Source organism: Python bivittatus, unplaced genomic scaffold (assembly GCF_059951505.1).
Source record: "Python bivittatus isolate LINGU-HERP-01145 unplaced genomic scaffold, Pbiv_v1 ctg000690_np1212, whole genome shotgun sequence".
NCBI lineage: Eukaryota > Metazoa > Chordata > Lepidosauria > Squamata > Pythonidae > Python > Python bivittatus.
In genome coordinates, this window is record NW_028277096.1 from 3576062 (window position 1) to 3720240 (window position 144179).

The following is a 144179-nucleotide window of genomic DNA, read 5'->3' on the forward strand; positions in this document are numbered from 1 at the left end:
TACTTCTATACCCAGAATAACTTCTCACATTCCCTATTCCTAGTTCTAATGCAAATGTCATCTTCCCAACTCCTCTGTCTTGGTGTACTGTCTTTGGCCTTCTCAGAAGCAGCAACAAAAGGTGTTCAGTGAGACTTACAAGGGGACACAAAGAGTTTCCTTTTTAAAAAAAAACAAAACAAAAGCAATGATCTGTGTCTAGGAGGATGAGGCTGTGCTAGGAGCCTGCACCATTTTTACTGCCCTATTTCTCAATCTGCATTCCAACCCACTTCTCCAGCTGTTACTGGCCTCATGAGAAAAGCAAACAGGCACCATTTGTTTCAGTTTGCACAAGACAAAAGAGAAAGGCTAGGCCAAAATGGGACTGGGTAGTTTGTGGCTCAGCAGATTAGGTGAACCAAGCCATCATCTTAAACCTAAGTATGGTCTGTTTGGGCATAGCATAATAAGTAGATGCAGAAATTGTGATTTGTTCAATGGAGTTTGGGGTTTAGTGTATTGTGTGAATCGATCCAGTGAGTATTTTCTTGTTTTCCCTTTTAGGATGAATAAAGCATAGGAGAATGCCTTATTCGAGATCAGATTATGGTTCCATCTAGCCCAATATTATTTACATCAGTGACTTTCTTATAACATGGTGGCATTTGTTCCATTGTTTTGGTGGTTTAGCTCATTTGCAGCCCAACCCATTTTGTTAATTTTTGGTTCAATGTATTATGAAACTGGGCTTGCTAAGTAAATGGGTTGTATGAACACAGCCAAAAATAGTTTTGCAGATTCAAGACAAGGCTCTTGCTCATCCCCGCCCAACAGCATCTGGGCTCTGTGGATTGCAAAGTGTGTCTGTGTGTGTGTTTTTTTCAATGGAGCTCAGATACTAGATCAGAAAACAATACAGGCAAAATATTAACTCTCTCCACTTGAACTTCAACCAACCTCCTTCTTTCATAAATTTAAAAGATTATATTGATTGATGGATTGGAGATGGTGGGTCAGGCTCCTGGTTTTCTTCATTTTTTTGCTCCCCCCCCCCCCCCCGTTTTGGGTTTATTATTGTTGTGAGCTGCCCAGAGTTGTGGTTTACAAGATGGGTGCCTATATAAATCAAATAAGTAAATAAGTAAATAAATAAATAAATAAATAAATAAATAAATAAATAGTGGAAATTGGATTGCGGATGTCTGATCCTCTAGTCTGGTTGGCATGATTCACCAATGCCACAATAAGCAGCTGGATATCACAATGCTGGTGCCAGTTTTATTGATTTTTTGGAAGTGGAAACAAGTCCAATATTCAATACTGCATTTGTGGCCATTTTCATATATTTGTGTTGGAGCAAAGCTCAATGCTTAAATAGATAGAAACTTTTATTCATGTTCACTGATCAACACAAAGCTAACCTACTCTGGAGCCCAGCCATTTTATTTGAACTGTCCTTGGTCCTGAACCATTATCTTCCTGGTTCCTGGTACTTAGAACTGATATATATATATTACACACAAGAGTCCCGTTTTACTCCTCTGACCGATAGCATCTTCTGTTATCTGGACAATATGCTACCTGACAGTAGCCTGTCTTAAACAAAATAAAACAAAACAAAACTTGGACCTCTGCCTTCGTTTTATGTAGAATTCAAGGTAGTCAAGGTGACTTGCAGTGATATAGTACTCAAATGACATTAGACAAGAAGACAGTACAAATGGGCAGCATTCTTCAGGTCGTATCTTTGATTAAATTGTTCTATTTCTGCAGATAAACTCATCCCATAGGAGCCAACCCTACTAATTTATTGCAAATACTGTACATTGATGTCATATTGCTCTTGCAGAATAGTGGGTCATTATTGCTTATAACAATTGTCACCCTTGTTTTTGTTCCTACATTGTGAAAGTTGGAGAGAGTTCTTGGAGGCATCATATATTTCTGTTCTCATTGTGGGTGAGGCTGGGTTGCTGACACTTGGCCCTGAGTCCCTGATCAGAAAAGAAGTAATGCCTCAATATAAGGAGGTAACACTTCCTGGCATGAAATGTTCACATAGATTCAAGCAAAATACTGTAACCTGGGGATTTTTCCACTTTTTTTCATTTATTTTTTAAATCAGAACAAAATTAAAATTAAAACTGTGAAACTTGAGAGAAGGAACAGAAGCTTGAAAAGGTTTGTTCTAAAAATCTATGCAACCACCATAAAGGAATCACATCCTTCTCTTATATTTTCTCCCAGACTGAAGAGGGCTACAATATCTGGGGCAGAAGAATTTAGATGATGACTAGATGACAGCAAAGAGATAAAGAAAAATCTAACTTTGCTGTCATCTAGTGGTCATCTGGATTTTTACAGAGCAGATATGGTTGTCCTACAATAGATTAGCATTTTTCTCAAGTTTGTATACACAAAGGAAGGCAAATTCAGCTTGTGACATTTTATGCAGATTTCAGATGTCTACAATAACCTTCATTAACCTGGTGTCCACTAGGAATGCTAAACAACAATTCCCATAATTCCCAAGAACAGTGATTGGAAATTTTAGTCATTGTTGCCCATCATGTTGAAGCATCAGATTGAAGGTCTGCAAGATAAGAACTGAGAGATCTATTCACCGTGAGCATAATCTTGTCCTTTCAATTTCTTCTAATTTTAATGTCTGTGTCATAAGGGCTCTGTAGGTTCACAATTCACAGAACACAAGATACCTTCTTGTGATTTATTTTCTCTATGGGAACAAGAAGCAATATTAAGCACTTGTTCTTTTCAAATCTGGAACATACCTTAAGCACTATGGTAAAATTCTCCTGGAAAAGGCAATAAGCAGGCTTGATTTATGTGTATTTGAGCCATGTGTTTAAAAGTTAACTGTTTCTCTACAATATATATAAGGAAGCTACAATGTCACCTCAAGTATAGGTATGGATTTCAATAGCTATACCTATATACCTATTTCCTACTTTAAATAAGGAGGAATTATTTTGGGTGCTTTCTCTGTTTTGTGGCTGGTATTTTCTCCTTGCAGTTGGCTGAATATGATCTCTCCTGACTGACTTCTTCAGCTTTCCAGGAATGTCATCTGCAGTGTGTAGAATAATCCATCGTTGCATATATTCTCCCTTCACTGAGTTTTTTTCCAGAACCTCCATTCACCTCCACTTCAAGAGTCTTGCTCCAGGCTGTCCTGTAACCAACAAAAAGACTTCAACAGCCAACGCTTTCTAGAATCCATTTTGCCTTACCAGCCTCCTCCTTCTTCCCAAAAGTCTTCCCCTTCAGTTAGTTGCCAGCTTTCTCTTCCTCTTTTCAAACACCACAGCAGCCCCCCTCCCCTTTTCCTATTGGAAATATGCTGTTTCTTCTACTCTCAGGGTCTGCTATCAGCTAAAAAGAAAAACCATGTCTGTCTGGGTATGTATGTATGTATGTATGTATGTATGTATTTATATTTCAAATTTAGATACCGCCTATCTCGCAAAAAAATGACTCTTATATGTGACAAGATAGCAGAGATTCATGCGTGACTGATGCTGTCACACATTCCCTCCCTTTATTAAGATTTGGGGTGATTTTCCACAAGCCTTCTACTGGTTGTACTGCTATCTGGACGGCAGACAGTGATCTCAGTGATAGTTCTAAATCCAGATAGAAAATTTGCAATTTCGTACTAATAATTTGGTACAATACACTGAGCTACAAAAAAATAACCAAGGCTAAAGTTAATCAAATTGTGTGTGTCATGTAAATTCAGGCATGAGCTCTTTCAGTGACTTGGTTCACCATGAACTATGTGAACCCAGCTTCTGTGTGCCCAGGTGTAAGGGGAATCTTGAGAAACCTACACTTTCAATTCCACAAAGGGAAATCAGAAAGTCGCAAAAGAAATCTTTAACACTTTAAAACCTAACTGATTTATATGGCATGAGTTTTTAAAAGTTTATTAAGCTTTAAAAATACATTACAGTTAACATTTCTTTAAAAACATTATTTATATGTAATATGATACATAAACTAAATAACAAAAAGCCCATATTATTATATAAAAGACAAAATACTTTATTATAGGAGCAAAAAAGGAGAAAGAAAAAAAACTCTACTAAGCTATTGGGGGGGGGGATGAGGAGGGTAAAGAGAGAAAAAATACACAAAACTCCTAGAATACAAAACATCAAACATTTTATCAACAACTAAAACTTCCAAATGGAATCATAATGTCATAGACTAGAATTCTAGAATTCCACATATACAGGAAGGAGAAAGAAAGGCAGACAGGGCTGAAACAGGGGAAGAAATTGCAGCTGGATCATTTGCATATGCTAAGTGAGAGGTTGAAGCCCAGAAGTGCTTGGAGATTAAGGGGATGGGCCAAAGGCTTCATACATACTGTGGATTTGGAGGAAGGACTTAAGCATACACATTACACTATTCCCTTTTAGGATAGGCTGCTTATTCAGAGCACCGAAAAGGAGAAAGAAATAGTAAGCCATAGATGTGAAGTAAGGAAAATAAAATGAAACATTATTAAAATTATTTTACATTGTGAAGCGATGATTGTAAAGGAAAAAAATGCCATGCTGTTTCCTCTCACTCTTGTTTCTCTGAAAGTGTAAGGGCCATACCCAGGAGAAAAGGGAGCCCTTTAAAAGAATTCAGCTGTTTAAAACGGCAATTTCTTGTTGGCTTGCTGGATTGGAGGAAAGTTGCTGGCTTAAGGAGGGGAGGAAGGATAGGCCTTGACAGCCAGAGAGGAGATTCCAGCTGTGGGAGACCCACCAAAGCTGGGAGAAGCAGCAGTGATCCAGGTGGGTGGTGCCAGGGTACCCCTGGTGGGGAAAGTTCCCTGGAAGTCACAGGGCAGCAAAAAATGTAGTAATGACAGGCTGTAGCCCTAAAGAGGGCACCAGCCTAGAAGAAGAAGGAAGGGGGAGGAAGAAAGGAAAGGAGAGAAAGGGGGAGGAAAGGGTAGGGGAGGAAAGCCTTAGGAGGGCCAAGTAGCCAGTATAAAGAAAAACCTGCAGACTTAGCTAAAGAGGCACAAGAGACATCTGGAAGGTTGGGCTGATGGTAGTGCAACTACCATTAGCTGGAGTCAACAGCCAGCCATACCAGCAGGAACCAGCCACACCGGCAGCTTTCCCAGCTAAAGAGAGAAAGAGGCCCTAGAGCTCAACCAAGTGCAGTGGCGAAAGAGGGAAGGGTAGGAGAGAGGCAGCGACCCAAGAACATGTGGCAAAACAGGCCTGAAGAAGTTGGGTGGGAAGGGAGCCAGGAATTGTGGCCATAATAGCAGCCAGTACTGTTTGCCACAACATCAACAGATACAAAGAAAGCATCAAACCAGAGAAGCCAAAGGGAGCACCATGACAGAGCAGGCTGAAGAAAGAGTCCAGCCAGAGTGGGCCAGATGCACAAAGTAGCCAAAAGAGCCAAAGCCAGAAGAGTCATCAGCCAGTACTAGAAGATGTAGCATTGTGGTAATGTCAATACCAACAGCAGTTCCAACACCATGATGGTCAAGTCCAGCTGAGTCAGCTGACAGCAGAGACTAGCCAACATTAAATTAGCCAAGGGAGAAATACTTGGTGGTATGTAGGACTGGGACCTCAAGATAGCGCTGAAGCTAGCATGAAGAATAGAAGTCAGGTTAGGGCTTAGGAGGAATAGAAAAAAGAAGTTAGAATAAAGTTAAAGAAAATAAAACAGAGCTTAGGAGATTAAAATACCCTTTAGAAATAGTAGAATTAGGATAAAAAGACTGATTGCAGATTGGAAGGTGACAGGTAGCCCTTTTTTATAATGAAAAGCATTTTTTAATAATAAAACATGTTCTAAGTGGAATTGATGTGTATCTACCCTGCTTGAGATCTGCACCATCCTGATCCCACAAAATACCCCAATTATCTCTCTCCATACTTTTCTTTCTGCAAATATCCTGCTTTACACTCTTTTGTTTTCTAAATCTATCTATCTATCGATCTTGATTGGTTATGTGCCATCAAGTCACTGTCAACTATTAGTGACCACATAGATTATCCCCATGATGATCTGTCCCTAACCTGGTCTTTCAGGTCTTGCAGTGCTGCACTCACAGTCACAGTAAAATTTTATTTTTAATTATCTCATTAACTGCATCCAATAACATTTTCAGTTTTCCCTTTCCTTTCAACCCATTTATTCATTCTTTATTTGTTTTGCAATTCATTTTTCATCCATTCTGTCTATAAGTCCGAACCACCTCAATATAATTTTATTTTATTTATTTTAATATAATGTATCCAGGCAGCACCAAATAGAATAAAAAAGATAAATAAACATACTTCTTTCATACTGGTCACTTAGTGTTTTATTCAATTCATATACATCCATCACATATTCAATCTCTTAACACAGACACATTTTAAGTATTCTAGTCCCAGTTTATTTAAGTTACTTTTCTGTTTCTCTTGACATATCCAACTATTACTTCCATATAACAAAGTAAACAGAAACACTTCCTTATATGCATTTTCATTTCTTTCCATATACATTAATTCCTCACAACAGAACCCTATCTACCAACATTTACACATATTAAAATTTTAATATTAATTAAAATAATTAATAAAATATTAATATTTTAATATTAATTAAAAATTTTAAAAATTCCCTATTTTCAGTATCTACCAAGATAAACAAATTCATCTGCTTGTTGTAGTTTTTTAAAATCATTTTTTAATACTTTGCAATCCACTCCATTTTCCTTCTGAAATACACCTACCTTGGTCTTACTTCCTGCTTTATGTTGAACCACTTGCTAAGATTTCTATTTATTTCCAGGCTTTATTTATTTGCGAATTTATTTTAAAGCCACCCAACTCACAATTTATAACTCTGGGTGGCATACCTCAATACAAACAAACAACAATTAAGATCATATACAAATAATACAAAATCGATATAACAAGAAGACTCACATGCATAGTTATCATATATTCCTCTTAGTGCATTCAGCAACTTCAGCTCCATATTCATACCACCCATTCCATAACTGAAGCCTGTTAACTTTATCATAAGCTTTCCCTAAATTAACAATTGTACAATAAACTTTCTCATATTCATACATTTATCAGGACCTGCTGAAGACCAAAAATCTAGTCTACACATTCCTACCATCAATCAATCAATCAATCAATCAATCAATCAATCAATCAATCAGTCAGTCAGTCAGCCAGTCAGCCAGCCAGCCAGCCAGCCAGCCAGCCAGCCAGCCAGCCAGCCAGCCAGCCAGCCAGCCAGCAGTTCCCAAATCTTGTTTATTGTCATCTTTTGTACCCTTTTGATCAGAATTCTGCCAAACTATTTCTAGGCGCGCATTAAACTAACCCCCCTGTATGTTTTGCATTCACTCCTGCTACTTTCCCTTGTGTACAGGGGTACAATGATGATATTCTTCCCATTGTCAGGCACAGATGCAACCTTCATACACAGGCTTTCTGTAAATAAACCACATCTTTATTTTAATATTTCTCCAGTTACACCATCTACAGATGCAACCTTACAACGCTTCGACATTTTCACAGCATGCATTACTCCCTTTTCATCAATTTGCTTGGACAGTATCATTTACAGCATTCATTTCCATTCCACTCATCAACATATAAATGTCTAAAATACTCCTTCCATCATTTCCTTGCTTCAGTTTCTTCCCAAATAATTTCATCACTTTTATTTTTAATTCCATTTGTTCTGCTGGAGGCTCTTTGTTTTACCCACTTCCAAATAAATATTTTTTTCATCAAAATCACTGTGCATTTTCTTGGGCTGTTTTAATCTTAACCATTCCTTGCTACATTTTTTTTTTTTTTGGAACTGGATTTCCCCCTCTCTGCACATTATAAAATATCTTTCTCTCATCCTCATTTATTTGCTGCAATCACCCTGTTATATAGAGTCACTTGTATAGTGTGATGGGTGGCATATATAAATTTGAAAAATAAAAATATGTATTTCACTAAATATTCTTTTTTGTATTTCCCATACTTGACACACTTCTGTGGCACTCTGTAACCTTTCATTCAGTTCTAAGTCGTTTCCACATATTTTTCCTTCTGTCTATTTTTAATTCATTATGTTGGGAAATTAATACTAATCTAATACATTTTCATATATGACTTATGCTTTCTCTTTTTGCTGACATACTTCTTTCATTCTAATTTGTTACCTTTTGTTTTCTTCCATGTCCACCCTTGACACTACCAAAATATGGTCTGTCCCATATTCAAAATCTCTCATCACTAATTCTCTCAACCTTTCCTCATTAAAAAAAAAAAAAAAAATCACATTTTAAGATTTATATTCATTCCTTTGCCATGTGTACTTATAATTAGATTTATGTTTAAATTATGTATTTAATTTGTACACTCATCAATCACCATTCTCATTCATTTAATTTTTTTTTTTTTTTGGTGGAATGGTCCAATTACTTTGTCCCTTATTTTCTGTATTTTCTTGTGTTGTTTCCACCCATCCATTCATGTTATCCAGCTGCCCACCCCTGATTGCATTCATTCAGAATGTTCCAGTTTCTCTCCCAGCTCATCTGTAATTTTCCCAGTATCACCATTCACTGGAGTCTAACATGTAACATGAAACTGTAACCAATCTATGGATTCCTACTTTAATACATACCCTGAAGAACCTAGATGACAGCAATTTATATTTTCTTACATACAGTTTAGTCCTTTATTCATAATTAAACCTATCTCTTCATTTTCCTGCATGTATTAACTCCATTTCACAAAATCAGACCTCTTTCATATAGAACTATTATATCTTTCTTTTTCTTAGTTTCACAGGCACAGAACATATATTTTTCTTTCATTTCATTTCATTCATTAATATGTGATATTTGGCATTTCATTTTATTTATTGGGTTTTGAAGACACTTGACTCAAAAATTACTCTGAGTGGCTACAGTCTTGTTATGTCCCAAGTTGCACTCTTCCATATGATACAGTTACCACCAGATGGGCCCACAGATATGGGTTTTAATTATGGCTTTGATCAATCAAGATCTTCACATAATAATTTTTAGTAAGGTAGAGACAATGTAGACTAGTTTAGGAATTTTAGTCATACCCACGACACACGCAGCTCTATCAATCATTTTTGGCATTTTTGCCAGTGTGCCATAACTGCAAGCAAAGCCTAATTTTAGCTGAAGCACACTCATGTTATTCTATGCAGGCTAGGACCTCTACTCTGATGCCAACACATCCCACTTACTAGGACGTATATGCAATATACTGTTGCAAACTCAAGATCCTCTCATGGTCCAGACAGAAGCAAGGAAAGTGATTTTCTGCAGGATTTTTGGAACACAGTTCCAATCATAGAGTAGCAAGTGAGAATACCGTAAGAGTCTTTTAAGGAAGCGGGAATTAGAGGTTGATCAGGGAGGGGCAGTCACGCTACAGGAGTTGGAAGACAAGACAGGAGGGCGGGCAAGTGGTCGTCGAAGCTTCTTGCGGTCATGGGCGGACGGTCGCAGCAAGGGAGCCAAAGACAAGGGCAGCGGTGGCAGAGCAGGAGACAGAGCACAAGGCTAAAAGGACCTCGAAGGCATCTTGGCCAGGACCTGCTTAGATGGCACCACTGGGATATGCTGGGATAGCTCAGAAGGGAGAAGGAAATCTCAAGCAAGGCCCCAAAGGAGAGCTGGAAGTTGAAAGGCGAATCTGTGGGACCCCGCTATCCAGCCTCGGGTCGCCAGCCCGGCCAGCCCAGCGGTCCTTATAAGGGAAGGCGGCGGCGGCGGCGGCGGCGGCGGTGCAGGGTTGCGACGGAGGTGGTGCTGAAAGGACAGCTCCCGTCCCTCCCCTTCTCCCTCCCCCTTTGGAGCTGAGCGGCGGGTGCTGCCTGCAGAACGCGCCGCCTAGCCCAGCACAGCCGCCGCGGGAGCCTCGGCAGCGGCAGCAGGACCAGGAGCAGGAGCAGGAGCAGCAGCCATGAGCCAGGCAACCGCCGCCTCTCCTTCAGCAGCAGAAGTAGCCGCCGTGTCCGCTCCCGCCTCCCGCGGGAATCCCCAGCAGCCGTCCGCTGCCGCCGCCGCCGCCGCCGCCCGCGTCTCTCCCAGCTCGGCGGGACCATGAAGCGGCAAAACGTCCGGACTCTGGCCCTGATCATCTGCACCTTCACCTACCTGCTGGTGGGCGCCGCCGTCTTCGACGCGCTGGAGTCCGAGGCTGAGACGGCCGACCGGACTAATCTGGAGCAGAAGCAGCTGGAGCTGAAGAGCAAGTACAACCTCTCCGAGGCCAACTACTACGAGCTCGAGGGGGTGGTGCTGAAGCTGAAGCCCCACAAGGCCGGCGTCCAGTGGAAGTTCGCCGGCTCCTTCTACTTCGCTATCACCGTCATCACCACCATAGGTAAGGCAGAGGACAGCAGGGCTCCGGCAGCGCCTTTCGCTGCGGCCTCCGGGCGCTTTCCGCCCGGCCCGAGTGATCCCCGGCTGAGATTCCGCCCCCCCCGCCCCCGCCCAACACGCACCCGCACCTTCCGCCTGCCCACTTGTAGTTTGTCTTCGGCTTTGTTTGGTGCCGGACCTTTCGGCTGCTTTAGGAGTCCCTCCCCGTTCTCGCGACCAGGCTGGAGCAGATCGGCCAAGGAGAAGAGTTCGGCAACTTATTCTGGAGAAGGAGAAGATCCAAGAATAGGGACTGGCGCCCCTGTTCTCAGATAGGTCACTACTTTCGGGGGGGGGGGCGGCAGAGGGGCTATATCCGGCTTCCGTCTAGCCTTCTCCAAGCTGCTTTACTACTGTCCCATCAACCCAGCACAGCACAGCCGCTCTTTCGCTGCCTGGGTGTGATGGGCGTTGTAGTCCCAGAGTACGCCGCCTGCGAATAGTTTTCTCTAGGTGGCTCTTAAGCGCTTGACTATACCTCCTTCCCTGCTCTACCCCGCACTCCCGCCCCTGGCTTCCTTCCGTCGCTTTGGCGCTTTCCCCTGGGGGAGGAACGCTCGGGAAGGCGTCCCGTTCCTCGGCGGCGCCGGGGCACCTCGGATTCCCGCCCTTGTCCTCGTCGAGTCAAGCGAATGGCCTCGGGGCTCTTTTCTGGAGGCTCCCCAGCCTGGCTGTGGAAGAGTGTGCGCGTGTGTGAAGCCTGCAGTGCATGCTAAAGCAGGGGGAACAATGGAGACAAAAGGTTTTCCACTGAAAACAGAGCCTTTCTCTCTTCTTTTCCCCCACCCCGAATTTGTTTAACCCGGCAGCGTGTGTGCTGCATCTGAAGGCGTGATGTGGGTTCCCAATCGCGCGCTCTGTGTAATCTGTTGTAGCAGCTGCCAAATTTGGGGTGGGGGGGAGGGAGGAAGAGAGCACTTGTGGGGAAAATTATCTAGAGGGTTCCAAATAAGGGGCAAAGCTCTCCTCCACCAAAACCACCTCAGATTGGGTAACTCTTTTGTGCTGAAGAGATGAGAAGCACAACTGCATTTCAGCCACAATCCTAAACATGCTTAGCCCAGAGGGTGAGCTCCATTAGGCCCAGTGTAACTCTTCTGAGTAAATATGCCCAGAAGTGAGCTGTTGAAATATCTGTTACAGTATAGAACAGTACAGTATACAAATTAAAACATCCTTTGCCTGTTTAAGTAAACAGACTTACTTGCAGAAAACCCCACTGTATAAAATAGGGTTTCTTCCTATGTGAGCGTGTCCAGGACTGCAGCCCTAAAGAGTTGTAAAACAGTTTTATTCTGTCTCTCCCCAACAAGTATCTCCCCTCCCGTCCTTACCAACCCACCCACCACCACGCTCCCTCCCTCTCATCAAGGTCCCTTGATATTACTTAGACGTCCAAATATTCTCTTTCTCTCTCTCTCTCTTTCTCCCCCCCCTCCCCTTCTTTCAAGGGAGAAGAAATTGCTTCCTGGTTCTCTGCTGTCCTACAAGAGCTTGTATTACATATGGGTGGTTTCTGGAGGAAACCCATCTTGACTTTTGAACAATGTTTGAACATATGCATAAATGCAGGAGTGTCTTTGGACTCTGTCTGCAATGCATATGTTCCCAACCTTCTGAGTACCATCATGATGGGAATGGAGGGGGGTTCCCTTGATGAGAATCAGGAATCATGTTTGCGGTCTGCTGCACAGCAGGCTCAAGGATTCTTAGGTCTTAGAAGAATATCTTACATTAAGACAGCAATCCTCAACCTCTTTATGGGAGAGCACGTTTCAGCGTGTGAATGGTCTTACTGCTGACTAAATATGCTCATGATTTCCCTCATAGACCTCACCCACCTTATCAGGCAGGGAATTATTTCTGGTGCAATAAAGGGGCTGGTTATAGCAGGGTTGTTTCTATATTATAGGTGAGAATCGAGATGGGGAAGGAGCTCGCCCAGTGCCCCTTGGTGGAGAACTTAGAAAACCCAGTCACTTTAGTGCAAAATTATGCCATATTTGGATACCGACAAAGTTTTTCTTTATTTGCTGCTAACTTATTTTATGTAAGAACCCATGCCATCTCAGTTTGGGGTGAGGGGTTAGAAATTTTTTTTAAAAAACATTTGATTGCCCCACAGCTCATTAGTAAAACAGACTATTTGTGGGAAAATGGATAAGGGTTAGTACTGACTGTAACAGATGAGTTTTCAAACTGCATCGCAAGATTTCACCTTTTCCACTCTATTAGCAAGTGAGTGCAATTTCACAGTAAATGTTATTATTGCATCTAAACAATTGTATTCACATTTAGTTTAAAGTGAGTTCTGTTGAACTCACCAGAATTTACTATTAAGTAAACATATACTCATGTCATCTGTTGAGTGAACACTATGTTCTGTTTATTTTTGTTCCACCATTTCTGTTCTTAACAGGACAAATGGCTTTTCTTTGATGCTTTTAAAACTAAACATTATACATTTTACAATGTATTAAGCCTGCTGCAAATAGAGCATTTTTAAGGACAAATGCAACTGAGTACAGTGTGACATGCAGAGGAAGAGATCAGTTTAAGCTCCTAATTCTTGCTTGCAATCAGATTAATTCCTGATTTATGCTGCTGCTACATAACAGAGTGGAATTCTGGCCAAAAACTCACACAGACCAGACAGCCTTGAAACAGCTTTCAATGAGTCCAAATTATTTTTTGAATCTCTGGCTCCTGAAGCATTTCTCTGTACCATGTCCTTCTAAGACAGCTCTTCCTGGTCTCAATCATTGTACCTTATTTTTAGAACATTCCCTTTGCTTTGGATCATTTCTTGTAAAAATGCAAATCTTCATGTACTGTCTTTCTCTTCATGTTCACAAAACTCTTTTAAGAGGGGCCAACTCTTGTCCTATCTAATATAAGTAAAGCCAAAAGAATGACAACAGAAACAGCCATAAAATAATTAAACCCCACTCACTGATAAATGCAGTAATTGTCACCGATAACCAAAAGCTGAAATACCTTTTGAGCAACCTTCTAAAAAAAGATGGATGTTGCATCTTCTCTGAAAAAGTGGAGCAGCTGCAAGCCGTGCAGGTGAGCATCCTTCTGCCACCCTGAGGCAGTCAGAGGAAGGCCGTGTGGCTTGCTCCACAGACCTTTATATAGTATAGGCATAACAAGTAACACGCACTTTCAGGAACAAAAACAATAATTGGATGAATGCGGGGCAGAGGTATCTCTGAAGCTAGGAGATGCCAGACTAGGAAGGATTGCAGGGTAGTAACAAGACCTCTGAAACTTCACTCAGAAACGAATTGAGAGCTAGTGAAACACTCCCAGATTTAGCCAAGTGGATCCCTGGAATTTGGACTTTACCAAAAGATGGTCACTGTACTGCTATACATTTCCATGTGGGGAGGGGGGAGTGACATCACATGTGTAATGATATCACTGTGCCTTTGCCATCCTGGGGGCTTATATTAGATGCTTATGCCTACTGACTGAAGAGTCCAAGTCACTTTTAAGAACAATTTAGTAAAGCAGTCTCTCTTCAAAGATGCAGAAGTATGGATCAGTTGATGCCTAACGAAGCCCCAAGTCCACGTTCTCACTGCCCTTTCAGCATATGGCCTTAGCCCTTGCTGGAATTCCATATGCTTTGATCTTGCAAATGTGCCTTCTGCTAAAATCATAGGGAATACTGTAGTTTCCCCTTGGTAGGCGTGTGCTTGACTTTGATAAAACTGAATTTATTCACAAACTATGGCTGGGATCGTGTGTAATGCAAGCAAGGATTGGTATGATTTACTAATTACAGTAGCTACGTTTGGTACTGTGGGCCTTGAAAGAAACAAAGCATCTTTTGGTTTAGCACAATATGTGTACCCAGCCAACGACTTTGTGGAGCTCGTGGCTGAGATAGCATAGGCCTCTGGTACAAGCAATGACGATGTCACATGCATCATGACAACAACACAAACTTAAATAAATTATGTAATTTGCATGGTGATATCATGATGCACATGACCACGTTTGCTTTTTCCCCCCCTTTTCCCATGCCCATAAACCTGTCCCCTGCCTTATTCTTGTGACTGCCACCTTGCTAACCAACTCTCATGGAAAGTAAGAAAGAAGTATGGCCAGAAGTCATAACGGTTGAGTTCGCCCAAAACTTGAGTTAACAAAAGTAATTACAGTGTTTATATAAGATGCTATGCTCAAACCAACCAACCATATTAGGACTTAATATGGTGGCTTGGTTCATATTTTATGCTGAGCCACCAGCACCCCCCCCCTTTAACTAGTTTATTGTTCTGTGAACTTCCAAGGCAGATGTCAAAGCCAATACTACCCGAGGGGCTGTCAGTGAATATGAATCTAGGATTTTTGCAAGATCAATGAGAAAACTGAGGAGCACCACTGGAGTTATGTGAAATTATTTTGGGGGGGTGGTGGAAACGGGGGGCAGTCTTTATTTAAAGTAATTTTAGTTTTAAAAAAATTGTGAACTATCAAGAAACCTAGCAATTAACCATAAATGTTCTCTCCTTCCACTCCACTTTTTAGCTTCATTAAAGATAAAGACTGAGTCAAGAAAAATCAATAAAAAAAAGAACCCAACTTAGCAGGTTGGCTAAACCACCAGAGTTACTAGCCAAGCCAAAAATACGCTGCAATAACAGGAATCACTTGGCATCTGAAAGCAGCAAGGATGCCAAACTGTCGTTCTGAATCAGGGCATTCCACAATCTCAGGGGCATGGCTGGAAAGGTCCTATTCCATTTATCCACCCAGTAAAAATAGGATACAGAACAAGGGACTTCCTGGATGTAAGTGGATTGTAAGAAGAGGGGTGGTTTTTAGGTACAAAACTGGTGACAGGTGACAGGGTGGAGAAGGAGGCATGCAGAGAAGGAGCTGAAACAGCTCTGATTAGTTATTCAAACTGGTATTTCTTTCACCAAATAGCAAAACATTGTGGAGAGGCTAATGGTAGATCGAAGTGAGATTGCTAAGGACAGGGTGGGAGAGTTTGTGGTTCAGCATTTTGTGGGAACTCAACTGCTCTCTTAGAATATTGCATGAACCAGGCCCTTAAACCATATTATGGTTTCTTCAACATAGCATGTTCCCCTTGCTTACCCAGATTTAAGATTGAGCGTGTCATGTGAACCTAGCAACTGTTCCATTTTTGCAAATTCTTTGTGCTGCCTGCTTAACCACAGTGAAGGATGTGGTGATATGCAGATAACTCAGGCTCTCAACCTGGCACAGAAATCAGTTTTGATTTGACTCTGGGTACAATGACATTCATGCAGCCTAAAGAGTCCCAAATGGGAAGGGACAGTGCTAACTCAATAGCACAGCTTCTGCTTCAAAGCGCCAGGTTCATTCCTCTCCTAACCTGCTCTCTTGGAGATATGTTTGGGACATCACAGCTGTCAACTGGAGTGATAGGCGTCATCCAGCACATCTGGAAGGGTCCTCGATGGGGGGAGGCTGTTTCTGGAAAAGGTTTGATGGTCTTCGGTAAGGTTCTTTAATTGTTGTGGCTGATGATGGTGATGCATTAATGATAGATTGTATGGTGTTACCCCAATTGCCCTTGGATACTTTACAGAGAATCAGGATCTAAATCTTATGATAGTGATCACAGCAACAGTCTTACTGCTTCTACCACTACTACTAACTTTCAGCCCTTCCAAAGGATCTGCCTCTGATGGCAGAGCTAAGAATAATTCTGGGAAAATTCTCAAGTTGCTGTGACTGTGTTGAGTTCAGCTCTTGATGGAATAGGCTTCTATTTAAAGCAGTGCTTCTCAACCTTAGCAACTTTAAGATGTGTGGATTTGAACTCCCAGAATTCCCCAGCCAGCATGGCTGGCTGGGGAATTCTGGGAGTTGAAGTCCACACATCTTAAAGTTGCTAAGGTTGAGAAACACTGCTTTAAAATATGCTTTTTATAAAGAAGTGAGCTTCACTGAGAGATGCTATTGAGTAAACATGTTCAGGTTCAAGTTAACTATACATTATGCATAAATTCACTTTTTAAAAGGAAAGGGAATGTTAAAGAGATTTGAGAAGCAACTTGATGTGGAATGGCTGCTGGTGCAAATGGTCCCTGAAAAGATAGATTGATCTGCATCTTGTATAGAGAGAATTCAGGATGATCTGAGCAGAGAAGCAGCAAGAAAGATGGATGGATGGATGGATGGATGGATGGATGGATGGATGGATGGATGGAAAGAAAGATGGATGGATGGATGGATGGATGGATGGATGGATGGATGGATGGATGGATGGAAGGAGCTTCCTCACAGATTCTCTATTCTCTTCTTACTTTTTTAAAGTGGTGTATGGGCTTCCTTACATGGATTTGTGTACATACATTTTTTCTTTCCCCACTGTACATTACAAACACACATTTCCTTAAAACTGCTATGTCCCAGGAGTTTTGAGTATAAAAACTGACAAAGAATCAAGCATCAGGAGAAATTCAGGATTTGTGAAATAAATGAAAAGCAAATTAGAGATTTTCTGCTCCAAATTCATTTTGGGCACATAGGCTACCCACTGCAACTCATCTCCACCTTTCTTCTTTTAGCTGCTTTCCAAATCTAAGGTTAGAGCAGTGTTTCTCAGACTTGGCAACTTGAAAATGTGTGGACTTCAACTCCCAGAATTCCCCAGTCAGCCGTGTTAGAGTGTTAGCTCCTAAAAGTGGGACCGTATAGAACCCTTGCAAGAGCAATAGATACATGGGGCTTCTATTCAGACCAAACACAAAAGGGTGTGGTTAAGCATGTTCCATATCTCTGAAGAATAATAAATTCTAGGGGGTGCAGATTTCATTCCCTCTTCAAGGAGATCAGCGGCATTCTGTAATTTTTTTGCATATATACAGGTGGAGCTTAAGTAGAGACATGGATTCAACGGAGCCTCATTTGGGTATTTATTTGCTGAATTGATTTCTATCCTGTTTCTTATGTCAAAAGACATTTCATATTTTCAAGTTATTGATACTTCCAGTCATTAAGAGTCATTTGCTTATAATTTCCTTAACAAAGTGGAGGTTTGCCTGGGCTGTCCAGGGATTCTGCTATATCCTAGCTTTGCAGTCATAGGAGTGTCATTGTAGCGAAGAGAACTGGAGTAGAAGGAATTGTAAGCTGAAGGTTTAATCACTAAATCTTTTAGCAGCCAACCATTTTGTGGCCAGGCTACTGGATCTGCTTTTGTGGCCACTTGTCTTTCCTTTCTGCTTTATTGGGTTCCAGCCAAGGCTTCAAAAAGCTTGTCAGTAATTTACCCAAGTCTAAATTCTAAAAAGACAGACACACAACACACACAAGCATTTGAAATGAAATGTGAAGAAAGAGGAAGATATGGGGATCGTTAGCAAAGAGGAGGTTGAAGGCTAGCAGCCAAGCGGTAGAGAAAGAGAGAAGTTGCGGAGTGAATAAAAGCAAGGCTTTACTTTCAAAGAAAGAACCCAAAACTGATTTCCAAAAGAGTGATTAACCTTTTACTTTTAAACTCAGGAGCAGAAGCACCAGAACTGATAGGCTTGTGCAGTCCATGAATTGTGACCAGCATACTTATATTGGGGCAGACCAGTCTTCCTCACATTAAGGGACATCCTTGACCCTTGAGAGATAGGCTGGCACAAACACATGGGGTTTCAAGAAGATATCTTACATGTGTAATTAAAATTTAAATGAATACATTTCACGTAATTAGACTCCATGCATTTAATAATTTATCCGCTCAGTAACAGTAAAAATCACAGTTCATTAGTATCATTCAGGAGGCTGCGCTCTGATTCAACAAAACCTCTTCATTTGGTCTCAAGGAACTTCCCTTCAGCCTGTCCTGATGTATTATTGATGTCATCTGTATCCTACCTTTCTACTTGAAATGGTGCTCAAGGTGGCTAGCAATAAATTATGATAAAATAACATTTAGAAAAAAAAAATCATTTGGAATCAAGAAGAGTGCCCATCACCAGGCAAACACCTACCTTTTATCAACAAAGCTGCTCAAAGAGACAAAGCTTGTTTGGCTAAAAATGTGTTTGTCTGCTTGGGAAGGTGACAGAAATGAAGTTAGCCTGGTCAGAAATATGTGCTAAATCTTGGGCTCTCTTTGGACTGCTTGTGCCCCTCGACTCGTACCCCTATCTTGTGTGCAAATGCTGGCAGAAGGAACCTCAGATCAAAAGAATGGCAGGGAGACCACCGCATGGCCTCATTTGTGTCAATGACTTCCTCTGCCAGCTGGCTCTGCCACGGCACGTGGCAGCTCTGAAGAGTGATATGGTGGAAGAGCCCCTGGGAGCAGGGTAGCCTCTCCAATTCTCCCTGTTCCCCACTCCACCCCCAGGACAGAATGTACGCTATCTCCGGCATTTCTGCCCTGGCCTTGACTGAGCAGCACCGCTCTACTGCTCAGAATTACCCTTGGCTCCACTCATGTGGCCACGCTTATCTCCCCAGTCATTTCCTGAATTGATTTTCTGATGGTCAAGGAAATCTTCAGTGGAAGAATGAATCTCTAGCAAAGTCTCCATGGCTATTGTTTGGCCCCAAACTATAATTCAGCTTGTCAAGGACTTTGGCATCCATAAGAGATGCTGACACAGACCCCCACTGTGCTTGCTCTGGTGAAGCCGGATTGGCTAAGCGGTAGTTGTTTTCATGTTAAGCCTGCACAGATTTTGGAAGGGGTTTTTCTCTTAAAAGCTTTCTCGGTGTTGCAAAGCATTATGTGAGCAAAAATCTACAGGGGAAGAATCTATTCTGTAGCCAGCATGACCTTCTCTCATTTGGGAATATCATTTATGTTCCAGTGCCCCTAACAACCCACCGCTTTTCACCTGTAGATGCTATCTCAATTGCACTGATTGTAAACTAGACCAAAACTAAAATGTAAATAATCAAATCTGCAACTGTATATCAGAAATGAATAGAAAGAGCAGGCTGCTTGAGCAAGTTGGTAATAGGGAAGCCATGCGCTCTTCTGTCAATCTGACCATTCAGTCAGAGAGCAGGAAAAAATGCCAGATGTCGCAGGGCTGTGCAGTGCTTTGGATATGATTTCAAAAAAGTTTCTTGGAACAAGTGGTTGCACAAATGCAGCCCTTGCCTGGAATTCCTTACAGCAGCTCCCTTTTCCTGGAATGACAGAGCAGCTCCTTTTCTTAAAGGGCCAGGAAGGCTGATTTAATGTAGGTGTTGTGATCTCATGGAATCTGTGTAGTTCTTGCTATCTTGATCTTGCCCAACTGATCAGGGTTAAATTAACTCTAAGCAAGATTGAATAAATTTTGGGCTATATCTGGGCTACAGTCACCCTTTGGGGGAGATGGGTGGCATATAAATTTAATAAATAAAGTAAAATAAATTTAACCTCCTGGCAGCAAACTGACTGGATCAGTTGACTCCTTTATGGTGGGTGTTCCACAACGTAGTCCTCTCCCCTCACCAATTCAGTGAAGTGTACTATGGGCTATATCATCCCATTATTTTTTCTTGGTATTGGATTTGGATCTGCCAATGGAAAAAGTCATACAAAGAGTTCCCTTGCCCCATGTGCCAGAAACCATTGCACAAACACATTACTGTCCAGGCAAGGCACTGGTATTTCTTTCATACAAATTGAGGGTTCTCTTCTTTTTTGCCAGATATTAGCCCATTTTGGCAAATGATGCTTTTTCCACAAAGTGGTCATTATGGCCACCTTGCATTTGTACCTCTCCTTGCTTGTTCACCATGCAAGGCTAGGGATTTCTCTACTCTTGTCTGAGAGAGAAAATAGTGCTCCATCAGGGAAGACATAGAATATGGATTGCTAGACAGGGAGGAGATCCAAGGAAAGAGGAACAGCTAGAAGCAGAACTTTTTGTAAATCCAAATTTCAGTTCTGTGAATCATCATCATTAAAGTACAAGCTGCCTTGGGGAAGGCCCAGATTCAGTAGCAAAATACATACATACATACATACATACATACATACATACATACATACATATATATGAGGTCCCAGGTCAGATGCGGCAGCTTTTCCAGAGTCTGAAGAAGACATTTGCTGGTGACTAGATGCATCAGAGATTTGACTCCGTCTAAGGCAGCTTCATGTGTGAGATGTTTACCTGATGTATTCAGTGTGTTGTGTGAACTTTTAGAAAGGCACTCTCAAAGCAAGACTTTTGAACTTATTGATCATTTGAGATCAGCTTTCTTCCTATGAAACAGCTGATTAGGCTCTCTGAGGCACTCTTCCAATGTCCTGTTTAATCCACCATTCTGATGTCCTATATAATCCACCACTTGTTTCATTCTGCTGCCTGAGGCATGGTATCATCCTGCTTCATGGGAGGGCCTGTCTTGCCTCCCGCTTGTTCGGTGATGTGTGCTTCCATTCTGACACCAGCCTCAATGGAAGTACTACATTGTCTAGGCAGGTTACTATGAGAGAAAGCAGACCTTAAAGTCCTTGGATTCTCAACTATGGAGTGCTTTAAAGGTCAAACACAGTAGCTTGAGTTGGGTTTTGAAGCAAAACAGGATAGATCTATCTGAACTGACAAGACATACTCTTAATAAATTGTTCAAGCCTAAATCCCGGCTGCCATATTTGGAACCAGTTGACTTCAAGGGCAGACTCATGCATAATGTAATTCAGTAGTCAGTCTGAAATTCTATCAAAACATATGTTATGCACATGAAGGGTCTTTGTTGCCATACCCACAAGTTAGAAATACTACTGTTATATTACCATGGACATTTGTACCTAATATCACAAAACTGGATCAAATTTTCATCCTAATCTTTCAAAGAGAGTGCAGTTCCACACTAAATGTAATTCCTTTTCCCAATGCACACCCACATTGCCTCTTTTATCAGGATTTAGATTCAGTTTATTGACCTCCTCCAGTCCATGATCAAGTTCAGGTACTGATTCAGATGACAGGGAGAAATAAGAGCACAGTATTGATGGTGTTTTAAATAAACATGTTTTTAAAATATCATGGGGCATCATAACACATCCCATTATTTTCAGCAGTAGTTTGTCAAAGCAGATCTTATAAAGAGGAGCCGAGACTTCACACCATCATATCTTTAATTCATGTAATTGGTCCAGAAGGCTATAATGGTTGATATGATTTAAGCATGTAGATAAAGCAAATGTCTAGTTTGTGATCCACAAAGCCTATAGATTCCCAAAGTGGGATTCTGGGTAGACTGAGAGAAGAAAAGGATCTTGCAAGAGACAGAGACAGAGATTTTTTCCTTCTCATACCAGACGCTCCAGATTGCAATCATCCAAGGTCTGCAAACCTGGAAGCTACAGAAGAGAGAGTCCAGGGAGCTTTGAGCCCAGTGTTTCGCAAACTTGGCAGCTTTGAGATGTGTGGACTTCAACTCCCAGAAATTCCCCATAGTTGCCTGGGGAATTCTGGGAGTTGAAGCCCACACTTCTTAAAGTTGCCAAGGTTGAGAACTACTACCTTACTGGTTTTAAACAAAAGCCCCTGATGCTTTATTCTAGTCTTCCTCTAATGCCAGGGTTGGACTGGTGTCCCATCTAATGATGTGCCTGTAGCAGTAAGCCACATTAACGAAAGGACTGTGCAGCATTCTGCAAATGGTGTTTCAGAGCATGCATGAGTATGGGCTTGTCTGCAACACTTCAAAGCCACCGCATCCTGCATACTTCTATGTGGAAGAGATGGCTACTGGCGGACTGAGGGCCGGTGTGTTGGAGAGGTATAGTAAGCATAGTATTAGGCTCAAGGTCAAAAAGGATCAGCTGAATACTGACCATGTACCACACAAGTACTGGGGCTCAGGTAGGGTTTACCCTTGTGCAGGAGTATGGCATTCACAGGCCTAATGCCACTCTCAGCCTCCAATCAATGCCCTCTGAGATCACCAAAAACTAACAGCAACATTCTGACAGTGGTTTTAAAAAAGTTTTTTATGACCTAGTGAGAATGTGGACTACAGTGTTAATTTGCTGTGGCCATTCCTTACAAAAATAATATTCTAATTTTTCTATGATTTCTGGTAGATGTAGCTGCTATATCCCCTAACCTTTAGTATTCTCAGAGGGATGCTGAATATCAGCATTGCTTTATGCAACAAGATAGATCCAACTGGAACAATAATATTTTCCCAACAACAAACTCTAATCCTTGCCCTGTAGTTTGCTGGTCAAAAGCTGTTCCTCATGATTGACTCTCCTGGCATGGTTACCAACCCTCCAATTCTGCCAGAATGTCCATCATCTGAAAGAAACCCCCCTTGGGGTAGATACTATCAAGATGAATTGGACAGGCAATGACCTCTGGAGTGCAAATGAGAAGAAACATGGTCTGCCTCATATTGTAATGCAGCAACATGTGGTATTAACTGGCTGTTATACTAATAACCTCAACAGTTCCTTTAGCAATCTCAAATTATTTATAAGAGGCTGTCACGGACTGTCTGTCTAGCTGGTGATCAATGTATAGCTCTTTTGCTTCCACGACACTGTTGCTCTTTGCTGATTCAGGGCCTGTTCTTCCTAGGATTTTAATGTTATTAATGGTGGTTGGATTTATTGTTGCTTTAGAAGGCATTTCCATTCTTTTTTTGGTAATGTTTTCTTTTCTAAAAAATGAGAATTGCTTGATATAAATAAATAGGAATGGGTTTGCGGTGGGTTGCCAAATCATCACAGAAGAGGAATACGATTCAACCACAGTGATGGATTGGCACTGGGAATCTGCTAGGTTGCCCAAACAGTAGGAGTTGGCAGGTGGACAGGTCAATCAGCTTATTTTTGAGAAGCAAAGAATAGAAGGCAACCATGTCCTTCCCTTCCCCAGGCAACAGAATTTCCTCTCCCTCAGTGGACATATGACACCCCAATCTATTAGTAGAGAGATTGGCTGGAATACAACTCAGTGGATTGCTGGGCCCAAAGAGGAAGGGGTGGCCTTTCAAAACATCCTATTCTCTCTCTCTCTCTCTCTCTCTCTCTCTCTCTCTATATATATATATATATATATATATATATCAACATCTTCACCAGGAACAACTGTCTGTCCAAGGCCTCTGTGAAGAATTGGGATAATGAAAAATAATTGGGCCTCAAAGGGGTGGCATTGACAGTGGGGATCCCTTTCTCATTGTCACACTGCAAGGCCACATTCCAAATGCGTTTTTTCACAATGGGCTGGGCCAGACCTCATAAATCACCTATAATAGGTCTCAGCAGAGGTCTATAGGTAACATAAGCTGGTGATGCAGTGATGCCAACCACTTTATCCCCACCACTCCCCAAACATTTCTCGTTGTCTTACACAACTAAGATCGGGTCTGCTCTATCGAACACATGTGGGAAGGGCAACTGACTTTTGCTTCTAGAATTAAGGGGCACATGTCATCTGGAATGTAAGTGCTCTCTATGCAAAAACAGAGATTCATTTTTATCACTGGAAGCTCAAATAACCACAGCTTCTGCTGTACTGTTCTAACCTTGCTACGGTAGCCTGTATGTTCATAAGACTAAAAAACATCTTTGTGGTGCTCCCCCTGAGAACAGTATGGGGACTCTGATTAGTGCAGAAGGCTGCTGTTGAGTTCCTCCTCAGCAGAACCCCCTTTGCCACCCACACAGAATACCTGTGCTGAAAAATCTGCCCTGGCTGATAACTGCTATGAACCAATGGCAAGCTTTTGTTGAGCCCCAAATTGTTCAAGACCAGATTATCTAAGGAACTGCCTACTTTTCTGATATAGCAGCCTTTTCATATCTATCTGGCTATAACATAGTAGTAGAGCTCCCCATGTGGAAGAAACATCTAATGTAAATTGGAAGTTACCCTTTCTTCAAGAGGTTCCCCCTCCCCCCCACAAACATTAAAAAAGTCTCTGTTTGCCCAGGCTTCCTTTTGTTTCTCTTTCTTTTCTCTCATTATCTGTCTTATTTATTCATATTTATTCCGTGTTGGATTTAATGTTCTATTACTTTGCTGTTTTTAATGTTTCTACTGATTTCTCATTTCACTTTTATTGTATTTCTTATACTTTTTCACACAGGCAGATAAATGATATTGAAATATTGCAAATTAATTCTGGGACAGAATGACAGAGGGAGTGGTTGGGTTTACACAACAAACCTTGGTTAAAATGGAATTGTGTCATTTGTTCAGTGTAAGGAATCCAGCCATTATTTTAGACCATCAAGCTAAGACACCTAAGAGTTTGTTTGGTGGCAGTTGGGGTGGAGTGGGGGAGCACAGCACTGTTATTTGAACACAGAAATTATGTTTTGTAAAATTAAGTTTAGGATGAAGCGTGCCTTTGGTGGTATGTCACCATTTTGGGAGGCTTAATGTATTTTTAGTAGCATAACTAAAATCAACTATTAGGGCTCCTGTGTAGAAAAAGGTTCAGCAGCAGAACCTGTTATGCTAGACCAGTGTTTCTCAACCTTAGCAGCTTTAAGATATGTGGACTTCAACTCCCAGAATTCCCCAGCCAGCATAGCTGGCTGAGGAATTCTGGGAATTGAAGTCCACATGTCTTAAAGTTGCTAAGGTTGAGAAACACTGCCTTAGAGGTTCATGGAGTATTGTGACAATGATAATAAACCACATTGTGAAACTGCCTGGATCTGGAGTATGCTGGCTGGGGAGCAAAAAAAAAGGGTTGGGCTGCAAACAGAGCAGTTCAGGGTATCTGCAGGGTAGGTGGGGCCCAAAAATTCAAGAGGTGGTGGTTCTATCAAAGCTGCCATCTTGATTTTTAAAGGCCCTCTGTGGATGGCCCTGAGAGCAAGCGAGCTTACGGCTGCCCTTCCCCTGCCTAAAGGCTCTTAGGTAGGGTTAGAAGTGGACTGCTTCCCTCACAACTACTAGAAAAAAGATTTTCCCTTGTACGAATTATACAAGGTAGAAAAAGATTATTTTGAAACTCCTTCTGAGTTAAATCTTGCTGGGAATTTAAGAGAAAAGGGGAACAAAGATTACAATTACATCTACCTGTTACAAAACTGGGGATTACAAAGTTACTATACTGCTGCACTGCATAGCAGGAAAAGTTGTAGAAATATATAACAATCTCCTTAATATCTATACAGGCCCAGCAAATAAGACCAACAGGGGTCATGGTTGCATTTACAAATGATTATGAGCCTAGAAGAAATCCTGTTTTTGAGCTGTTCCAGGTTTGGCAACTTTCTTATAATGAACCAGGAAGGCTAGACATTTTTTTTTTTTGGTCACAATGTACAAAGAAAAATCTAAGTGTTGTGAAGTTGGGGTTGTATAAATCCCAATGCTCAGAAACAAAATTGCCTGCATACTCAAAGCAAAGTTCCTGGATAGCCATAAATTAGCCCTTAGTGCAAGCCGCTGGTACCTATAGGGCAAAGAGATTTATTAGGCCAGGTAAGATAGTGGCTGCAGAAACCAAAGTCTTTGCTATTCTGCAAAAGCACCCAAAATCCCATCAGGTAGGGGGAAAAAAGGCTTGGGAACAAGCTTCTGCAGTAGATGGTCTCGCAACTACAAATTGCAACTTTTGTGGGAGCTGATGTGTGCCCACAGGCTTACGCAGTGCCTACCTTTTGGTGAAATCTGCAACTAATGTTCAGTGAGGAATAATTTTGCTAAAATGTGCAATGCATAATTTGTCCATTCTCATTTCATCAGAGATATTAATGCCCTGTTTTGGGAAGCAAAGACTAGAACCAGCAACAAAGCATACAAATTTATTGGCATAACACAGTCACACCCACTCACTGAAGTTGGCCTCCTACTTGCTTTTAAATTGGACATTGGAGCTGATGCCAACAAAGTTCCCCAGCAAATTACAAATTACCTGCAGGATGATGTGCACAAATCAAAAGTAAGTTTTCTTTTGGAAGAACAAGGGTTTTTCCTTAGAGGAGGAGGAGGAGGAGATATCAGGAATGAGGAAACTGAGTTACCTGTTTGGACCACGGGCTCAGGTTAAGAAGTAAAAGGGATCTGGTCCTTGCAACATCTTCCAGTTGGAGCTCTGATCCCAACACCGTGTCACAATTGCCAAATGAAGGAACAGAGGACTGAACAGCATAGCTGGGTTGGGCTTCTGGGAGAGAGAGCCTTCTATGGAGTAAGAACCACGATGACTGCTAGCTGAGCCTAGGCAAGGCCAATTACTGAGAATTTTATAAGGCTAAGGCGGTTGCTGAAGATAACATTCAGTTTAGCTCATTTGAACATTCAGAACGTTTGACTATGAATAGTTTCCATGGATATCTCAACCTTCACCTGGATCAAAATCACTCTTGCAGCTTGACCCATCTTGAGTCTCTTACAATATTTCTTGGATTTGGACCTACAGGTTGGTTTGAATAACCCTTTGGCTCTATAGCCTCTATTAAGACTGATTTACTAGCTCCTGACATCAGCTATCTGACTATTCTCTCCCACACTCCCGGTATCTCCATGGGACAGAACAAAGAGTCAGACCAAGAAGTTGCTGCCATTGTAATGCAGATCATCCCAATGCAAACAACTTACGGTAACTTCATATGTCACAAATACTGGAGATCCACCATTTCCTGACCAGGTCATCTTGTGTAGTCCTTGACTTGAACTGATAAGTCTAAATATCACCTTTAAATGAGCTCCAAATTGCTACCAATGGTGAAAAAATCCAGAAAGATCCTAACTGTTGTGTTTGCTTCCCTGAAGGCAGTTCTGGAAGACCTTGAAAGCAAAAGAAGTCACCAGTAGATTGACTAAACTATCATGCAGTTTTAACATAATGCAGACAGCACCATTTCAAAAGGCTGTCCTTTGGCAGCATCAGCCAATGAAGCCTTTTGACAAAAGAATCATGACTACTTTGGTGACATTCTAAGTGCCATGTTTGCATTTAGCCTGAGCTAGACCTCCTTTGGTTTGATGTTTGGAAATTATTTCCAGTTACTGTATAGGGATCAGGCAATTGTTAGGCAATTTATTCATGTAAGCTGCCTGGAGTCACCATGAGTGAGTTGGGCAACTATATAAATTGCTTAAATAAATAAATCAGCCTTAGACATTAGGCAAAAGAAAGAACATTGAGTAATAAGTATCTAGAGATGGAGGTGGATATGACGCTGACGCTTCATGGGAGATGCTGGGACAGTTGCTTTCTCAACCAAGGCTTGCTTGAGAAAGCAACTGTCCCAGCATCTCCCATGGAGTGGGCACACATGGAAGGCACACACACATTAAAATTAATCCATTCAAATGCAATCCGAAGAATTATTTCAGTATTGTGTTTCCCCACACTCCCCTTTATTGGGCCAGTGGCTTCAATCAACAAACCACCATGGAGAAAAGATGATAGGATGCAGAGAGAAGAAATAATGGCTATGTAGGATGAGGAGGTCAAATGAATATTTTGTCATGGAGCTCCTCAACATTTTAAAAAGGATTGACACAAAGCTTAATTCCAAAACCTGCTTTTTGAACATTAGATGTAATTACCAGACAGTCCACTTGAGCAGTGCATCCTTTGGTCTCCATGAAAAAAGTGCATCCTAGTTCTTGTGACACCATTTAGGGAGTAGAGCTTCCAGATCTTGGAAAGAGGACCATTTAAAAATGTTTTTGAGCCCTGGACATTACCTTTTCTGAACGTATAAGCTCCAAGGTGGGGGTTGTATGTATGACAGTGGGCAGTGTTCTTTGTTCACAGCTGCAGAGTGCTGTGCCAAGTGGTATGCCCGCTGGGCTTAATTTTAGCTCTACCTTCAACTACAGCACAGAAAGGAACATCCGGGTGGTGTCATTAGCCCAGCTGGCATGGCCCACAAGGCAGCTGCTGTTGTCTATCAAAGGCCGGATCTTGGGGCTTTAGTGGTGCTCAAATCCTATCCTATCCTATCCTCTTTGCCGAATACACCAAATGATTCCAAGCTGTCATGATCTCCAGGACCGTTAATAAAGGCCAAGAATTAAAGCCACCAAAGGACTCCAATGGGACTACACCGTCTGACCTCGGTCCAAAATTTTCCAGCGATTCCCTTCTCAGTCACGAGCGTGTGGCTTGAAAACTCTGAAAAGGCATGGAGGGAGCTGCCTTCTATGGACCTGGAATTTAGAAGCCCCTCAGAATGACAGAATGGATTCCAAGTTTTGTAAGATACCTGGAATGATTAAGGATTGAATCTAGGGTTTTCTGTATGTAAAGAAGATGCTTTGCCACAAAGCGGGGCTCCATTGGTCTGTGTGCTCATCCTGCTGTCCTCCAGTGCCATCATGAGGGTGTTTTTTGTTTTTTGGTGCTATGCCTTCTATTTTCTCTGAGGGTATCCCATTGTTTGTTATGTTACTGATTTATATAGGAGAGGGCAACTTGTGTCTGGCCCCAGGCAACCCTTGGCCAACTTTCATCCAGCCCTTGTCCTAATTTTAAAACTGATCTATTCTGAAAGAGATCAGTTCAGACCTCTGCTAAGAGCTATACGGTCCTTCCCAGCAGCTGTTGTTTGGGTGAGAGAGAAGAGGATAGCAGAAAGAAGAAGGGAAGAAGAGAGAAAAAAAGAGGGGTGTCAGAAAGGAAAAGAAAGAGAAAGAGAAAGAGAAAAAGACAGACCACTAGAAGAAAAAAGTATTTCCCTTTCCACATTGGCTTTGAATCCCACCCATTGCTTGCTTTACCCCATCTACTGAGATTGCTTTTGGGGGGAAAAAAAGGTTCTCCCCTTCTGTGGCTGTGACATTGTGATAGGTTCAGAGAAGGACCATGAAGATGGTCCTGGGACTGAAACTAACCCCGGAAGAGATTGAAAGGGTGGGTATGTTTAACCTTGAAAAAAATAAGGTCAGGATACTGTCATAGCACTCTTCAGATGCCTGAAGGATGCCATGCAGAAGGACATCAGGACCCGTTCTCTTTCATTCCAGAGTGCTGGACACAGAATTACAGATTTAAGCTAAGGGAGGTACATTCTGGTTGAATGTTAGAAAAAACATTTAAGCAGTAAGAACAGTTTGACACCAATTACCAGAGAAAAGGTGAGCTTCCTTTCTCTGGAGTGTTCAAGCTGAGCCCCAGTAGACATCTGGGTGGGAAGCTTCAGTTTGGATTCCAGCTTTGAGCAGAGGGTGGGAACTGATGACCCGAATGGGCCCATCCAGCTGTGGGTGTTTATGTGAGTTTACACTCTGTGAGTTTGTCTGATGAAGTGAGCCGCAGCTCGTGCCTTTAAATAACATTTGTTAGTCAGAAAAGCTGCTATCAGGCTCCTTCTGTATTGGCACAAGTTGCTTAACTGAAGTAAATGAAGAGAGTGTGGGATGCAAAGGCGATTCTCACAGGAGTCAGTGTTAATCCTGGGGTTCCCTGAGATTGCCTCCTGTCATGCGGAGCGGTTAACCCTCTCTTCTAGCTGCCCCACAGAAATGAGAGCTCAGAGAAGCCCTGCGCAAAGGGGCTGTTCTGAGCATCCTGTCTCTCTCTCATGTTTCTTTTTCAACCAGAGCAACCTTGCTCTTCACCAGCTGTCTGCCCCAACTTCCTGTAGGTAAATCAGGGGAGCTACAGACCGGCTTAAATCATTTATACAGCCAAGCCAGCTGTATAATAATCTCTGTGCCACGACATCCTTCATTGCGCAGCTTCACTATGCCTTCCTCCTTTCTGACCTCTACTGTTGCAGATTCTTCTCTTCTGAAAGCCCTGGATGATTTCCTTTAGAGTTTGAAAGAGTTTATTCAGTTATATATTTTATTTAAAACATTTGTATAGCCGCCCAACTTAAAACCAACTCTGGGCAGTTTACAACCAAGATAAGTAATATATACAGCCATAAGACAAACAAATAAAAGAATAAATGAGTTGCTCTTTTTTGTTTTCTTTGCACTTTTTAAACAGTCTCTCCATATTTAGTTTTCCTTCGTCAATGAAAATTTACTCTTTCCATACAGCTGGATTTCCTCTAGTTCAGTGTTTCTCAGCCTTAGCAACTTTAAGATGTGTGGACTTGGCTGGCTGGGGAATCCTGGGAGTTGAAGTCCACACATCTTAAAGCTGCTAAGGTTGAGAAACACTGGATTAAGGTGTTGGTCTAGGCCAGGGAAGATCAGGTTCAAGTCTCCCTCAGCCATGGAAATTCACTTGTGACTTTGGGCCATTCAATATGCCTCAGCCCAACCTACATCATAGGAACTATTGTGGGGAAAAACTGGATTAGCAAGTGCTTGAATTCCTGTTGTAAAGACAGGATTTAAATCTAACAAATTAATCAATTAGTTAATTAAGATAACCTCACTAATTTTAAAAGACTGTAATGTTATCTAAACATTATCTAGAATCTCACAACTAGAGATACCCAGATTGTAGGATTCTGTCCCCAGGAAAGCTTGCCTACTGACCTTTTTGATATAATTTTGGTGCCAGATGAAACTTTTCCCCCCTATTTGAGCAATCCAAAGTATTCACTACAGCTGTGAAAATAGTTTGAAAGAGGGACTTTGATGCACACACATTTTTCCCCCCAGTGAAGTGAATGGTGCTATATGTGCACACAGGTAAGGGAGTGGGCTCTAGAGCAGTGTTTTTCAAATTTGACACTTTAAGATGTGTGGACTTCAACTCCCAGAAAGCCATGCTGGCTAGGGAATTCTGGGAGTTGAAGTCCACAACCTTAAAGTGGACAAATTTGAAAAACACTGCTCTAGAGCATCCATGCACACCTGGAAAAAGATGCAGCTGTTTTAATGATGAAAACAAAACATGCTTTGTTCATGCTCCTGCAGACTCTAAAGTACCTTTTTGCACAGTATTTCCACATCCCAGAACTTTTAAATAATTGTTCCTTTTTATTGGTGCTTTTACTTAGAGTTATTGGTATCTTACTGTACCTTCAAACCCTTATTTATTTATTATTCTATAAACCACCCTAGTAATCCTTCACTAGAAAATACGTTATAAATCTGACAAATAAAGAGATAAATTATCAAGGCAGACAGCTTTTGCCTGCTTACATGCTAACTAGCCCTGTGTTATATTTGAGGCTGTTCTTCTGGTTGTGGAATAGAAATAACATTAATGATTTTTGAAGCAGATGATATTCTGCCAAAAGCCAAACATAAATTACTTTGTAGTGGGGAATGGGGGAGAACTTTCATTTTCAATTCTGCTGTTTTGAATTTGCACAGGGAAACCAACATCTTAAATGAATGTATATTAAAAAAAAAAAAGAACAACAGTAATATAAATGGAAATACCTGTTTTCTGATATGAATTTTCATTTCAGCAGTATACTCCTGACCCAGCGTTTTCTAGAAAGCACTCTCCCCAACTTTGTGCCCACATTCACTTTTCATTTGGCCTGTACTTGTGGGCAAAGCCTTTTGTCTATTCCTAAGCCAATTTTCTCCTTGGGTATAGCTATTGATGCTGCTGACATCAGCAGGGATCTTGGCCTGAACCACTTTTAGGAGAGATTGGCTACTCCCATTTTAAGCTCTCCTCTCACTTCATGAGTGTGCCAGGTCTCATAAGGGAGGAGAGTCCGCCTCCCTATCCCACACTCCAACGTATTTATCACAACTAGGTTAAAGGCTGCCTATTTGAGTAGCCATGAATTGGAGGGATATTAGGTGGGCTTTTGAAGAATGAGATGGAGCCAAAGAATCCTCATTTGTGTCTTTGCCTTACATCCTGAAAATCAGTATTCAAAGAATCACATTTTAAACCTAAGTCTTCTAGGCAAATGCTTTCAAATTTACATAATTTTGAATTGTTCAGTTTCTTCCATCTCTAAACTATGAGTACTGCATGGAGTTATATCTGCAATAGTAACTACTAACATGAATTCTGGTCTAAACCAGTGTTTCTCAACCTTGGCAACTTTAAGATGCCAACTCCCAGAATTCTCCAACCAGAGAAAGAGAGAGAGCAGGCTGGCTAAGGAATTCTGGGAGTTGAAGTCCATACATCTTAAAGTCACCAAGATTGAGAAACCTTGGTCTAAACAACTAATCATGGGACAATGTTCCTTTGGTTCTTCATCCATCTAGTCCAGAAGAATGTACTAGAGTCTAGTCCAAAGTCCAAAAGCAGACTTCTTTTCCTTCTCCGCTTCCTTTATTATCCCCAACTGGGTACTTTCCAGATGTGTTGAAACTATAACTCCCAGAATTCTTAGCTGTATAGGCATCCTGTTTCTGAGCTACTTCAGGGCACTATGTAGGAGAAAACATGACACATGCTTCAGTACAATTAAAGGGAGTACCAGGTTTGTTCAGGTCTTACTAAGAATAAACTCAGGTAAGAGTGTCTCCCATGAATAGGGTCTTGCCAAAATACCAGCAGAAGGGCTTATCTCAGCCAGGCTTCTATGGGAAGGGAGGATTCTCACATACAGCCAAAAATGATATTTTCTCATCCTCCCCAAAACAGGTCCCCCTTCCCCCCTAACTTTTCATTTCGGTGAAAACAGACATGCGTATATCTTTCATCAGCAATATTAGCACAGGATACTACAATATAGAGCTAGATGTGATGCATCAGTCACCAGAAGGGTTCACCCACACTTGAAGACAGCCCACTAACCATTTGTTGAAACCTGTCCCCACAACATAGCCTCCATCTCATCACTAGCTTGCTACTGAGGCAGGCTGAAGTTGGCATGAAAATAGTGCTTTCCTAGTACTTCAACGCAAGACCTCCCTTGCAGACACTGAAGGCCATATGGAAGAGGAGACTCTGGAGATCAGCGGTTAACCGGGCTGCACTTGGCCTGTGTGATGGAATAGTTAACAGACTTTGGGAAAGCTGAGGAGGAAACAGAACTATTGCAAAACAGACACCTCAGCCCAGGGGAGGAAGGAGCGTGAGAAAGAGAGCAATTCTACCTTAATTGCACTAGGTATAAGTTGAGCAGGACAATTGCTGTGACAGGCTTTCATGATTCTGTTACATTATTCTGCTAGCAGTATAGATCTTTCCAATAATCCAAGTGGTTTTTGTTTCCTAAGTTTACCAGCCCCACATGGCTTGCCATCTGGCAGGTCTGCTTTGGGACTGTCCCTCCTGTGTGATGGTTGCGCTCTGTGGCTGATTTTAGCTGTGGCTGGGAGAAAGACCAGACGCCCTGCTTGCATAGCTACTTTATTCTCTTTGGTGGCAGTGTGTGAGATGGCAATATGAGCCTCAGGGAAGACCAAATGCAGGTCTATCGAAGTGTCATTGTGTCAAAGTAAAGCTCACTGGTTTCTGTGATCCTGGACACTAATTAGGCTGTGATGGACCTTCATTCTTTCTTTGTTTAATCAGTGGAAATTGATAAGAATTCTGTCCATTTTCCTTTATAGCAGTGTTTCTCTACCTTGGCAACTTTAAGACTTCAACTCCCAAAATTCCCCAGCCAGCCAAGGTTGAGAAACACTGCTTTATAGTAACAAGAATAGTGGTGAACCCTCCCTCCCTCCCTTCCTGACAGGTTGACAAGATTGTACTATGGTTCATTTAATGGGAATTTTACCATTGTTGCTAACCTGTTGGTGACAGTGTACCAGACAGGAAGGTGTCATGTATGAAGGGGAGAGGGCTCATGTAAAAAGTCTGTTGGTAGAAACCACATGCCCTCAAAGGCTCACCCATGGAAAGGAAAGGGACTGGTGCTCGTTTTTCCAGCATGGGTGGGAGGGGTACATCAGCAGGAGAACCAACACAACGGGGACAGTGGTAAGTCCAGTCCAGGCAGAACACCTGGTCACACCATGGCCAGAGCAAAAGAAGAGCTGAAATCTGGAAAGAGATTTCTTAAGCAGGCTTGGTTTCCAGCTACTTTATATGCAGCAGTTCAACAGTGCAGAAAAGCTCTTAAAGGATGTTTTTAAATCAGTTTTCTCTATTGAATGCTAAACAAAGGCTAGACTGTATGTCTATATGAATGTGAGCTGCCCAGAATCAGTCTGGAGTCAGGCAGTACCTAAATTAAATAAACAAACAGATAAGTAAATTTTCCTGTTTAGCCTTTCTTCATACAGCTTAGCTTCTAGTCCCCTGATCATCCCTATCGATCTTCCTTGAACCTGTTTTTCATCCCCTGAAAACTTCCTAAAGCGGGTTGCCCAGAACTGGACATAATAGTCAAGCTGGGGTCTAATCAGTGCAGAATAAATAGAATGATTATTTCCTGTGATTTAGAAAATACACTTCTGCTGATACAGCCTAAAACCATATTTGCCTTTCTTTGCAGCCATATCAACTGCTGACGCATATTCAGTTTGTAATCAACTACCATTCTAAGATTTTTTTTTTCTTGAAAGTACTGTTGCAAACCAGCTACGCCTTTGCATTTGATTTCTTTTTCCTAAGTCAATTACTTTGTGTATTAAATTTCATTCTGCTATTTTCAGCATATTTCTCTACTCTCAAGATCATTCTGAACTGTATTTCTAGGTTAATAATGAGTGTACTCACAGCGACTATGTTCACACAACACTTTAATCAGCTGAGTGACAATCTTAGCAGCTTCCCTTGCACAATGTTATAAGTTTAGTGTTTTACTTTGGTGGTGGTTATTTATCTTAGGGTGTTTGTACGAATCCATTAAGTTAGTTTGTGGTTTAATGCATTGTGTGAACCCAGAAAATGGGTTAAAATGCAATCACCAGCTTAAAGTGATTCTGAAAATGCAGCCCCAGATTTTAAAGAATAGTAGACAAATACATAGGAAGTATAGCTATGGTAATTAAGAAGAAACTTCTTTCTACCTTCCAAAACATATGCCTGAATGTCAATACTGTATGAATTAGGGGAGCAGTAGGTTATAGTCAGGATGTTGCTGGATGTTGGATTAGAGTAACATTTTCCCTTCTCCCCTCAAAGTAACTGTGATGTGGCTTCACTGACTTCTTCAAAAGTAGAAACCTTCCCTGAGACACAGAGAAGGAACTTTTCCTGCTTCCCACCTGTACTTCTAGGGGTATCCACAGGTGTGGTCAAAAAGGTCAAAAGGGCGGGCACATGCATAAAAACATGGCAGAGCTTCAATCACATCATCAGGGCCACCCTCTTGACCACACCCTGCAACACCCCTGTGTAGTTCTGTGAGCACAGCCTCCAAAAGCAGGTCATTTGCACACCATTATCATTATAATCATCCCAAACAATAATGCAAAGAATGCAAGTCCCAATTTCCATGGGTTTCCAGAGGAGCTGCCTTCCATGACTATATCTGGGAAATGATAGGGCCAGTATGAATCTCTGCAGATCAGGTGTTGCTGCAGCCATTCAAAGCAGAAACCTTTTCTGACGTGGCTGGAGTTGAAACCTCTGAATTTGCCCAGGGGCAAACACTTAACTCTTCTTTGAGCTTAACATTATGGAGCCTCCAATTTTCCCTTCTGGCCCTGAGGCTGACAAACTTCAGTAGCAGTTCCTTTGAATGTTGGACTAAATTAAGGGTGGGCAAGTTGGTGGTGGAGGGGGAATGAAAGACACTGTAGAAGTGATGGTGCATATCAGGGAGGACCATTTTTTTTTTGCATCAGATCCAATTTGGTGGAGTGGTTTGAGGCACAAGGCTAAAAAGGAGAAACAGTGAATTCTAGTCCTGCCTTAGGGATGAAATCAGATGGGCGACTTTGGGACAGTCATTCTCTCTCAGCTCTAGGAAGATGGCAATGGCACATCTGTAAATGTTGCCAAGAAAGCTGCAGGGGCTAGTCCAGGCAGTTGCCAGGAGTTAGGATGTCTTGAAGCCATCCTAATACACACACACAAAATTGCATATGGCTGGGTGAGGATTTTCTGTTTACTTCTGTGGGTTAGTGGAGAAAAAGGGTTTTGAAGTGGGTTTAACAAATATTGAGTCAATTTATGGCCTTCCTTTTCAGCAGATGTCTTCAGCCTGGGTGCCTGCCAGAGTTATGGACATCACACACACACACAGAATTCCCAGCAATGGCTATGTTGGTTGGGGAATTCTGGGAACTGACCTCCATACCTCTGGAAGACACCAGGTTAGAAAAGGCTGTGTTACTGATTTTGGGTGCTTCCTGCCTCAAAGAGTGGGAACTGGGCCACTAATTTCCAGCACGCTTGTCACTGGAGAGGAGTCCATGGGCACAAAGAAAGGAGGTGGTGGCAGGTCTGCAGTTCTGAGGCCTTGGGTTGCCCACCCTTGGGGCTGGGCTAGCAGGGCATATTTTCACAGAATGTGGCAACACACATGGACAATGGAATATGTTTTGTCTCTCTGCATGTTAGGTTGGAAGGCAGATCTGCTCCCTCTTGGCTGATTCCCCAAAATCTAAGTAAGGCTAATATTAGATCAGACACCATCAGAAAATCTTAGGAGTGTGGCAGACGGGGCAGTTGAAAAAAAAAAAAAAACACCCCAGAAGAAGGCAATTGCCAAAAACGTTCATACTGCTATCAGAAAAGCTACATGGAACAGTCCATGTAGTTACCAGGAGCCGAGCCCCACTTGAGCACCTCTGAACCTTTTTATGCTTAAATCAGCCTTGAAGGGTGCCTGATAGCAGCCAGGAGTGCGAATCTATTGTTTGTAAAACAGAAGCTTTTACCAGCATGTGTGTATATATAAATGTGAGAAAGTATGTGTCTTTCTTTGTGATATATAGTTAGACCTGTTGGACCAGCTTAAGAGGGAAGACACAAGAAAAGAAAGATAGTCTGTTAGAAAGAATCAGACTGAAACACAAAAAAGAAACAGATCACATTATTATGATGGGAATGTTTATTAACATATTAACAGTAATTCAAGAGTGGGTGGGGTTGGCTTTGAATTTGATGGATGGAAGACAGAGGAAAGGGGTTGAGCATATTCAGAACAGTGTGTGTGTGTTTTGAACATATTCTCTCTTCTCTCCCCCGCCCCCCAGTGGAAAATTATCTGCTGGTGACCTTCTCCCCAACTGCCTAGCAAGGGCCAAATGGAACAGCTGCAACAGAAACACCCCCCCCCCCCCCCAACTTCATTACCCTCCCTGTAGCTCTTGGGAGGGAAGAGCATTTTTGCCTGTCATTCTGGCCAGGCTTTCAACACCCAGGGCCACATGGAACAACTAAACAGCTGCAACACTTCCCACTTCTCGATCACTACAGCAGATGAGGGCCAGGCTTCATGTGCCATATGTGCAACAGTTAAAGGGGTGCAAGACATCGCCTTTTTGCATCATTCCAGCAAGGAGCTTCATCTGTTGACTTTGCTCATCAGATGGCTTTCAAAGCTCTTTTGGAGCACAACCAAACATCTCGACTCTGCCATCCTTGTGCATGCACACAGATTGGTTGTGGGAACCCTTTGCTTTTCAGAGCAAATGAAAACATCCCACTTGCAAAGATATTTACTCGACAGTATTAGCAAAAACTATTTTTTATGGATGAAACTATGGTTCCCAGGTTTAGTGCCTCCACCTAGACTTACACGTCAAACCCTGGTTGTTTCATTACTGTGAGCAAAGCATGCATGCATGATAATATCCAGCAAAGAAGACTGTAGCATGATACCTTAGATCAAGGATTGACAACAAACCAACATTAATTTTAAATTTTTATTTTTTACTAGCTGAGATACTATCAATTTTCCAGATTTCACTACACTATCAACCATTGGGAGATTATAGCAATATTGAAGCCTCGTGGGAAAGTTTGTGAAGTTTCAACCTTATTGCATGAAGTCTCCCAAGTTCTCAGGGTAAGATCACCAAAAACCCATGAGATTTGGGGCAATTTTGACAAGAGTGTACAATGACCTCAGGGCCCCCAAAAGATTGCCAGCTCCTGTAGAATATAAAAGGCAGGGATGAACACCATTTGCCACATTCCTTTGATGCATTTAAATTATTTTTAAAAAGATAAACCAATATGTGTGAAGAACTTTTATATAAAACGGTTACTTTAGGTTGGTAAATCAGCAAGTGGATTGCAAATGCTGATGGAGTCAGTCCGGCTGATCACCATCACAGCTTCTGAGTATATAATTAGCAGACAGCTCAGACGTCCCCAGCATCGTGGGTGGTATCCTTCTCATCTCAAAGGATATATTTTCCACTCCAGCAACTGTATTTTTGAGTACTGTAATCATGGGATTTTATGATGATCCTGTGAGACCCTAGCATTAAATGAAGGTAAGGATGACAAAGGAGGGCCATGTTTAAAAAACAATGGAAAGAAGAATATTTAAGATTTCTTCAAGAAGAAAGGGGTGGGGTGGGGTGGGGGGAGGGGGACAAGTAGGAATTTGCAACCTTCATTAACTCATTTGTGAACTCAATTGCAAATGATACCTAATTGGTTGTTGGTTCACAATTCTTCGTTCCTCTGTTTATAGAGGGCTCATGAAGCTTATAAGCAAGTCAAGGAGGTGGGCCTTCTCTCATTTCTCTCAAGCATCTGGTGACCAAGAGTGTACTGCTTCTGAACCATGATCATAGCTAATAGCGATTCTTATACCCTTCCCTGCCTATGCTGGCAGCTGCTATCATATCTAGTGGGAATGAATTCCATTGCTGTGTTTCTCTCCAACAAAAATTTCTAATTTTTCTTCTCAGCCCTGACAGGATGCTGCTCAAATGAGGCCTTGTTATTACAACATGACGAATAGGCCCTGGCCAGTCCACCAAATTCAGGAACTGGTCATGCTTGTAGCAAGTAACATAATGGAAAGAGGAAAGGATATTGGTCTGCAGTCAAAGGCATCCTTCTCTTGAGGTGGCCTTTCTGAATGCAGGAGGAGACTTATTTATGAGTAATCATGCCTAAGGTTGCACAGCTCCTCATTTTATTTGTTTGCATTAAGGAGTTAAAATGGGGCAACTGAGAACTCTCCTGTTTTGCTCTTACAATCCTGTGAGGTACATTGGGTTGGGAAATAGCAACTGGCCCAAAGTAATCACCAGTGGACATCATAGCTGAGAAGGACTTATACTTGGAGATCCCCAGTCCCAGTCTAGCACTATGCCACACTAACTTCCCTTTTTTCTTGTTCCCAAAAGAAATACAGCCAATTTGGGCTATTCCTGGGGAGGGGGGCATTGCTCCTGCTTACGAGCAAGCGTGTCACCTCCTTGCCTGTCGATTCGCATCTAATTTGGCAGCTAGTGCTTTTTGGAGCACCTGGTGCTGCTGTTGAGGCTTGATGGATGAAGCCAATTCAATATTTATTAAACGGCTTTCACTCTGGAGTGACTGCAGGTGCCTGGATTTCAGCAAGGTGTTGGCTCTGCCGATGAATTATTCATGGGGCCACTTGGCATGGGAAGTGAAATTTTGCCAATGGGAAATGAAGGAAGGGAGCAGAAGGAGAGCAACTGAGGAACATCAAGCTCCATCCTTTTTTGTGACAGTCATGAGACCTAAAACTAATCCCACACCCTCTGAGTTGTCTCTCTCTCTCTGCACAGCTACCATTCTTGTTTTGCCTTGGGATTCTGTGTCTCCTGAGATTCAGAAGGTGAAGCGGCCTTAAGATCTGGGGTGGGCAACCTTTTTCAAACGTAGCACTGCACTTTGTACTTTCCCCCCCTGGATTTGCATAATGAGGAACCATGTCTGTTTAAGACCTAGTGCCTGCCTGTATGTGTCTCAGAGTAGTGTGGGAATTCAGTCTGATTCATTCAGGTTTCAGGTTTTGTGTACACCTAGAAATGAATTAATTCAGTAAGGTGACTATGTGCACTTAGCAATGACCTCCTGGGACCAAGTCAAAAAGTGGATGGGGCATCTATAGGTAGATAGATAGCTATCTGCATAAAAAATAGACCAAGCCACATTTCTACCCCAGCATTTAAAAAGTAATAGTTCCTAAATCTTAAAACACTTAAATGTGTTTTTCAAAAATGCTTTGCTGTTTCTGGTGATAAATCCTACCTGTGATTTTTGATAGCAAGAAATGGAGCTCTTGGAGCTCATAAGGCCTTCCAATGGTCTTGCACAGCCCCAAGAGCTCCATTCTTTGCTATCAAAAATCAGAGGCAGGATTTATCCCCAGAAGCAGCAAAGCCTGGTCCACCTGTAGCCAGGAGAGAATCGCCTGGATGGAAAGAGCTGCACTCATGAAGGGTTGTTGACTGGGCAGCTGCCCCAAATTGTTCTTGCTCCTGTCTCAGGCTGTTGGTTGTGGTCATTAAAGGAGCTGCACTGTGTTCTTGTCTAAAGATTTCCTTTTCACCTTTAAATGTGCTGCTGAGCAAAGACAAGAGGAGGTGGAAGCACCTCCTAGTCATTTTCAGATTCCCTCCCCCAAATTCCCTTCCTTTGCTCCTTTACCTCTTGGTTGGAATGAATACATTTCCAGGTGTATTTTGCAGTTTGGTTGCCGATGGGCCAAGTATTTAAATCCTAATTAGCTCATTTGGTTAACAGTGTGTTGCTGCTCAGAATGAGCCTCCTGTCCTCCACATAGCATTGTGGTCTGCAGTTCCAATCCAGTCTGTGCTCCCTCATCCATGGCTCTGTTTTTCAGCTGTTGGTGGCAAAGCTGGATCTTCTGCCTTCCTGGTTTATCAATCAGCTGACACTTCATGGGTTCATAGCCAAGCCAGAGGTGATCCCCAGGAAGCTTTATGGTCATAGCTTTCATGTTTAGCCATTAGGCTACCCATGTCTCAAAAGTTGCTGAAAGGTTTTAGCTGGTATTATAGAATATGTTTTAAATATGGATGGTCCAATGTAGTGTTTCTAAACCTTGGCAACTTTTAAGACAATGACATTCAACTCCCAAAATTCCCTAGCCAGCAAGGCTCCCAGAATTCCCTAACAAGGCTGGCTGGGGAATTCTGGGAGCTGAAGTCCACACATCTTAAAATTGCCAGAGTTGAGAAATACTGGTCTAGTGGATTTCTTTGAGGGATTTGGTTCTGTACTTCAGGAAAAGCTCTTTCTTGAGATCCAAGTAATTTGCCCTTGGGGCCTATTCTCTATGCTTGACTTCACTTAGGTAGGTAATAAATTTTCACTACAGTATACTTTTCTATTTTTAAAAGAAGTCATCAAAGCATTGTATATTATATATGACCCTTTGCTAAATTCTGTAGATTGTGTATGTGTGTTTGCCCACAAAATTGCAGGCTGGCAGTTGCTAAGCTCTTGTTTAAGTGCCCAGTCATATTTTTATTTGATTAATTATCTGCACACGAGAGAGAAAATATTTGCCAATTGACCTCCCTGGAGGGATATGATGATTAATGTTTGCTAAATACACTGTCTGAAAGGAAATGCGCTTAGGAACTGACGGGCTTACTAATTCTGTATAGCAAGGTTGGCATTTCAGAAATGGCTGAATGAAAGACCTTCCCTGACTTCAGGAGGAGCAGCATAACATCTGAATGAAGAGGGGAGCACAGCCAGGGAGTGTCTTCCTGAAATTTTAATTGGAGGGGAAAATTCTGGGTGCAATTCTCAGAATATGACTGTGTGAAAGAGGCTGTATATATGAATGTGGGTGAGCATACAAACCTCTATTGCTTTTTTTATGAACAAACAAAACATCAAGATTAAAACAATATGGAAGTAAGAAAGAAACGAAACCACCAATTAAAAAAGAGGGAAATCAGATATGCGCACATACACACAGACTCGATTTTAAGGAGAAATGCATCCGTATTAAATATTTTAACCAGAGATTGCTTTCATGATCAATTCCTGATATTTTGCTAAAATAGATTTAAAAAGAATTCTGTGCCAGAAAGAGGCATGAACTGGGGTATCCACAGAGTGGGAAGAAAGTGAAGATGGTGGCCACGACTGTCGAATTGAAGCTCCATCTGGATTTTATGTGTGATACCATCTTGACTTTCTTGGCCACACCCTGAGGACACTCTTGGGCTTGGATCAATGAGATTTATCCACTTCAAATCATCATCCCAGTCTCATCATCCCAGTTTTCAAGAGAACCAGTAGTGCTCAGTAAGTTTGAACTCAATAGCTTTCCTTGATATTAAATAATGCAAGGATACATAATTCTTCAAATGTGTAATGGTCATAATTGATAAGATCTAGTAAATTTATGATTACATTTGTCTCATTTGAAATGAAGGTGAAATTTATGTTCTTTTGCAAAAGATATTCAGTAGTAACTGAGCAATAGGGAGACCAGAGGTAGGAGATGAACATTTCAAATACTTTTTAAATTAACATGTGAAGTGAAACATAAATATCCTTTATTTTTTGCCCATCTTGGTCAAAACAAGTGAACAATATTAAATAGAGAATGGGGTTATGTCAGGAGAAAGTGCTTGATCAAAAAAGTATATTCAGGTAAATTGCATATAAAAATATATTCAAACAATTGCATGCATGAAAAACCCTATGAAATTTTGTGCAGACTTTAGAAAATAATGATAATCACAAACTGTTGAAGAAACAAGAAATAATAAACCTCACACACCCATTATCTCCAAAACCCCCAACTATATTACATCCTAGTGTGATACATGAACTCAGGAAAAGAGAGAGAATGAGAGAGAGAGAGAGAGAGAGAGAGAATGTGTCAGATTGGCATGGATTTTTGTTTCAAAGCAAATATTCCATATATGGACAAAAAAGTAATGGATGAGCATCTCTGGGTGAAAGTGTTGGAAAAAGAATGTTTCTGCACACTTTCATCAATGCTGGCAAATGGGAACCTGAAGAGGAGAAATGTTAAGGATGTAGTGGACCAAGCACAGAATCAGAAGGAAGAAGATGAAGGCAGCTTGGAGATGAGGAACTAGTTGCAAACTAGTTGCAAACTATTTGCAGAGCAGCCAGAACCAGTAAAGATAATCTACTCTTTTAAAAATAATTTTATTATATTATAAATTAAAAGGAGCAACTGGGTGACATACTGCTAGCAAGTTTCCATTTATAAATAATAACTAGAGTAGTTGCTCCCAATGCTGATAATCTCCATATCTTACCCATCAAGGCCACTGCAACTAAGGGAATTAGGTTGGGAAACATTAATGTAAGCACTAGGAACCAGATCTGGGCTGTGAAATTCCACACCAACAATAGATGACAGCAAAGAGATACAGACAATGCTAACTTTCCACTTAGCGATTGTTAGGGTTTTGCAGAACAACATAATAAAATAGAACCCTTTGCCAGGAAAGAAAATTGATGAATGTGCTGTCTGTCTGTCTGTCTATCTGGATGTTCATCTCAATGTTCCATCCATCCATCCATCCATCCATCCATCCATCCATCCATCCATCCATCCATCCATCCATCCATCCATCTCATAGCAATGATCTGGTAGTGTATAAGAATTAAAACAATAAGCCAACAGTCCAAGTAACAAATGTCCAAGGTCACAAAAATAAATTCCAATTTAAAATTTAAAATATACACACACACACACAATAATACCAGTTAACCAGCAGATCTCACACAGCCTCCTGGCCCAAATGCTTGAGAGGACAGCCAGGTCTTTAGGGGCATAGGAAAAGCTAGCAGGGTCAGTTAAGGTCATCTGAATGTCCAGGTTCTCCAGAGAGGTGCTGTTCCACAGAACATGGTTTGCTTAAATAGGGAGTCCTTGTTTAGTGACTGCCTTGTTTAGTGACTGTTCTCAATTACAATGGTGATTTACAACCAATGCTCTCATTTATGACCTTTGCAGGTCTGTAAAGCAAAGGAAAGCTGAAGTAAAATCGTAAGCACAGTCACAGTTTCACTTAGCAACTGCTTCACGTAGTGACTGAGTTTGGTGGTCCCAATTGTGGTTGCTAAATGAGGACTACCTGCAGTTGAATCAGCCACAATAGGCTGGATTAACATGTTATTGCAAACCATAAGCCACAGTTTGCAAACTGCAATGGCTAGGTTCATACAGCATGCTCCGCCACAAATATGACACCCATGATGTAGGTTGTGTGAACTCAAGAATAAAGTTTTAAAGGTAAGGAATTCCAGGGGCAGAAATTTCACAGCTAATAGTACAAGGGCGACTTCAGATTGTGTAATTGTATGTGTTGCTGCAAGAAACTTGAAACTCTTTTGAGGCAACTCATAAATTCTTAAAGAGAAACAGCCTTTGATAGTCGTCTGAGTAGACAAATGTTTCTCTTCCATGCCATCTCTCCGTCTCCTTTTCTTTGCCATATAAACACAGGCGATGCTTTGGCGGAGTCCTACGTTCCTCCTTTAAAACGCTGCAGTCCTTGCCTTCGGTTTGGTGAATAACTTTTGGTGAGTTGGCAGCTTCTATTTTAGCCCAACTTATAATGAACCCCTTTTCCCTGTATCCACAATACTCAAGATAATCAAGGTTTATGAAATCCCTCAGTGATTTCATTTGACTCTTTTGGTGTTCTGAGTCAAGTTTGAACCTGGCTGGAGCAGAACCAAGGTTGGGAGAAGAAATTGGATTAGAAAGCTGATCTCTTGTCTTTTCCTGTTGGAGAATCTGATCTCTTGTCCCTTATGTTTATCTTAAATGCTTCTTGAGTAGTTGTTTCTGGCTGCTAACACCAACTGTTTCCTAGAAATGAAAGGCTGGTTAGATCAAAGCAGAACCCTTTGCAAGACAATTTAGTTTGTTTGCATGCCAATTAAACCTATGCAGCAGTTCAGGCTTCGCTTTTAATTAGCTTACACGAAGTACCTAGCGATTCAAGTTCTTGTTTTAATTAGCTTACACAGAGCTTTAGTCCTTTCCTAAAGGGATACAACCGAGGGGGCTTAAATCAGTGCTCTTTACATGGTTTCAGTTTCTTGTTTCAAACCAATTAAAAGAATCTGCTAAATCCAAGCAAATACAGTAGTTATCTCAGATCGAGAACTTAGCTGCCCTTTGATTAATGTGGCACTCAAATTACCTAGTAAAGCTGCACTAAACATAATAACAGTCTGGGCTGTTTTATTGTTTTGCTTTTAGTATGCACTGAGGCCTATGAAACCCAACCACTTTTTCTGGGGGGGGGACCCCAAAAATGATTTTAAAAACCCAATGAAAACCAGGCAGGATATAGATGTTGGATAGAAAATCACCATTAGATCTCCATATGTGTGTATTTGTTCATGGTCAAGAAGTAGAATAAAGGACAGCTGTAACTATCTGTAAACCATACTGAATTCAATGCTCCCAAGAGCGCCATCAGAGTCATCTTATTAATGTTTATTGAGAAGTCTGCCCATCTAGTTCCACTGGGCTTTCTTTTATGTAAATAGGCACAGGATTACAGTCTAAATTTCCCTCTTGACTTCCATCTCTTTTCAAATATTGGTTGGAGTGATAGGATGGCTTTATGCATTTCTTTCGATTTATATGGCTGCCCATCTCACAGATGCAACTCTGGGTGGCTAACAAGGATTACAAATACAATATATAGAATTGTAATATAGAATGACGTTTCCCAGCCAACTAACACAAAATGGCTCCTGAATGGACCATTTACCAACAATGTGAGCAAAACTACTCTCCTGGCCCCCCTGCCTGGGAAAACAGCCAGATCTTCAGGGCTTTCTGCAAGGGTTAGCAGGCCCAGCTGAACCTCGGGCGACATGGCGTTCCAGAGGGCAGGAGCAGTTACGGAAAAGGCCTGCTTTGGGGGGCCCGCTAGATGGGGCCTGAAGCATGCCCTATCGCCCACCCTAATGGGAAGGGTAAAAACCATGGTAGTAAGGTGGTCCTTCAAATACCCTGGCCCCATACCACGTAGGGCTTTATAGGTAATAACCAGCACCTTGAATTGCACCTGAAAGCAAATTGGGAGCCAATGCAGTTCATGGAGCAAAGGTGTAACACGGGCATAGCAAGACACACCCATATTTGCCTGCACTCAGTTTTCAATGTTCTTCAAGGGCAGGACCATGTACAGTGCATTGCTGTAATCGACTCAGGAGGAGACCAGCGCATGAGTGACATGTACAGTGCCTCCTGATCCAGGAAGGGGCGCGATTGATGCACAACGCCCTGCACTGCAGGAAGCCAAAGGGTGTGGGTGCGTGTGCTATTGTTTAGCTTGCTGGCTTGTACAAACTCAGCCATGGTGATGCGTAAACCCTGGTTTATTGCTTAGCAGCTTCTATAAGCCCAGCCAATTGTGGCTTCTTCAGTAAGTCCTGTTTAAGCTAATCATGACTTTGCACAATGTGGGAAACTTGCTGTATTTTTTATCTAACCCAAAAAAGAAGCAGAAGATTGGATTATGACCATTAAAACTTTCTTCTTTTAGGTAAAAAATGGTTGGAGAGCTGTGGTGTGTGTTTGCTGGGTGGGAAATCTCATGCTTGCTTGATTTTTCCCAGCAGGAAAGACTTGGAAGCCTGCTCCAGGATCACCTTGCTAGTGCATATGTGCTCCTGTTTGTGTTTATCATCCTTTTGTCCTGCCAAATGACAGGACAAGTCAACAGCATGAGGCCATAAATATGTCATCTCTGTCTTTGGGAATGTAAAGTGAAACCCAGGGAAAAGGAGAGGGAGATGAAAGGTGTCCAGAATTAAGCCTAGACTCTCTTTACTGGGTATGACCTTGGTTTAGCATCTGCCCCAAGGGACTGTGATTATCCCCCTCACCCCTACCCCCACCCCACCAGTGATAAGACCAATGGAAATAGCCACAACATTTTCTTTAGTGAAGTCCCCCCCTGTCCCATCTCTCGTAGATCATTCTTACCTAGGAGTCTTCCCCTGCTGGGTGCTCTTTCATGCATTCCAGTGATATCTCTGACAATTCCCACCGGGCTGTGGGTTATGGGAGTTGTAGTCCCGAGGGCGATAGACTAGGGAAAGCCGCTCTGCCTCGGTAGATTCAGGTCCCGCTTGTTTTGTCTGCCAAGGTGATGGTGGTATAGGAGGATAAACCTTTCTGTTCCATGCAAGATGCAATTTCGGTTTCTGGCGTGTGCTGGCACGGCTGGAACAGTTTGTGCCTGGAACTGGAATGGAGAGCAGCTGCAAGTCAGTGTCGGCCACACTGAGCCCGATAGCTCAGGATAGCTATGGCGGGGCTCACACGGCACTCTCGGCTGTAACATGGTTTCTTTGCATTTTGGTGTAGTCTGTCATCTAAACTCAGTCAGTGTGATTTCTAAACGATGGCTTACGGCTTAGTACAATGGGTGACCCCTACCAATTATGATTTATGCTATAAACCATGGTTAAGGAGAATATGATTTGGAATGATGTGCAAACCAGGCCTGCATCTCTATTGTTCTGGCCTCAGTTTTCTGAACTCTGTTAAACTGCATTGAGCCATGTGGAAAATAAATTCTAGTCAGTTGCCAACGGCTATGGTGCACCCCTCGCTTCTACCTCCTTCAAAATTTTCTGCTGAAGAAAAGCTAAAAGCTAAAGCTAAGGTCTGTTTTAAAAATAGATGGCTATAAACGGAGAGAAAAATTCATACAGTCTGTTAGGGCCTTCCAGCTGGACTAGAATGCAACTCCAATTCCCAGGGGTGTCTAAGGGGGTCAGAAAAGTCAAGATGGCAGCCACAATCTTGCAATTGAAGCCCCACCCCTTTTTAACATGCATCATAATGCATGTAACAAAGGGGTGGGCTTTGATTGTATGGTGGTGGAGCCACCTTGATTTTTTTGACACCCCCCCCCCCCAGGTCTCCTATAATCTCTGGAGATAATGGGACCCGTGTCCAATACATTTGGTGGATTCCATATGAGGGAAGGCTGAAACTTGGAAAAGAAAATTGTTTTAATCTTTCCCTCAAAGTAACAGAATAAGAGGCAGGAAAAGAGGATGGCTTAAATGCCCTAGGTAGAGAATGGAGGTACGTATTTCAATGGCTGTTATTCAGGATTTGGATATCTAAATGAAACCTCCATGCTTAGGAACAGTATATCTCTAACTACTAGAAACTAGAGGGGCAAACAGTGACTCTGGGCTTTGTGGCCTTTTTCTTCCAAACACCAGCCTAGCCAGAAGGGTTGCTAGAGGGAGCAATGGGATCCAAAAATATTTTGACATTTAGCTCTGTTTTCAAATCAAGGGAGTTTTCTTAATTGATTAACTTGCATTGTTTTGTTTCATTTTATTTTAACAATTGATCTCCTGTCATTTTTGCATCCCATGCCTGACAAACAGCAGAACGATAACTTCGAAAATACAGCGATTAAAGCATAAAAACACTGCTAATGATAATGACAAGAGTCATTTGTCTGGATTTCCAATTACGTAAAAAGGTTCTATTCACACTCACGTGAATAAACTAGAAGCTGCTGACAGATTTCCTCTCTCGACATGGAAAAGTTGGAGCATTCAATGCCCGTGTAACTGCTGAAGAGGAAACAAGTGTGCCTGGCCCTGTTCTTGCTCATGTCCAGGGTCCCTATTCAGGCATAAGAGAAAGTTATGTTATATGTTATAATAATATTTAAGTGTTGGGTTAGGACTGGGGAGACTTTATTTACACAGACATAAACCCCACCAAATAAATGGGTAAGACATTTTTATGGCTGAGCAATGCTGTGGATTCATTTGGGAAGATGTCCTTTGGAACATTCAAGAGCAAAAATAGGATATCTATCTAACTCACTAACGTATCTGTTGTCCGTTGCTTGATTCTAGAGAGAGATTGGGCTGCTTTAATAAGTCACAAACAGGTACTGTGTTCAATTCTCATATGTTCCAAAGCACTTCTTTCCACTTAGACTGAAGCACTGCATAGCCCTAGAAATTACACCATTTCTGATCAAATAAACTTGGCTTCATCACAGCTTGCAAAAGGGTTAATCACCTTTCCCCATCAATCCATTTTTTAATGTGACTGATGGGAAAAAGTATTCAGTACATGACTTTGGAATAGTTATAGTTACTCTATTTAATTTGAATTAATTTAAATGTTCATAAAATTAACTTAACCTGACTCAACTAACACTCCAGGCCTTCAGCAATCTATCAAAGGGGAAAAGAAAGCAAAAAAAAAAAAAAAAAAGTATTCCTCTAAATGTAAGAAATCTGTTTTCTAGACGGATGTATCATTCTATACTTATCCCCTAAATGCTGATCAGAGCTGAGTCTTAATTCTCTGGTTAAAAAGGATCGAAGGAAGAAGCAGATTCATTTCTCCTTGAATCTATTAAGGAATCAGGTGGAGGGAATAAAGCTAGAACATGAGACAACTGAGTTACATGCTGCACGTCCCTGGATATACATCATTTCAGAGGATGATCCCTCTTGTCAAGGAACTGAGCATGTAAAAGTCACTTATCCCAGAATTCAAACAAATGACAGCTTCTCTCTTCCATCACACACCCATTGGAGAAATAGGAAATTGGAGGGGAACTACCAGGAAACCTTTCCAGCTTCCATTCCCCTGTAGTCACAGCTCACTGTATCTGGTTGTGGGAGAGATGTATCTGTAGAGGTCTTTCTTTCAGATTTTCCAATTCTCAATGTTTTGTGACTTGTCTCAATTCAATTCATTCACATTTTGGCATTCAGGAGTGTCTGCAACGTGTGGTCCTAAGAGCCAATATAGCAGCCACTATGGTGCAATGAGAGCTCTGCCTGGTTTTTATGTGTGTTGCAGAACTTCAATCATACCATTATGTCTTATTCTAAGGAAAAAGTAACTTCTTCACTAGGCATCATCTTTTGCAACCATTTATGAGTAGACATAATGGGACTGTACCATTTGAGAGCTGGCACAAGGGAAAGTAGAAAGATCAGGACTACACATGAGGTTTCTGAAGACAAGGAGATGATTCACAAATAGTTGCAAAAGATGGATGAAAGTATCTTCTTATGAGTCAGGAAAGTCACCCCTTTCTTTGTAGGGTTGCTTCCAATGTTTGATACGTGGTGCAGAAGTGATTTTTTTCTTAGGATGGGGAGGGCTGTTTCATGCTTGTTTTTTTTTTTTAAGTATTGTAGTTCATTTAGACCTAGTGATGGCAGCCAACTCCTGGAGAAGAAGGTTATCAATGGCTACTGCTTAGAGAGATGTTATAGTACTTTCAGAATGGGAGGTAGAAGCTTCTCGATACCAGTCTGGCTTGACATAGGTCTCCTCCTTTGACATGTGTGTCATAGGTTCACCATCACTGAACTAGGTTAATATTAGGGTGTGCTCCCAGGAGAAGGAAAGAGACAAGCATTTACCCTGGACCTTGCTTTTTAAAAAAGGGAGCAGATTCAGTCTCAAAACTGGAAATAAGCAGATGTCTTTTCATCTTAAGCTTAATTGGTTTTAAATTTCACACCCTGCCTTTAAAACATTTGTTAAATTCCTTGAGTATTCAGCTGAAAAGGAAACATATAAACTAAGTAAATAATTAAATATGGGAGAAAAGGGTGATCTACCCAAGATGCTTCAGGGTTCTGTCCCCCTCTTCTTTTGTGGCAATTTAGTCAATGCTTATTTAATATATTTAATAAATAATGCAAAAGGAAGAGCTTTGAGGACAATCCTTATATCACTCATTGCAGTAATCCAGCCAGAATATAGATCATTATAATTAGAGTACCTTTTTCCAAGAAGGGTCATTGTTGATGGTGAACCAACCTAGCTGAGGCCAGAAGCCAACTGGATCTCCAGCAAGATCTAGTTGACCAAGTTGAGAAACATTTTTTTTTTCAAAGAGAGAGAGTGCGATCTTCCAAACTCAACCAAACACCATTTCTCGCTCTAGTCATACCGTACTTTTTACCTTGCCAAGATCATAAAACATTCCTAAAGGTTTTTCTGCACTTGCTGTATACCATCGTTTTTCAAACTGCTGGCTGGGGAATTCTGGGATTTGAAGTCCACACATCTTAAAGTTGCCAAGTTTGAAAAGCACTGCTCCATACTCTGCAATAATCAGTACCCAGACTTCAGAAGCCATCTGTATTAGTCAGTGGGCTGCAGCAGGCTCCTCTTTCTTTAAATTTAAGTAGGTTTAATCTCATTGTGGATCTGCTTAGTTTTCTGCATATCCCTAAATCAACTTGCTGAACAGCAGTTACTGTTTTGGAGAGGCAACGTTGGTGGTAGCAGATTACAGGCACCAAGGTTGCCAAGCCTTAATGGACATCTGCAGGGCATCTGCAGGGGTGAGAGGCAAAAGGCATCACCCCTGAGAGGTTTAGCTACCAGAAGCCTACAAGGGGATAAGAGACAAAGTAAAATTATTGTTCCTGTTCCTTTTTTGTGTATGTGTTACTTTGAGTCAGTGTTGACTCCTGGCAACTGCCTGGGCAAGTCCCTGCAGTTTTCTTGGCAAGATTTCAGAAGTGGTTTGCCATTGCCTGCTTCCTAGGGCTGAGAGAGAGGGACTGGCCCAAGGTCACCCAGTAGTCTTCATGCCTAAGGTGGAACTAGAACTCAGAGTCTCCCAGTTTCTAGCCTGATGCCTTAACCACTACAGCAAACTGAAATACTTCTCTGGGTAAATGGGAACGGAGGTTAGTATCATGTGAACTCTCAGAAGTAGTTAATTGATCCAATAAATTAATACTGATTCGGTCAGACCAATTTAGTATTACATTTAGAGTTTGCATAGAGTTCAACTAACTGTTCCTACTCAGCACTCTCCGTGGGGTTAACTTAAGCTTATCTTTCCCGAGATTGACAACTTTCTGGCTGATATGGTTTTTCGTCCCCACCAATGGCTCCAGGGTGGGGGGAGGAGAGTGAAAAATGAACAGAACTGGGTTAGAGATGAGTAATTGCCCCTGCCACCAACCATCTGTCTGGCTTAACATAGGTCTCCTTTTTTTTCCCTTTTCACATTTCCCTCAAGGGGAATGTGTCCTGGAACCTGGGTTGTTATGTTTGCTGGAAATAGGAAGAAAGCTTTTGGCATGGTTCTGTCTCCAATGGGTGGATTCATACTGGGGTTTGGGTTGTTGTAATGTAGGCATAGTAGGTTGTAAACCATCCTGTTGTGTTTTTTTCAACAAATGATGGCCTAACACAAGGGATGAACCCACCTGTCACGTGAAGGGGAAAAACACTCCTTTTGAGTATCCTTGAATTATGTTGTTAGCTCTAATTATAACTGGAGCTTAGATCAGTCTAGGTAGGTTTCAAGCTGCCCAGAGGACTTTGGTTATCAAGTTGCATAAAATCTAAGCAATGAGATGCAGTCCCTCTCTTGGTATTTATAATAAAAAAATACAAATTGTCTCCTTAATGCATATGCAGAACATTTTGTGCAGCAAACAGTATGGGATATCCGGTCAGAGATGACCACAGAAGAGGCTTTGATTTCTCTGTAGCTGGCCTTATTCAGGCGTAAGGATGCAGAATTCCTCTCTGACCATTTCTTTTTCTCTTTGTGTGTGTGTGTGTGGGGGGGGGGGTTGCATCTGCCTCTGGCTGACAAAAGCAAGCTGCTGGGGAGGGGAGGAACGAAGTGGAAGCCAGGGTGAGGGTAGTGTTGGGGCAGCATCCCCCTCTTAGCCGAGGTTGTGGGGGGATGTGCCTGGGTGCAAGGAAATGGCTTGCCATGATTCTCTGCTGCCAAGGGCTCAGAATGAGTCCAGGATAGGTCTGGCCAGAAGCCATTGCAAAAAATAGGAGAAAATGCCTGATTCTGTCAGCACAAATGCTCCTTTTGGCCGGCTGCAACATTTTCCATGACACCATCAGCTCTGGCGGAGGGCGCAGGCCCTCCCGTCTGCACACAGTGGGTGAGGGGGAAAAAGCAAAGATGACAGATTTGACCTGACAGGTCTGAATGTTCAGATGGAGAAGTTGCTTTGCCTTGGTGAGATGCATCGGAGGGGAATCACGGCATAAAAGGAGACAAGCAGAGTCTGAGGGGCAAGGTTTCGATCATTCTTCCACTGAGAACCTGCTTTGTGGTTGCCAAAGGTCCCAGGTTCAATACCAAGTATCTTCACTCCAGAATTATACCTTGGAGTAAATTAGAGGCAGGCCTCTTTCTCTCAGAGCCTCAGGAAAGAGCAAAACCACCTCTACTGGATGCACAGATGGTCTGATTCAGTGTAAAGCAGTTGCCTTGACTCATCGGAAACATGGAGCCAGAGAGGTCAAGGGATCAACAGAGAAATGCAGGAGCAAAAGTCACTCACGTAGATGTGCTGCTTTGCCTCCAGACCTGGGGAACTTTGATCTCTCTCCTGTACTTCACGTGGATATACATCAGTTCCACCATTCTGTTCCTCACTTTATGGAAGTGTGAACATTACTGATCCCATCATGTACAGCTCCCATGTAACAAAGGATACATACAGCTCTGCTGAGTTCCATGACCAACCCGTTGGACAGCACTAGTTCCTGGTTCCAGATCAGCCAATCTGGAAACAGACTTGTTTAGGAGGCAGGGAGGATGGAAGTTCAATCATGACACTTCTAAACTCCAGTTCTTGGTCTGAGTGAGAATTTTCCATAGTGGAGTGCTGGAACCTGTGGTCAGGCAGGCACCCTGTGCTGGAGCATGTGAAGCAGCAAATTGTATGAAAGAGAGAACCTCAGAAAGATTACAGAGTAGAAGTTGGAGTTCTAGCTTATGAGCTCTTAGCAATTATCCTTCTGTGCTGAGTTTGCTGCTACATATTATAAAGATATAAGAAATGTGGCCAGAGAGAGAGCACTCATTTTGATGGAGCCTTGTCTTTCTAAATGCCCAGGTTTGCCTCTGGAGTCCTAAATCCATCACCAACTGGAGCTGTGGCACCTTCACCCTCTCTGAAAAAAATGAGGGGTTATTAAAAACCAGGTATTCTAGAGTATGGATTATGAGACCTATCTGTTGATTGTTCCTTTGTGTAATCTCAATTCCCTCCCAGTTCTTCCCATTTTTACCTTGATTTTTATGAGTATCTCAAACCTCTCGTCATGCTATTGCTACCAGCTACTGATGTATCCCCAATAATTCATAAACAGTTCAAGCCCCAAATTCAGTGTTTTTCCTTGAGGGTTACCAGTGTGATGCTTCAGATCATCTAGGGTAGAAGTTGTTGGGTAATAAGATTAAGAGAAGACAAGAAATATAAATGTCAACCTTTATAAGTATTTCAAAATATACAAAAGAGAAAAATTAGGCATAAAGTATATCTTCAACAATACATAAAAGTAACAACAAACAAATAAATAATATAATACAAATATACCAAGACAGCAGGGAATTAAGCAATGAGCCTAAAAGGGAAAAATCAGAAGAGCAAAAAAGTAAGAAGAAGAATACTTCTCTTATACAAAGTTCACCACCTGATTCAATTATGTTCACAGCCAAAAAACAATCTCTTGTTAACTCTATAGTTAATTCTATTAAAGGTGTAGATCTTGCAAATATCCAAGAAAACCATGGGCCTTCGGTTGGATGTTGTCCCAGATTTCCATTTCACACTTGTTCCAATCACACCCAGATAACACTACTGAAATTTGACAGCAGTATAGCAGTGCAGTGTTTTCCTCAAAATAAAAGACAAAATTATTCTTGCCTCTTATGATGTCCTCAGCCCAGTCAAAAAAGAAATTGCCTTGCCTTTGATAACATCACTGTGTTACCAGATTCCCTGGAGCCCCTGGAAACAAACAACAACTACTATTTCTAAAGCTGTTGTTCTAACAATAACTTTCTACTCCTATAGGTCATTAGTGATACAACACAGTCAGGGAACATCAACCTGCATCATTAACCATATTTACTGTAATAATAATAATAATAATAATAATAATAATAATAATAATACCTTTAACACCATCAAACAACATCATCTGCCTATCCCAGGTCCTTGGGAACGACTCAATAGGTGGATAAAAATGCCAAATCCAGTCTAAACATCTGGCTGACTGTGCAACCAACCATAATAATAATAATGTAGCAACAAAGGTGCACTGGAATATCTGCAAGAAATACCATTTGCCTGCAAGCAAGAACTGGTGGGACCACAAAACAGACAAAGTAATAGAAAAGGAAGAAGCTAAAGTGCTCTGGGACTTTAGAATTCAAAGAGACAAGCGCCTGCCACACAACACCCCAGACTTAACAATTGTCGATGAGAAAGACAAAAAAGTCTGGATAGTGGACACTGCAATAACTGGAGACAGGAAAATAGAAGAGGAAAAAAAAAAAACTGGAGAAAAATCACAAAATATAAAGACCTGCAAATAGAAGTAGAACAACTGTGGCAAAAGAAAGCAAAGATAGTACCAACAGTAATAGGCACCTTGGGTGCAATCCCAAAACATCTGGAGCGCCACTTGAACACCATCAGCATTGACAAAATCGCCATCAGTCAATTATCAAAGGCAGCTTTACTTGGAACAGCTTACATCCTGTGACAATACCTTTAACATCATCAAACAACATTTGCCTAACCCAGGTCCTTGGGAAGGACTCGATAGGTGGATAAAAATGCCAAATACAGTCTCAACATCTGGCTGACGGTGCGACCAACAAAAATAAATTTATATGCTGCCCAACTCCCAGTTACTCTGGGTAGTTCACCAATAATGACTTATGGTTTATAAATTATGAGTTCCATTGTAAATACTTGTTTATGGCTTAGCAAATAGTGTGAACCCAGCCAATTCTGGTTTATTAAACTGTGGTTAAGTAAAAGATGGCTTAGGGTACAATGTATGAAAATGGGTCACTGTTGATCCTTGACCTCAGGGCTTGACAATGTCATGTCATCGGTAAATTAGCTGGGTTTTATAAGTTTTCAGAGGAAAGGAAGACAGCATAAACTTGCTACTGGATTTTTGCTAGGCCAAGAGAAAAGGCAGAAGGAGGTGTCTGGGCATTTGGTGATAGTGCAAAGCTAATTCACTGTCCCTAAACACTGCATACCTGTGATATGTAATTTAAATATCACATTGAAGTTGTTCCTTCCCTAGGAAGTTTCTATGGCATTTTTTGTTTTGCACAAGATAATAAGAAAACAAAAAGGCCCTTGTCTGGGCATCATTTCCCTGGAGTCTAAATTAAAAAAACACCATTTGATCTTTTCTTGGCATTGACCATTGCACAGTTCACAGAAATCATCTTCCTTCCATCTCAAGAGTCTCACCAAGCTTTAGATAGTGCACTCAGTCTCGCAGAGGATGATGTTTGTATTAGAGAGACAGAAAGCTGGCAAGTAGATGTTCATTTTCCCTGAGAATTAATGTGCTGATCCACCATTTGGAATCTCAGCATTAGTGTTCTGGCATCAGGATAGGGGGCCCAGAATGGGGCAGCTGCCTACAGGCCTTCCAACAACACATTGACCCCCAACTCTCTCGCCTCATTTCACCCTAGTCTAGCATGTTGTGCAAATCTTGCCCACGGATGCACAGTCTGTGGACTCCCTCCACCAAATCTGTTGTGCAATCTCATAATATCATCCCCTTTTGCCATGAATTCAAGTAGTTTCCAGATGCAATAAAATGGAAGAAGGAGGTGGAAGTCAACGTATGGATGGGCTTAAGAAAAATATATTTTACAACAGATTCACACACATTCTGCCGTGATCACACCCACTTTCCCCTTGCCAGGGGTGTCCTTGTGTGTGGTTCAAAAAGTCAAGATGGTGGCCATGACAGTGTGATGCACATAAAAAACAGGTGGAATGTCAATCACACCATCATGGCTGCTACGTTGACTTTTTGACCACACCCCAAGGACATTCCTGACTCTCATCCCCTCACGTAGCACATGACCCATTCTATAAGATCCACAGATGCACTTGAACTCAGAAACCTTGATACAGACTTGATCTACAGCAGTGTTTTAAGATGTGTGGACTTCAACTCCCAGAATTCCCCAGCCAGCATGCTGGTTGGGGAATTCTGGGAGTTGAAGTCCACATATCTTAAAGTTGCCAAGCTTAAAAAACACTGTTCTACAGTATTCTGGCAGTTAGAGGATGCATTTAACATCTATTCTGGCTGGGTGATGATGCAAAATGAGTGAAATTATATCAAATAAGAGGAGGGTGAGAACTTTCCAGGGTTGGGGAGTGGGTACTCTTTTGAAAGGAGGAAAGTTGATTTTTTAAAAAGTTAAGTGTATTAAGAATTATGGAAGGAAGATGATTTCTGTGAACTGTGCAATTGTCAATGCCAAGAAGAGATCAAATATTTAAAGCACCATTTGTATTCCTTAAAACTCCTGAAACACTTCCATGGGCATCCACAGGGGGGTGTTAAAAATGTGAAAATGGTCATTTTTTCATTTCGTTTCCAATGTTACATTTAATTTTGAAGAAAAGTCAAATAATTATAATGCTTGTAACATTATCATCTGAAACTGTAACTAATATTAATAGAATATCCACTTTTTTCTTTTATCTATATTCAACACTCTAAGGCACCTAAATAATAGAATATTAAAAATCGAAGTATATTATGTGGATATCATTGTGTCGAAATAACATATTGTATCAAAACTGAGAAGACGGAGCAATAGATGGCCTATATGGCAAGATTTAATAATATGGTAAAGAAGTGAGCTTTTCTATATTAACACTTTATGGATATATTTTTAGTTTCTACAAATGTCACTCATTTAATCGTTATTCTGTAAATTCTTTTCTGATTTTATTAGCACTGTTATATTTTTTGGGGTACTTCATATCTTCGGTTGTTACATTTACTAATAATATACTGTATATATATACACACACACACACACACATACATACACGCATATTTAAAAAATAAAAATAAAAAGTGAAGATGGTGGCCAGAAATTTCTGACTGCAGTCACAATGGGACTTCAATCATGGCTACCAGCTTCACTGTTTTGACATCCTCCCCTTCCCTCTGTTGCCTCTGAATGCTTCTAAAACAGGCATGTGGCTGAATGTATGCCATATAAAACCTGGAGTGGCTGCTGGACGAACAGAAGCTGCACATCCCTGTTTCAGAGCTCTCTCAAAGCTTCTGTTGATTAATCCTTCTCAGTAGTGTAGTCCGGACAACTGGGGCCACTGGAGTCTCTCCCTTCTGCCAATGATCTGGTCTCAACAGGAAACAAGGACTTAATGTGCAGATTTTAATCTGTGGATAGGACAATCATGAGCAGAAATGGTCCTTGGAGCCACTAGCTTATACAAGTTACCTCAGTGTTTTTCAACCTTGGCTATTTGAAGATCTGTGGACTTCAGTTCCTAGAATTGAGCTAGATGGTTTATCAAAGCCATGTTAAAGATAACTTCATGGAACTGGAGGAGAACAGAGGGAGATTTGTCAATTATGGCTGTGAATAGTTAGGGTTAAAGAGTTAATGCAACTCTTAAATCAGCTGCAGCTTTTTTTTTTCAGCCTGAAAAAAGACAGAATGATTTAATGACTAGCAGAAAGGTTCTGTGCTTCACATGAGGTCCAAAAAAGATGTTCTGCGTGATTTTTGAAGTGTGCACAGCCCTACTATCAATGATTATTCTATATGACCCAAGATAATGTACCCCTGAATTTCAGTTGCTGGGGAGAGAATAAATAACAAGAATGTTGCTGGCAAATCTTGCTCCCTTTCCAGAGCCCAAAGGGTTTTTTGTTTTTTGTTTTAAAGCTGGTGAGTGCATAGATACTTGTGGGAACAAACGTCCCTATGGATGCTCCACTAGGGTTTTCCCCCTGCCTTTTAATTCTTTTATTTCTGAAAAAAATTGGAAAGTTGGCATGCTTCAAAGCAAAGCCCCCCATCTTCAGGGTCTTCTTTAACACCAGGAATCCCTTCTAGCCAACATAAGCCCCACTGGCCTTTTGAAAAAATGAATATAATGAACTGCGTTTTGAAATATGCTTACTTTCCCAGAAAACAAAGAAAAAGGAAAGAAAATAGATCCCAGGGATTTTTTTGGAGGGGGGAGTGGGACTCACTAGACCAGTGTTTCTCAACCTTTGTGACTTTAAGTCGTGTGAACTTCATCTCCCAGAATTCCCCAGCCAGCATGGCTGGCTGGGGAATTCTGGGAGGTGAAGTCCACACGTCTTAAAGTTGCAAAGGTTGAGAAACACTGCACTAGACACATACAACACAGTAGCTATTTTGTGAAGAACCGAATATTCCCAGTATACCAGCTATCTTGTGAGATCGCCCATGTCAAAAATGTTTGCCTTCTCCATGGCAGGATCCTTGATTAGTTTGGAATAAGAGACCCAGTGGCTGGGTTCCCTCAACACATGTAACCAGGTCAGGCTGCTGCATTCACCCAACTTGGTAAGCTGAACTGATAGTCACTTAGTTTTCTTGAATGTTTGGTTATCTTATAATTTAGGGTACTATACCGGTTAATTCAGTGACCAGATCGAGTGTGTCGTGTGAACATAGCTTTTTTCTATTCCCTGAAATGCCTTCTACAGCCAGATGACTGGATTCCCACTCCCATCGAGGGCACCCTGAATTCCTGGTCCTTTCTAGAAGCTGCCCCCCCCCCCAAACACCAGCTCGGCACTCTGCAGTGATTTTGGCACAACAACTTGTTTTTAGTTTTCTCCATGTCTCCCTAATCCAAAAGGGATAAATTTTGTAGCTGATACTGGAGTGGGATCAGCTGATGGCGTCAAGCTGTATGATGTTTGAGAACCCACTGGCCTCGCATTTTTAACATTTCCATTTTTTTTCCCAAGCAGCAGCACCACTTTTATTTTCCACTGGTTCCCGTCTCCAACTGTCGCCCTTCATTAACGTCCTTTGCAATGAGCTGTTTACTCTCAAAGTGGCACTGAACATTTCACAATGCAGAAAAAGTAAATAGAGCATCTGGTATTAATAAGGAATTAGTGGAGGACAGGGGTTAGGAGTTAAAGTCACCCGACCAGGCAGATTCCAGCTATAGAGGATTCAGCAGAGACAGACAAAACCATGCTGGTTTTCTGCTTGGGCAAACATTGGTGGATGTTAATAGCTGCATCGGGGTAAGCTTCTGGCCATGAAAGTCAATATGTCTAAATGGCTGGTGTTGCCTTCTGTGAAAATGGAAGCAGCCAAGTTAAGAGTGGCCAATGGGAATCTGAAAGACAGCTGCCTGGTTCCTTTGTATTTGGGGAATGTTGATATGTGGCAACAACTTTTTGTCTTGCAAATAGAAATGGTCAACTATCACAAGACATGCCATGAAAGTGCATGTTTTGTAGCAAAGATTATTGGGCCAACAACCATTCTGAGAAATCCAGGAGCTGAGTCACTTCTTGAGCACCTGACTCAGAGAAAGGGGCTTAAGAAATTGGAGGAACCCAATATGACTGGAGAAGATTTTCACCAGCGTTGCATCACTAAGACCTCTTGGACAGTCTTTTAAAGTGGTTTCAGTCTTTCGGTGAGTCCATGTCCAGAAGGTGGTGCTGGGGGGCAACTCTTTAACAGAATGGCATTCTGAAGTTCTTTTAGCTTGGCCCTTCTGATATTTAATATCTACATGAAACTGCTAGAAAAGAGTCCCTTCCTCCTGAGATGGGTGGTGTCCAAATTCGAAATATAAATATAAATGAATAGAGATCATCTGGAGGTTTGAAAAGAGGTGACAGCAGATCATGGGGCCTGCAGATCATCCCCCTTCTAACTTTTGGCCAGTGTTTTTCAAACTTGGCAACTTTAAGGTGTGTGGACTTCAACTCCCAGAATTCCCCAGCCCAGCATGAAGTCTACACATCTTAAAGTTGCCAGGTTTGAAAAACACGGCCTTAGGCAATCACCTAGATTGCCAAGCCCTGTTTCATGATCAGCCTAGGAACCTATCTGCTTATTAAGATCTGTACAAAAAACCCTCTGTGGGTGCTCTCATTTCTAAGTTCCAGTTATGGGGTACATTAAATTAGGGGGTATGTTTGGTTTTGGTTAAGTCTTAAATCACAGCTATAACTTGTTTTTTTCTCTCTCTAAGTTTAGGGTGACTTTATTTATGTTTACATTTTATAAGATGATATTATAAAATGTTTTTGTGAGATTTTTTTTAAATGATACAGTATACAAAAATATTAAAGCACTTATCTTTGTATGCAGAAGTTAATGATTTAATAATAATCCCTTTAATGATTCCAGGATCTAATTTGGATATTGCATGGATGTGATATAATCCAGGAGAGCCCATCCTGATGCTTGGGGCCACATATAGGCATCCAAAGCCTCCCAGTCCTTTCAAAAATTAGTTGGTTTATTTCTTCCCTTTCCATATTCTGTTTATTGGGTTTGCATCCTACCTGTAGTGCAGGAACATAAGGCAGCACTTCCTCCATTTTTTCCCCACAACAACAACCCTGTGAAGTAGGCTGGGCAGAGAGAGAGTGACTGACTCAAAGTCACCCAGTGAACTTCTGTTGACTAAGGGTGGACTAGAATCTGGGCCTCCCCAATGCCAGCCTAATGCCTTAACCGCTACACCACGCTATAACTGAAAGGGAACATTATTAAATGCATTTATTGTTTTATACTATCTTCTAACTTATATCACATTTAGTACTTTCCTGGCCATATCCCACTTCTGTGTCCTGGTTGTCCCTTGTTTGCAATGCTACTGGCAAATCACAAAGAGGCCAAATTTGGCTCTTTGGCCCCAGAATTGTTCCTCACCCCTCTGCTGGGTCTGTGAACTCCAGCTGAGCCTTCAGCAATGGAAGGAACTTACCCCACTGGCTCTTGCTAATAATTTTATATATTTTTATTTTTATTTATTTATTTATTTTACAGCCAAAAGGCCTGAAAAGACAATTTTATATATAAAAAAGTCTTAAACAGGAGAAAGGACTTGTTTAAACAATATGCAAACAGCTAATGGAAGTCACTGCTGCAATAAATCACTAGCTTAGGGGAAAAAAGGAACTAAATGCTCCATTGGTGTATCAGCAAATGTTAATCCTGAGAGATTTCAAAATGGACTCCTTTGCCTGAGCCAATCTGTCAATGTGAAATGGGCAAGTCCCTGTGTGAGGAGGAGGTGCGATCAAATGGACAATTGCCTTCTGATTGAAGTCACCTGGAGATGGATCATCTGAACCCAACAAGCAGACGCTAACTTCATCTCCTGGGAGACTTCAGTCAGAGGCACAGCGCCATAAAGGTTCACAATAATCCTCCACCTTTGGATGACGCCACACCTGATCACTGGCATCCCTTCCTGTGTCTTCTCCTTTTTAAGGATAGCCGTAATAAGACAGGGTCACTGCCCAAATGTCTGGGTTTCACTTCTTAGCATGGGAAGCAGAATCTGTGCTCTTAATGGAGGAGAGTCCCAGGTCATCTTCTGCCCTTTTTCTACTTCCAGTTGTAGCTGTGTGCTGTCTTGAGCCCAAATGATCTTGGCATCCTTGTATCAGTGGTTTTGAAGGGACAGAAAAACATAAGGGAGTGGTATATGTTTATTTAGTTATCTTTAATTTGTTTGAAGAGAGAAAGGAGTCTTGTGGTGGGAACCTGGACAGAGGTGGGACAGTGCAACCAGTATTTGGCTGACAGCTGAGCAGTGACTGGCTGGCAGAACTTTGTGCTTGGTTATTGGACAAAAATGGCTAACTCTGATGGATTGGTGGTTCTCCACATGTAAATATGCCATGCTGTCTTATCAGCTTTATTTCTAGAAAGATCTCAAATGGTCAGAACAACCTGGAACAATATGAAGCAGACTTCAATCAGAATCAGAAGGGTTTAGGGACAGGAAGGCTGGTCATTTGGAAGGTCTCCTAGAATGTATTACATAAAAAGTTCTGATATGCTGTAGTAGTGGGATTGTGGTACTACTTCCAACAAACAGTTATGGAGGAGAATGATTTTTATTGCCCATTTGCTATCTCCTAACCTTAATTTTTTCAAAATAGCTTTTAACAATAAAATAACATACTATTATTGGAATAATTAATAATAATCAATCAAGTTTATTACAGCCCTAAGGCCAGATTCAGTCAAAATACCTAATAATAGCAGTATGTCAGTACTGCTATATGACAGAAAAATAGTAAATATAATAGGATCTAAAATAATTAAGAATAAAAATACTAAAATAAATCAAAATAAAATACTGTTATAAGAAATTTCAAATCTAGGTATTGTACAAATGGTAGCACAAAACTGGACAATTTGGAATATTTTTGAGTCCTTGTCCAAAAGAAGTAACATTAAATAGAAATCACATTTCCTATCTGGAAATTTCTTCAATATTTTCTCTATTCATTGGATATATAAGGGTCTGTCTAGAGTCCTTATAGAGTTTCGACTGAGCCATCACTGCATGAACACAACTGAAGGTGCATAGTGTCCAAATTAATAATAAAGTGCAGGTAGTCCCCAGTTTAAGAAAGAGTTCTGTTCCCAAGGTCTGTCCTTAAGCTGAATTTGTATGTAGCTGGAACAGTATTATTGTATAATACCGTATAAGTAGTATTGTGTAATTAACTCAAACCATTGGGTATTTAACTCAAATCATTGTGTATTTAACTCGAATTTTGCTACAATAGGCTCTGTTCTTAACAATGGGTTGTCCTTAAACTGGGCATTCTTAACCCAGGGACTAAAATAAATAATAAAACCAGTAGTTTAAACACTATTCTTCCTCCCACCAACCACTCCCACTTTCTGAGCAACAAAATACATTTAAGGGAAATTTTGAATGAACTTCCATGGAGGCTATGGAATCTACTTCCATAGCCATTGTTTTCCCCACCCCCCACTCCTTATGTTCAAGTTCTGGATAGATTATTTCCAAAAATCATGGAAAGGTGCTAGACTACCAAAATATAATAGCAATGGAAACCTGCAGATAACCAGTGAAGAACCATAAAGGCTATAAATTATGGCAAAACAAAGTGATACTGCACAACTATACCATTTGAATCATCTCCTGTTGCCCATTTGGTTGCCAACTAATACAACTGAGTACACTGAATGTCCAAACCAAATTATTATTTACAAATAATAATACAAATAATTATTTTTGTAAATAAAATAGCTAGAAATGCCTATAAAGTAAACTCCCTGAGTGTAAGTGATGGATGGATGGATGGATGGATGGATGGATGGAAGGAAGGAAGGAAGGAAGGAAGGAAGGAAGGAAGGAAGGAAGGAAGGAAGGACCTCAATCTGATCCAGTAAAGCTGTCCTCCCCCCCCCCCCCCATTCTTGGGTTTAGAACTTGAAAGAGTGGATGATGAGATGAGATATATAAACCTGGAAGATACTAGGAAGGGAGAGGTTGTGAAAAACCAATCCCTCTTATGGCCAAAGGAACTGCAGCACACTCCAACATATTACAGGCAAACCAACAGAAAGGAAACCTTCATTTCTAGAATTGACAGTACCCAAGACAATCCAAGAAGTCCTGAGTGATCTTCTATGGCTAAAGTGCCTGGTTTCGATGAGCGTGAGGCACTTTAGAGAGGAGGTAGTTTCTGTTCCAACTAAAACTTATTTATTTATAAAACTTGGGGGAAAGAGGCGAACAAAGGGGAAGATGGAGGCTGTGTTTTTCTTGGCCAGCTAAGAAACTTTGTCACATTCTTAATCACTTCCAAGCAGTCATCTCTGGTCTCCTCCTTCCACAGCCCCTTTGTTCAAAGCATAACAGCCGTTGTCAGTTGGAGGCAGATCAGGTTCCTAGACGGCTGGACACAGCTGCTTTTTGTTTTTTATTTTACTCCCTAAATTCTTGATGAAGTTGGAGCCCCTACACCACCACAAGCCACAGTCTTCCATGGTTGTTGGCTAGCCAACGTCCTCCCCCCCCCCCCCAAGAAAAACCCTTTAAAATGACTTACTAGCACTGAATTGTTAAAAACAAGCACTGATGCTGGATTGTATAGAGGACAGAAAACAAGATACGGGTGTGTATCTGCTTATACCTTATGTTGATGCTCCTCATTTTTAATGTCATGGTTAGGTAGGCTATTTTCTGTTTCAACACTAAAAATAATGAATTGATTTGGACAGATTATTTCCAAAAATCATGGAAAGGTGCTAGACTACCAAAATATAATAGCAATGGAAGCCTGCAGATGACCAGTGAAGAACCATAAAGGCTATAAATTATGGCAAAACAAAGTGATACCGCATAACTGTGTCATTTGAATCATCTCCTGTTGCCCAGTTGGTTGCCAACTAATACAGTTGGGTACACTGAATGTGCAAACCAAATTATCATTTACAAATAATAATAAAAATAATTATTTTCTGTAAATAAAATAGCTAGAAACGCCTATAAAGTAAATACAAGGCTTGTAAAAGCATGTGATATAAATAGAATATAGAAATAAATAGTCACATAGAAATGTAGCTGGATTATCGTGTTCCATAATCTAAAGGAACAAGGCATACAGAATAGATTAGCATCTTTTTATTGCTGGTATAAAAATCGTAACAGTTGTTATGTAATGTTGTAGCCATAGCTAGTAGTATATTTCACACTGGATTTGGACAAAGTATGTTGCTGGGTTGAATTTTGTTGGCTTCTACACTTACTTGTCCAGAGAAGAAATGGACATAGGGGATAACCAGAAAGGTCCATTCAGATGCCAAACAGGAACAAATTGGAGTGGAGGTAGGGTAGAAAGACTGTAATGTTGAGGCATGGAAAGCCGAATGCAAATCCTTGCCCAGCTATGGCTACAAAGTTTTTCTAGGTGTCATTGAGCACATCTGTATCTTTAAGGTGATTTATCTCACAGGTTATTGAGAGGATAACTTCTCCTATGAGCTGCTTAAAGGAAAACTAGGAGCTAACCCACAAACAGACAGCAGGGTTTCTAAATGTATTCAATTGGTTATGGGGTTATTGATTTTCCCAAATTTGGGGAAAATTTTCTTCTTCCCAAACTTTGCCAAAAATGTCCTTAAAAGCTACCTTGGGACATTCCTTGTAGCCCTACTATCCCTATCTTTGAAAGATAACTGTCAGTTCCCACATCGACTGGCCAGAAAAAAGATTTGCACCAAGATGGCCTTTCATGTTGTTCTAAAATGGCAGGGTTGGAGTATATACCTTGTTCTACCATCTATGTAGGTAGCAGAGAAAGTCTCATTGGAAACTATGCAGCTGTTGTGACACAGCTCCTGCAGGCAATGTTCCCAAACCTGGAACATTGGGATGGACGGGTCATGGGTACTCCAAAAGTGCAATAATTTGGTGGATCTGAAATGAGTGTGAAGAAGGCCTGAAAACTTTGCCCTCCAACTCTCTTCCATTCCAACAATCTGTTTATAAAAAGCTCTTAGGTGTTAGGGAACAAGTTGAAACTACTGCTACTGTATTGGCCTCCGTGCTGTGTAGCAGAGTCCCTGCATGAGTTGCTTGAGACTATTGCTGGGCTCATAGTTGAATCCCCTAGGCTATGGCCTCAGGGGACTTCAGTCTGCTTTCTCTTGGTGGTGGGTCTGAAACAGCTCAGAAGTTCAGGGCTACCATGACACCCATGGACCTATCCCAGATTACTGAGGGTCTGACTCACATGAGTAGACACAATACTCATCTTTAGACTATGATCAAGTGGAAAGATTATTTCCCATCATTTGGAAAAGATATTTCTATTGATACAGCTGAAAATCTCAGTCATGTAATGTTGCTAAACTGATATTTAGTTTGTAATCAATTACTACAGTATTCCAAATTCTTTCTCACAAGTAAGAAAGTGCAGTCAAAGCGAGGAAGCCCAGAGGGAGTCTGAACTGTGCTATTTTGCCTGTGCAAGGCTGACCAGGTTTGAAAATATGTGTGACACCCTCCTCATATATTTTTAGCTCATGACCCCCAGAGGGGTCCTAATGGATGGTCTGAGTATCCCTGCTACAACCTATCAAGTTCTTTCTGGGTTTTACTCCTGTCATCTGAGATATTAGCTATTCCATCAATTTTGTATCATCTGAAGATTTGATAAACATTTCCTCGGTCTCCTCAAAACATCAATAACCATGTTGACTCCAGGGTCCAGGACTGTAGCTTGTTTTCACACAGTGCTTCCCTTCAGTTTGAAGAAGGACATTCAGAAGCACCTCTTGAGTGCAATTTTCAAGCCAGCTTTTTGTATGTATCCACTTAAATAGTTACCTCCTTCAGAACATATTAAGGTTTCTGGTCATTTTCTTCTCTTCCTTGTCTCTTCTCCCTGTGAAATTTCCCCACCAAACTTCTGTTAGCTTGGTCCTTGCTTACTTACTCAGTTCACTTCAGTGGGTATGTTGTGTTTGCTTTGTAGTGAAATATGGTAAAATCAAAGATGAACATTTATTTATTTATTTGTACTTATTTATTAGATTTAGCTGCCACCTGACTCCAAAGCAACCCTGGGCAGCTACTCCTCCCCATTTGCTATTCATTATATCTTCTTTCTATAAATTAATGATTCCCAACCTGCGGTCAGAACATTAGGACTATTGCAATAGACTACAGGGTCATCTGTATTATAGATGCCAAAATAAAAATAACTTTAAAAAACAGCTGAAATCTTGCAACATCACAAAATCCCATGATCTTAGTTTTGCAAGTGGTGCCAATCCCATGAGATTTCAGCTATTTTAATTATTTTTAAATAACAATTTTTAATATGAGTATCAGGAAAGCCATTTTGGAGGCTAGAGGCATATGCACGATATTGCATGCAGGTGTTACCTTGTTTAACCCTTGCTAACATGGTCATCTGTAAAAACTTTCAGTAAGAATGTTGTTGCCTGTATATAGGAAAAGATTGGGAACCAGTGCTGGAAATGAAAGACAATTATTCTGTAGCTTAATCTTTATACTGGGAGATCCAGATCCAGATGGCTCCCATTCTGCTGTTGTTTAGAAGAACCATGAAGACCTGGCTCTTCACCCAGGCCTTTGGTGAAAGAGTAAGACCCCTTGTTTTATCAATTAATTATCTTTTATCCTTTACTGAGTTGATTGTAATTTGATGGTTGTGAGCCACCCAGAGTTGTTGAGAGTTGGGTGGCATACAAGTTTAATAAATAATGCAGGTAGTCCTCGTTTAGCAACAGCCTCGTTTACCAACCATTTGAAGTTATGACAGTGATGAAAAAGTAACTTTACGACCAAGCCTCACATTTATGACCTTTGCAGGTCTATAAAGCAAAGGAAAGCTGAAGTAAGATCATAAGCACAGCCACAATTTCACTTAGCGACTACTTCACTTAATGACCGAGTTGCCAGTCCCAGTTGTGGTTGCTAAACAAGGACTACCTGTGATGATGATGATGATGATGATGATGATGATGATGATATTTTTAATGAGACAAATGCCCCATTACTGGGGCCAAACTTGTGTTAGATACTTTCTCAACCCTTACACTCTATAGTGGTCTACTAGTTAGAGGGCTGTCTGAAATTGTTCACAGTATGGAATTCATTGTCTGAATTCCACACTGTGGAATTCCCTTCCTCTAGTACTGACCAAACATCTGGCACTGACCAGGAACCTTTTGCAATATCTGTTTTTTTTTTAATTGTTTGGTTTTTGCTATCAAGCCTACAGTATTGGCCAAATACCACTTCATTTACAGTAATGTAGAGTCAGTGAACTTTGTTGTGTGCAGAAACAAACATTTCATTTCAAATTCTGATCCATCCTTCCTCAGCCCCTCCATAAATGCTGGAAATGCCATCCTGGAAATTCCAGGAATTACAATCTCAAAACATCAGGAGGAAGCCAAATTGGAGAAGACAGTTGTACTCTAGCTTTGACTTAGGATCACAGTTGCTATACTGAAGGCACTTTTTTGTACTGATTAACAACAGAAGTAGACCTGTTAGACATAATGATCATATAGGAATCATTTGCATTAATTTAGGCTAGGATGTTATCTAGCAGATGAACATGTAAATAAAGAGGGAAAACAGATGAGGATATTATCATTATACATCCTAACCTCTTACATCTAAGACAGTTTTGTCATCTGATATGTTGCAGGGTTCTCCAGATAGATTTGGATAAATTGCTTTCTTCCCACTCCCCACCCTCCTGTTAAAATGGTTTTTCAAAAAGTGGCCTTGGTGCTGTCCCTGTCCACACCACCATAACCAGGTTATTTGAAAACTGAACTGGTTAAGGGCTATAGGAGGTGGGAATGTGGTGGAGATTAGACAGAACAGCAGATTTGAATGGGAGCTTTCACAATGGATACTGAGGCCACAATCTTCCTGTGTCAGCAAAAACAAACCTTGCTTCCCAATCAACAGTTTTGTGCATAAATGCAACTCATTTACTTTCAAGTAAAACTCCCAAACTGAGTTGGGTTTGCCTCTGAGGAGGTGTGATCAGTGTAGGGACAGGGGGAGAAATAGCTTTTGTTGCCTTCTGTTTTTGTTTTTAAGTGAATTTTGTGATGTTGCCCAAAGCAACAGTATTTTGCTGGGAGAAGCAAGGACTGCCAGCAAGAGTAGGACTGAGGAGAACCTGCGTGGGCCTGCTAACAATACAAAGGGGTGCGGGAGGCACTAGCAGGGGAGGACAATCTTGTTGAGGCTAGAAGCAATACGTTGCACGTTGTAATTAGAATTTGCCTGCTGACAGTGCAGTGATGCTGCATGGATCACCTGAAAGATTCTCAGCCCGTTTTCTCAAACCTTGCTTGTGCTTTCTGAGAGCTGTTTTATGAGGGTGGTGGAAAACTCACCCAAAGAAATGCCAACAGCTGGAAGTGATCGATGATAGTTTATTTTCTAAAGCCAGCAGGTTATAGGGAGTCACTGCTCTCCTACACCCCCCAAGACAAGAGTGAGAGCCCCAAGGTTACAAGGTCTTATACTAATGATTGATCCAAGATAGTTTAAGCATGCCTACACACTAGCAGAAGGCCCCATACAATGGCTGTACAACTGATAAGGACCCCAGATGAGAGGAAGGTATCACTCCAAGTGAGAAGACTCTACAGACCCATTCTTTGAAAGGCACCATAGCAGCTTTGATGCATAGGAAGTGCCAAGGCTCTAATTGTTATTCTAAGAAGCTGACCCTGCATTTTACTGCAGAAAGAGGGAGAGAGATAAAGAAACAGCATTACATATCCTTGAATCTGCAGCCTCTGCTAAAGGCATAAATTCTATTGGTATTTAAATCATTGACAGCATATTGGCACAGTTAGAAAATTCCTTACTTAAAGGAACTACCAAAGAAGTACAGCTCAAGACACGTAAGCAGTACTGTGGCTGTATCCAAATTAGTATAGAGAAGTACAGTCAATTAAAGGGAACATTCTTATTTCAGTTCTCCGCAAGAAAACTCCTTTGTTTGGTCCAAATTATACAGCCACCACCATTTTTCAGGGGTTTCCTCCCAAATATTGGCAGTGGAATGCTAGTGTGTCTCAGGGCCACAAGAAAAGATTGGGGGCATATGAACCGCTTGCTCCCTTTCTAAATAAAGCCTTCTGCAGAACATCAGGAGCCTGGACGAATCTTGCTTCCCTCTCAATATTATTTGTATTTCATTTGGAAACAGAATATGGACAGAAGGGGGCTCAGTAACTGTCAGGGGTGCCTAGTGGCCGAGTCATACGTCTCCTGGGATACAGATGGAGGCATGTGGACATGTGATCAGGAAAAGGTTGGTTGGCTGTCCTTACGCCAGGGCAAAGAAGCTGGTTGGATTTACCCACCGTCTTACAGAGAGCCATTATATATATTTCTGCCCTCTCAAGCAGTAGCCTATGATTACATGAAGGTGACAAACGGGATACCAACAGCCAAGAAAATGTCTGCTTTGTATGCTAGCATAAATAGGATAACATTTTAGATGCATTTACAGCGCAAGGCCTGTAAAGCCGATAAAATCTTTATTTTATTTTAAATACATATTGTCACATTTTGTTCTTAAATTTGCAAGGAAGGGAAGTACTGAGGTATTTAAATGTATTCCTATACATTTGGAAGGTATTTTTACCTAGTATGACAGCGATCATCATTAAGAACGATCTGTTTTTATTAAGTTTAATTCTTTCCTGCAACGGTTGCCTGCAGTTGTAAACATGAAGATTTATATAAAAAAATGAATTGATGATAGAGTAAGGGCTATACAGGACAGATTCTGCTTTAAATCTGGGTTCCTTGCTCAATTTTTCAGTACATCTGCTTCTGGATAATGTTAATCCAGAATTGCTGGCTTGTCCAGTTTTCTGAGAATGAACACTTGGTTTTCTTCTGGTGTACAAATATGACTTGTTGGGGAACAGTCCAAAAGCAGGGTTTAGAAGTTAGTAACATGTTGCTTGTTCACAGTAAACCAGGATAAACCACGCATTTGTTGTGAACATACCACTTTCTCTTATTTAGCCTCTTCAGCAGGGACGGGGTATCTATGGTCCCTGGATAATGCTGAATGAAAATTCCCAGCCTCCTCACCATTATCCATGCTAGATGATACAGTATAATGAAAGTGACATATTTGGAAGGCCCACGTTTTGTGCTATGTAAGTAAAGAACAGCACTGAGAAATCATGTTTTGGTGGGGAGGGAGAAAAGGAAATGCCTTTCTCCTTCTAACACATCGAGTATGTTCTCACAACACACTTAACCTGGGCAGTTAAAGCCCTTCCCTAAACCTGGTGAGGATTAACCTTGGGGAGTTCATTTGTGCTTCAGCATGCTGTAGGACCCAGACTGATTGGTTACTTTAGGGTCATATAATGGATAACCCCAGAAAATAAGCTAATTTAGAATCAGATAGGCTATGTTTTGTGAATAGAATAAGGTAGCTATATTCTACCTTTAATCTCAGGCCCCTCCTCACTAGAAAGGATAACTTCTATCCTTTACACAGGGCATTATCCCTTCTTCTGAAAATGACAAGTTGTTTAAAAGGGTATATTAACCATTTTTCCCTTTCCCTTCTCTTTCCTTCCTTCCGTCCTCACTTTTTTTCTTTCTTTTTTTCAGTTCACCAGTGTGGATACTACTCATGGTATCAAGAAGGAGACAGCTTTACTATACTAACACTTTAGTGTCTGTGATGTATTGATGGCTGATGCATACAACATACTAAACTAAAAGATCTTATTTGTGATTCAGTATGTTGTGGGAACCCAGCCATGGTCTTACTATGTTGTGTGAACCAGACTATCACATTAAGCCACAACACGAGTTGTTTGAGTTTAGCACGTGGTGTGAACTGAGCCAATGTGTCAATCATGCAGATTTGTAAAGACTTTTAATTCCAAATGCGGGGGAGGGGGTGGGGAGGGGGCGGGCGGTCCTTGCATTGGCTTTTGCATATGGCATCAGCACTTCATAAACTCTCCAAGACCCCCCTTTATTACTGTTTTTCATTTTCCGGGCTGCAAATCCAGGGTTCTGGAGTCGAAGCCCTTTGCTCAACGTTCTTTAGATGCTGAATTGGAAGTAACAAGATTTGGATTTCACTCTGGGGAATATTTAGGGATAACGCTTTCCCTGGATTGGAACTTTTGCAGTGAGGTGGAGGGAAAAGGCTGATGCTGAGTCAGACTGAGCAGATGAGCAAAGCTACTTATGATCCAGCCTGTTTTTCTTTTTATAGCCTTCTCCCTTTCTCTGCGTGCACATCCTTTGCCAAATGAGAGGAGCATCTCAGATCATTGCACTTCAGCAAGCTTGATGGCACTCCCTGAAGACAGGGGTCTCATGAGGACAGGCTGTCAGGGGTCTCTTTGGTCCAGGAAGAAAATCTCATCTATGAGGGAGATGTACTCCTGTGTGCTTCCCCAAGGAGATTGCATTTGCAGAAGTTATTCTCTTCCTGATTCCCCCCCCCCCCCCATGCCATTCCTGTACAGTTCAAGACAGGGCAGGAAAAGAGTCACTTAGAGCAGAGTTGAGCTCCGTACAGCAGGGTATGACCCATGCATGTCATTTGTTGAAGAAAAAGCAATGCCTGCCTGGAAGCCAAGTCACTGGCACTCTGTGCGTACCCAAACAAGTTCATGTACGCCTATGTCATATTTCAACACGAACCATAGAAACGAGTCACAATATTGCCAAATAGTGATTTTAATACAGAACTAACCCTGGCAATCTAAATTTCAGACCTAGGACCGCTATATCTAAACTTAAGCAAATTCTGTGCCCAACATTTTGGTGACAGACCACAAGGATTAACAGAAGTCATATACCTTTGCATGACATGTGCTAGTTTGCGTAATTTCCACCAATTTACTATTTTTGCTTGTCTAATCATGGGATTGGTGCAGGACCCCAAAATCTGTATTTGGTCCTGAAGTCTGACCAACCTCTCAGGAGAATTCTTGTCCAGACACCGGTTTAGGGCCAACACTGCTGGCTGCCACAGTCCAGGGATATATGAGCTCAAGCAGCACAGTTGTTTTTGGAAGAAAAAGTCCTTCTCACCAGTAACTTAAGATGTCAACAGGCCAGGCATAGAACAAGAGCAGGAATCCAATAATCAACGACAAATCCAAGTGGAGAGACAGGAGACGTGGTGGGGTGAAATCCTGGGTTCAAACTCAGCACAGCAAGCTAAATGTGAAAAGTTGTTCTCAGCATCTGCTCCCAGAGAAGAAGGCTGATAAATCAGCCACATGGAGCCTTCACCCGATGCTCAGCTGAGGCAGTTTACTCCTCAGCAATGGCTCGTCTGTTGGCTTGTTTCTTGGCACGTTGCTCAGATCTACAGAGTTCTGCTCTCTATTGTTGAATCTTTATCATATGTCTCTGCTTAGGATTGGGGGGCGGAACCTCAGAGTCTGCAAAGCTGTCAGTGGGGCTTGTCAGATCTGCCTCTGCCAGAGTAGAGTCATTGGCTCCAATGCTGCTGGATCCACCATGGCCAGGACTGTTGTCACTAGAGGCCCCTGGCTCTACTTCCTCCCCATCCTCCTTACCCGATGAGATGTCCAGCAAGGCCACAGCATCACCTTTCTGTAAAATGTTTTGTTTGTTTGTTTCTTTTTTTACGTTAAGGTCAGGGGTGTCTGTGGGTGTGGGAATCAAAAAAAGCAACCAGTCAGAGCCCTGCTCCTTTTACTGTGGTTTGCACACACAAAAAGGGCGAGAGCTTTGATTGCGCAGTCATGGCTGTCATCTTGAGTTTTTTGACCCTCCTGCAAATGCCTCTGGTTAAAGTCAAGAAATTTGTTTTGTGGGTTTCCTGCCTCTCCTCCTCCCCCCCCCTCTTTCTTTTATAAAGAAATTTGAGATTCTTGAGGGGAAAAATGGTTAGCATGCAATATCCCAATTCTATCCTCAGCTCTTCCAGAGTATCCAATCCATAGTTACCTTGTCTGTGAGGACATTTCTCCTGAAAAGTAGACATGAGGTTCATATTTCCCTGTGTCAGGATAATTGTTGTCAATCACATGCATATTATTATTAGCCTTCATTAGGGATCACAATCTCTGGATAAAAATAGAGCTATTGTTTAGGATAATATCAAATGCAGATTATTATTGTCCATCCCAAGCACCATCTTGCACAGCAGCTTTCTCTTTTCCCTTTCCCCTCCCTTTTTGGGGCTGTATAAAAATATAAGGCCTACTCCCCATTTGAGGATCAATTTAAATACACAGCTATACATTTCCCAAATTGAAACCCAAAATTACAGTCTTCCCTTTCTCTTGATCTTCCCAGAAATCAGGAAGTAATTCAGAATCCCTCTAGCCCAGCCAATGCCCTTCTGCCTCAGGGGGTAGTTTTCTCACTCTCTTAAACTTCCCCGCAAAAAAGTGTGTGTGTGGGGATGGTGGTAATGCACTGAAGTAGTTTTGGGATTGGCAAAAGGAAGCCTATGATTTACATCCATGTGCATGGATGAATAGAAGACATTTTAGACATTTTAATATATAACAGAACTCAGTACACAAGACCTGGTAAGGACATCAGGGTGGAATAGATTTAAAAATGATGAAAATCCAATAGAAGGTAATATATGTAGCTCAGGGTTGAACTGTGGAGTTCTGGGTGCTCTCTGATCTTCGTTGTTTGTAGACATTTCATTACCCAGTATCATCAGTGTGAGTGTGAGTGGGGTTTGGTGCCTGTTTATATACAGTAGCTTGCTCTTCCAGTTTTGGTGGGGGTGTAGTTTCCTCCTTGGTGGTTCCTTGATTAGAATATTATTTTCTGCCTGATTGTCTGTTGCTGATCCCTGCTTATCTGGATGTGGGCTGCTGGAAGGGATGTGTTGGAGTCTTTTTGTTTTCTTCCTAGGTTTTTTAAATTGTCTCTTTTGAATGGTGGGTAAATGTGGTGGATAAATGATGACCATGGCCGTGTTCTGAAAATATCAATGTTTGGAGACAATGTACCTGAAGTTAAGACATTGGAAGGAGTCAAATACAGGTTTAGAGGCTGCTGCATCTTAACTGTGAATCTCCTTGGCTTTTCTTGGAGGCAGAAGTCTGACTTGGATAAGTGATCTGATCTAGCAGGGCAACTCCATAACACTGCATAGCACCGGGCAGAGATGCTTGCAAAAAAGGCAACTGCCAATGAGGGAAAGGCAGGAGAAGTCTCTAACATGGATATTAAAGGTGGGAAGGGGTTATTTCCATACCATTATAATTAGCCCTCTGGTCTCTAAGTCCACTCTGGAGATAGAGGTATCCAACAAACTCACTGCAAAGCCCATCACAAAGACAGAGTTAATCCTGTGGAAATATAAGGAATAAGCCCTTTTAACATAATTGAACACATGGTACTGCCACACCAGATGGAGATTCGTGCAAACCCAGCTGCAAGCATGAATCCTGCTATTGTGGACCCTTTTGTCTGTTTGCATTGCTAAAGCCAGCAAGTCTTAGTCTGGTTGGAGCTGGGATGGAGGGGTTGCCTGGAAGCCCTGAGCAAACAGCTCTGAATATATGAAATAATGGGGGGAATGAACCATCACTCAAAAGTAGCATTTGCCCAAAATGGAAATCTCCTTAATTTCTTACTTCAAGGCAGAACGCCATGTCTCGCAGTGAACGCATTGTTCCTAAACCAGCGTAAGTTGAGCAGGTAGTTTTGATGGGGGGGGGGATCTGTAAGGGAGAACTGTTAATCCTCTCTGTACCAGCAGATTATTCTCTGTAAATAGTGGTACGGGTAGGGCTTAACAGACTTACTGAGGGAGGAGACACTTTAAATTCTCATGACAATGAGAATTTGACAGTGACAATGGCCTGTTCGTTTTGCTAGGTTGGATTCTGCATATCCATCCCAAAGTCCAGCCACAACGGCGCCAGTGCTTGTAATTGTCCCCCTATGTTGTAAATTCAGTGTTTGTGTTGCAGACTTTTCTTCCTCCCTCCTTCTGATTGTAAATGGTAGGAAACTCTATGGGTGATTAAAAACAGTATTTGCTCCTATTCTTTCGTTTCTCTTGCCCTTCCCACTTGGAGAAATCTGTTTGCAAAGGTAGGGACCTTTCTGTTTTCTGATCATAGTACTGCATAAAGTGCTATGTATGCCAATGCTGTAATATTGTTATCCTCATCAGCACATGGCTCCATTGAACTCATTCAGTTTTTTACACCTTCAGACAAAGGTTGTACTCACACAATGAGCTTAAACATGTCAGTTACAGACCTAGCAGCTGTATTTGCACATGCTGGGTTAAAATGCTTATTTGATTAATTTATTTTTTCCATGTATTATGTAAACCTTGAAAACGGGCTCATGCAATAGCCAGGTTAAATGTACTGTGTGAACACAGACAAAACGAATTCAGGCAATAGGGCTGAGAAAGATCTAGTGCTAAGCTGAAGATCACTTCCCATCTTTGTGGGGTTCATAGGAGCAGACATCTTTCTTGCAGTGACTTTGGGAACACAGTTGCTTCCCAGTACATTTTATAGGACTGAAGAAGGCAACATGCTGTTTATTGCTGCTTCACTGCCCTTTAGATGAGGGTTTTTCAACTTTGGCAACTTTAAGACATGTGGACTTCAACTCCCAGAATTGTGGAAGTTGAAGTCCACACATCTTAAAGCTGCCAAGGTTGAGAAACCCTGCTTTAAATGGTAGCAACTTTTCTTCTTCAAGAGAAAGGGATTTTTCCTCTGTTGTCCCATTTTAATAGGAAGCATCCTGAATCCAGTGAGAAGAACTAAACTTTGGAGTCATGCAGTAGGCTTGATATCTCCAAAGGCCCCAGTAAATAATTTGGCCTAGCTCTAATAAGATCCTTTGATAGCAGGGACCTTAGAGAGATGCTATCAGGCAAAGTAAATAAAAACAGACCATGTGAGCCAGTGGTTGGACCCAATATATGGAAGCTTCATGTGTTTATTGATAATACTGTGTAAAATCAGTATAATTCATCCTTTGATTTACTTAGTTCAGTACAGTGGTGCAATTGTAAAAGGATTGTGTTTGTATATAGCACAATCATTCAATAGTATAATTTCCAGTCACTGGAAGGAATAGTTCTGCATTGGTCAGACCACCGCAAGCGTAATCTGGCCAGTTCTGGGCATTACATTTTAAGAAAGATTTGGAAAAACTGGAACAGATTCAGAGAAGAGCAACAAGGATGATCAGGGGACTGGTAATTAAATCTTCCAAGGAGAAATTGAGGGAACTGGATTCATTTAGTTTTGAGAAAAGATGGCAGAGGAAATATGATAATGCTTTTCAAATACCAGAAGAAGGTTAACACCTGTTTTTCTCTGTCGTCCCACAATGCAAAATATAAAGCACTAGTCTTAGATTACCACAAAGCAGATTCCAGCAGACCATTAGGAAAAAATATCTGAATGGTTTGCCAAAAGAGATGCTAATCTTCTCTTGGACACTTGTGGATGTGTTCAAGGAGAGGCTGGACAATCATCTCTAAGGATGGTTTTATTTGGATTCTTGCAAGGAATTGGACTTGATGGCATGATTAACTTTTCCACTCTCTCTTTTGATGACCTACTCTTCTATCAAGCAGAATGTCACTGGTCCAGTATCCTCATTCACTGCGGAATCAATAATGCCATGTGCAACTTCTCCCATAAAACACATAATTCTTGTAGCAAATTAACTGAGAATTAACCACATGAATTAAGTGAGAATTAAGCACATGTGTAAAGGTGATAGCAGAAATGGAAACTGCACTCCAGATGGATGAGAATTGTTTTGCATGCTCACTCCCTTTTACATGGTTGAGATGGATCAGAATATTGTCCAACTTGGCCCTGGACCAACAAAATTGTGATGGGTGGGTGAGAGAAAATCCATGTTAGTTGATACTTAGAATTCACCCAAAATGCTTTCTGATCTCTGAGTTTTGTGTGATTGACTGGTTTAAGTAGCTTTAGATGTTGGTTGCTGCTTAACAGTTTCCAGTGGGATAACGGTTGCAATTAAAAACACCAAAGAGGTCTTGGTGTCTTAAAAACTAACCAAGTAGTTTTGATGTACTACTTTATAAATATGTTAATAGTTCATCTAATTCAGTTTGGCATTAAAAATTGCAATCCCCCTGACGTTTACATTGTATGGCTTTCCTAGCACCGCTATAAGTGAAATGTCCTTGGGACATATTTGGAGCAAAGATTAAATAATAGCATCAGTGTTGAGAGAAACTAAAACAGTGATTTAAAGCTCCTGATTTGTGGAGTAAAGACAAAGACAAATGAACAAAAAAGTATGGCTTTTGTTCATGTAAAATTGGAGGAATTTCAAGACAAGTTAATCTTGATCAGTTCCACAAATTCCAAAGGAGGATTTTTGTACCACTGAAAGAGATATACAAGTGCAAACCAAATTCCAATTGCCCTTCCCATTACAGTAATGGTAAGAATAACTGTAACATAAGGAAGATTAAATAAAAGAGGATGAGTTGCTATGATGGGAAAAAATATGAGCAACCTTCTACAATCTGTTATAATTTGCAAGGACTAGTTTCAGTTTTTGTCTGAGATAATCATCTTGTTACACTTTTGTTCTGCAGATGCTCCCACCATACACATACATGCACATGTACACATTTGCACACGCCCACATCATTCCCTTTATGCATTCCCTCTTCCCTCCTGTCTGAGGTCATATTATCCTCTTAGAGTTTAATCCATGTGTAATTATGCTCTGTAATTGCAGAGCGGTTTTAAAGCTGATTTTACTTCCCAGTTTTCATTTTCATGGATCCTGAGTCCCATCTATAAGCATATTTCTAATCATCCACCAGGAAGCTACAAGAAGGTCAAGAAACAATCTCCTAGTGGGAAGCTGGTATGCTAGGAATCTTTTCTGAAGACCAGAAAGTGGCAGAACAGAAGAGGCCAGATTCAGTCCTTGGAAGAACCTCTAGTTGAATGGACCAAGCAGAGATCCTGGGTTAAGTGGACACATAATGTCATTTGGTATAAGAAATCTTCCCTGATTCCAAAGAATGTAGCTTTATCCAGGGTTTGAACATAAATAACCTGCAGGGTTCACTGAAGAAAGTAAGTTTTGCTAATAAACTTACAAAGTAGTGTAAAGATTTCAATTATCTTGTTTCTTCTCTCATCTTGAAATATGTGGGGTTTTAAGATACCCTTAGATTAAATTAGAAAATTGGATTAGAAAAAAATTGATTGAGCTTTTTTGATTTTACCTTGGGCTATAATCAAGACATTTCCAGATTGTGTCAATATTTGTTTGTTTGTTTCTTTATTTAAATTAATTTGTATGGCCACCCATCTCACAAATGCAACTGTGGGTGGCTAACAACATGTAAAACAATAAAAAATATTAAGAAAGAGTAAAAACATATAGTGGTCACTGAGGATGAACCCCAACACAACAATCAACAAAAATCTCTCAACAGGCCATCTAACCTCCCAACCCCCAAACCCTGGACACTTCCAGGTCTTCAATGCTTTATAAAAGGCTTGTAGGGTCCAGGACAATCTAATCCCGGGGATACAGTATGGTGTTCCAGAGGGCAGGTGCTGCAACAGAAAAGGCATATTTGTGGATGTGAATAAGTAGAGTTAGAGAAAAAAGGGATTGAACACTCTGACCTCCATCTGAATTCCATATATTTGTCCAAAGCTTTGGACAGCCAGCACTAAGCCCACACATTTATATCTACTGATTAGGTGATCAGTGGCCATCTATGGCTAAAAAAAAAATCTCCAGTTCAGTTATTTTCATATTAAGTTCCTTTGTTAGGAAAACTTGCATTTTGTATGCTTTATACATTATTTTTTGAAGCTGCATATTTTGACTTATTTTAGTACCGTTGCATGATGAAGAATAAAGCACCATGTGGAAGGGTCACTCCCATTGGCATCCTATTTGTCCTGCACATTAGCCAATCTTTTAAAAATAAGAAAATTGAACAATCTCTTTCTTTCACAGGTAATGCAGAGGGGACCTATAGGTAGATGTATGCACTGTATGTCAGAGGACAGAACAAAGACAAAACGTAGGAAACAACTTCCTGTAATGGAGTCCTTTCCACCATAAAATCACCCTATTGTTCCTGGTTTCCTGTTCTCTGCACTAGAGAAAGAAGGAATCAGAAAATATGAGTCAACATGCTTCATTTTTCAAAATATATCCACTAAGTATTTAAATAAATAGCTGCTGTGATCCTCCACTTCAAAGACTTTGTTCCACTAAACAAGGAAACAAATATAATTCAAATCTAATTATACTTTTATATTTGATGAAACTGCCGTAAGTAACTTAGGTTCTGACTTCTGAAGGCAGAGTAGTCATGACTATTTTGATTTGCTCTATCGCTCAACGTTTTATTAATATCCCTGGTTTTGTTCATTTGTTGAAATATTACTGCCCCAAAGCCACTTAGCGGGCTATTGCTGGCAGGCACTGACATTTTACAGCACAAAAAATTGCAAAAGTTTAGTACAGAGACAGGTCTACATTTTTCAAACTTCATGCTTCCAAAGTGAGCGATATCATGTCTCCCCTTTTCTTTTAGGAAAGTGAGATTTGGTCTGAGTAGATTTTCATCAGAATCAAGGCATAGGATTCCATGGCATCCTTGTGTGGGACTGTAAATGGCTATGCTGCCCAGGGGATTCTGGGAGTTAGAGGCCCAACACTTCTGGAGGCCACCAGGTTGGACTGCTTGTGAGTATAAAGTATCCAGAATACTGTAGTGGATGCTATTCATACTTGAAAGAATAGGATTCATTTTTCCTATACTCTTAATCAGCAACTGGCTCTGGAGACAATCAGACCTGGCCAAAGAAAGGAGAAGCTCGGCTTGGGGCTGTGTTTTTCCACTCTTCATTGCCCCCTTTCTTGTCACTTGACTCCACTGGAGTTTATGCTTTCTTGAATCTTCTTCCTCTAGAACAGCTTAAGCCCAGGTGAACCAAACTGGGAGGAAGGAAAGGCCTCATATATAGTAATCCTCTATATCAGTGTTTTTCAAACTTGGCAACTTTAAGACGTGTGGACGTCAACTCCCAGAATTCCCCAGCCCAGCATGCTGGGCTGGGGAATTCTGGGAGTTGACGTCCACACGTCTTAAAGTTGCCAAGTTTGAAAAACACTGCTCTATATTATCCACGGGCAGCCATGGGGTTGGGGGAAAGGAAAAAACCCTCAAGATGGTGGTCATGCCTGCATGACTGAAACCTCACCACTTTTTTACATGTATTTTATGTGGGCATGGCCACCATCATGAGTTTCTTGACACCCCACCCCTCTGTCTCTCTTTGCCAAGTCATTTCCAGAGTTTGTAGCACTGGATGAAAAGCTGACCAGGATGCAAAACAGAAAGCAGTACCTCAGTTTTTTAGAGCAGTGAAGGAAAGGGGTGTCTGTTAAAGCTTAATGTCTGTTAAATCCAAATTAGACAATTGCCATAATTGATGCCATTTGCGCTAATTGATGTCTTTTGCGTCATTATGTAATGGATATCATACATTATTTGCATCATTATGTAATTGTGCAAACAATTTAAATTGATGCAAATGACATACATTATGCTAATTGTCCAGACTGCCTCAGAAAGAATAGACTATCTGTTATTTAGAGATGAAGTCCAAACTAGTTTTTTTCCCCATTGCATCTGAAATCTCCATAAAAATCAAAATTTTACTGTAATTATACTGGTAGACAAAAATGCATGGCCAGGTTCCTTAGCAATTCCCATTGCACGGGGGAGCTACAATCTATTTTTCTGCCAGATTTCCACTAGAATGGCTCAGAAAAGACACATTTCATAAAACTAGTTCTGCTCTTCAATCCTCAAGGAAAACTGCATTCTGTTCTACCAGATGCTACTTTGCATGAAGGCTATCACAACATTGCAGATATAGTGGATTTCTGGCAGGATAGGCAGTTATTCCTAAGCATCCTTATAGGTATAGAAGTTAAAAGACACATCTGAGAATGGGTGGAGCGTCTCAGTCCTAACTGGGCCAGTCATGGGGAAGTTGTAGGAAAGAAGCCTGGAAGAATCTGGTTGATGATGGGAGAATGAAAGAAGAATGAGCCTTGAGGTACACAAAAGAATGAATTTATTTAGTCCAAAGTAATTTAATAAATACGGGACTGAATGAATACCTCTTTTCTTAGTTTTGAATCACTACCATCCATCCATCCCCTCTTTGATCATGATTAACCTCAGAAATAGCCTCAGATTCACTGTTCTTTCCAATTTATTGTCAGAGTAGTTTTATTGGTCCGTCCAGTAAGTTGCTAGCTGTTTGCCAATTCTACCATGAATGAAATTGATGTCTTGGGCTACCACAATCATAATCCCCAGCCAATCAGATTAAGACCTGTTGGCCTAATGTATACATATTAATTGAATGTAGGTTGCTTAATGCAGATACAATAAATGATTTCCCCCCTATTATTATGTTATGATCCTGTTCGTTTCTTTAAGTCTGAAAGGATTTAGTTTTTACATTTGGAAAGAGAGGAGATAATTTCTTCCTATAATCTTGTACAAATAAACATTTTTTTCCAGAAAAAGCAGATAGCTATTGACCCAGAAAAGTTTGGATTAATGTTGAATTGGTCAAATTAAGGGGAGCAAATTCAAAATTTTGGAAATGCTTTCATCCTGTGAGAGATTATATTTGGGTTGGATCAAAAATGTCTGAATTCACATCCCACTCATCTATTGTAACCCCAGGTTTTGTCTTGAGGAAGATGGTGGTGGCAGTGGTGGTGGTGATGATGATATAAATTTATATGCCACCCGACTCCCAGCAGCTCTGGGTGGTTTCTTGCAGCTGTTGTTGTTTATTATTCTTGGAAATAACAGTGAGCTACTTCTCAACATTGGATGACATTCACACAGTTAAAGATCATGTGAGTGCTATTCTTTGCTTCTAGACAGTTCTTTTGCTGATCAGCTAGGTGTAAAGAATTGTAACTGTATTTATTCTTATTTTCAAGTTGATTCAGAAACCTCCATCCTCAAAATGCTGAAACTGTGTTGTCACATTTTGGTAATCATGTTTCAAGGGGTCTCTGAGGGATGCAAAGAAGGGCACTGAAGGTATTGCAGGCAACCCTGGACTGTAGGTTGTCCACTCTGGCTTTTGAGTGTGCTCAAGAGGCTGCAGAGCTCTTGAGACTTAATATAAATTGTACAGGGGAGCACAGATGTTCTCCCTCTCCAGTTTTACATTCTCCTTACTTGGCCATCTCAATTATCCCTTCAACCCATATTCTGATTAACTCTCAATTCCCCATATAGTTATCTCAACTGAGCTCCCATAATCACTGTTCTTTCCTTTACCACCCCTTTGCCGTCACTGCCCTTCCCTTTACTGTGTGTGTGTGTGTCTGTGTGTGTCTGTGTGTGTATGCCCTCCTTGCTTGAATGGAGGAAGCTCCAGCCTGCAGACTTTGATGGTGTGGCTCTGTGTGCCCAGGTTGTGAGGATAGAGGGTTATGGGTGCAATGTGGTGATGGATTATTGTAGCTTCTCCCGGCTCTTGAACTAAAAGCAGGAGCACATGGACCAGAAGAGGAGGACTTTGGCACAGATTGCTACACCACTGAGTTTGCAGGCCAGAGCAGCACTCCATCCAGCTGTGATTCCTCCCTTTTTTCAATCAACATTTTGAATGAGGAAGTGGCACGCCCATCACCTATCAAGCCAGAATGAAGAGGGAAACTCTTTCTCTTTTCTCCCATGAAAATGGTGTTCATAATCTGTGAAGTGCTACTGACCAGGTTGCCTATGCTTTGTTTCTTGTTCCACAGGCTATGGACATGCAGCCCCTAGCACTGATGGTGGGAAAGTCTTTTGTATGTTCTATGCGCTGCTGGGGATCCCACTCACCCTGGTCATGTTTCAGAGTCTGGGCGAGAGGATCAACACCTTTGTGAGGTACCTCCTCCACCGCATCAAGAAGTGCCTTGGCATGAGACGGCCAGAAGTATCAATGGCCAACATGGTCACTATTGGATTCTTCTCCTGCATCAGCACCCTTTGCATTGGGGCTGCAGCATTCTCCTACTATGAGAATTGGACCTTCTTCCAGGCCTACTACTACTGCTTTATCACCCTCACCACCATTGGTTTTGGGGATTACGTGGCCCTTCAGAAAGAACATGCCCTCCAGACCAAGCCCCAATATGTGGCCTTCAGCTTTATTTACATCTTAACTGGGCTGACAGTCATTGGGGCCTTTCTCAACTTGGTAGTGCTACGGTTCATGACCATGAACGCTGAGGATGAAAAGCGGGATGCAGAACACCGGGCACTGCTCACCCGCAATGGGCAGGCCAGCAGTGTACATACTACGGACACTACTGCTTCCTCAACTGCTGCTGCATTAGGGGGCATAGGGGGAGGTGGAAGCAGCAGCAGTAGAGGAGGACTCCGGAATGTTTATGCTGAGGTTCTCCACTTCCAATCTATGTGCTCCTGCCTCTGGTACAAGAGCCGGGAGAAGCTGCAGTACTCTATCCCCATGATAATCCCCAGAGACCTTTCCACCTCAGATACCTGCATGGAACAGAGCCACTCTTCCCCTGGGCATTACCCAGAGACTCCATCCAATAGATGCTTCTGCAACACTCAGCGTTCAGCCATCAGCTCTGTTTCCACAGGACTTCATAGCCTCTCAGCCTTCCAAGGACTTATGAAGCGCCGAAGTTCTGTGTAAAGACTAGGAGCTCTTTTACAAATGCTCCTTCACCACTGAAAAAAAAGAAGCAGGCACGAAAACCCAGGTGGAGATAAATGACAACAACACAACTTAGAATTTATAAAAATAATGTAATTATAAAAAGGAAGAAAGAGCACGCACCTTAGGTGTGCTCAATAAACTGATGGATCAAACAGTGGGTTGGCTATGTGGGGCAATCTCCTGGGGAAACTGAACCACCAGAGTCTCTAGACCAGGAGCTAGTAGTGGATTCTATCAAATTCTCCTGATGATCAGGAAGGGAGAAATTCAAGTTGCCCCTCCAGAAGGCTGGCAGCACTAAGTTGTCTCTTCTCCCCAAGAAGGAGGCTCAGCACTCCTGTTGCTGGTGGAAATTTTAAACTTTTGTTTTGCAGCAACTCCACAAAATGTGAAACTTGAAAATAAGGCTTTGCACCCTTGTAAAAATGTTGTGTAGAACAGGGTGAGATGGCTCTCAGCTTGAGCATACACATCTTAATTTATGCCAAGGACTGATGGAAGGACCTTATGTTTTTTTCCCCAGGCTAGTCCAATAAAGTGGGGTGGAAGGGGAAGAAGTGGGTTAAGTACAGCTCTTCCCCTTCCATTCATATTATTCCATCCATTGCAAAGGGAAAGGAGGAAACTCCTTCCTTGCTTGCCATTGGTGGGCCATCCACTGGGGAAAACCCTTATGTAGAGGAAGTTAGAAACCTTACAGAGGATGAAGAACCTGTTCCTGATTAGTTAATGTTCACAAATGACATCAGTTACAAATGGCACATGTATGTACAAACAGTGGCTTTTGCTACATGGCTTGGGCCAAATATCGACAAAAGCTGCTTCTTATTCATTGTGTTCCACTCACAAGTGACACTTATTACTCTACTGCCCTCCAGAGTACAACACTGTACAAAGCAGTATCTGTGTTTATGTGTACACAAGTCCATATGCTCTTTTTCAAAGCTTTCACACATGCAAGTCCCCTCTCGAAATCTTGCCCAACTACCCTTTTCTTAATATCCATAAATCCCACTGAATATATTTCAAAATTGTGTTCTATATTTTCCGCTTTCTAGTCCATTTCTCCTTTTTCATAGGCTCTGTTATCCCAGAAAGGAATGGCATTACAGTGTAGTTTCCCCTCAGATCCACCATTTTTGAGTATGCAGAATATTTAACTTCTTTACAAGTGTTACAAGGTTTTATCACTAGCAATGTCTTGGCTTAAAATCTTTACGCTATGATGCAGCAAGAGTGTGATGTGATGTGAGGGCAGAGCCTACTCAAATCTCATCATCTCTCTAACCCAAACTTCTATACTCCTAGGGTGTGCAGTTTTCTCTAAAAGTTACTATATCCCTACAAATCAGATGAGGGTTGTGTATCATGGGACAAACTGCACCAAAGGGACACAGTCCCTGTTTGCTAACCTGGATGTTTTATAGCTAACCCAGGAGAGTTGCTGTAATTGGGAAACCAACCATTCAGTCTTGGGTAACTCAATATGACTTTAAGAATAATTCACATATTGATTGGGGACATTTTTATTACAGCATAGGCTAGGCCAGTATTTCTGTCATTGATTCTATGAGGCAAAACATATGATGACATGATAGAATTGTTCGCTGGACGTCTTCAGTCTAGTATGCAATTGCATTTTTGAATGCATTTTGAAACATTGCATGCAGAAATATTATTATGGAAAAGATGAAGTTTAAGTTCTTCTCCTGTCATGCTCTCTTTCTAATGTTCAGGGGATTCTTTGATCCCATTAGAAGAGTACTTCAATTGCTGATTGAAATATGTAATCCAGCCTCCCCCAATTTGGTGCTTCCTGTCTTGAGGGCATCAGGCTAAGGAAAGCTAGTGAGATTCATTAAAGGAAGCCCAACATGTTTCTCACCCCCTGTTGCAAGAACCTGAGAAAATTGCTTCACCAGAAATGTCAGCATCTGAAACTAGTGACTGAATTTTGATACTCCCTCAATCTGGCTATTTTTTCTTGTAGAGAACAAGCCGTGTGATTCCTTTCATATTCTTCAAATGCCAGTTCATCCAGTCTAAAGCAAGGCAACCTAGATGGTGACAGTGATTTGAGATGGGCTCAAAGAAATATTCTGATGGGAGCCATAACTAAATATTTGTATTAATTGGATTCTTTCCAGCATAGCTCCAAGAATATTCAATGGGATCCTCAGACCAAAGATATTGCCTCCATGACAATGTATATATGTTGTCTATTTTTAAACATTCATTTAAAATCATTTATGACAATAACTAGTCATATAGTAGGATATTGAAGAGACCCATGCAATAAGGAATTTGGAGGAATGAAGGATAAAATTAGTTGATGGTTTCCCCCCCAAACAACTTATCTTTAAATGGAAGCATAATTTTTGCTTTCCAGAGAATATGCTTTGTGTCTATTCTTCCCATTTTGGAGGGAGAGCGGGTGTCTTAAATTCAGGCTCATCCTTAAGATATGTAAATGTTATAGAGTTTGAATGAATGCGACAACCTGCCTTCTCTCAGCAGACAATACAAAAAGGAAAAGCTATGTGAGAACATTAACCCTTAACATGTGTTCATTTGGCTGCATCAGCAAGAGATAAACAAAGATGTGTAGTTTTAGCTAAAAGCCACTCCCAGTGATGTCCCCGTTCTCTTCCTTCCTGGGACACATTCTGCTGAGAAGCTCACAAAACAACTAAGCTTCCTGGCTAAAATGGGCTCATGCATCAGTGAGCAAATTAGGCTAAGCTGGTCTTAGGCTAAAGCTTTTTTATTATTATTATTCCTGCTCACGTGATCTTAGCTGCTGTAGTAGAAGCAACCAGCACAGCATCACATTGGCAAAAGAGCAAAGCCAGGCTGGCTGGAGGGCTGACTGGCAGAGAAGGCCTCCAGAGTACCTCCTTAGGACTTGGGGCTGGTTTAGAAGAGTGTAAGAGGCACCCAAGTTTAGGAAAAGCTCTGTGGGTTCTTTTGATAGAACATGTAAGAATGTATTTGGGTGCAATGAGTAGTTTTGTTGAATAAAACTCTGTGACCCACCTTGAGAGTGCTCTAAAGTGAAACCAGGAAAGGAAACATGAAAAGAAGCTCAATGTTTGCGGGACCATACTAGCACATTTTGCTATCAGTGATACTCACTCCAACCAACCAGCAATGGTAGACTGCTGGGAAGAAGGAGGTGAGAGGTTAACATCTCTAAAAAGAAGGGATAGGGAATCATTTCTGAGGTTAGTTTCACCAAGACTTCATTTTCTGCCCTTGTGATGTCTTTGTTTTCATCCCAAATCCTAGACAGAAGGGTTTTGCTAACTCATGCTTCAAAGGGTTTTGCTAACTCATGCTTTTTAATTTTTTTTTTTTACATTTCTATCATGTATTCATTGGTTGATCCCAGAAAAGTTAAGCAGGGTCAGACATGATTAGTATTTGGGTTGGAGAACCAGCAGGAAATCCCAATATTATTGGTTAAATAGGAAAGTTGAAAAGACATTCAGGAAAAGGGCAGTGGCAAACCACTTCCATGCTATTGCCAAGAAAATTACCTAGAAGTGTCTCTGTATCCACTTGGAGTCAAACTTGACTTGAAGACTTCACTTTATGGGGCCTATATGGTGCCCAACATTTTATAAACAGAAGTAGCATTAGAGGCTTCACAGTATGTTACCCTTCCAATTAATATATTTTTTAATATTTTTAATCTTTAAAAAAATAGTAAATTGGATGCTAAGGGAGATCAACCTAGGCACAGAGGTGCCCATTAGCAGTTTGTTGGCTATTGCTATTCCTTCTCTAACTAAGACTAAGTGGATGTGCAAACAAACTCAAATAAAGATGGAGTGATTGCTCACTATTGGTGAGCAGTGGGCCTTATACTGCTCCTGAATATCTGATATTCCATTCTTCTAACTGCTGCTTTTAGAAGCACATTCTGTGTTTACAGAGCCTAATTTCTTCCATGCCAAAAAAGGTTGTGTTCAGTTCAGTCTGTGCTGGTGTTCTCCCTCGCTGTGACTGGGGAGGGGGCTGTCTGCTACCCATAATAAAGCTGGTTGCACACATTACCTTTTAGGGTGCTTTCCAAAGTTGTTGTTACGGTATACACCTAAAATATTATACAGAAATATGGCATATATATAGATATTGGGAAACACCTGTATCATATATTGTATATCCATCAAAGAGATGAGCCAGGTTCTATGTGTACCTGATAGCAAACTAGCCTTTATTGCATTCTGAGGTTTGCAATGACCTTTCAGTAAGACTACTGAACAGGACAGGTGGCCAATCAGGAACTGTGCATCTGTTCATTAATCTGTGGGCATGTGTAGAAACGATGTGGCAAGTTTTGCCTTAACGCTGGTCAGAGTATAGGAAACAGGTGACATTATCCAGAAGCTGCTCTGGAAAACTCTAGAATATGAAGCTTTCACTGAATTTCATTAGTTATTTTGTCTGAAGGATACCGTCTTCCTCAGCAGCAGGAAGAGTAAATAATTTCTCCCCTCCTCTATTTTACACACTGCATAATATGTCAAAGGTCAGCCCCACTGAGCCAGAGAAGATTTTTGTCAGTATTCCCTGCCAGGCCTGCAAGTACTAAATCTCACCTCCAGATGATGGGAATGTCTCTTCCTCTTCCCATTCCTGCATGGCTTATTTTTAAATTTATTTTGCTTTCTCTGCAAAATAAATCAATACATAAACAAACAAACAACTAAAATATCTCCAAAAATGAATTCATCTAACCCAGTTAGAGCATGGAAGTATGCTGCAGTGTCACAAAGTGGCAGGAATCTACCAATCATTTGGCCCAGTCTGGAAATGCAGGGGCCCCAATCCATTGGGAAAACCCTGGTTAAGACCTGGAGATCCAAGAGAACACTGATCACAGGCCCATGTTTTCTTGCCTCTTCTCTGCCTTCCAGTGAGTATCTGGCACCTGAGCACCATATTCTGTGTGCAGACGGACTATGGCACGGCCAGCATTTCAAGGGAGGTTTTATCACAAATGCAAGCCAATGGAAGTTGGACTCATCCGTACTTCTCGCTGCTAGTGCAGCTCTTTCATCTGTGGCCGCATTACCCCACCACCATAATTCTTTCCCATATCTTGTGCCTTTGCTGTGGGCTATGTCTTCAACCATGCAACATTTCCCACCACACCAGGAAAAAGGGGGAGCTCATGCCTAGTTAATGAGGAGCCTTTCTGAATCCATTAAGGATTTATTTAAATTAACTCCCCTTGGCGGTCCTGTTTCCCCTTTCCGTAATGCCACCTGACCCAAAAGCCGTTTGAGATCTCTTCAGGCTTGGGGACATTTCTTTTCTGGTTTATGCTAAGATACTTCTCATAATGTAGCTGATTCCTTAGGTGTAGCCCCCACGACAGGTTCTTGGAAGCATCTTTCTGGCTAAAGCACCTTTGTGTGGTATTCCTTTGTGATGAATGCACTCCAACAAGTGGAAGAGAGGCAAGATGAACTCTAAAATTTGTTTGATTTTATTTTAATGCAATTTAATACAGTTCTTATGGTTGCTTGCTTGCCCTATATCTAATAATTTTTCCTCCATGTTTCATTAAAATTTACAGTTCAACAGTAAGCTGGGAACGAGCTGTAGGACCTGCAGTCCTAAGGCTACAGAATATGTTTCCCTGCAAATTGATGTGATCCAGAAAGCTTTTCTTCTTTTCTTCATTCACCCTTATGAATGCTGCCAAAAACCTTGCAAGGAAACCATATGCTATTAGCTATATGTCTTCAATGAAGCTCATGATGTCTCTCTCAATCAACTCCATTCTAGAGAGTCACACCTAAGTCTTGTTCAAACTAATAAGTGACAGCTATTTTAAATCCTGTTGACATCAGTAGGATGTATGTACACACAATAAAATGATCTGACTTAGGGTTGTATTTGGAGATTTCAGGGAACGTTCGGCTGGCAGCCCTTATCAGATAATGCTATGGTAAGGAATCAGGGTATATACTTCTTTATGCACAGTTCAGGGTCTTTTTCAAGTTGAAGCTTGTTTCCAGGGAATATTAAATTCCACCAGCTTCTGTATTTTAAAGATAACAGGCATACTTTTGTCCCATGCCACAAGATGAAATAAAGGCAACACAAGAACTGCTAGTTATCTAGGGGATTTGTTAAATCAAAACCCATCAATGATTCTATCATGCATTCAATTTTTTCTGGCCCTGGATGAATCATTGGACAAGCAAACAAAGAATCAGAAGGCAGTCAAGACTGTGATATCTTTGAATAAAGGATTATGTAAACAGGCCTGGATTCTTCCCCCAACCAACTATTCAATAGAATGACTCTGTGTAATAAATATGACAAAAGGTGGTCATCTAAAAAAAAACCAATAGAAAACCCCCCCACGATTTTAGCATTTTAAAATATTTCTCATTCTGCCCTAAAACAGGGGGCATTTGTTTCTGCTCTTGCCTGCTAAGAACTTTTTCAGGACATCACTGCCGGGGAAAACAAAGGTAAAATCAGGGTGGGAAAAGTCAAGATAAAGTACCCCAAGCATGAGCAATAGTGTGACATTTGGGGTACTGAACACAAAGTCAGTTGTATGTCATGCTTCTCTGACATTTCCTGCTTAATAACTACAGGTGTATAGCTTTTCCAACTAGGAAGCCCTTGGGGTGGGGGTGAGGGAGCAGATGGAAGTCACAAGAGGGGAAGAATAGATCAGAGAATGAGAGAAGGACCTATGACTCGACTGACGCTCTGTTGCTCTCATAGACAACCTGATCCCAGAACACACAAAAAACCAAAATCATTTGGGTAAAAGGTTTGTTGAAAACTAAACCAAAAATTACAAACAACCCACAAAGTTGGCTTTGTATCAGAATAAATACAGTGCTGTTGGGGGAAAAAAACAGTTTATTAATAGATGGAAAAAGAGAAGCAGGACCATCTGCAGAGGGGGAGGCATCAATAAGGTCAAGATGGTAGCCCCAACCTTGTAACTGAAGGCCCGCCCCTTTTTAAATCTGTGGCAATGCATGTGGAAACGGGGAGGCCTTCAATTGTATAGTTGCAGCCACCCTCCTGACTTTTTAAATTTCCCCTGCGGGCTTCCCTGAGCCAGTGAAAGCTTCCCTGGTTGGATTTCTCGCTCACAGCCTCAGGTGTGGGCCTGCAGCACCACCTCCCTACTCTGCCTCTCATTTGCCAAAGAGCTGGTCTGCTTCTCTTCTCTGCCTAATATTGTAGTCTAAAGGCAGGACATCACTGGAGAGAAATCCTGTGGTTTTTTTTCTTTCTCCAAAGTATAAGATGTAACAGTCTGTAATAGAGGCAACAAAATCTGGAGCACCAGGATGGGTAGCGGTTCCAACCATGTGAAAAAAGAACCCTTGTCCCCAGAACAGTGTTTTTTCCTATTTATTTTATAGCCATCCATTCTATTTATTTGTAGTGAATTAAATGGGCACTGGAAAAATGGAAAAAACAACGTTGTATTTTTGCTTAGGAAGTTACAAAGCAGAACTTGTGTTTTGCGTTTTTTTAACCGTGACTCTAAAAACACCTATTTCTAATACTTGACATGTATATAAATGTTAGATATGGGATTTTCAAGGAGAGCTATTTAATATAAATGATGCTATATACACGCCATAACTTTATAAATATAGACATACCGTTTGCAAAAAGCATTGAAGTCTTGCTTTTGAATGATTTCGAAGAATTTTATTCTTAGTTGGGTTTTTTTTCACTCTTAGAAAAATAAGAGATGGAGGAGGAAGGAGGGGGGATTGAATAAAATACTCCTAGACAAGTTTTCTCTTTCTCATGCCAAAGCATATTTGTACTGCTCTTTTATTTTCATTTTAGAAACAAAATAAAGTCTGGAATCAACCTCTCTTTCTCTTTCTTTCTCCTATATATCTCTTTAGGCTGTAATCCTAGGGGATAGCCTGGGAGTAAACACCATTTAGATCAGTGTTTTTCAAACCTGGCAACTTTAAGATGTGTGGACTTCAACTCCCAGAATTCCCCAGCCAGCATGGCTGGCTGGGGAATTCTGGGAGTTGAAGTCCACTCATCTTAAAGTGGCCAAGTTTCAAAAACACTGATTTAGAGTTTTAAAAAATATTATTTCTTTATTTTGCTTTTATAAACTGAATACAAAAACAAATAGAAAGAAGACATAAATAATACAGAAGTGTCATTTGAGTTTAATGGGACTGACTGCTGAAAAATTCATTCTAGAAAGATGTGGTGTCATTTGTGGCAGGCCCCTGAAGTTATGTTTGAAACAACAGAAGACCTTTCCATGAATCCCACTGGCATTCATACTTTTCCTATGCCAATTATGAAGAGACGCTTTCTCATAATGGATACTTTTTAGCAAATATCTGGTATTCAGCATCAATATTTGGACCAGTACCAGCAAGCATGATTTATTATCAGAAATGCTCAGTGCACAAATTAATTGTAAAAGATAAAATTAATCATGTCCCCAAACAACCGAGAAACAATAATTACATTTACCATAGCATGAATAATACAAATTACCACACATGCTTATAACAGTACCAGAGAGGGGTTGGATCCAAAAGTTCCCTTCCTCTGATAGAGCAAATTGTTCTGTGATGGAGTCAACTTCTTTCAACTAAATTATCAACCTAATTCAATGTTGTCTTTAAAAATAGCTAATCCAACTAAAATATCCCTTTTCAAAGATAGTTTAAGAAAGTCAGTTTATTCACAGGTCTTCCACCACCTGCTTTTTCCCATCATTCCACCCCAAATTTCTTCTGGAAGTTTGGAGAGACTCTGAAACTATAAGGAAGATGGTCCTGAGGGCTGAATGAGGTGGCCATTTTCAAAGATCGTTCCCTTCTCCTTGGTTGGAGTGTCCTGATTTGAATTTCACTCTTGGTTTGCTCCCACTGGAGAAATTAAATGCTGGCTTGAAGCTAGTTTTTATGATGATGACTAAAAATCCTAATTATAGTGGTGTCCATGAACCCTCTATGCTTAGCCTTAACTCTTCCATTTAAAATAACAATAAAACAATATAGGATTCCATGAACTTCCATTTATATCGGATATAACAAAACATGTTCTTGGAACTTCCAGATAGAATCTCCACTGAAAATGATTAAATGTACCTCTGGCATTATGACTACCATATTCCAGAAACAATTTTTATTTTCTGGAAACTTACTGATATATAATATCATCTATACTAGTTTTCTTAATCTGGTGACTTTTAGATATGCTAATATTGCAAGTCCAAGAAGGTATGCTTATAAAAAATTATTCTACAGCCTGCATCAATGTCTCTTTAAGAGATCTGTATTTATTTATGTATTTATGATTCTTATTTTGAGCCATTTCTGACAATTGAATTTCTTGCCTAAGTCCATGGTATCAAATGTATATTTACTAATACTTGTATCAGGGATAAGGAACATTGTCTTCATGTTCCCTTATATACCTATAAATATTTACCAGTTTCCCCATCTCACTGAATTATATTGTTTTTGTTTTAACAAACATAAAAACAATATTTTAGGGGCATGGCTAATATTGGAGATATCAAACCTTCACTCCCAGAGGCCCTCTGGGGTCTATATACCCTAGCTCCACCTCTTGCTTTGGTGTAAGCAGCTGGGTAGTTCTTACAGTTATCATCTGTGTTACAGTGTCCTCCCCCTTAGCTCCATTCTTGAGAGAGATGAGGCCCTGTTTGCCTTACTGGGCAAATAAAAAGAAAATAATAGAAATAAATTCTATAGCACCACCTCCCGATCCTATAGCATTGAGGCATATGGCTAGGAAAATCTGCTTCTCCTTCCCTCTTTCTTTGTGGGGAGGTAGATTAATCTCACAAGAGATAAATAAAAGAAAACTTTATTTTAAAGAAGGGAGTAAATGTAAAACCATTCTTGTTTAAGTATTTGTCTACAAAGTCATCAGTGACAGAGGGAATAAAAACAAACAGCTGTTCAAATCAGAGACAGCAATTCAGAAGAACCTCCACTAGAAAAATGTATTGGAAAAGATAAGCTTCTGAGCAGATCCAGAGATGATGCTGATCTATTTAGAAACAACTGTGATATAAAGAGGTGCCAATTTACATAAAACTTACAAAGACTAAGTGTATATAGAGAAAATAATAATCAGACACAATAAGTTAGATTTAGAAAAACAGAAAAAGAAATTAAATTTAGGGCAGTCCATACCTAACTTTTTCCTGTTCTTCTAGAGCAGAGGTTTTCAACTTTTTTTATCTCATGGCACACATCTCATAGGCAGGACTTCTGGGTTATGAAAACAGAAGCCTACAACATCACAGATTGCTGGGACTTGGGATGAGAAATTGAGGCAGTCTGTCCCTAGTGATGTCACAAAGGTGGGGTTCTGGCTGATGGGGCACACCTGTGAACCTTTCACATCACATCAATGTGCAATGGCACAGCTGTTGAAAACCACTGCTTTAGAGAATAAGTGATACTTGGAGCAGGTGCTACTTCTGTGCCATTGTGATACCTGTAAAATCATTCTTCCTGCTAATTCCAACTTTAATCATAGGTTGGAGGAGAACCTTAGTCCTCTTCTGGTCACATGAACCAGAGCAGTGCTATAATTAAGAAATTGGAGAGAATTCCAGAAGCTGGGCTCTGCAGGCTTTCCTTATCTGGTCTACAGTTTATGTTAAGTGGATCAGATGACCTGGCAGTTAAGGCTGAATAGATTAAATTTAGGCCCAAATAGTCCCATATATTCCATCAGCCATGCCTTCTGAACAAATGACCAGACAGTTGACTCCTAATTAATGTTTTCCCCAAAACAATTGTGAAATACAGGGTCTCTCTAGGCACTCTAACTCTATGGCTGTTTCAGACCCTCTCCTCTGTCCTTTTATCCTGCCAAGGAGGATAAAAAAGGAGAGTGGGTAGAAGAGGTACTCTATAATCTTGCCATGATGGCACAACCCTGATTGTGCCACAACTGCATTTTTTCACTCTAGTGAAAATAAAAAATAAAAACACCAGGACATAAGAAAGGCAGTGATAGCCTCCCATACTTCTTTGTACCTGATGGAAGGAATGTTAATGTAGCTCAAAAATGAATCACTGAGACATCCCCACTGGAAAGAAATTTGGAAAGAGATTGTAGTCAAGAGTGTTATATGACACAACTCTAGATTTGTCTTGCACAACATGGTCACTTAAAAACTTAACAGCTGCATCAGCCTAGCTTGTTAAGTCTGATTAATTTTAACCTTGGTTAGGTTTTTGTGTGTGCATGAGTGGCTCATGTTTGGTTAGGTTATGGTTCAGTCATGTCATAATGTCACATCACATCATCATAGGAATTCAGTCACTAAGCTAAACAGGTTGTACAATGCCAGTCATAACAAGACAGAAGGCTGAGGAGAACCAAGTCCCAGTCCTAACTGTGCCCTGCCCTTACTTCAGTGGGGTCTTTATTCTGTGGAGGAAAACAAAATGGGGTAGAGGGATCAGTGAACAAGAGTGGCAAGTTGGACACAAGTCCAGAATTTAGAGGACTAGCTGCAGTTGTTAATATTCCCACAAAACCAAAAGTAACTCTGCTACCAGTGGGTGATTATCTTGGAAATAATTCCATATAATGGGATGCTGGAGGTTATAACTTATTACCCTCCCTTAACAGAGAAACTGGGAACAGCTGCTTGCTGGAATTTGTCTGAAGCAGTTTGCCTGGTTCCTGAGGGGCTAAGGGATGGGTGGGGAGAGAGAGGGCCAAGAGGTCCTGAGAACAGAGAGGGAAGCCTGCAGACCTCTGAGTTATCACAAAGAAAGCCAGGGCCAGGATGTAACCTTTGGGCCTCTCTCCTACCATGGCTTCAAGGCGTCCCTGATGAGTTTGGTAACTATATTTATTTTTCCTTTTTTGAAATATGAAGAGTTGCTAATGAGAAGAGTATGTTCCACTCTCCTTCTGGCAAACAATTCCCATGGAAAGAAGCAAGACTTTCTGTGTCATTCTACTTCTCCTCAATTCTGCAAGATTCAATCTTGGAGTATGTCTTTATTGAAGCTGCTGGAAAAGGAGGTTGACTAAATGGTAGGGTATCTAAATACCAAAAGTGAGTGTGTGGGTAGAAGTTTTTTTTAATGGGAGAGGAACACAATTACCTTGAGTTACATACATAGAATCATAGGGTTAGAAGGGACCTTGGAGGGACCACCTCCTCCTCCAAAGAATGGTTCAGTATTTGAAATGAAATAATCAGATGGACTGATTCCCTTTTATTCAAGGCACTAAAACGCAAAACATTATCCCATTTTAAAATATCTTTTTTTTTTCATTTAAAAAGTAATCCAAAGTGCTATTTCTGTTCTTGGGGTTTCTTTCCATACTTTCTTTTACAATAGCATTGGTTTCAATGAAGAAATGAAAAGAGAGAGAGAGAGAGAGAGAGAGAGAGAGAACAAAATTTGTAGGATGTTGTAGGATGGGGTGAAAATAAAATCCTGATCCTTCTTCATTTTCCCCCCATCTAAAAAGCCCAGCATTTTTTCCCTACAATGGTCGATGTCTCTCCACAGATAGAGCAACATCCACCTATGCCCTTATTTCCAGTGTTGATCTGTGATCTTCTAGGTATTTGAGAAAGCATCCATGAGGAGACCTTTTTCATTTGGGGAACAACAAATTATGCTTTCTGGGACACTTCCTCCATGAATGAACCTTGGTGCCAGGAACAGATTCTAGACTTCATCCTTGGATGAAATGCTAGTTGAATGGATGCCCTTGACTAGGCTTGTGATTTGATTATTCTGACCTCTTGCACTTGGCAATTTGTTTAAGTTTTAGATTTCTCACTAGCATGACTCAAATTTCTTCTAGAAAGCAACACCAATAACCTGTCCATCCTCCTGGAAATAGTGGTAGGAGAAAGATCAGGATGGGTATCTTTTTTTCATCATTTCTTTGATCTCAATTAGCATTTGATCCACCAGGCAGCCTCTTGTAAGAGACGCTGGATCACCTGCTGTTCACAGCAAAAGTTTGAGATAGTTCCCAGGCTTATATCTCACTGTTCAAGGAGATATCTGTTTTGTGTTTCATAAATGGAGATTACACTACTGATGCTGCATCATAATGATGTACATGTAAGAGAAGGTCTGGCTAAATAACAAGAAAAAAGGTAGATGATACAAAGAAATGGCTGGTTTTCCAGCTGATAAAAAGAGATGGGAATTATGGAATGTGAAGCTATCAGGTAGCTGTCCAGTGCAGCTATCCCTCTAGATCCCCACTGCTCAATGCACACACGATGCACGTATTTATGAAGGAAACCACTGGAATAGTTCTGTTATGTTCCTCTACCACAATGTTTCTCAGCCTCAGCCACTTTAAGAGGTGTGGACTTCCAGTTCCAGAATTCTGCAGCCAGCATGCTCCCAGAATTCTGGGAGTTGAAGTCCACACCTCTTGAAGTGGTTGAGGTTGAGAAACATTGCTCTGCAGTTTCAACACAGTGGCATACAGGGTGACAATGTGACAGGACTGGAATTTGGTGGGATGCACACAACAATTAGCTGAGCATGGCATCAGAAAGGGAAGATGCTCTCCCACATCTGTCTCCTATTCCCCAAAATCACATAGACAGAAGAAACACACAGCTGACCAAAATATTAAAGATTAGCCAAAATGCCAAGTGAATAAGTAAACTTTCAAGTTGTCCAGAATGCTTCATGGGGCAAAAAAGTATTAAAAGCAGAAGATAGGAGAAAAAATAATGCACTAATTGAAACATGAGCTCAGATGTTCTCTTCAGAAAACATGACATTTAGATTGAAGATGGAGATTGTGAGCTAAATTATCATTAGCAGATAATGCTATAAAGTCTAGCCTTCTAAGATAAATTTAAGATAAAGCAATGACATACAGCACTCTACTTTTAAGAAGTCAACACATGTCTGAAATTCAAATTATCTCTTGCATTGTGCGAGGAAGATAGAATTTACCGAAAGTTGAACCTACTCATATTATGCTGTGCAATGGTATATTACTTGCAATGTAGGAAATTTCTTGTTGTTCCAGGTCAGAGTTGAGTCCAACTTAAGATCCAAATTTGGCAAACAAACAAACAAAACCCTCACTACCATCAACACTTCTGCTACCTTGTCAAGTAACCAAAATGTAAGTATTAATGTACAGTCAAACCATAGAGTTTCAGCACAAGGCTAGAAGGTCAATTGCAATAACTGAGCAAACATTAGACAAAAGTGCACTTTTGGCTGTTACCTGTGTAGTGACAGACTCAATTTAAAAAAAGAAAATGATGCTAACCAGAACTGAGGCTTCCTGGTAATATGGAAGTCTAACGGCAACATTTTCAACAAAGCTTTCCATTACACTTGAGGGCAATTGGTTGCCATGAAGAAGAAATATCACACTTCCTGACAGTGGCCAGAGTAGATGCCTTTGAGTTGTATAACACATTTATATTCATGGATGAAGAAAGAAATAATTTTAAAGTCTTGGTGCAGAAATTTGAGGCCTCCTGTGTGCCTCAAAAATATAGTGTATAGAAGATTTACTTTCAGATCACACCTACAAAAGGAGACTGGACAATTTAATTTGTAACAGATCTTAAACTAAACAATGAATCTTGTGACTTTGGTATGTTGACTGAACCTTTGATCAAAGATCAAATAGTTTCAGATATAAGAAAGAAGAGAGTGCAGGAACACTCAGAGAGATTATTTGTCCTATGGAAACACTGTTAACCTATGCCAAGGAGCAGAAGTTGCTCACTCACAATGAAAATTAAGAAGCACAGCAACAATAATACTTTGCTTTGGCCATCAGCTGTGATAAAAATTTCTGGAAAAGAAGAAAACCAGCAGTGTCATCAGAAGCACGGCTTTGGCCCTAAGAACGGAACTAGGAGCAGGCAAAAAACCTTCGAAACAGGGCAAGGTGTATGCAAGCGATGCAGATGATGCCCTATGAAGCATGCCAGTAAACGATGTTCAGCCTGTGGGCAGAAATGTCCCAAGTGTGGAGAGAATAACCTCATGGCTAAAATGTGCAAAAGTGCATAAAGAATTCAGGAAATGTACACAGAAGAGTCAAACCAATATGAATCTGGAGAAGATGACTTCTCCGTTGGCTCAACCAACATGGGCAGGGCAAGACATTAGAAAGAAGACTGGATTGAAGCAATACCCACGAATAGGGACTGTGACAGAAAGCAGCAGCTAAGCACTATCTGTCATCCTGGCACATGATCTCCCAGACACTCTGGGAGTCTGTCTGGGAATTTGGAGTCTGTCTGTTTGTATTTGGAGTCTGTCTGGGGAAAATACCAGAATTGAAATAGGTAAGGATTCTACACTCCCGGTTTCTCATGCTTTGGGAGAGAAAGTTGAAATGTGCTGAAGAGCTGGCAGGGAGAGACTCGTTGCTGAAGTTTGGGAGATTGAAATGAAGAAGATGGCTGGCAAACTAAATTGGATTTAGGTCGTTTCAGCTGCTAAAGAATTGCTTGTTCCAGGATGGACTGAAGGTCACTAAAGAGTTCAGGTTGAAAAGAAGATCACTAAAACTAGCAGAGGACCATGCTTAGAGGGGCTGTGTCCACCTAACCAGAGAGGAAGAAGATCTGTAGAAGACTCAAGAGAATGATCAATGTATTTCTAGCCAAGAGAGATTGCCAGCTAAGTGTAATTAATAACCTTGATTAAGGAGACTTCAGCCATAGCTACGCACTTAGCTATATTCTAAAATAAACACATTGTCTTTAGAAGAAGAATTACATTGAAGACAGAGAAATGGTTAATCAGTGAAGGTGGAGTCATAAAATGATTTACTGCTTTTTACTGCATTCTGGCCTTCTTATGTCTGTTCAGGAGAACAGAGGAGGAAATCTGTGTATCTGCTTAAGCTAAATGCTGCTTACATGATTAGCCTTGTCTGGCTGAAAGACAAACCAGTGCTTTTCACTTTGCAGTGTTACAAATAAAGGAAAAAATAGTTCACAAGAAGGTAATGGTTTACTAGAGTTTATCTAGTTGGATCCTGAGAATTCCAACTCCACACAAGGAGGGACAGATTAAACAAAGGACAAACTTTCTCAGTATGCATGTTACATATTTGCTCAGTGCAACAATGTCTATATTACTCAATTATTTTCACAGACACTCTAAGTCAGTGTTGTTCAAACTTGGCCACTTTAAGATGAGTGGACTTCAACTCCCAGAATTCCCCAACCAGCATGGCTGGCTGGGGAATTCTGGGAATTGAAGTCCATTCATCTTAAAGTGGCCAAGTTTGGACAACACTGCTGTAAGTAATCCTCACTGCCTCCCATCACTCTTTGTATTATTTCCTCACCCTTTGCCTCTGTATTACTTCCTTGCCTCTCTCCCAACATCAGTGCTGTATGTTTATGTACTCCTTTCAAAAATTATAATCTACGTTTCTGATGAAATGGGTTGTGATCCATGAGGCTTATACTATAATAGATTTGTTAATCAATGAGATGCTATAGGACTCTTTATTGTTTTTATGCTACAGATTAACCGTTATTCTTTGAAAAAGATTACAAAGCATATGCTCTACCACAGAGTAAGTGTCTAGTTTTTTAGCTAGTTATCTCTTCCCTTGCGAGAGACTTTGTTCCTCTTTATCTGCCATCACCTTTTGGAAAAGACTGCTACATATTTTTCTACTTTCACAAATCCAAACAGACAGGTAGACAGACAGATAATTTGCATTGCCTTTTATTTACATTTCAATAGAAGAGAATATAGAACTCTACATTTCAGAAGCTTCTTGGGGTACTTCCCATCCACAGACACAAGGAGCCAAGGAGGCTAACAGCTTTATTGAGTTTCTGCTTTTGGAAGCATCTGTGGAACTTGGCTTTCGAAAGCCACTTGATTGCCAAGACTGGATGAACAAGAGCCACAAGGATGCCAAAACTAAAACAGCCAGTGCTTCCACATTCTAACTTAAGAGAATTTGTGGACGTGCTCCTGCTATATATTTCCTCGGGGACCTATAGATATATTGATTGATTGATCTCCGTAACTGTCACTGACTGAGAATAGTAATTAGTGAAGGTCAATTTTTGTTTTACTTACTTTATCTCATTTTATAATGCTGAGTTCATTTTGGCCTATTTCTGTATCCGTTAGCAAAACTGGCAAATGAAATAAAATAAAATAAAATAAAATAATAAAATGCTTATATGTTTTCACCCCTATTTCTCCTAAAATGCCTATTTCCTAATGTACCAATGTACTTTTCTGCAATTATTTTTCCTTTTGCACATATTTCCCCACAACGGATGCTTCTTTGGGTTCACTTTTTCTTAACATGTACTTTTTTAACCCACAGTACATATTGCAAAGTGAAAATTGCAGATCATGGAGCTGCATTCCAGTTCACATATAAGAATAGAAGTTTTGTATAAACATTTGGGCTGAACAAATTTCTCTTCCTCCATTTGAATCTGAACATCTTGAGATGAATTAGTCACAAAATGCGAATTCAAGATGCTTAACAGGCCCAAGTCTTCTGTATTTTAAAGGGAACACCACTGCTCCTACCTCATTTATCAATGCTTGCCTAATGGGACCAGTCTCATTCATGTCCTAATTACAGATCTCTTATGAATAGAGGGATAGTTGTATGCTACAGAGAAGGTTGTTTACATAGGATCACTTCTCCATCTTTTCCCCCAACTCTTTTGGGTCTCTTGGTAGGTATCTGGTGTGCTCATTCTGCACGGCTGCTCAGGAATCACAGTGGATTCCATTGGCAAGACAATCAACTCTGAGCTGTTTAAAAAGCGCTCTGTTGGAGGTAACAGCACTAGAGTGTCTAGAGAAGAACTGGGGAAAGGGGAAGGAGCTTTATTAAGAAGCTTGATTCAATTCCCAGTATAAGGAAGTTTGAAGCTCATCCTGAGGCTGTGGCTGACCTGCCCCAGCCTGACTGACAGCGACAAGAGAGGTGAGAGACATGCCACCCACTATGTGCAGATTAAGGAGGTGAGACCCCAAGGCTTGCTGGCACCCTGCATTCACATTTTGGTAAGTGGCATATAGAGTTAACGGCATGCAAAGAGCAAATGGTAAATTTTATTACCCCACACCTCAAACCACTTGCAAATAATATACTGTAATCCAAAGGCAAGACTGTAATTTCTTGGTTTTTCCTGACTGATAGAAACCAGGTCAGAAAAAGGACGACAAACAACTGAATACGACAGCAAGTTCCAATGAAAAGAAAGTGAGTTCTTCATCTGCCATATAGAAAATATTTTAAATGTGGGCTTTGTGGGCATGTTGTTTTTTTGGAGAAGGCTTCTTAATTTTTAAAAAAATTTTTTATCCGCACTCAATCGTTACCTATTCTGCGGTGACTGCCTGGACGAGTCCCTGCAGTTTTCAAGGCAAGGTGTTTCAGAAGTGGTTTGCCATGGCCTCCTTCCTAGAGCAGAGCCCAGCTGGTGAGCGCAGGAGGCGGGGTCTCTGTTGCTTCACGCCTTTTTCGGGCGTGTGTGGCTTCTGCGTTACTGGCAACTTGGTCCCGTCTCCCATGCAAGTGCCGCCAACATTTTTCCTCCCACCAGGGTGAGAGTACCCATTTATCTACTCACGTAAGTTTTCGAGCTGCTGGGTTGGCAGGAGCTGGGGAGGAAGTATATCTCCATTCTAATCCATATAGCAGTCCTTCAGATCAGATCATAATGAAGATTTGACTACATCAGCATGACCAGTTCTTTCTATAAATTCATTCTATCCACTCTGATCGTTTTATTTTGTCCCTTGCTCAGCAAGTTTCCCTGTCATATAATAATCCAGACTACAAGTCAGCAGGCATTCAAATGAAAAACCACCAGCCTTACTGCAGCTAGATTGGCAGCTATGTGGCCCTTGCTGAGCCAAACACTAAAAGGCCCACGATATCACTAAAATTCTTAATGTCTTAATTATCTATGAAAGGCAGGACTAGATTCACATAACATGAAAAACGTTAAACCTGGGATAACAAAACACATTTGCTGGGATCACATGATATGCTTGAATGAAGAAAGTTTCAACTTCAGCTAGTCTTGACTGACCACTTGGGAATTTTAGTACTGTTGTCTAAACTAAGAAATTAAATGAAAATATAACCCACCAATGGCAAACCATTTTTGTAACACTGCCAAAACACCATGGAGAGTCTCATCAGCAGGTGAATTTAGCTCAAAGACTTCCATACCTTTTTAAACTTTGGTTCACGCCATATGATAGGAAAATGGCTGGGTTTCCCACATAAGCTACTCAGAACCTCGAGGAGAATATTAACAGCAGTAAATAAGTAAGTATCATGTTGAACCACAAACACCTGGAAAGCGACAAGGAGATCTCAAGGCTCTTGTTCCTTTTTTGCCTATCACTGGTGTTAAAATCTCATGTCCAAAACGTTTTTGCCCACCGCAGACATAATTGATTGGCGCAATATCCTTGTTGTGATCATGGCGTAGGTACATATATTCACAGAGGTAACTTCAACCATTGATCAATAACCCTAACCCATTTGGCTGGGAAAAAAGCACAAGTTATAGTGAAAATAAGTGGACATAATCTATTGATCTGCAAAACTCACTGGCAGGTAAAAACATCTTTTTGGCCCCTACCCAGATTTGTTTGATCTTGGAAGGACTTTATATCTTTTTACAAAACACCCAAACAAGCAAAACATGTTCAACAGAAGTTTTTTTTCTCCTTAAATAAAAAGAACCAATTTGGTAATGCATATTCCAATTTGCTAATGACATTAGAAATTTTCAAAATCTATAATGTCTCTGGGAAACAAGGATCCCACAAGTTAAAAAAAAAAAAAAAGAATCCACATCAGCCTGGCTTCTAAGAGAAATTTTCTTCATGTATAAACTTTCTACATGGACATAGGAGGAGAAACAGAGTACATCCCAAAAGATGTTGCCTTTTCAGCATGTGTCAAAATATGTCAGCTTCAGACTTTGGTGACAATTTTATTAAATGGGTAAAATTGATTTATACCTCAGAACAGGCACAGATAATTGTAAATGGAGAATTAGCAAAACATTGTGAGATACAGAAAGGGACAAGACAAGGATGTCCCCTGTCACCATTGTTATTTATTTTAGCCCTGGAAGTATTGAACAGAGACATAGGACAAGATGAGAAAATTGCTGGAGTGAGGCTCAAAAGGGAAATATATAAATTACGGGTGTTTGCTGACCATTTGTGATAATTTGGAAGACCCTTTGGAAGGAAAGAAATATTAATGGAAAAAATAAAGGACTTTGGTGCATCAGCTGGTTTTAAAATTAACAACCAAAAGATGAAGATGTTAACAAAAAAAAAAATGAAAATAGAAAACCAAATGAAACTTTTGGAAAAAAACTGGTTTTAAGATTGAGAAAAAAGTAAAATATACTATGACTAATATGAATTGTATGTTATTTCAGAACAATTATGTTAAAACATGGAATGAAATTAAGGAGGACATATTAAGATGGGAGAAACTACAATTGTCACTATTGGGGAGAATCTCTGTTAAAAAAATGAATGTATCGCCTAGACTGATGTTTTTGTTTCAAACAATACCTATTTTGACAATTGATACATCATTTAAGGAATGGCAGAAAGATATACCTAGGTTTGTATGGCAAGGGAAAAAGCCAAGCATTAAAGATAAAGTTCTCCAAGATGCAAAGGAATGACAAGGATTTAAAACTATATTTTGCAGCCAACTGTTTGGTTTGGATGAAAGAGTGGGTGTTGCTGAGAAATAAAAGAATTTTAGAATTGGAAGTACATGATCTGAGGTCTGGATGGCATGTTTTTTATGGTATGATAAAGGTAAGATTAAGGTAGATTTTAAAAATCACTATGTCAGAAGTGCCATATTGAGAATATAGAATAATAAACCCACACTGTGCCTGAAAATGCCTTTATGGGCCTCAGCGCACGAAGCATTTTATAGGAAAGAAACAGCAGGTAAAGAGAAATGGTTAACCTATGGAGAGTTGTTAGAACAAGGACATGAAAAATATAAGATGAAATCAAGAGAACAATTGGCTGGAGAGGGATTTCATTTTCAATGGTTTTCAAATGCATAGCTAAGAGAAAGATTCAAGGTAGATAACAGGATATTTGAAACTGAGCAATAAAAGTCAGAATTTGAATTATGTACAAATGATGAACAATTACAAATCTGCCAAAATGTATAAACTCTTACTGAAATTTGAAATGGAGGACAAACAAATGAAAGTGTATGATAAAATGGGCTAAGAATTTTGGACATATTATATTGTTGGAACAGTGGGAAAACATGTGGTTGAAAGGATTGAAATTCACATCACATTATAACCTAAAGGAGAATTTTTACAAAATGATGTACTATTGGTATATGACTTTAGAAAAATTATCTAGAACGTATAAAGGTACCTCAGATTTACGTTGGAAATGTGGACAATATGAAGGGTCATTTTATCATGTTTGGTGGACTTGTAAAAAAGTCAGAAAATTTTGGGTTCAAATACATATACTGATACAAAGAATTTTAAAGACTAAGATTCAACTGAAACCAGAACTTTTTTGTTGGGATTAATGGACAGACAACTAGAAAAAAGTCATGGAAGATTATTTTTATATATGATCACTGCTGCAAGACAACTATATGTGCAAAAATGGAAAGATTCTGGAATACCCACAATGGAGGAATGGTTGGTGAATATGATGGAACTAGCAGAGATGGCAAAATTATCGTGTTTGCTTAGAGAAAAATCAATTACTACATTTATTAGTGACTGGAAACCCCTTATGGTCTTTTTGCTGAAAAAAGAAAAAAATGAACTGATGATTTATGGATTTGATGATTAGAAAGGGTAGATTATGGAAAGAAGGAAACTTTGATGTAACCTTAGAGAGAGAGGGTAAAATATAAATATAACTGCTGTTGAGAAGATTGGAAGCCATTTCTCTCTCTCTCTCTTTCTCTCTCTTTCTCTCTCTTTCTCTCTCTTTTCTTTCTTTCTTTCTTTCTTTCTTTCTTTCTTTCTTTCTTTCTTTCTTTCTTTCTCCTTCTTTTCTATCTTTTTTATTTCTTTTTCACTTTTCTTTTATTTTTCTCTATTTCTCTTCTCTTTAACTTAAAATTTGTATTATTTTTACTCTGTGAAAAAAACTTCTTTAATAAAATTATATATATGCACACTATTATATACATCCACACTAACTGAGAAACAGCTAGTTACCCAACGCTTCAACATAGTGAAGAGGAAGCTGCTCTCACAACTTGGGATAGACCAACTACACATTACACCCTGGACTCAAGAAGACCCAGAAGAACAACTGAATGTGCAGCCAACACCTGAAGCTAGACTGTCACTGCCACCCTCTCCATTACAAAGCACAGCAGCTGATATGAGGCATAAGATCATGGATAAACTAGCTACATTCAACCCTCGAGACCAATTACCAAGGCTCAGTGGAGAAGTACCATCAGATAGTATCCTAGAAAATGCCAATAGAGCCCTTACAACAATCCCTACTACCACCATAATTCAAACCGATGAACTGGTATACACTACAGCTGTTGTAATTCTGGAGATGCTTGGCTACATGATCAGAAACAGCAGTACATACCCACCCATCCCTCCACCCCCTGGGAAAATGAGGCTGGAGACTAAGATCAAGGCAACTCGATGTTAGTCAGCTGGTGGAACTACAAAAGGGTGTGGAGATTAAGGATAAGGCCTGGCATATAGCTTATCAGCTTCGGAGTTGCATAAATATTTGTGTATGTGTTTGGTTTTTATTCTATTTTTATTCTATTTTATATTGTTTTTATTGTATTTTAATATTTATTGCTGTTTTATTGTGAACTGGCCAGAGTCACTTTTTGTGAGATGGGCAATATCTAAATCTGAAAAACAAACAAACAAACAAACAAATAAATAAAGCAATTCCTCAGACAATAAAGCTTCAGGTGCACACATGAAGCTTGCTGCTACCAGACTATTGATATCTTTCTCATTATGAATATTAAAACCTCTGAAATTATGTCCCTCTTATGCTGCATGTGATCCTTTTAACCTCCAGTGCCAGAAACTGAACTTTGGAATATCCCTGTACATTCTTCTCTGTAAACACAGACTGCTTACTTTGATTTTCTCTCATATACTGTATTATGTGACAATATAGGATAATATGTATCAGAATACTATACATTCTGATAATGCTGTACATACATTAAGAGAGATTCAGGAAATTGCAAGTCTCATGCAGTGCTGTTTTTTTAATTCTTTGCTGCTACCTGCTGCAGAATGCGCTATTTCAGGTGACCAACTCTGTTCACCTGATAAATAGGATTATCCTTCACTCTCAGATGATTTAGAGGCAGAAACTCAACTCCAATGCTTTGCCTTTCACGGAATCTCTGGCTGGCTTCAAGCCAGGAATTCTCAGAAAACTTCATTTGTTCCAATATAATGCCTTTTTAATTTAAAGTTTTCATTAGGAGGGTTTTTTTTAGTATAGAGGAATAAATAATGCATTATTTAATCATACATGCCAATTTATGCATTCATGAATTGATAAAGACAGAATAGGATGGGGAAAGGGGAAGAGGGGGAAATGGAAGATGACTTTGGAATATACTTTTCTTTGTGTTCTTGGAAGAGCTATGACTTATTACTGGAGACAGGCAGAGATGGGGAGCATTTGTCCATGTGGCCGGTCTACAAGAGTCAAAGTAGATTCAGTGGCACCTAACTCACTCACTGCCCTCTCTTGCACATTGGGGAGGTGGCAAATCCACTGACCCTAAGGCCCATTCTGATGTTTCTTCTGACCACTCTCACTCTTCTATGTCAGCTAAAATGACATAGAAACAATAGTATAGAACCTAACATCAATTAAGCATAGTTTATAAAACAAACACCCTTTCGAATTCCTTTAAAAAAAATCCAGCCCGTGCTAAGTGGTACAATCAGTTCACATATTATAGTCCCAGTAACTCCAGCCCTACCTCACCCCTCTAGCCACTGCTCACACTAGTTGAACCAGGAACTGAGTCCAACATTTATATTTCCCTTTGTTGCTCCTCACATTAAATTATGTTGCCAACACACCTGTTGAAGTCAGGGAACCCTCTCTTGATATCAACCAGGGCTTTTCGCAGAGTATGATAAAAAAAAGTCAAGATGGCGGGTGTGACAGTGCAGTTGGAGCTCCACCTGGTTCACGGACCAGGTGAACGGCAGAGTTTCAGTCGCATTGTCACAGTAGCCATCTTGACTTTTTTTACCATACCCTGTGGACAGTCCTGGTATCAACAATTCTGTATGAAGTTAGGGGTCAAAAAGTGACTCAGAAAAGTTTAATGACAAAACTGGGGAGAGGTCCCCAATCTGTGAGCTATTCACTGCCTGCGGCATAATCCACAGTGGCAGGATGCAGTTTCTGTGGAAGCTTCCCTTTCTTCCGTTCTTCTCTACGTCATAGATGATAGACTACCTACACAACCTCACAGAGCTGGTAAGGAATCAAACCACTTGATGGGCTTGGTTACAGATCAATGGCAAACATCTGTCCAAGAGTGACGACAAGATTTGGGATTGGAGAAATAATTATAGAGCATTGTTGTTGTTGTTCAGTCGTTAAGTCGTGTCCGACTCTTCGTGACCCCATGAACCATATTGCGCCAGGCCTTCCTGTCCTTCACTGCCTCCCTGAGTTTGCTCAGTTTCATGCTCATTGCTTCAGTGATGCTATCTAACCATCTCATCCTCTGCCATCCTCTTCTCCTTTTGCCTCCAATCTTTCCCAGCATCAGGGTCTTCTCCAAAGAGATCTCTCTTCGCATTAGGTGACCAAAGTATCTGAGCTTGAGCTTCATTATCGATCCTTCCAATGAGCAATCAGGGTTGATATCCTTTAAGATTGACTGGTTTGACCTCTTAGCAGTCCAGGGAACTCTCAAGAGTCTTCTCCAGCACCACAGTTCAAAGGCATCAATTCTTCGGCGCTCAGCCTTCTTTATGGTCCAGCTCTCACAACCATACATTACTACTTGAAAAACCATAGCTTTGACTATGCGGATCTTTGTCGGCAAGGTGACGTCTCTGCTTTTTAATATGCTATCTAGGCTTGCCATAGCTTTCCTCCCAAGGAGCCAGCGTCTTTTAATTTCATGGCTGCAGTCTCCGTCTGCGGTGATCTTGGAGCCCAAATAAATGAAGTCTGTTACTGCTTCCATTTCTACCCCTTCTATTTGCCAGGAATTGATGGGTCCAGATGCCATGATCTTAGTTTTTTTAATGTTGAGTTTCAAGCCAGCTTTCGCACTCTCCTCTTTCACCCTCATCAAGAGGCTCTTTAGTTCTTCTTCACTTTCTGGCCATTAGGGTGGTATCGTCTGCATATCTGAGGTTATTGATGATTCTCCCTGCAATCTTAATTCCGGCTTGTGATTCTTCCAGCCTGGCATTTCTCATGATGTACTCTGCATATAGGTTAAATAAGCAGGGTGACAGTATACAGCCTTGTCGTACTCCTTTCCCTATTTTGAACCAATCGGTTGTTCTGTGACTGGTTCTAACTGTTGCTTCTTGGCCCGCATACAGATTTCTCAGGAGACAGGTAAGATGGTCTGGTACCCCCATCTCTTTAAGAATTTGCCACAGTTTGTTGTGATCCACACAATCGAAGGCTTTTGCATAGTCAATGAAGCAGAAGTAGATGTTTTTCTGGAACTCTCGTGCTTTCTCCATGATCCAGCGAATGTTGGCAATTTGATCTCTAGTTCCTCTGCCTCTTCGAAACCCAGCTTGTACATCCGGTAGTTCTCGGTTCATGTATTGCTGAAGCCTAGCTTGTAGGATTTTGAGCATAACCTTGCTAGCATGTGAAATGAGTACAATTGTGCAATAGTTTGAGCATTCTTTGGCATTGCCCTTCTTTGGAATTGGAATGTAAACTGACCTTTTCCAATCCCGTGGCCACTGTTGCGTTTTCCAAACTTGCTGGCATATTGAGTGCAGCACTTTAACAGCATCATCTTTTAGTATTTTAAATAACTCAGCTGGAATACTGTCATCTCCACTAGCTTTGTTGTTAGCAATGCTTCCTAAGGCCCACTTGACTTCACTCTCTAGGATGTCTGGCTCAAGGTCAGTGACCACACCAGCATGGACATCAGGGACATTAAGATCTTTATTGTATAGTTCTTCTGTGTATTCTTGCCACCTCTTCTTAATCTCTTCTGCTTCTGTTAGGTCCCTGCCTTTTTTGTCCTTTATCATGCCCATCTTTGCACTAAACGTTCCTTTGATATCTCCAATTTTCTTGAAGAGATCTCTAGTCTTCCCCATCTATTGTTTTCCTCGATTTCTTTGCATTGTTCATTTAAGAAGGCCTTCTTATCTCTCCTTTCTATTCTCTGGAAATCTGCATTCAGTTGCTTATATCTTTCCCTTTCACCCTTGCTTTTCACATTCCTTCTTTCCACAGCTATTTGTAATGCCTCATCAGACAGCCATTTTGCTTTCTTGCATTTCTTTTTTCTTGGGATGTTTTTAGTTGCTGCCTCCTGTACAATGTTACAGACCTCCGTCCATAGTTCTTCAGGCACTTTGTCTACCAAATCTAATCCTCTAAATCTATTCATCACCTTCACTGTGTACTCACAAGGAATATGATCTAAGTCATACCTGAGTGCTCTAGTGGTTTTCCCTACATTCTTCAATTTAAGCCTAAATTTTGCAGTAAGAAGCTCATGATCTGAGCCACAGTCAGCTCCTGGTCTTGTTTTTGCTGTCTGTATAGAGCTTCTCCATTTTTGGCTGCAAAGTATGTAATCAATCTGGTTTCGGTATTGACCATCTGGTGATGTCCATGTGTAGAGTCGTCTCTTGTGTTGTTGGAAAAAAGTGTTTGCTATGACTAGCTTGTTCTATTGACAGAATTCTATTAGCCTTTGCCCTGCTTCATTTTGTGCTCCAAGGCCAAACTTGCCTGTTATTCCGATTACTCCTTGACTTTCTACTTTAGCATTCCAATCCCCTATGATGAAAAGGACATATTTTTTTGGTGCTAGTTCTAGAAGGTGTTGTAGGTCTTCATAGAACCGGTTAACTTCAGCTTCTTCGGCATCGGTGGTTGGGGCATAGACTTGGATGACTGTGATATTGAATGGTTTGCCTTGGATACGCACTGAGATCATTCTGTCGTTTTTGAGGTTGTACCCCATTACTGCCTTTCCCACTCTCTTATTGACTATGAGTGCAACTCCATTTCTTCTAAGGGTTTCTTGCCCACAGTAGTAGATATAATGGTCACCCGAATTAAATTCACCCATTCCCTTCCATTTCAGTTCGCTGATTCCCAAGATGTCGATGTTCAATCTTGTCATCTCATGTTTGACCACATCCAGCTTGCCTTGGTTCATAGATCTTACATTCCAGGTACCTATACAATATTGTTCTTTACAGCATCGGACCTTCTTTTCGCTTCCAGATACATCCACAGCTGAACGTCCTTTCGGCTTTGGCCCAGCCGCTTCACTCTTTCTGGAGCTAATTGGAAATGCCCTCCGCTCTTCCCCAGTAGCATATTGGACACCTTCCGACCTGAGGGGCTCATCTTCCGGCGTCATATCTTTTAGCCTTTTAACATTGTCCATGGGGTTTTCTTGGCAAGGATACTGGAGTGGGTTGCCATTTCCTTCTCCAGTGGACCACATTTTGTCAGAACTCTCTGTCATGACCTGTCCGTCTTGGGTGGCCCTGCACGGTATAGCTCATGGCTTCACTGAGTTACGCGAGCCCCTTCACCATGACAAGGCAGTGATCCATGAAGGGGATTATAGAGCATACAGTGTGTCAAAAGCAAGGAATATGTACCACTAGATCTAACTGAACTACAATACCCAATGTGGCTCAGCTGGGTCATGATCATGCTGACTGGGGTGGCAGGGCATTGTAGCAATATTTGCAGAATTCCACATCCTTCTAGGGGAGATAAGTTTATTACACCCGGTAAGATTACCTACAGTGACCATACATTCTTTATTATAAAGGGCAGTCCTTTATTTCAGAAAGCTGTCCTTTAAATTTATTTATTTTTCAAAAACTCACTTTTGCCCTTCATTTTGGACATTTAATTTTTACCATACAAATGGCACCACTTAATGCACAGTCTTTCACATTCATGTGAAAAATACAGAAATTGAATTGTGTTTTTAAAATCGATTTACATATACTGTTTGATTTTAGATATTTTTATTAGAATATGCATTTTTGTAAAGTTTTTCTTGGTTTTCCTCTTGACTTTTCCTTTGTAAAGCAAAGTTATAAACCTTTATTTTTTTTATCCTTATGAACCTCTTTCAGATGTGCCTTTTCTCAGGTTTGTCCTTTTTGCCAAGAAAATATGGTCACCGTAATTATACCCAATGAATTCAGTGAGGCTGAGGGAAAAAATGGCTTGCTTCAAGTAACATAATACGAACAAAAGACTAAAATGAGGCTTTAGTTACAGGCTGCTGATATTCAAAGTCTCTACAAGTATCTTTTTTTCCCCTAAATTGGGTTATTGAAATGAAGAAAAAAACACAAAGGGAAACAATTTGCCTGGTTTGGTTAGTTCATGATTCAGTGTACTATCTGGACTCAGAAAATGATTTTATTCAGTAAGCAAATTATGTGTTTAGTGCAAACTAGCTTAACAATCATTTGTATGAATGGATTCTGAGCTCAAACTGAGAAGTAATTTCAATTCTATGAGATATGCTATTCTTAATGTATTAAAGCAACTGGTTTGGGCAGGTAGACCCTCCGTTGGCAGCACTTGGTTGACTTTGGCTGACCTTGGAAAGCTAAGCAGAGTCAGATCTTGTTAGTACTTGGATGGGAGACCACCAGAAAACCCCAGGCTGTAGGACACACCATCTATTTTAACATCCTTGAAGTTGAAAAAAACATCTTGGAAGAAAACAGTGGCAAACCACTCCCAAATTATTGCCAAGAAAACTTCATGGGCATACCTAGGAGTGGAGTCCAACTTGAGGGAACTACTTTTTGCTTTGAGGGACTTTGAAATAACAAAGCAGATCCCCCAAACTTGGAGCTCATTTTTTCCAGTTATAGGCAAAAAGATATAGGGATGAAATATAACCTGCAGCCCTAGATTCATGTAGGTCCCACTAAATCCTTGGGTGAGGCTCTAGAGACTATTTAGAGCTGCCATCAGATTGTATTTTTAATGCAAAAGAATTGGAAAATGAGATATGTTTGCTGTATGTAATCCAGTTACATTAACTGCAGTTTTAAATCACATGTAATTTTTGTTCCTATTCCACCACTTTTTTGGCTTGGCATTCCCACTTCTTGGAGCACATTAAACTGCATGCCCCTCCAGGGGTGTCTGCAGTGGGGGTCGAAATAATCAAGATGGCAGTCCCAACCACACAATTGAAGCCTTGCCCCTTTTTCACATCTTGACTGTTTTGACCACCTCCCCCCCACCCCTGTGCCCTCAAAGGTCAAGTCCAGTTGTGTGTCCCTGGTCTACAGAAACTTTATGGATGAAGCCATTGTGCCCCCATAAACCTGAAAGAGATGGTGCAGCGTTTATTAGTGATGTATATCTGGTTGCCAGGGGTTACGAGAGGCTTTGTTTTCTTCTTCTTCTTCTGGCCACTGAAATTCCAGGCAGGAGAATGGGCCAATGTACAAGTCACTCTATGAAGAAAGTGGAGTTAGAAGAATACCAGGTAAGAGGCTTCCATTCCCCAAACCCAGCCATTGGCTCTCATCATTACTTGAGCCCTGTCACAGGCAGACACGCGCAATACTAAATAATATTCTGCTCAGCGGTGTCATGTCATCCTGACAAAAATTCAGAACCCCGTTCCATATCCAACCAGTAAGAAGCCACAACTATTTATGATATGACTGAAATGGCTGCTACACTTGTGTGTTTAACTATATTACTGGTAGGTCAGTTGAATTAAGATTTCTTCAGAATAAACTAAACGGAGGCCCAGGCAAATTAAAGGCAGGGATGGGCAATTGTTTGGTTGACTGAGAACCATGTTCCCCTTTTCTCCCCTCTCAAGGTTTTGGGAAGCTGAAGGTCACAGTGGCACTGATTCAGTAGGGTCACCAAGGTAGGCAGGGCACAGAATATCATGTTTTGAGGCTTATATAATGGTTTGTTTTTCCACCACCAGGAAATTATACCTTTGTTTTCAGTGGTTTGCCACTTAAATTCAGCAGCCCAATTTCTGGAAGGCCTGGGGAACAAAGGAGCATATGCAGTCCATTGGCTGCAAGTTGCCCATCCTTCAATTAGGGATACCCAAATCTTTCAAGCAGCCTACTGAATTGGATCCTAGACCATCCTTTCAGGAGGTCACACGGCTCTGAATATGAGTAACTGAGGAGCAACAGTGAAAAAAGGCCACCGCCTTAATGCTATGCTCTTGGGTTTCCCAGATATTCCTAGATAATGAAGCAGGATGCTGCATTAGGTAGGCCTTTGGTTAATACAGCATAAATCTTCTTAGAGGGCCCTTTCCAGAATAGGAAGCTCATGCCCAGTCCGGCATCTCTATAGCAACCATATGGGTACTTGTCTTGTTTCTCTTCACACCTTGAGGAAAGAGTCTCCTAAAGCCTCCTGACCATTCTCTTACCTCTCTGATAAGTTCCAACCCATTTTATGCAAACATTATTTTAACCTTCCTAAGGAATCAGAAAGAATGGCCAAGGAAAACTTTCCAAACTTATCTTACATATTCCTATGTGCAAAATGAGGTGGTTTCTACCAATAATTGCGTTGGCTGATAGGCCAAATGCATTGGTTGCATTCGTATTTGGTTTTTTTGAGTTTGAAAAGAAGCAGGTAGGTTCCAAGGTGGCTATCTGATCACACTGGTGATGGAAATAAGGACGGCTCATTTTGTAGCATGACATCTTTGTCATTTCCTCAGGTGTTGACATTTCTCACCAAAGGAGAAATACTTCGGTAAGTTGATCTTTCATTTTATTTCACCTAGTCTCAGTCTTGCTATAAGCAAGGGAGTCCAACCCAGATCAGAACAACAGTGGGGGCAAGGTGTTAAAGAAGTTCTTATATTAGGATTCTACTCTAAATTCAATCCCCAGTTTTTGTTCTAGGGTTTTAAAAAAGTGGGGAAGCCATAGCTGCTAAGAACATCTTTAAAGTAAAAGCACTTTACTTGAATCATCAAGTGTAGGGGTATATGGCTCCTGATTAATACTAATTTGAGAAAGAAGAGACTCTTGATATCACAGTGGGCCATTTTTTTTTAGGCTGGTATCATGCCTTGCTTTTCTGCTCTCCCTGGGGGCTGCAAAAATTGCAGCCAGTTAGCCATGATATCACTAGAGGGCTGCTTGTGTGAAATGTTTAGCCTTTTGTTGTGTGTTCTGAGGATGGTTTTCAAGGTGTGAAATAAATCCCTTAAACCACTGCAAGACCAGAAGCACTAATTTTGACATTCCAAGTGCTGAAAATACATAAAAAGATCGATATTTTGGCTACATCCCAAGGGAGTGAGGAGGTATGGTGGCTGCAAATGAAATGTTGGAAATACATCTCCCATACATACTTCTCTGCATGGTATAAGTTGATTGAATTTTAGGAGCTATAGTGAAGGCCTTTCACAGTTACATGTGAAGATCCAATCCATTAACTATCCAAGGGCTACTAACACTCTTAAAGGCCCTATTGATGAAAGCAGACACCACAATTTGAAGCCATATACTAGCTAGCACACAAGTTAAGTTCTCAGGCAGAGTATTCCCCCAAATTGAACTGAACTGTAGGTCATGGTGTCAGCAGAGGGCCTCCTAACAAGCAGACTGGGTCCAGTAAATTAGGACCCCAACAAAATTTTCTTAGTTCAGAAATAAGTAACACTGTATTCAAAGCAATGAAACAACATCTGATGGAACTCCAGCAAATGAGGCCAGGATAGGCTTATTCCAAAGCAAAATCAGTGCTATTAGGATACTGTGTTTCTAAGCAACATGTAAGCAGAGCTTCTTATTTGGTTGGGAGCCTGAATGATCTTTTTTTTGCCTTTGGATTAGTTTTGACTCCTAATGACAATAAGGATGAGTCCATGAAGTTTTTAAAGTAATGTTTTCAAAAGTAGTTGCCATTATCTTCTTCCTAGGATTGAGAGAACATAACTGGCCCAAAGTCACTCTTGTCTTCCATGCCTAAGGGAGTACTAGAACTCAAGTTTCTCTACTCCTTGTGCCTTAACTACTAGACCAAACTGGTGGTTTAGTATAATATATTTTGAAATTCCAAGGAGAAATTTGTCCTGAGATCCCCTGCTATCATTATTTCATATTATATGACAATCATCCAAAGTATTGGGTTTTGTCAAATCATTAATGGTTCTCCCAACTTATCACAAATCAGTAGTCATAATCTAGTTTTTCTGGATTGTTTAGTTGGGCTTTATGGTAGGTAGATTTCAGAGGAAATGCCCTATGGAAAAGACAGGGAAAGAACAAGAACATCCATAAAAGACATAGCAGTTATACAATATCACTAAAGTATGTTATAAACAAACTCTCTTTCAAGTTGAGTTCATTTACTCCAATCAAAATAATCTTTTGAATATTTAATATCTTTCATTTTTTATAACTAATATCCATGGATCAAGCTTTCAACATTTCAGAATATCTGAAATGTTGAAAGGCAGAGACAGCATATATGGACAAATTCCATTCTTTACAACTTCTTAAAAGACTCCAGGTTAGGAATTTATCACAGCATAGTGATGTTTGCTTAGTGCTGAGAGTTCTTTATACAAAGCCCATATATTGGGGATATCTTTAGCATTTCATTTGTTTATTTGCCTAGTCTGGCATCTTAAACTGAAACAAGTTGTATCCTGAAGGTAGAAGACTGATGATTATTGAAATTTAATGTAACAGACAAATTGATATGGTCAACAACAATGGTAAGATTTGAAAGTGAGAGGTGTGTCATGAATTATTCAGTAAGTACTAGTTTTCCCTAGCATGTCCAGAATGCCTATCCTTCCTCTTCTCCATATATCAAATACACAGACATGCATACAAATACACACACATCCATACATACAGTATACACAGATTTTATTGAATCAAAAACTGTAAAGGTTGAAAGGAAGATTATATATTCCAGCCACTTGCTGAGTGCAAGAATCTAGTAACATCCCCGACAAATGGCCATCCAGATTAAACATCCCCAACATGGGAGAGTTTAACACCTCCAAAGGTAGACTTTTCCCTGTTTGAACAGCTCTTACTCTTAGGAAATTCTTCCAGGTGTTCAACTGAAATCTGCTGCCTTCTAATTTAAACCCACTGTTTCTTGTCCAGTCTTCTGGAACAACTCTGAACAATTCTGTTCCATCTTGGGTGTGGCAGCCCCAAATGCTTGAAGACTGTTTCATCACATCTTCTCTTCTATAGGCTACAAGTACCCAACATCCCCAACTATTCCTCTAAGGTTCTTCCCTCGAGGCCCTTGGTTGCACTCCCCTGGATATGTTCAATTTACTACTGTCCTTCATAATATGCAGCATCCATAATTGAACACAATATTCTAGGTGATCAATGAAGTAAAGAATGGGAAAATGACTTATCTTGATCTTAACACTATACTTCTTTTGAGGCAGCCAATGGTTACATTTAGGTTTGCGTGTGTGTAGTGTCTTCACACTTTTGGCTCATGTACTGCTTGTGATTGAATGGGAAAATTCCTCACAATCCAATTGATGAGTGGAGACCACATGATCTAACTGAGCCAAGTTTAATGAACTGTGCAGGGGATAGACCACAAGGTTCTGCCCATTTAAGGAGGGTACAAACAACCTTTATATAGGAATATAATAAATGCTGACTAGTAATGATATCAGTATGTCAGTCATTTTAATTTGATTACAATGAGAATATACAGTTAGTAAAGCAGAGGTTTGCAAGAATCAGTTTTTGTGGTTAGTTACTTCCTATTTTCCCATCTAAAAATACAGGTGTTGTTTTGAAATATTCATGAGCTAGCATGAGCAATCCATAAGAGAAGCTTACTTGAGGTCAGGGGCCTTGGCAGTTTGCAGGTCTTGGTTCAGGTCTTGGTTTTACTCCTTCATGATCCACCAAGACACTCAGATCCTTTTCACATGTGCTGTTATCCAATATGGTCTCCCTCATCCTATACTCATGCTTTTGATTAGTCCTACCCAAATATGGTACTTTGCATATGTCCTTGCTGAAACCCTCGTTGTTGGCTTTTGCCCATTGTTTTAAGTGTTCCAGATCATCCTGAATCTTGATACTGTTCTTTATGGTGTTTGATAAATTAATGATCCATTTTTGTAACATTTTATCCAAGTGGCTTATAAATATGTTGAACATTACAAGTGTTAAAATGGAGTCCTGCAGAATGTCACTTGCCCCTTCCTTCTATCTTGATGCAGAGCCATTAATAAACACTCACTGGGTACAGTTGTTGAACCAACTCTGTATCCATCTAATGGTAACATAGTCCAGCTCACATTCTGCCTCCTCTTTACAAGGATCTTAAGAGAGACTTTGTCAAATTATTTGCTGAAGTCAAGGTACATTATGGTCCAGTGTGTTCCCTTGGTCAACTAAACTGGTCAAACTATTTAAAAAGATGATAGGGTTGGTTTGGCATGACTTGTTCTTGATTTGTTTATGCTGGCTACTGCCAAGCAATATATATATAAAATTGCAAAATGCGTTCCAAACATATTTTTCCCAGCTCTTGTGAGGTGCAGCCCATCTGTTACCAGGAGTCCCTCATCAAGGAAACATGTCACATTATTAAAGAACCCAAACAGTTCTTGTAAGAACTATTTGTGCAGCCAGTTGCTTGTTTTTAGTATTCTTCCCTCTCTTCCTGGGCCATATTCTTCACTAGGAAGGAGTGAATAAAACACTAACTATTCTCCCAGCTCCTTCAACCTCCTGCCTTGTTCTTTATAGTACCTTGCAATGTCTTTGAGTCTGGGACCAGCTATGTCATTTGTTCCTACGTGGATCTGTAGATATGTGTCGGAGGGCTTAAATGATCTTTGGAGTTTTTCTATTACATCTTGAATGTGTGCCCCAGGAACACTTCTCTTGATCTGGAAATAACTCATGGGGTAGGCCAAATGGTGTAGAAGTAGGCAAAGTCTAATCCCCACCCCATTAGTAAAAACAGCAAACCCCCTTATTGGCAGAAACAGCATAAAACCTGTTATTCATTAGTGACAGAACCAGCCACACACAGCTAGCAGGATTCATAGCTTTTCCCTTGTTTATATCAACAATCTGTGCCGTACTGAATTAGCGCTATCAAGAGAGACTTCAAAAAAGTGTTAAACCCTTGTTTAAAAAACAGGGCTAGAGCTCTTTCAAAAAGAGCACTAAACACATGTATATAAAAAAGGCCACATTACACTTGATAAATGCTTTGGAAAGTGTTGGTCAGGCATCACATGGGCTGGTGCCTCTGCAGAAGCCAGGTGTCCAGGCTCTCCTGCAGCCAAAGCCAAAATGGCCATGGACACCAGTGAGCAGAGGCCAAGATCCAAAGTGACAACAACAGACTAAAATAGCCAGTAGAAGCTAGGCAGTTTCTACCCCTGAGCATATCATCAACTGTATCATTGAGGAAGCATGCTAGGTTGGGTCCATGAAAAAAACTGTGGCAGAAGAAGAGGGAAAATACTACTTTAAAATGAGCAACTGAAGGTGATGGAATAATAATGATAATAATAATAATATAACACCCCAGGCTTAACAGGTGTTGATAAGAAAGACAAAAAAGTTTGGACAGTAGATATTGCAATACCTGGAAACAGCAGAATAGAAGAGAAAGAACAGGAGAAAATCACAAAATACAAAGACCTGCAAATAGAAATAGAACAACTGTGGCAAAAGAAAGCAAAAATAGTACCAATAGTAATAGGTGCCTTGGGTGCAATCCCAAAACATCTGGAGTACCCCTTGAAGAGCATCGGCATTGACAAAATCATCATAAGTCGATTCCAAAAGGCAGCTTATTTGGAACAGCTTACATCCTGCGACACCTTTAACACCATCAAACAACAACATCTGCCTATCCCAGGTCCTTGGGAAGGACTCGATAGGTGGATAAAAATGCCAGAAATGTTGGTGTAAACTAGTTTTTAGCTTTTTTTTTTTTAAATCATGCTTTCAATTTTTTGGGTTCATTGTTTCTTCTTTTTTTGTCCTCTGTGTAACTGCTGTAATTCCAAAAGGAATTACATGATGGACATGGATGGATGGATGGATGGATGGATGTCTGTCTGGTTTAGTCCTGTCATCTTACTTGGAGTTTTGATGTCTTAAAATTGTTAGATACAATGTGGTTTTAATATGGTGATTTTTTAATATGTTAAATATTCATGGAACTGCTGTTTTATGTTTTGATGTTTTTGTAAGTAGCCCTGGGGGCTTTACAAAGCCTTGTGAAAGGAGTTCAGAGTTTAAAAATAAGTTATAATATCAACATGCAAAATAGAGTTTACAGCAGCCTTGACAGCTAAGGACAATACCAGCCCACCCACTGTTTTCTTCCATTTGCAGGATCCATGATAGTTTTTGTAGTTCATGCCCCCAAGGCAAAGATTACAGGCAAGAAAAACTCACAGCAGAGCAGGTGTGCACCTGGCCACAGCTGAAGGTAAGCCTGGACACTTGCCAGCAAAAAGAAGAGTTCACGGACAGTATTCCCTGAATGAGAAAAGTTTAATTCTTTCTCAGTTTGGGGTGAGGGAGAGATACAACAGTAGGTGACTTTACCTACTGCCCAGGAAGGCAGAGTCACGCAAACCAGATTTTTTGATAAATTGCCTAGAAACTCCCTTTTTCTAACAGATGCTTTTCTTCACTGAATTGTACAGGCTGGACACCTTTGTCTTCATGGAATCAATTTCTGAAAGAGGAATGTTGTTGTATATTCTTCCTTCACAGCCATGAGCACCCTTCCTAAATGCTAGCATTTGTTACTGCACATATTATTCTTTGATGCCTTCTCACAGCAAACTGAGAAGAAGCCCAGTGTGGCATTATGGAGGCATCTACACCACACAATAATGCAGGAGTAGACTATGTGTGGTTATCCAGATGATCTCCTATTAGCCCCAGTAAGCATGGGCTGTGAGTGATGCTACATGATGGGGCTTACAGTCCAAAATTAACCATCAAAATTAACCCATCTCACTTATGGCACAAGCAGAATGAAACCACAGACACTCTATTTAGCAATCCAGTTCTGGAAGGGATTCTTCCTTCTCTCTTCTTCTCTTTCTTTTTATTATTTTATGGACTCCTCAGGTAATACTTTGTCTGAAACACAGCTATAGGAATGAACTGGACACAGTGGATCAGCATTAAGCTGAATTCCCCATGGCAGGGGATGTGCATATTAACTCTATTCACACAACTCCATTCACCTCTAGTTTGTTTCCATCCAAATATCTGGATTCTTTCTTTCAAGCCAGTTGCAAAAATTAGAATAGTGCATCCCCAAGCTAAATGCATGGAAGCTCCAAATTACTTATTTTCCTTCCATCTGGACCCATGTACAGGAAGAACATCCTGCCCCACCTTGCAGATAAAAGGCCCATTAAAACAACACTTCCCCCACAGTCATTAGCTTAACCAAAAACCAAAGAACAGGTTGTTTCTTCATTTGACACCATGTAACAGCGTTCTCCTGACAATATTGCAGTCTGAACATCTGCAGCTTACCCTCCAATTTTAGCAAGGACAGTCCTTGATTTTTTAAAATGCTCGGTTCTTTGGGGGACTTTTGGAATTACATCTCTGATCACTTTGTGAATGCATTGTGTCACCAATGCACACACATACATCTTAATGAGTGCACATGAACACTAAAAGGTTCTATGCACTGCTCACACCTTGCCATTTCACACATCACAGATGCTGAGTGATATTTTGAACTCTTGATAACACGTTGTAGAACATTTATATTTTTGTGACATATCTTTCACCAAAGAGCATTCATTTTCTTGACTTTTTAAAGCAGGGATGGAAAGCTTGTATAGCAAAGAAACATAGCAGCAACTAACAGAATTGAAATACAGAATCAGAACATATTCCCTATTTAAGGAAGGAAGTCTAAAGCTTAACAAATGGCTGTCTAATCCCTAATAAAAACCATCAGTGGTGCAAATGGTTTTTGGAGATATGGTGAATATGAGAATATAAGCCTGTCCTAGTTTCATCTGTAAAGTGTTAGAGGAATGGCTCAGGGATCAGATACTTCTATGTTTAACAGCCCATAAGCATATATCTAGTGGCCTTATAAACAGCTTCATAAAATAGCCTCTAATGGAACATTGATTGATTGATTGATTATGTGCCATCAAATTGTTGTTGACTCTTAGCAACCACAGACAGATTTTCTCCATGATGATCTGTCCCTAACCTGGTCTTTCAGGTCTTCTAATAGTGTACTCATAGCCACTGTAACTGACTCCACCCACCTTGCTATTGGTTGTCCTCTTCATCTCTTTCCTTTTACCTTTCCCAGCATTAGAGCCTTCTCCAGAGAGTTAGGTCTTCCCATAATGTGTCTGAAGTAGAATAATTTGAGCCCGGTCATATGTGCCTCAAGTGAGAATTCTGGATTAACTAATGGAACAACTTAGTGGTTATACTAAGCTGTGATGTTATTTGTTTGATTACAGCTTACTGTGATGTGGGAATCCAACCATTGTGGTTAGTTAACTAGAATTTATAGCTTAGTGTTATGAGTGAACCTACCCATTCTGAGTACTATTTAATTACCACATCTAGGCTGCAAAATCTGGGCAATCACTAGATGACAACAAAGCATCTGAGTTTTCTGTTGTACTTTGCTGCCATCTAGTGTGTTCTTGGAGTTTTGCGGCCCAGAAATACTGGTTGTAATTCAACAAACCATGATTAAAATAGGCCATGGCTTAGTGTAATGAACCAACTACTATGTAGCTTTTTTAACCTCATTCTCATTAATCACAGTATAGTAAATCAGCCTTTTTGCCTGAGTTATATCATGGATGGGGTCTTTTTTTGGTCTGCTGTTTAGTTTTATAGTCTGCTTTTCTTTCAGGGGCTCAACAAGAAGTACTCCACCTCCGGTTTTGTCCCCATAATAGCTATCCTGAAAGATAGGTTAGGATCTGAGATTCTGACTGGCACAACTGAGGATAGACTTAAACTAGGGTCCCCCTTTTTTTAGTCCAGCATTTTAACCACTATACTATACTGGTAATTCCTTGCTCAAACATTCCTCTCCATATAAATTCTCCTACACATAGAAAACATGCATGACTTTCTTTCTGCCATGTTACTTTTCTATATGCAGAAATACTGCAGTGAAAATTGTTATACTGTAAAAGATTGCAATCAGATCAGATACAGGTCACCCCCTCTCTTGTTTCCTGAAAGAATAAACTTAAATCAGAGGCAACAGAAGGCTAATCATGAGGCATAGACCCAGCCTTCTCGATGAGTTGTTACAATTCCTAACATCATCAACCAGGACAGCCATTATAGTCCAAAGCATCAGGAAGGTTGGAGAGGGCAATGTAGGCAACCACATAAACTCCATCATAGTTTATTACCCTTTTATTTGCTACAGGTCTTCTGATACACATCCAAAAAAGAAATAGTGAGTGGATGTTATATTTTCCTATATCTAAAGGAAAACTAAGATTGTGCAACAATCAAATCCTGATAACTGCTCAAATCCTGGCAAATGTTTCAAAATGTGAAGACAAGAAAGAGTGAGTCTGTGTTTTTAGCCTAATAAAAAAATTCCCCCTCATGAAAAGTTAATATTTCTTCAAACCTCTTTTTTCTTCTATTGCATCCTATTCAAGTTGCATTCATACCATCCTCTATTGAAAACTCCACACTTTTAATTAACTCAAAGCAGTCATCCATCTTGGGGCAAACACAAAAATAAGTAAAAGACTACACCAGTTTAATGTTTATTTAATTACCTTCTTCATGCGCAGAACACTGCCAGAGGACAGTTTGGATGGTAGAGAGAGAATTTGTTATTTATAATTGTTCTAACTTCTGCATAAATTGGGATCCAAATTAGGCTGCACCAGAAATTCTACCCCAAATACTAATAGGAACTGATATGAATGTACACCTCATGTTCAGATCACTGCTATAATCTGCAAAAGATCACTGAACTTTATTTATTAAACGTATATCCCACTTTTCTGTTTATACAAAACATAAGGCAGCTTACAGCTGAATGGAAGAGGTTTTGGCCTAGTGGTGATCTCCATCAGATGGAAGTTCTGATGGACTCAGCAGGATCCAGGCAAGGGTTCAAGGCAAGCACAGCAAACTCAGATCTAGTTTCTGTCAGGGAAAGATTCAAATTCCAGATGTCTTGCTGGATAGTTCTAGGTGAAGCTCAGGCTAGGGATTTGTACAAGCAGGCTCAAAGATTCATCAATAAACAGCTTCAGACTGAAATCTGAGTAAGGCTTTAGTTCATCCTGATGGTTACTGTACTTAAATTGGAAGCAATATTTCCTCTGCTTTAGCAACCATTGCTTCCAAATGGCTGGGGAGCAACAATGATTCAACTAGGTTTCCCAGAACAAATTTCTGGGACAAATCAGGATAGCAGCAGTAATATCAGGCAGTGAAATTCTTCTGTATTTTTTCTATCAGTACTCCTTCAGTTTGATGAAAGAGAATTTGCTTTTGGAGAAATTGTCAAGGATGGTGCTTTTACATTTGTTTGATTATAAGGTGGCCAAGGAATGCCTGAAAATACTCTGTCTTTCGTTTCACAATCCTAACTATAGTAGCTTTTAATCTCTTTGGCTTCCACTGCTTCAGTTCATTCCCAAGCAAATTTATCCCAAGGGGCATTTACAGTAGGGTGCTACTATCTCTGCTGTGGTGGAGTCCTGCCCTTGATAAAATGTTGGAAATTTCTCCTTCCCTGGAGAATTCATCTGCAGAAAACTGCCTACAAATTTGGTGGAGAATTTCAAGAGGCCACTTGTATATAGCCCTGTGCAGCAGAATTTCTTCAAATGGTAACAGATCCTTTTATGCCATGGTGTGATGGTCTGGTTCATAAAACATGCTAAAACAATGGATGGATTTTTCATAATACATTGAATCCCATTCTTGTCTCATCCAGCATGTTATGCAAATCCAGCCATAACATTGCATAGAAGGCCAGGGTCAATATTAGTAATAGGCAGTCTAATCTAAGCCAAGCCAAGCCAAGCCAAGCCAAGCCAAGCCAAGCCAAGCCAAGCCAGGCCAGGCCAGGCCAGGCCAGGCCAGGCCAGGCCAAGCCAATCTAACAGATAAAACTAATACAAAAACCTAATACAATAATACATTGAAAAAAAAATTTAAAACATGCAAAAAAAAAAAAAAAATCCCCCCAAAAGGGTGGGGGGGAGAAGGAAAGAATAAGAAGAGACCTCCCACTTCATCCCCAGCAAGTATATTCAACATTAACAATTTATCACTCTCTTAAAATACAATCAAATATATCTTCATTCCATACCTCACTCCATTCTCTATAAACTCAATTCTAAATCTTCAACTCTCCTTATTCATCAACAAAGGTCCAGTAAAAGTTAACAGAAATACCTAACAGAAATATATAGTCCCCCTTTCCATTTAATCAAAATCCCTTTAATCCCTCTCTTTAATAATCAGAATCTAATCCCAATTAATAATTAAATATTACAAAAAAATTAAAAATTATTAAACACTATCAGAAATAGTAACCCCTTATTTACATATCAAAAATAGTAATGTAGATATTGCAGACTAATCCATTACAGCCAGTTGAACATTTCCAAAAAGAACTATCCTGTCAAAATTTATTTATTTTATTTATATATCAAATTTGTCACTGCCCATCTCATTAAAAAAGCGACTCTCAGCAGTTTACAGAAAAGTTAAATATTAATTAAAAATACAATATAACAATAGTCCTAAATAAATGATAAGTATATTCCGAGGATTGATGGTAACTAGAGAGTATTAAGTTCAAGGCGCATCATCAGGGAGCCAGCCACCCCCAGGTTTGGTTAAAACTCTTCTTGTCCCATTCAAGCTGGCAGAGCCAGGTCCTTAGAGCCAGAAAACTGGGAGGGTAGGGGCCTGCCGCCTCTCTGGGGGGAGAATATTCCAAAGGGTGGGGGCAATGGCAGAGAAGGCTCTCCTCCTGTGCCCCATTAAACATCAGTAGAGATAGCAACTCATTAATTCTTAATAAAATTATTTTAAAAAATAATCCAATCTAATCTAAATATAACAATAATCTAGTTCTTATCAAGACTCATTGCCAATCCTTGGCTTTCTTGAACCTGCTGCTACTGCAATGTTCCATTTTTTTCTTATTAATGTGGCCAAAGTGGTGGCCAAGAATGAAAAAAATATGGAGAACAGGTGATGATTTCTACATGCCTTGTCCTCTCCCCCAGAAGTGATGCAGGTCAGTGCAAAGGAAGAAAAGCATCAGCAGTAGTAGCAAAAGGGGACAATAGGCATAGGGGGCAGGGGGCACTGAAAAGATTTTGCCAAAGATCTCACCAAAGAATCCATGAACCAGTACCAAGAGTGGCAGTTTTTAATTAGTATGATGCATTTATTAGAAGAGTTGCACAAGCTATGCATAGTTTTGGATGTGAAGAAAACACATGATAGTTGCCTAGTAGCTACCAGTGATGGTACATATGCTGGTAGCTTGCAGGGTGAAATACTACACTGTTTATGGGTCTGCCTTTGTATCTCGTCCGAAGACCAGTTTGTACAGAATTCAGGAGCCAGATTAATATCTGGAAACTGATGTTTGACAAAGTAACCATCTAATTCCTAAATAGGAATTCAAGGTAATGCCCATTCCTAGGCTTATGGCCACTACAGTAGTCTGAAACATTTGGATCTGACACCAGCTCATTTAAAGCAACACTGCTTCTTGCAATGGAAGAACTAGTTGTACAACATGCAAGCAGATAGTGTTAATTGCCCAGAAGTGATGGAGATGCTGTTTCTGTGAGAAGACAGAATGAGCATGTGCAAGTCACATTTAAAGATTCAACCACTGCAGGGTTTAATTAAAATCCAAGAATAAATATAGTTAGCCACACTGTCAGTTTAGATTACAGTGAGTGTGTTTACATTTTTTACACATTTAATTAATGTTATTTGCATAAAAGAATGCATGGGGCAGCATTGGCTTTTATGTGAGCAGCTCATTGCAGGAGGAAAACATAGAAACCTGGAAATAGTATGAAAGGCAATTTAAAGAGCTCCCTCCTATGTATATATGTATTATTAATAATAGTAGCAATATAAGTAATATAACTAAGTAGGGTTGTTCACCTTGGGGAACCACTAGGAAGTCCAGGTATGTTGGCTAAACAGGGAAACTGAAATAAACTTCCCGGAGGAAGGCAGTAGCAAACCACTTCAAAATTACTGCCAAGAAAACCTGAACTCAACTTGAGGGTATCTTTACCTTTTTATTGTCAAATATATATTTATGCCACCTCCTACACAAAAAATTTCAAAGCAATTTACAAGCATCAAATATACATACCTTCCCCCATATTAAAAATGATATTCAGTAAAAAGGAAAAGGATGGGAAAGAAAAAAAGGAGAAACAAAAAATAGTAGCCACATTAGTAAAGAAAACCTGAAGTTACAGCTTCAACAGGTGCCTAAAAGGGGGAATGGTAGTTGTCCCATGGATTTCAGGGGTGACAACATTCCACAGTATAGGTACCAGCTGTCAGAATCCCTCCAGAGACAAGGACTACTTAGGTAGGAAATATTTGTTTATTGTATGTAGGACACGACAGTCATATCAGATGATCAAGAGTCTCTGAAAGGTGGAAGAGATGTTACAAAATTTATATCCAGTCATATTTCAAATCTTGTGCATCCTTTTACAATATTGCACATTATGAAGAGAAATCTTGGATTTCCTTTTCTCACTGCCCCACGTCCCATCTTTTGGAGATAGTTGCATGATTGCATTCTCTGGATTTCTGGTCTTCTACCTAGGTAATTCTCACAAGTTAAGCTGGTATCTTTTAGCCACTAACAGACCTCTGACACCACCCTTGAGAAAGTGAACAACTGCAAGATGGCACACTGCAGTTCTTGGTGCACACAGCAGGACTCCTGGTAACCTCAGCAAGCAATATGGTGTATAATTGCAACATATCCTGGTCCTGAGTTGTTTAGGGATTTGTACATCATAAGCAGAGCCTTGAATCTGACCTGGTAATTAAATGAAGCCAGTGAAATTACTGACTTCTACGGAATCAGACTTTTGGTCTGTCCAGCTCAGAACTGCCTACACAAGAGGTCCCTTACCTGTACATTTGACATTTTGGGAGCATAAAATAGGCACTCAAATAAAGTGGAGGTGGCATTGCCTCCCACAAAATAGCTGTTACTCTGTGTAGCCAGTCACAAAATCCAAGCTTACTAGAAGGAAAACTGGATAAGTTGATATCCTTACCATTCTTTAGTTCCCAGGATTCTTTTTTTATTACATTTATAACCTCCTTTCTTCCAAGAAAATGTACCTCTTATTCCTTCTCCAATTTTTCTTCACAACAAAGCCATATGAGGTAGGTTGCACTGATAGGTAATGACTGGCTCCAAATCAACCAATGAGCTTTCATGTATGAGGGTGAGCTTGTACCTAGCTCTCCCCAGTCCTAGCCCAATACTTTTATCATTCATGAGCTTACTTTCCTTTTTCTGTGGCAGTAACTCATGCTCTTGTCTCTTTGTGCATAAGTTATTATGTGCTATACATGAGGCTGCTCTTGAAGACCACTTAGAAGTGTCAATTAATCTAAAATGAGGCTGCTCACTGGAAGTAGCAGATTCAGCAGTGTTACACCTATGCTGCTGGTGTTGCATCTAGTTTCCTTCCTGGTCAAATTCAGCAAATAGTTTAGCACCTAGATACCTGCAGGACAGTGTTTCTACCAGACCTGCTCTACCCTATGTGATTATTGAGAAAAAGTATGCTGTGGCTCCCTACCCTGCAAGAAGTGAGGAGTGGGTGGATGGGTCCTGATGACATACCTTCTCAGTGGTGGCCCTCACCTTTTGGAACATCCTGTCTTCTAGATTCAGGAATGCCACCAACTTTCAAGTCTTCAAGAAGTCTTTATAAGGTTTATTGTTCTACAGGACATATGGGCACTGATGACATAAACACTGCCTGAGTTAGATTTTGTTTGACTTTGTTGTTAATGTTTTTGTTTGACTGTAACCTACCTTGAGTCTTTTGTTGAAATGGTTGGTCTGTAAATAATTGTATAAATAAATTTGCGAAGAAAGCACTAAGCAGTAGTCACTTACCATATTTTCTGAAAATGCTTATGGGATCTGTGTAGAAATAAACCTGATTTTGAAGATTGATGCTTTGCTATGCAGCACTCCAACTTTCTTTTTGTTTTAAATAAAATATTTTAAAAATATAAAAATGGTGTGAGGGAGAGTATTGATAGGCTGCAGAGGTGGCATCTATGGGTACAGTTGTGCCTATGGGTGTCATTTATTTATTCAATTTGGATGCCCTCTGATTCTGGACAGCTCATAACAATAGACTAACAGAAGAACAGGAAAAAAAATTAAAAATTAACTAAAACAAATACAAAAGTAACTATGAAATAATTATAAGATGGCAATTCAAATAACATAACAAACATAAAACATCACAAGCAGGGGAATCCCATTTACCCTTCCCAAGGCCTGGATAAATAGCCAGGTTTTCAAGGTCTTCCAGAATATAATTAGGGTAGAAGCCATATGGAACTCAGGGAGACCTCATTCCAGAATGGAAAGGCTGCTAAGAAGAAGGTGCACTTCCTGGGTCCCAAAAGATGAACTGTTTAATTGAGGGGACCTGGAGCATGCCCACTGTGTCAGACTGTACCAGACAAGCAGAAATCACAGAAGACAGGTGGTCCTCAAATAGCTGGGCCCAACTGTATACCATGTAGGGCTTTATAGGTAATAACCAGCACCTTGAATCACACCTGGAACCACACTGGCAATCAGTGCAGCTCAAAGAACAAAGGTGTCATGTGGGCATGCTGAGGCAAGCCCATCACTGCTCGCACCACCACATTCTGGTCCAGATGAAACTTCCAAATGGTCTTCAAGGGCAGCCCCATGTAGAGCATGTTGTAGTAGTTGAGCCATGAGGTGATAAGGGTGTGAGTGACTGCTTGGAAGGCTGACTGATCCAGGAAAGAGCACAACTGGCACACTAGATGAAGCTATGCAAAGGTCACGTTGGTCACAGATGCCACCTGCTCTTCAAACAGGAGCTATGAGTCCAAGAGAACTCCCTTGTGTACCACTCCTGATTGGTGTAGTGCAACCCCATCCAGAAGTAATTGATGGAAAATCCCTGGATCTGGGTGGTCCCAACAGCCACATCCACATCCTCAGTCTTGGTAGGATTGAACCAGTTGGTTTCTCCCCATCCAGGCCTACACAGCCTCTAGGCCCAGAGGACAGAACTTCAATAGCCTCATTTGGCTAGCCTGGGGTTGAAAGATATAATTGGGTGTCATCAGCATACTGGACCTCAAACTGGCAGATGACTTTACCCAGTGGTTTCATGTAGATATTAAACACCAAAGAATGTTGAGCCCTGTGGTACCCCATAAAGGAGAGGTCAGATTTCTCCCCCCATTCTGCCAACACCAACTGGAACCAATCATGAAGAAAGAAAGAGAACCACTGTAATATGGTGCCCCCATGATGCAGGTGTATAATAACTTGCAACATCTGATGGGACTTTTGGCATGTCAAACAGGAATTTTGCCACTGAATTAGGAAATTAATATATTAGTTTCTCATAACAAATTAGTTTTCTCTACATTGTTTAGTCGTTAAGTCGTGTCCGACTCTTCGTGACCCCATGAACCATATTGCGCCAGGCCTTCCTGTCCTTCACTGCCTCCCTGAGTTTGCTCAGTTTCATGCTCATTGCTTCAGTGATGCTATCTAACCATCTCATCCTCTGCCATCCTCTTCTCCTTTTGCCTTCAATCTTTCCCAGCATCAGGGTCTTCTCCAAAGAGATCTCTCTTCGCATTAGGTGACCAAAGTATCTGAGCTTGAGCTTCATTATCGATCCTTCCAATGAGCAATCAGGGTTCATTTCCTTTAAGATTGACTGGTTTGACCTCTTAGCAGTCCAGGGGACTCTCAAGAGTCTTCTCCAGCACCACAGTTCAAAGGCATCAATTCTTCGGCGCTCAGCCTTCTTTATGGTCCAGCTCTCACAACCATACATTACTACTGGAAAAACCATAGCTTTGACTATGCGGATCTTTGTCGGCAAGGTGACGTCTCTGCTTTTTAATATGCTATCTAGGCTTGCCATAGCTTTCCTCCCAAGGAGCAAGCGTCTTTTAATTTCATGGCTGCAGTCTCCGTCTGCGGTGATCTTGGAGCTCAAATAAATGAAGTCTGTTACTGCTTCCATTTCTACCCCTTCTATTTGCCAGGAATTGATGGGTCCAGATGCCATGATCTTAGTTTTTTTAATGTTGAGTTTCAAGCCAGCTTTCACACTCTCCTCTTTCACCCTCATCAAGAGACTCTTTAGTTCTTCTTCACTTTCTGCCATTAGGGTGGTATCGTCTGCATATCTGAGGTTGTTGATGATTCTCCTTGCAATCTTAATTCCAGCTTGTGATTCTTCCAGCCTGGCATTTCTCATAATGTACTCTGCATATAGGTTAAATAAGCAGGGTGACAGTATACAGCCTTGTCGTACACCTTTCCCTATTTTGAACCAATCGGTTGTTCCATGACCGGTTCTAACTGTTGCTTCTTGGCCCGCATACAGATTTCTCAGGAGACAGGTAAGGTGGTCTGGTACTCCCATCTCTTTAAGAATTTGCCACAGTTTGTTGTGATCCACACAATCGAAGGCTTTTGCACAGTCAATGAAGCAGAAGTAGATGTTTTTCTGGAACTCTCGTGCTTTCTCCATGATCCAGCGAATGTTGGCGATTTGATCTCTAGTTCCTCTGCCTCTTCGAAACCCAGCTTGTACATCCGGTAGTTCTCGGTTCATGTATTGCTGAAGCCTAGCTTGTAGGATTTTGAGCATAACCTTGCTAGCATCCGAAATGAGTGCAATTGTGCGATAGTTTGAGCATTCTTTGGCATTGCCCTTCTTAGGAATTGGAATGTAAACTGACCTTTTCCAATCCCGTGGCCACTGTTGCGTTTTCCAAACTTGCTGGCATATTGAGTGCAGCACTTTAACACCATCGTCTTTTAGTATTTTAAATAACTCAGCTGGAATACTGTCATCTCCACTAGCTTTGTTGTTAGCAATGCTTCCTAAGGCCCACTTGACTTCACTCTCTAGGATGTCTGGCTCAAGGTCAGTGATCACACCAGCATGGACATCAGGGACATTAAGATCTTTCTTGTATAGTTCTTCTGTGTATTCTTGCCACTCTTCTTGATCTCTTCTGCTTCTGTTAGGTCCCTGCCTTTTTTGTCCTTTATCATGCCCATCTTTGCACTAAACATTCCTTTCATATCTCCAATTTTCTTGTAGAGATCTCTAGTCTTCCCCATTCTATTGTTTTCCTCGATTTCTTTGCATTGTTCATTTAAGGCGGCCTTCTTATCTCTCCTTGCTATTCTCTGGAAATCTGCATTCAGTTGCTTATATCTTTCCCTTTCACCCTTGCTTTTCGCATTCCTTCTTTCCACAGCTATTTGTAAAGCCTCGTCAGACAGCCATTTTGCTTTCTTGCATTTCTTTTTCCTTGGGATGGTTTTAGTTGCTGCCTCCTGCACAATGTTATGGACCTCTGTCCATAGTTCTTCAGGCACTCTGTCTACCAAATCTAATCCTCTAAATCTATTCATCACCTACATTCTTCAATTTAAGCCTAAATTTTGCAGTAAGAAACTCATGATCTGAGCCACAGTCAGCTCCTGGTCTTGTTTTTGCTGTCTGTATAGAGCTTCTCCATCTTTGGCTGCAAAGTATATAATCAATCTGGTGTCGGTATTGACCATCCGGTGATGTCCATGTGTAGTCGTCTCTTGTGTTATTGGAAAAGAGTGTTTGCTATGACTAGCTTGTTCTCTTGACAGAATTCTATTAGCCTTTGCCCTGCTTCATTTTGTACTCCAAGGCCAAACTTGCCTGTTATTCCGATTACTCCTTGACTTCCTACTTTAGCATTCCAATTCCTTATGATGAAAAGGACATCTTTTTTTGGTGCTAGTTCTAGAAGGTGTTGTAGGTCTTCATAGAAGCGGTCAACTTCAGCTTCTTCAGCATCAGTGGTTGGGGCATAGACTTGGATGACTGTGATATTGAATGGTTTGCCTTGGATACGCACTGAGATCATTCTGTCGTTTTTGAGGTTGTACCCCATTACTGCCTTTCCCACTCTCTTATTGACTATGAGTGCAACTCCATTTCTTCTAAGGGTTTCTTGCCCACAGTAGTAGATATAATGGTCAGCCAAATTAAATTCACCCATTCCCATCCATTTCAGTTCGCTGATTCTCAAGATGTCGATGTTCAATCTTGTCATCTCATGTTTGACCACATCCAGCTTGCCTTGGTTCATAGATCTTACATTCCAGGTACCTATACAATATTGTTCTTTACAGCATCGGACCTTCTTTTCGCTTCCAGATACATCCACAGCTGAACGTCCTTTCGGCTTTGGCCCAGCCGCTTCACTCTTTCTGGAGCTACTTGGAATTGCCCTCCGCTCTTCCCCAGTAGCATATTGGACACCTTCCGACCTGAGGGGCTCATCTTCCGGCATCATATCTTTTAGCCTTTTAACATTGTCCATGGGGTTTTCTTGACAAGGATACTGGAGTGGGTTGCTATTTCCTTCTCCAGTGGACCACATTTTGTCAGAACTCTCTGTCATGACCTGTCGGTCTTGGGTGGCCCTGCATGGTATAGCTCATGGCTTCACTGAGTTACGCAAGCCCCTTCGCCACGACAAGGCAGTGATCCATGAAGGGGTTTCTCTACATACTATTGAAAATTGTCATAAACACTTAAGGTGATGGAGGTGATAACGAGAGGGAAAAAATTTGACAGTTGTTAAATAACTCCCAAGAAACTTGTACATTTCTAATAACACAATTCAGGTTTCTTGAAAAGGTTGTTCATTGCCAAATGGCACAATGGTAGAATATCCCCTCTCAGATCTTGCTCAGAGCTCTTGGCAAGTCAGCTTTTGTAGAATTAAATTAATCATCTGTGTTCTGTATCCTGGTGCACCATAATTTTCTCAGTGACAGGATTGTTTCTTTAACAATGGCCAAACCATTCCAATGGACCTCATTTAGAAAATCAGCAAATGCAGGGCTTGGAAACAGCAGGTCTAAAGGAGTCTCCTTTGAGTGACAAAAGTGAACTCATTCAGTTCATTGCAATTTAGCAGCTCTTGAAAGCTCCTGGAAAATTAGTTGAACTGAAGCTGACTAAATCAATTATATAGCTGGATAGTTTGCAAAGATGAGGGGGGCACTTAAGTTAGTATTAATGCATTACCTCCACCCCCATTTTGTTTTTGGTGCTTTGTTACAGCAAAGAACATAGATCTTTACATTTGAGAAATGGAAACATCAAAAATGGCATTTTCTGACATGCTAAATTGATTAACCACTTTACTTTTATTAAGCCAGGCAGTTATTTGAATGAGAGAGAGAGAGAGATGACAACTTAAATTTTTAAATTTACACCAGCCCTATAGCATAATTTCTAAGCAGTCACTGTTTGCCCCATTGTCATGCCAAAACTTGTAGAACAAGTTGCAAAACAAATAAATAAACAGCTGCCATGTGATCCATTCTTCAGATCTTTCAGTGATTCTCAGGTTGAGGGGAATTACAGTAGTGAGATGTGGATCACTAGGAATCTGCCTCATGTATTTCCCACAGCTGTGCAAGGCTCACTCTGAGGGACTACTCTACATAAACCATCTTGACAAGTGAATTTAACATTAAATGGTATTTTATGTGGCTGCTCAAGAAAACAGTGAGAAATGTCAGCTCCCCAAACACCTTTACTGTGTGATTAGCTGAGGAAACATTCAAAGGCTACTCCACTAATACATAAAGCACAACTGTAACCCAGGCCTCTGCCCATCTAAATTACTACCAGTTCTTGTCAGGGGGTCAGCACCAAGTTAGAAACATAATATGCTTAACCAAGACAATGAATGACCTAGTGGTTACACTTCCATGGTCTGCTAATTTTGATTAGGTTGTTATCGTTTTATTTTTGGTGGTTTAAAATGTGCAAACCAAGCTCATTTCATTAGTTCTTAATTCAATGTATTGAGTGAAAACAGGTTAATCCAGTAAGCAGGTTAAATATATGTGAATACAGCTATTTGGTCTATGGCTGGTGTTAAAGCAACATCTGCCTCCTCAAGGAGCTATCCAAAGTGCTGAAGATTCTGTTACTGAGAATGAGTCCTGCTTTCTATTCTGGGTAGTATCCATCCATTCAAAGGACACTGATCAACTTACAATGGAAAAGAAATAAAATGGATTACAGATTTGTTCCTAGCTTTTAATTTCACCAGTCCTAGTAAGGCAAATGATTCAGGACAGTACAAACTGAGGCAAAAAGAAAAAGCAAAAAAAGTTCTGCCAATTTTCTTAAGAGTGATTATGCAAGTAACCCTCTGGCCTGGAATCTAGTGTCCCATCTTCTTTCCATGAGCATATGCCTGATTCCTGTACTGACACACAGTGGACTTTCAGACCCTTGAGGCAAGTATGCCAGTCTTTGCTGGGGTTGGTTTCAGGGCCTGCAACTTCTGAATGTCAAAATTCAGGGGACTCAAGCTGAACTTGGGGAAGACTGAATTAACAATAGGAAGTATTCCCCTTCTTTTAAAATGTACTTCTTAAAATTGCACTAAGAACAGAAAGGTTTGAATGGGAACTTTTTTTTCTTTCCAAACAACCTTTTTTTGAGCACCTTACAATAGAAGATCCTGCTGCTCTGACTCTCTCCCACCTCAACTCCATTGTTCTGAAAATGACAAATTGCTAAGACTTCTATTTGACTTTGTACTAAAATGAAGTATTTCCTGTGCCTTTCCTGCAGAATTTTGAGATTCTCAAATTGGCCAAATGATTCTGTACTGGCATCTCACTGCAAAGATTGTTAACAATTCTATGACAATCAAAACTCAGTTAGTAAAGCCAGTTTTTGAGTCAAACAATTGAAAGATGCTGCTCCCAAACACTTGCTGGCATTTTCTGCTGAATATTGTCTAAAGGGATGAGATCAACTATTTTTGATGAATAACCATTTGTGGAGTAGAATACAGAGTGTCCCAGGATGCTGTGATGCTATGCCCCCAAGCCAACATGTACAGTACCCAAGACAAAGCAGGTACTAAGGGTTTTTGAGGCTGATCATCCTGCAATATGTGAGCACGTTCCTGATGGACTTGACCCTTGAGAATGAATGGATAAAAGGAAAGGATGCCTTTCTGATTGATGTGCCGTAAGTCATTTTCTTAGCAACCACATAGATAGATTTTCTCCATGGATTTTCAGATCTTCCAACAGTGCACTCACTGCCACTGTAACTGAGTCCATTCACCTTGCTGCTGGTTGTCTTCTTCTTCTCTTTCCTTCTACTTTTCCCAGCATTAGACCCTTCCCAAGAGAGTTAGGTCTTCACATAATCTGTCTGAAGTGGGATAACTTGAGCCTGGTCATTTTTGCCTCAACTGAGAACTCTGCATTGATATGTTGAATGATCCTTTGGTTTATTTTCTTGCCTGTCCACAGTATTCTCAGGAGTCTTCTCCAACACCAAAGCTCAAAAGCATCACTACTGTTCCTATCTGCTTCTTCAAAGTCCAACTTTCATTTCCATAGAGTGCCACAGGGAGTATCATGGTTTGCATGATTCTGATCTTGTAGCTATAGACACATCACAACACTTGAACATCTTTTCCAAGGCCTTCATGGCTGCTCTACCAAGTGCTAGTCTGTGGTGTACTGCTTGACTGTTTATTCCTTTACTATTGATGGTTGATCCTAAAAGGCAGAAGCTATCCACCACTTCAATATTTTTATTGTCAATTCTAAACCCCTGGTTGTTCTACCTGTTGTCATTAGCTTGGTCTTCTTTATATTTAATTATTGTCCCATTTTCTCATTGTGCTTCTTCACTTTTATTACAAGAGCTTGCATATCCTTTGCATTTTCAGCTATCAGGATAGTGAATCTATCCTTTTTCATGAGATTTGTTCATAAGCTGTGCTGCTTGATTTAATTCAAAACAAGTACAAGATATTCAAGGTGTGTGTTTGTGTGTGCATGTGTGCCTTAATATTAGTCAAACTATATAAAATGGTACTATATAAAGTTTAGCCTTGAAAGTAGAAGACTGAGGGGAGAAATGATAGTACTTTTCAAACATCTGAAATAATGTCACATAGAGGAAGATGAAGAGTTGTAATCAGCCATTCTAGAGCATGGACAGTGAAGCCATAACTACTCAGAGAGGTGGTGGGCTCCTTTTCACTGGATGGGTTCAAGTGGAAGGTAGACATCAGTTGTGGATGCTTTAAAATGGAATCCATCATAAAGAAGGGGGTTCAATTCAATATCTTATCTTATCTTAACTTATCCCCTTCCAACTCTATGATTTTGTGTTTGTACAGACTTCTATCTCCAGTTTTATCCTGAACACTTGGATGTCATTCACAAAACAAGATCACTTTTGAAAGCCACTAGTACATGGTCGGTGAACTGTGAGTCAGGAAGCCATTGATTAAAACATCTCCAAACTGTTATTTAAAATCAACCATCTTCTTTTTATCTTCCTTTTTGAATATATATATATATATATATATATATATATATATATATATTTATTCAAAAAGGAAGATAGAAACTAATATAAAGTAAGAAAAAGAAAAAAAAAGAAAGAAATCAAAGAGAAAGCTAAAAGTGCAAGAAAGTGGAAAAAAGTAAAAGAAAAATGGAAAAGAAAGAAAGAAGATACAAAGAAGTAGCTTCCAATCTTTACAGCAATTATATAATTATAAATTTACCTCTATGGTTACAACATCTCTCCTTTCTATAATCTATCCTATCTAATCATCAAAACCATAAATCATAAGTTCTTGTTTCTGTTTGTTTCATGTAAAAAGTCTATAAGGTGTTTCAGGTCAGCTCTAAATGTAGATATGTCTTTTCTCTGATCAAAGAAGTCAACTTAGGCATCTCAGCAAGTTCCATCATCTTCACTGACCATTCCTCCATTGTGGGTAATGCCGAGTCTTTCCATTTTTGTGCATACAATAATCTCACTGCAGTTATCATATACAAAAATAAAGTTCCATGACTTTTTTTCAACTGTTTATCCATCAATTCCAAAAGAAAAGCCTCTGTATAATAATCTTTAAAATCCTCTGAATCAGTGTGTGTATTTGAATCCAAAATTTTCTGGCTTTTTTACACATCTGCCAAACTTGATAAAATGTCCCTTCTTGTTCACATTTCCAGCACAAATTTGAAGTGCCTTTATACATTTTAGATAATTTATCTGGTGACATATACCAACGATACATTAAAATCAACCATCTTCTGATCCATTGGATCCCTCTAAGGAAGCAGAGCCTAAAGCCTCATATGCTTCTCAATGCAGCTTTCAGAAGTACTTTCCAATAAGTGCTAGGCACTGAGTTCACCTCCTTAGTGTGAAACAGAGGCCAAACGTGTTGCTTTCCTAACTTAGATAAAATAATGTAAGGCAAACTCCTCAAGCAATTTGTTTTCCCCTCACTAAAGCTGAGAGAAAAAATCTTGGATGATACTTGAATGTGCACTTAAATGGGAGGAATAGCTACTAAAATCAAAGAGTTTTATTGCTTGTGGACAGGGCCAAGTGCCAATTGGCGTGGCTAGATAGTGAGTTGCTCTTCCCTGTTGTTTGGATGGTGATATGTGAAGGATCCTGGCCATGATCCAGTAAATGTCATTACATTCAGGTTTTGACATGAAATGGGCCTTTTTTCCTGAACTCTTTTACCCCAGTCTCTGAAGACCATTTCTAGGGAGGGGGATATTGGGAAAGAAAACCACAGACTACCCCACTCTCTATGTGGCTCTAACTCTTGATGTTTTCTGGATGTTGGCCAGCATCCAATATCAGCTTACAAACTACTCAAAAGACAACCCTTTTTCCATCTATGCAGACAGAGACATAATGTACTCTGTGTTTGCTTTCTTCCCCCTCCCTTCTTTTTTAAATAACAGCTGTGGGAGGAAAAAAGTGTTCAGTAAATGGAAAATCATGAGGGGGAGATTGGGGCTTGATCTGGGGCATATCTAGATTCTTTAGGTGCTTTGAATTCTATTTTCTAAATATTTGATGTACAGGCTGGGGCAGAGAAAAGCACTTCAGTGATGGACCTATGCCATCTTCAGGGAAGCTAATGCATTGCATCTTTGTGTCTATGTGCCATAATTTTATAATTATGGAATAACTATATCCAATCTATTGAATTAAATAGTTCATAATAGATTGTAATAATGCTTACATATGCATATATACCTGCATGTACATACAGACAGACATACAGAGAGAAATATTGTGTAGAGAGACATGTGAACAAGCTGGATGGATGGATGGATGGATGGATGGATGGAGATAGATAGATAGATAGATAGATAGATAGATAGATAGATAGATAGATGAGAATATTGGAGAGAATCTCATTCTTTGCACAATATTTATATTCCCATGTTCTTTAACAATGTTCACCAGAATAACCTCCATTTTTCTATTTGCAACAAATTCTGTGGGGTTGAGGATATTTAGTTGATGAATGGATCAGGGTCCCATAGTAAGCTCCAGACCTTGTGTGTGCATGTGCGTGTGTGTGTGTTGAATCTGGGCTGTTCTAAACATAGCCCAAAGCTTTAAACCACCTTTGTTCTTCAGAAACGTGACACAATTTTCTGGTACTTTAGAAATCTTGTTCTTGCGTTTTCGTTTATTTATCCCACTCTATTTTCCTCTCCCAAAAGGAAAATCACAGCAAACTAAAAAGGTCCAAACCATACTATACAATGAGGATCATACAATTTCAAAAGTTATCAGAATATGAGCATAACAAATCATACCTCAAGTAGCTAAGCCACAGACCCAAAAATATAAGCATACAGTCCTTTCTTCAAGCTTCTTGCAAAAGCACCCTTGAAAGAGAATAAAGTTTTCTTCAAAGGGAATTCAAAAATTGGTGTCACACAACTATGAAAGCCTTACCAGTCATGGCTTTCTGATGGGGGCAATTCCATGTTTTGAGATGCAGCATAATGGCTGACACAGTGCTTGAAGCCCAGTCTTGCCTCTGTGGGACAGAAAGATTTGTGGGGAGGAACCTATGAGACCCACAGCATCTGATGCAGGTTGATTTTAACTGGAACTGGATGACCTATGGTTTGGATCTTCTTAGTTTTCTGTGACCTTTGAAGCATAAGACTCTTTGTTTTCATAAAAACTCTAGGGGGAAAAAATCTCCCTTATTTAGGGCACAATAATAGTTTTCAGGGAAAGTAATATACATGGTACGCATTTTCAAGACTACTTCAGAAAGCACTTATTTTCCTTTCAGAAGGAACAATAGAGATAGAAGATTTCCTTTCTTTCTCTCTCTTTTCTGATTTGTTTTTCATTATTGTTGCTGGCCAAGGGTGAGGCAGAATCTATTTTAGAGAGAATGCTAGAGATATCCGCCTCCGACTGCAAATCCTTCAACCAGGGTTGTCTCTGAATCTTAATCTTAAGACAGAAGCAACCCAAGAACTCATTTTGCTCAGCAACATAATTAGATATACAAGTAGAACAATGTAAGGATTGAAAATATTCTTTGCAAATTTAGTAGAGAAACTAAGCCACAAAATTTAGCACTGTAGGAAGAAGGGTGTGGGTATCAGTGGGCATATGCACACAAACATATGAATATCAGAAGATCCTGCTAGATCATTTCAAAATCCAAAATAACCAGTTAGATGCTTCTGACCTCCTCCACTATTGCTTCCTAGCAATGGAATCTCTACAGCATATGGCCCCTGAACCTGGAAGTTTCATGTACCCAACATGACAAATAGCCTCTCTGCTCCATGGCTTTGTATAAAATCCTCAGTTTTAAATCCACTATAGCCAATAACCATCAGTCACATACTTGAACATTTTGTTTTCGGACAAGTAAGTTATTGCACTAACCCATGGTTTATCCATTATTTGTTGAATGGACCATAATTGGCTAGGGCGACACACTGAACTAAGATAAAACCAAATACACTGCAAAGGGATTAGTGTGATGCGCAAATTTCAACCACTGCCTTTGGCCTTTTAAAGATAATGTATAAAAATGTTTGTAAATATACATCTATGGAGCTTCGGCCAGAGATTATAGTATCATAGGGTTGGAAGGGACCTTAGATCTCTTCTAATCCAAACCTCTGCCCAGGGCAGGAATCCTCAGACATCCCAGAGAAATGACTATCCAATCTTTGTTTGAAAATCTCCAGTGACGGACCACCCATGACTCCAGGAGGCAGGCTGTTCCATTGCTTAATAGCTCTCATGGTCAGGAAAGTATTCCTTGTTCTGAGTTTGGATCTCTCTCTGTAAAGTTTAAACCCATTGGTTCTTTTTCTATCCTCAGGTACTACTGAAAATAAATCCACACCCTCTTCGCTGTGACAGCCCTTCAAGTATCGGAAGAGTGCTATCCTGTTTTCCCTTAGTCTTCTTTTCTTTAGGCGAAATATACTCAGTTCTTTTAATCATTCCTCATAGATTTAGTGTCCAAGCCTCTCACCATCTTTGTTGCTCTTCCTTGTACTCTTTCCAGTTCCTCAGCATCCTTCTTTTATTGTGGCAACCAAACCTGGATAAAGTATTCTAGGTGCAATCTGACCAGTACAGCGCTGAGCAGAACAATAACTTCCTATGATCTCGGCTGAGATACACAAGTGCAGAACCTACATTTCTTGACACTGAACTGCACTTTTTTAAAAAAAGGCTCAATATTCAAGTGTATCAAGATCCTTTTTAACCTTAAGTCTGTCTTCTGAGGTGTAACAATACCCCCCTCCTCCAGCTTTGTGTCATCCACTCATTTACTGAGTATCCCTTATACCCCCTTATCTAAGTTATATATAAAATAATTGAAAAGCACTGGGCTCAGGACAGAACCCTGAGGTACACCACTGCATACCTTTCTCCATGTAAACATGGATTCATTAAGGATCATGTATTGGGCATGATTGTTCAACCAAATACAAATCCATCCAATAGGACCATTCATCCCATATTGTTCCATTTTATCAAGAAGGAGACTATGGTTAATTTTATAAAATGCCTTACTGAAGTATGGGTTCACTACATCTATAGCATTCCTTTGGTCTACTACTCTAGTCACTTTATCAAAGAAAGCAGTAAGATTAGTCTAGCACAACTTATTTTAAACAATCCCATGCTGGCTTCTAGTAATCACTCTGGTCTCTTCCAAGTGCCTGCAAACCCACTGCTTGATTTTTTCCCCCCCCCTAAGATTTTCCCAAGTACTGATATCAAGCTGATTGGTCTGTAGTTTCCTGGGTCCACTTCTTTACCTTTTTAAAATATTGGAACAATGTTAGCTCTTCTCCAATCTTCTGGCATTTCCTCTATACACCAGGAGTTCTCTAAGATTACAATTAATGGCTCTGAGAACACATCTGCAGTTC

The 144179-nt window shown here is 40.6% G+C and overlaps 1 protein-coding gene across 2 annotated transcripts; it reads left to right on the top strand.

Annotated features, from left to right (window-relative positions):
• Nucleotides 1-10117: 10117 nt before the first annotated feature.
• KCNK3 (potassium two pore domain channel subfamily K member 3) lies at nucleotides 10118-85757 on the top strand. 2 transcript variants are annotated; one of them, XM_007427094.4, is made up of 3 exons: nucleotides 10118-10400; nucleotides 84320-84901; nucleotides 84935-85757. In XM_007427094.4, the coding sequence occupies exons 1-3, from the start codon at nucleotides 10118-10120 to the stop codon at nucleotides 85225-85227; spliced, it is 1158 nt and encodes a 385-aa protein (XP_007427156.1). In that variant the 3' UTR covers nucleotides 85228-85757. The 2 variants fall into 2 exon arrangements, with proteins under 2 accessions (XP_007427156.1, XP_025021740.1); XM_025165972.2 differs by having other exon boundaries at nucleotides 84320-85757.
• The last annotated feature ends 58422 nt before the right edge of the window (nucleotides 85758-144179 follow it).

Bases quoted from the DNA above. Each gene is read 5' to 3' on its own strand.
- KCNK3 (XM_025165972.2), top strand. From the start codon at position 10,118: ATGAAGCGGCAAAACGTCCGGACTCTGGCCCTGATCATCTGCACCTTC. The intron at 10,401-84,319 runs GTAAGGCAGAGG...CTTGTTCCACAG, and splicing joins CACCGTCATCACCACCATAG to GCTATGGACATGCAGCCCCT.